The 107,318-nt window shown below is 41.0% G+C and overlaps 6 protein-coding genes across 6 annotated transcripts; 4 read left to right on the top strand and 2 right to left on the bottom strand.

Annotated features, from left to right (window-relative positions):
* Positions 1 to 1,215: 1,215 nt before the first annotated feature.
* LOC308079574 (4-galactosyl-N-acetylglucosaminide 3-alpha-L-fucosyltransferase 9-like) lies at positions 1,216 to 3,887 on the top strand (the record flags this gene model as incomplete). The annotated part of the gene is made up of 2 exons (XM_080421123.1): positions 1,216 to 2,205; positions 3,819 to 3,887. 2 exons carry the CDS (start codon positions 1,216 to 1,218, stop codon positions 3,885 to 3,887), a joined length of 1,059 nt encoding a protein of 352 aa, XP_080277249.1.
* Positions 3,888 to 7,711: 3,824 nt separating this feature from the next.
* depdc4 (DEP domain containing 4) lies at positions 7,712 to 22,508 on the top strand. The gene is made up of 9 exons (XM_080420988.1): positions 7,712 to 7,800; positions 10,662 to 11,091; positions 15,754 to 15,902; positions 17,107 to 17,305; positions 18,402 to 18,655; positions 19,821 to 19,963; positions 20,746 to 20,871; positions 21,357 to 21,435; positions 22,163 to 22,508. The coding sequence occupies exons 1-9, from the start codon at positions 7,725 to 7,727 to the stop codon at positions 22,360 to 22,362; spliced, it is 1,656 nt and encodes a 551-aa protein (XP_080277114.1). The 5' UTR covers positions 7,712 to 7,724; the 3' UTR covers positions 22,363 to 22,508.
* Positions 22,509 to 24,925: 2,417 nt separating this feature from the next.
* scyl2 (SCY1 like pseudokinase 2) lies at positions 24,926 to 53,069 on the top strand. Its single transcript, XM_080421430.1, has 18 exons — positions 24,926 to 25,095; positions 28,285 to 28,469; positions 28,705 to 28,862; positions 29,668 to 29,812; positions 35,086 to 35,235; positions 36,061 to 36,282; positions 38,916 to 39,032; positions 39,593 to 39,718; positions 40,105 to 40,281; positions 41,898 to 42,020; positions 42,938 to 43,051; positions 44,702 to 44,834; positions 45,105 to 45,223; positions 45,598 to 45,698; positions 45,918 to 45,987; positions 46,768 to 46,845; positions 47,839 to 47,958; positions 48,255 to 53,069. Exons 2-18 carry the CDS (start codon positions 28,293 to 28,295, stop codon positions 48,867 to 48,869), a joined length of 2,745 nt encoding a protein of 914 aa, XP_080277556.1. The 5' UTR covers positions 24,926 to 25,095; positions 28,285 to 28,292; the 3' UTR covers positions 48,870 to 53,069.
* Positions 53,070 to 60,557: 7,488 nt separating this feature from the next.
* Positions 60,558 to 65,337, top strand: LOC308079423 (uncharacterized protein). Its single transcript, XM_080420899.1, has 4 exons — positions 60,558 to 60,707; positions 61,584 to 61,677; positions 62,025 to 62,112; positions 64,378 to 65,337. Exons 1-4 carry the CDS (start codon positions 60,629 to 60,631, stop codon positions 65,101 to 65,103), a joined length of 987 nt encoding a protein of 328 aa, XP_080277025.1. The 5' UTR covers positions 60,558 to 60,628; the 3' UTR covers positions 65,104 to 65,337.
* A 326-nt stretch (positions 65,338 to 65,663) lies between these two features.
* Positions 65,664 to 91,599, bottom strand: LOC308079422 (uncharacterized protein). The gene is made up of 10 exons (XM_080420898.1): positions 91,347 to 91,599; positions 86,910 to 87,107; positions 75,058 to 75,253; positions 74,112 to 74,480; positions 73,404 to 73,610; positions 72,084 to 72,218; positions 70,130 to 70,288; positions 69,768 to 69,970; positions 67,880 to 67,975; positions 65,664 to 66,837 (listed from the first exon to the last, which is right to left on the bottom strand). Exons 2-10 carry the CDS (start codon positions 87,099 to 87,101, stop codon positions 66,667 to 66,669), a joined length of 1,728 nt encoding a protein of 575 aa, XP_080277024.1. The 5' UTR covers positions 87,102 to 87,107; positions 91,347 to 91,599; the 3' UTR covers positions 65,664 to 66,666.
* Positions 91,600 to 94,450: 2,851 nt separating this feature from the next.
* Positions 94,451 to 98,888, bottom strand: kera (keratocan). The gene is made up of 3 exons (XM_080421508.1): positions 98,814 to 98,888; positions 95,691 to 96,566; positions 94,451 to 95,003 (listed from the first exon to the last, which is right to left on the bottom strand). Exons 2-3 carry the CDS (start codon positions 96,550 to 96,552, stop codon positions 94,831 to 94,833), a joined length of 1,035 nt encoding a protein of 344 aa, XP_080277634.1. The 5' UTR covers positions 96,553 to 96,566; positions 98,814 to 98,888; the 3' UTR covers positions 94,451 to 94,830.
* Between the last annotated feature and the right edge of the window lie 8,430 nt (positions 98,889 to 107,318).

The raw sequence follows: 107,318 nt of genomic DNA, 5'->3' as shown, positions 1-107,318 counted from the left end.
GGCTGATTTTATACTTGGTTGCATGCTGAAAATAGAAGATCTGCAAGCTCACAACACCTCCGCTGCGAGCTTGTAGATCGGCTATTTTCAGAGCGTAACACCCGAGCGCAACCAAACTTAAAATGACTTGTCTTTTAGTTCTACATTTTAGTCTAGTTTTTATTTGTTGAAGAAATTGTCAATATATTTAGTTTTTATTTAGTTTTTATTTAGTTTTCGTCAGTGAAAAAGGGTAGTCGACGAACATTTTTCGTCATAGTTTTAGTCGACGAAATCAACACTGTCTTTGTAACGGCTACTGCCTCTATACCGTGGAACCTTAAAGAGCAGACTTCATGTCCCACCGCATTAAAATGTCTAGCCAGAGGCGATTTTTCATCCTTCTAATATTACTTTTATGTTCTGAAATCCTAACTTAAAGTTCTCTTTTGGTTTTACCCACAGAACAAAGGCCACACAAGGGCACTTTGACAGATATACCACAAACTTAGTTTTACAGGTGATGATGCTCTTGACATCAATTTCTTTGCCTGAATGTTGGGTGTAATATATGATTCCCTCTGATCATTGCATTACAGTGAACACAGTTAAAACACGGGAAGTTGCCCGTAGGCAAATAGGACATAAAATGTTGCGGTGGGACATAACAGTCTGCTCTCACTAGAGTCTCTTACATTTTTGACATGTTTGTGCGCAAAAATGGGGGGGGCTCCTTGAACACATGACCCACATTGGGATCACTAGATAACACATAGCAGTGTTTCTTCACTGGAAAAGGAATTGAAGGGGGGGGGGACACAGCCACAGGTAAAAGTACCCAGAAATGGAGTTACAGACAAATAAGTTAATGGTCTATTTGGTTCCTATTAATAATATTTTAGCTGGTGACCCACTGGAACCCCCTCAAAGACCCCTGGGGGTCCCCAGTCCTCCCCTTGAGAACCTCTGATTTAGACCTATTTGATCCCGGGGAGGAAATTCAGTTTTCAGCTTCACCCAGCTGATTGAAGCCTAGTGCCACATAGTCAGACTTGAGCGCAGGGGGGTTAAGTGTCTTCCACAGGGACACCTCGACACCTGGGACCTTCTGTTTCCCAATATTTAGACTTTCCATATGATCTCATAAATAAACTACCAGAATCAGTCACCACCTTTGATGAGTCGGACATACTGTATGAAATGAATCTCTTTCTGTTCTCTCTTTAGGGGTTAACCATGAGTTCTTCATCCTACCAGTGCACTCGACAACGCTTTATCATTAGCAGCCTGGTGCTTCTGTGTTCAATAGGATCTTTTGTCGTGTACTACAAACCAGACTTCAACTTCACCTCGTTCTGCAGTTACAACAAGGTCTCTCAAAAACAGATCATTCCACATCACAATCACACCAAGGCCATCCAACTTAAAGATGGAGATACAGAGGATGATGTACTAATACTGATGTGGTCGTGGCCATTTGGCTACAAATCGAATCTCAGTTGCAGTGAATTCAATATCAAAGGATGTCACCTGACAGATGACAGGAGTCTTTACAACAAATCACATGCTGTCCTGTTTCACCACAGGGACATCAACAGGGAACTGAACAACATGCCGCAACAACCCCGTCCCTGGTTTCAGAAGTGGGTGTGGTTTAACATGGAGTCGCCTGCAAATTCACCTCAAATCCCTAAACTCAATGACTTGTTCAATTTGACAAGCAGTTATCGCCTAGATTCAAATGTCCCAGTGCCTTATGGGTACCTAGCTCCAGTGACACATGAGGATGAGAGTTTCAAACTGCCAGTGAAGGACAAACTGTTGTGCTGGGTTGTGAGTAACTGGAACCCAAAATATAAAAGAGTTAAGTTCTATACTGAACTGAAAAAGCACATCAAGATAGAAGCTTACGGGAAAGCCTTTAAGCATGATTTGAATCGTGAAGAGTTTTCTAAGGTAATATCTAGCTGTAAATTCTACCTGTCCTTTGAAAACTCTATTTCCAAAGACTACATCACAGAGAAATTATACAATCCTATGCAAGTGGGGACAGTACCCGTAGTTCTGGGCACTTCAAGAAGAAATTATGAGGATCATGTCCCAGGAGACTCTTTCATCCATGTAGATGACTTTGCCACCCCAAAGGAGCTGGCAGACAGACTGACTTACCTGCACAATAACCACACTGAATACATGAACTACTTTATCTGGAGAGAGAGGTTTAAGGTCAAGTTTTGCTATATTGGCCACGATCATTTTTGCAGATCATGTATTCATCTACAAACGAACAAAAGATATCAATCTTTTCATGATCTCAATAAATGGTACTGGGGTTAATGTTTACACACACATTATGTGACAATGAATGACACTGATGTGTTGTAAGAAAAAGTACAGAAGATTTAGAAAAATACACAAATAAAAAAATATAGCCGATAATATCGTGCTTTAAATATAATTAATGAAATCTTTCAAATCTATTGAAACTAAGACTAAAAGCCATAGGAATCTCAGTGAATTTATGCAGGTATTGGCTTAATCCTCTCGTCTTTTAGTATCAGTTAAAGGGGAAATCCACCCATTTTCAATATTTAACTATGTCATTAATATAGCATAAAGGAGTTGTGTGGAAATAAGAAAAAATTAAAAAAAAAATTAACATTGCAAAAAAATTTAACATTGCAAAAAAATTAACATTGCAAATTACACTGTGATGACTCATCATGGTGTAATTTGCAATGTTAATTTTTTTGCAATGTTAAATTTTTTTGCAATGTTAATTTTTTTTTAATTTTTTTCTTATTTCCACACAACTCCTTTATGCTATATTAATGACATAGTTAAATATTGAAAATGGGTGGATTTCCCCTTTAAAGCGTCTTCTAATCAGGTCTTAAGTAATTGGAAGAAGTAACACCTGATTTAATGTTTACGGGTTGTCGCACGCACGCACGCACGCACGCACGCACGCACGCACGCACGCACGCACGCACGCACGCACGCACGCACGCACGCACGCACGCACGCACGCACGCACGCACGCACGCACGCACACGCTCACACGCACACACGCACACAGGCGCACACACACACACACACACACACACACACACACACACACACACACACACACACACACAATTTACAATGTGTGTGTAGAAGAGAATGCACTTAAGTCTTACGGTGATTAGTAGTTTTCTTACCTATGTTGAATGCACTTATTATAAGTCGCTTTGGATACAAGCATCTGCTAAATGAAATGCTATGACCGTAATGTAATGTAATGTAATGTAACACACAGCAAATTTATGTCAACATTAATTCTTCTACATGTGTTAACATACTGTATAGGGAACGGGCATAGGGAGGAGTCAAGCCCAGAATGACGTAGTTCCGGTTGCCATCTTGTTTGGTCACTAAATAAAAAAGGAAGCAGCCCACAACATTGACAGTTAGTTACTTTGTAGATTTGAATTATTATAAACAAAACATACATTAACCACTTCACCCCTATTTACATTTTGGCAGATCTACAAGCTCACAAGTTTCTGTATGCAATATGGACCCCCTGAGTGTCTGGAATAAAGTTTGAATTGAATTGAATTGTAGATTAGACTATTGTAGACTATTTTCAAAAGATTTTAATACATTTTATACATATGATACCTTGTGAAACAGGACATTCTACATAATGAGTATTTTTACTTTTGGTACTTTAAGTATATTTTGATGCAAATCCTTTTGTACTTTTACTCAAGTACATTTTGATTACCGTTTTCTGTCATTTGACATGTATTCTCAATAATGATTCTCTGTTGCCCTGTCACTAAACCTTGAAGTGTACCGAGGTTCAAGAAGAGAGAAACCACAGTCTAGACAAGTTCCTGAAAAAGCTTCCTTGTTCTTGAACAATTGCAATATAAATGCATGCTATGATATCTTTATGACAATAAAGAGGGCTATAAAATGCACTAAATTACATCCTGCACATAATTCTTTATGTATTCAAACTCTGAACTCTGGACTGGGTAGGGAGTCTGGTAGATACAGCAGGTGTGGGGTATAAGCCAAGTGCTTTTATGAGCGATCCAGTTTAGAGGACCTAGTATTGTGAATTGTACTTCCATGTACCTTTTCCATGTCTTTCTAAATAAAGTATTCAATCAATCAATCAATCAAAAGCTCAGTCTAATGATCATTACAATGTCCTGATAATAAAAAACAATAAAAAATGGTTATGTATATGGACAAACACAATCTGTTGGAAATCGTTTTATTTTGATGTGGTGTCATAATCAAACATATTGTTGATATGACACACTGACTATTAAGGAAATAAAAACATGGCACTTCATGTCAAAAAGGTTGCAGACCCCTGGCATACAGGGTACTCTGTAGCCTGTGTAGATGGAAGCCAGTTCTGGGTTTCAGACACATTTCTTCAGGCGACACCTAGCGAAAAGCTTCCTGTTGGGTGAGGTCAACATATCCTTGTGCTTTTATTAGCTCACAAAACTTTAAAATACATTCTTGTTTGCTCTGTGGTGAATAAGAAAATCATACACCTATTATATTTTTACGGTTATGTCATGCTGACAGACTGCTAATTTGTTTGCATTATAGCTGGCCTTGTGTTTATTCCTTTTGATATTTTATAGATTTGGTGTGTATGCATGACTTTATTGACTTATTTACCTTTGAGTTGCAGTGTATTGGTTATGAAAGTGGGGCCCAGGGTCCCTTGAGGGGGTTCCAAATGGACCTGTAACAAATGGAACCAAATGTACAATGGCAGAGTTATGGCACTCCTTGAAATTAAAACGTTTGAGAACCACTGGTGTATAGTATGCCAGTGTATAGTCAGTGAGAAGAGCAACATAGCAGGTGCAGGATATGAGCTATGGACTCCCATGCAGTCTCCTGTTGGTGCTGGGCTTGATCTCTCTCCCTTTCTAAGGGCAAGGCAGGAGAGAGGAGGCACTGGCAAGCATGCAGGGATGTGCAGACCTCTGGCAAATGCAGAAGAGAAAGGGTCTTCATGAGCTCAGATGCCAACTGACTGGACACCCACTGGAATGGGAAGTAACCCTCTCATGCACATGACACAAGTGAACTTTATTCAGATTTAAAGTCGGTTGGAATCTGTGGCACCAATGACTCTGATCTTGCCGCTCCTTCCTCCTAAACGAGACCGATTGACTACACTCACCTCCTTCCCCCATATTCCACTGCTCCTGCTTTTATTGGTTGTATATAGTGTAATAAGCATACCTTTACACGCACATCGACAGTGGGTGCTAGGCCAAAGAAACTAATATAATATAATTCATACATGCACGGTCATCAAGACAACGGCTTTTATTACAAGCAGGCTAGAAATATTGTAACTCCCTTTTTACAGGACTACCCAAAAAAACTATAAGGAAATTACAAGTAATCCAGAATGCGGCAGCTAGAATCAATACCAGAAGAAGAGATCACATTAGTCCAGTTCTATTGCTTCTTGCAGCTTTGAACCTGGGTCTTCTGCGCAAGTGCAGCATTATTTTATGTCGTGAACATACACACAGGATCTAAATATCTCAATAGTAGAGCAGGGAGACCAAATACAACCACCCCAAATGTGTAAGTTATATTGTATTAACTTGCTCTACCTTACAGATTGGACAAAATAACATTTTATTCACACACAAAAATTACACAAATACACAAAAGATTCGGTAGGTTACAATAATTTTTTATGGTGCAGCCATAGACCATGAAAGGTTCCAGCACATGTAGGGGTGAAGGGTAATGAGAAAGCGGATGAGATGGCAAAAAATGGCTTAGAGAAAGGGAAAATAGAAATGATTAGTATTTGTAACGCGGAATTTAAGTGTGTATTATGGGAGAAAATTAATCAAATGTGGCAAGAAAGGTACAAGACAGTGAGGAGAAAGGGAGACATTTATATAATGTTCAAAAGAGTGTTAAAGGAGTAGTTCACCCAAAAAATGACTTATTTTCTATCAATTGCACACCCCATGAAGCCTTGAATCCATGGATTTATTTGTGTTTTTGTCGCATTCCAAAGCTAATAATTGGATTCCTGTCTCCTACCGGCTAATGTATCCGGTAGGAGACACAAAGTAGATTATTTGTGTCTCCTACCGGAAATACACCCGGGCATCAAATTATTGGCTTAGGAATGTGACAAAAACCAAAATAAATCCATGTATTCAAGGCTTCATGGGGTGTGCAATTGATAGAAAATAAATCATTTTTTGGGTGAACTCCTCCTTTAAAGTTAACCCTTTAACAGTCTGCTCAACCAATTGGTAGAGCACATTTTAAGTCACTATTTCTCATTGACAACATTGCTGAACTTAACTCAACCTGATTGAGCCCTTTCTACCATTTGGTTGAGGTATGTTATGGCAAAAAAAGGTCCACCAGATGTCACTGTTTCCCAGTCACATGGATTCTCAGGTAGCCACTTTTTAGGAAGTGAAAATCAATTAATCCACTCCTGAAAGGTGGGATTTTTTTGGTTGAAATTTCAGAGGTAAGATTTTTTTTTTGTCATATTATCATCTCAGAGGTGTTACTGAACCTGATTATGTAGCTTGATACAATAAAAAAAAATCTAATAATGGTCTAATAATTTTCTGAAAACATGCTCTACCAAACGGGTTGTTTGTCACTTTATGGTAAGTAGTGAAGCTAAACTAAAGTAATTAAAATGTACTATTTGCTATGGATAAATAGGGCTTTTGCTAATTCAGTGTTGTTAATATAATACATATATGTTATTTCATTATATTTATGTATTAGTATGATTTTATTCCTATCTAAAAAAACATGCTCAACCAAATGGTTGAATTGTCATTTAATGGTAAAGGTTAGTGGTGCTGAAATAAAAAATGGACTATTTTGATGATCTGTGTGATGAAGAAGATGACCAAACAGATGATGCTGATCAACTCTCACAAGCAGAAGAGACTGGGAACATAATGGGAGACATATTTCTCAGTGAATGCATATAAATCAATGTATATGCATGAAACTTTTACCATTACCATAAAGTGACATCTCAACCGTTTGGTAGAGGCCTATATTTGGAAAACTGTTGGGTCTGTTAAAGAAATTATAATTGATAGTTGTTACTATTGCCCCAAATAAATAAAAAATGCAAAGAATTTTTTTTTCCAATGCTTTTTTCTTGGGGTGACCTTTAAAGGGTTAAAAGGGTGGGTAGTGGACAGAGAAGAGAGGAAACATTATTGACAAGACTAAGGTTAGGGCATAACCCTATATTGCACTAAATAAAACATTGGAAATTATAGGGACACATCAAAATGGGTTATGTGAGGGATGTCACTAAGAGGAGTCAGTGGAGCATGACATACTTGTATAAGGTATGGGACTGAGAGGGAGACGATGAGGAATCATCTGAGGGATTTAGGGGTGCAGAAATTTACCCTAAACTATCTATTAATTGAGCATGGGTGAAAGTCAAAGAGCACATGTTAGACTAGACACTAGAGTATTGTTTTTAAGGGAAACAGGAGTGTTTGATAGGATATAGACTAGAGTAGTTAAGGTGTGTGTAGTGTGTAAGTGTGTGGGATAGTAAGTTTTTTGTTTGATCCATACTCCGGATCAAAAGGTGGCGGTAATGCGCCAAAAAAGCTGGATGGCAACCGCCATAAAACAAAATGAAGAAGAAGCGCACCACAAACATGACGTCATATCCTCATGTGGTGATGGCGGTTGATTTGACTCCTCGCTTCAGACGATTGAACAGTCAAACTAGGAGTTTTGGTCAAAATGCTCTTCCTGGTACGTATAGTAACAGTACAGTGTATTTCACTGCGTTTCAGGCGTTACTTAAATGTAATTAAAACAATTAAATCAAATGCTAAAGCTTCTGATTTGCCCAGTGATCGGCGTCGCTAACCAGCAGCAGAGTGTGAAGTGAAAGTCATGTCATGGTTCTTGGATGAACTTCAACCTGGTGTTTGCATTTCTCCCTTTTTGGTCCGTACATCTACATAAACGTTCGGATTTCAAATATAAAGTTCTTACCTTATGGACACGGATGTTACAATTATATACGGCCCCTCAGAAGTACCTGTATCTTCCGTATCGTTCAACAAAAAGCATTTTAATCCGATCGGTGGCCATTTTCTCCGTATTTTCTCCATTAGGCTTTCATCTACGCGACCCTATCGGTTGGGAGGTGTACTGCACTCTGATACGTTATAACTCTATGAGAAAATGGCCACCGATTGGATTAAACAGCTTTTTATATAACAATACGGAACATACGGGTACTTCTGAATGCCCGTACATAACTGTAACACCCGTGGCCATGAGGTAGGGACTTTATATTTTAAATCTGAACGTTTATGTAGATGTACGGGCCGTAAATGGTGAAAGTACAAACACCAGGTTGAAGTTCATCCATGACGGTCATGACAGATGAGTGTGAATGTGTGATCGTGTGATCCATGGCTATGGTTCTTCAAACGTAACGTCATACGTTACCTTATTAATACTGTATTAATAAGTATTATGATGTATTACATATTGTGCAAAACCACTTCACCTCTACATTACAATTAACTTAAGTGAGTCATATATGTTAATGAGTGAGTCATGTATGTTAACTCTTAAATATTTATTCCAACGTCCGTCAAAACATGGCAGGCTGGAAACCATTCAAGATAAGGTTGTTTGTCACTGTAGTGCCAAGGTACGTGTCCCTGACAGTGGTGTAAAGTAACTAAGTACATTTACTGTAGTACATAGTACTTTTACTTTACTGAAGCATTTCCAATTTTCAGTACTTTTACGTCTACATTTTATTTTTGAAAACTTGTGAAATGGGACATGCTGGTGCTGCATAATGAGTACTTTTCCTTTTGGTACTTTAACTACATTTTGATACCAATACTTTTGTACTGTTACTCAAGTAAATTTGGAATTCTGGACTTTTACTTTACCTAACAGAGTATTTCTGCATTGCAGTATTGATACTTTTACTTAAGTAAAAAAATTGAGTACTTTTTCCACCACTGGTCCCTGGCAGAATGTATTCCCCCTCCAATAGGCGTTGCATATTTAATTTATTTCTTTTGTCATATTGTTCTGTGCATTTTGTTCTTACAAAGTGTAAAAGGAAATGTAATTTTTATTTATGTTACACTAGTTCAATGCCAAAAGCACAATTAAATCATTAATCTCTTATGTGTATGACAGTTAATCATCAACTAAAATGATTTGACTATTTATTTAACCTGTATTTTAAATGTTATTTATACTACTAGCCAAGGCAAGTTATTGAAAAAGGCTGAAATGCAGTTAATATATAGTTCATTAATATATTGTTAGTTTAGTTTATTTTGATCCACATTATCACAAAACATAACGCACTGTAATTCAATATTCCATACTGTTTGATCGAAAAGGCATAGCTTATTTATGCAATTATTAATATAGTCAATCAATAAGTTCAAGTGGTTCCATGGCTGCATAAAAACATCCTATAATAAGGCTAGTTTAACCCAGCTTCTTTCAAATTAAATAAATGTATAATCTAAAGCAAACCAAATGCTCTGAAATGTAATTCATAGTTGGTAACATTTATCTGTCAGAGTCAGTTAATTTGTTGTGAGAGACTAAGATTTGGAGCCATGGAGGCTTGATTACCATGGAAACGAGTAACAAGCTGCGTCAAACGTATGTTAGTCACATGATCAATGCCACCTTTCTACGTTGTCTCAAATCATGTAACCTCTTTTGGACAAAACGTGTACCTAATAATAATCATTAACTACTGTATGTACGAAGGTGGTATCCTTCCAAATGAGACACAGCCATTGATTTTGGACAATACCTTGTGTGCCTGTCCTCAAAGCGCACGATTGTCATTTTACTTGATGATTAATTGTCACCATATGCGCCGGAGGGGGGGGATTGGATTAGCAATCGACTTGTCGATCTCGCCGACCGCTGGTCTATTTATTTTTGTATTTCTTTCCCAACCGGCGCTGGTCTAGCACCCCACCCGGCCCACCGTTCCCATTATCGTTGTTGTGTATTGGCTGCATGCTTGCCTCTCGCCGCAATGACCATTCTGATTCTGTTATTGGCCACGTGCAGTTGCCCTCTCAACTCAACCAACTAGTGTGTCAGACAAGCTAATACACGACACATCGTTTATCTGTGTTATGCTGGCTGTAGGTGTGAAAGAAGAATCAAGTGCTGATAGACTGACTGACCGGGGATCAGATTACTGCAGCGCAATATATGGGGGAACCCCGTCAGTTAAAGTGAGAAACGAGAGCGCACGCTCAAAGCGCATCAAACCTCTGTGGAATCAAAGTGCATTACTTATTCATCGAGGTGAAAACATGCAATTTAATGTCATTGTCTCTAGGCTGCTACAGCTGAGATCTCGCCGATACTGTGGTGTGGTAGAACAGCATTTTAGGTTTGTCTGGTCCATAAAATAATGGGTGCAGTCCGGGTGTAGACTGTATATCGGCTATTTCCACTATTTTTTAAAAATGTTTGAAAATATATGAACATTTCTAACATGGAAACAATTGACGATTAGGCAAAAAAAGTATTGAGATGATCTCAAATTATTGCGACTAGGGGATGATGTAATAATTGGCCTATATGTCTCCTGTCAGGATTTTCGGGTCCCTTCCGTGCGACCCAGCTGTGGCAGAACATCATCCAGGCCCTCCAGACCCAGGTGGAGGTGCGGCGTCACAGGAGACACCTGCGGGTTCACGCCGAGTGCTTCGCGGGCTCGGACGCGGTGGACGCCGTCCTCAGCCACCTGATGCAGAACGTGGTGTTCTGCAGCAGCGAGGTGTCTCGCCTCAAGGCCACGCGGCTGTGCCAGGCGCTGATGGAGGCCAAGGTGTTCGAGCCGGTCGGCACCAAGCTGTTCCGCCGAGACAAGGAGGTGGCCTTCGAGGACGGCAGCTCCAGCCTCTACCGCTTTGTGGACTGCAACGCGTTGCCCGGCTCCGCCACCAGCGCCGGTGGCACTGGTGACACTGAAAACATGGTGCCTGGGGAACTGGAGAGAAGGAAGAACAAGAGAGCGTCCAGGTAGGTCAAATGTAACTGGTGCCAGACCGATCTGTTGGGCTTTATTTGACTTTTTTCACAACATTGTTATGGGTAGTTATTATGCAGCCAATGTGTCTGGATTCAACCTGGTGTCCCTGTTTTGGGCATGTTATTATAGTGTTATACAGTAGTCTTAAGAATAAGAATACAAAAAAGGCAGATCTACAAGCCAGTAGATTGGCTATTTTTGTATGTAAACATTTGGACTTTTTTAATTGCATAATTTTGTTTTGCAATTGATTTGGTTCTTTTTGACAAAATATCGGTCAAAACATGGGTCATTTGGTGGGTTGGGACTCTCCAAAATCTGGATTGGTGTCCAAAACATCTGCTGAAAATAGCAGATTTACAATTTCATAACACATTATGAGCTTGTAGATGTGCTATTCACACTTTTTCGTTTCTTTTACTTTTCAAAGATCTGAAAAATGTTTTCCCTATAATGACATGCACAAAGCAGGGACACCAGATTGGAAGGGGTTAAGGTTGTGGCTCCTGATCCGGTGCCATTACACAATTTCTACAAGTTCCGAATCCAGGAATTTGAGGTCATAGGGCTAACCTCCGTCCCAGATCATTACTGATGATGTTGCTGACCTTAACCCAGCAGTCGGTAATCTTTTCGGAATCTGGCATCTGTTCTCATCTGCCTTTTCCAAAGCTGCAGAGCTCTACCATAAGTCGGCCAAACTTATAAGAGAAGAATAATACAAATCAGAATATGTCAATCAATGTCATTTAATAATGAAGTAAAACTAATCTGACTGTGGAGGAAGAATTATGCACATAAAAACAATGAATGGATATCTGGATTTTTCAAATGGTATATTCTTTCCTGGCAACCATTTTAACCTTACTTAAACGTTCCATCTGTAACCTAATGCCTACGGTAAACTAGCTCCATAAAGAACCTCTCACTCCGCTATACAGCTCCGAGATGAGGTTCTATGTTAGCCTGGTAAACCCTCCCTCCGGAAATCTCATTTCCATTTGATTTCAGGAGTGAGTCTGGCCTGATCCGCCTTTCTGCAATACTGGCTGTGCTGGAGTTGGGCGGGAGTAATACCGTTGACTGACAACCCCTTCAGCCAATGATAATTTTTCCCCTTCAGCCAATCAGCAGTTCACCAGTCTAATGTGACGCAACGGGACTTTTGAGACAGCCATGCCCAAAATGGGTTTCCTTAAGGCAACTCCGCACCAAACAGACTCGTCCAGACTACTCCAGACTGCAACAGACTGGTATTCGGTTGGCAAAAGTTGCCATTTAAGTCTGTCAGCCGACTGGCCATTCATGTGCTAATTAGACTTTTAGCGTGCCAGCGTTGCCAGGTCTGCTTATTATAAGCGACTTTGGGCTTGTTTCCCTGCAAAGCCACTTAGGGATGTTCCCAGCGTTTTTTCTTCACTGACGTGCAGTGGTGTAAAGTAACTAGTACATTTACTCAAGTACTGTACTTAAGTACAATTTTGAGGTACTTTTACTTTACTGGAGTATTTCCAATTGTCTATACTTGTACTCCACAACAATTATTTGAAATGTTTAGTTACTAGTTACTTTGCAGATATAAATCATTATGAAACATACATTAACCACTTTAGCCCTATTTTATACTTTTAAGCTATTTGAAAATAGCAGATCTACAAGCTCACAACGTGTTGCGATGCACGCGTTCTGAGCTTGTAGATCTGCTATTTTCAAACATTTTTGTACTTTTACTTTTGGTACTTTAAGTACATTTTTATACCAATACTTTAGTACTTTTACTCAAGTAAATGTTGAATTCCAGACTTTTACTTGTAACAGACTCAGAGTACATCTATTGCATTCAAGCCTGGAATTTCGTCATTTTAGGGGCAAGGCCACTTGGCCTTTGGTGTTGTAATTTTTTGGAGGGCACAAAGGCCCTGCCCGGCCTTCCTGCCAGGGCAGGAAGGCCATCCAAAAAAATAATAAAGATTTTTAAGTCCAAAAATGATTTTTAAGTCCACGGAAATAATGCATTTAACTTGAAGGTTAAGGATGATTGTATTTTAATATATTATAAGAATAGTATAACTATCTGTGAAATATTACCCATTTATTTCACAAAATAATGTGTTGGCAAATGACCAATATTTAGTTATATAGGTCTCAATATGTCACATTCAGCCCTGGACTTCACTGACTGAAGTAGCATTAATCACATTAGATTCACAGAATGTATTTTACCCACAAGTTATTTTCATTCAAATGAAATGTGAATGAACTTGCACTAATAATGACTTTAGTTGATTTTTCACTCTTTAAAATATAGTATTTCTTAATTATTAATAATTACAGCTTGTAGATTGGCTATTTTCACGATTTTAAATTGTTTTTAAATAATAATAAAAAAGGAACATACAAGATTTCCACCCGACAGCCATAATATATAGCCAATATATGGTTCTGTATCAGTATATGAGTCCGTTTTTGAAGATTTCATTCTAATTGGCTACTAGCCTGAATATGAATTTCATGAGCCTGGGTAGGTCACCCTGGCTTGGCGGAGATATGCCCTGTAGCACACTCCGCACAGCAGCAGCAGCAGCAGGTGAAAGCAATTCACTTAATTGCTCGTTCTCTCTCCCTCTTTCCGTCTCCTCAATCTCTCGCTCGCTCTTTCTCTCTCAATCTTTCACTCTCCCTTTTTTCTCTCCCTCTGTCTCTCCCTCTTTCTTTCTTTCCTTCTCTCTCTGCCGCTTTTTACCTCCCTCTTTCTCCCTCCCTCCGTTTCTCTCTCCGTCTCCCACTTTCTCTCTGTCTTCCTCCCCTCTCTCTTTCTCTTTCTCTCCCCTCCTCTCTCTCTTTCCCTCTCTCTCTCTCTTTCCCTCTCTCTCTCTCTCTTTCTCCCCCCTCTGTCTCTCCCCCTCTACCACTCTTCCTCTGTCACTATCTCCCTGCTTTACGAGCCTATTCATGCAATGCTTGAACTCCCACTCAGAAGGACATGTTTACATACTTGCGCATTACATATTTATACATAAACACGGATGCATGTGACTCCGTCACTGGACAAATTTACACACCTGCTCCCAATCACCACAGCGCAAAAGTAGGGCAAATCAATCAATCTCTCTCTCTCTGGGAGCAACAACAAGAAACAGTGAATGTAGGTTTTCATAGACATGGTCGCTTGTTTCTCTCACATAATCTGGCAACACCGACAGCCCTCTGTTGTCACTGCCACTGCGCTACCAGTCGGCTAAAAAGCTGAACATGTTCGGTCGGCTCTGGGTCGGCCGAAAAGGTCCCGACGGACCCCCCGACGGACCCCTAACCGACTGGCCGACGCTTCCCGAAGCCAATTCGGCCCAAAATCGGGCCGACTCAGATTGGTCTGGAGAGGGCTTTATTCGGATACATGGGTGTCACTGCCCGCCCCTACCGGTTCTCTACATTTTTATTTTTAAATAGCCTTTGTCATGATTAATTGACCACATATATGAAGTTAAACAACTAAATTCTATCCAAACGATATCTTATAAGTAAATTCCGTGCCTCTAAATAGAAGTTAGAGAGCTTTTTGAAGTAAAAAAATAGCGGAGAATATAGCGGACAAGAAAAAGATGGCTGCCGTTCGTGTTTTGGGCTCACTCGAACTCGCCACCTGATTGGCCAACGTAAGCTGTCAATCACAGAACAATGAGCGACGACGCTGATAGGCTCGTCCGTTTGGCGTACACAGCCAATATTGCAGAAAGGCGGATCAGGCCAGACTCACTCCAGGAGGGTTTACCAGGCTAGTTCTATGTCGTTCTCATCCAGAATCGGTGGAACGTCCGCCAAGGCTCCGCTGTTTACCCTTTTGTATACATCGTATCCCAAAACTAATGGTAGATTCCAAACCACACGGATGTTTATGGTTTGGTTCGGAGCATAATATTTTAGGTCCGAAGCGAAACTACCCGTTTAAATCGCTTATTTAGTCAGCCTGTGGCCATGTTTCCCATTGTAGCCAAACCGGGAGCAGTACTGGCAGCGTACGTAGGGGGGTTTTCCGGGTTGAATGGGAAACATGGCCACAGGCTGACTAAATAAGCGATTTAAACGGGTAGTTTCGCTCCGGACCCAAAATATTATGCTCCGAACCAAACCTTAAACATCCGTGTGGTTTGGAATCTACCATTAGTTTTGGGATACGATGTATACAAAAGGGTAAACAGCGGAGCCTTGGCAGACGTTCCACCGATTCTGGATGAGAACGACATAGAACCTCATCTCGGAGCTGTAAAGCGGAGTGAGAGGTTCTTTATGGAGCTAACGGTAAACATGCAATTTTACCATAGCCCTAAATGTAACCCACTCTGCCCTAATAAAACACAGCCATTTGTGCATGAAAATGTTCTTTTCTCACTGGTAATCGGACTTATAGGCTTATTGCTATTTCAAACCAGTGACCACAAGACCCAACAACACACATCGCCTGCCTCTGCTGGGTACTACAGTAACTGTAGTGCATTGATCGTATGGGTATGGTGGTCCTGCCAGTTCAGGAGCTGGTATAGATATTTAAAATGCAAAATGGTGGGTTTGATGGCACACATACTGTACACACATCTGAATGTGTATTAATGTACAGTATATTACTTGCCTGCTTCCATGTTCTGTTCCTGTAGGTTAAATGAGCTGCGGACCATATCCAATCCCCTCGCGGTAGGGCCTTCAGACAGGAGGGTGGAGAGGCTCCTGAAGACAATTAATCTGCATCCCTCCCTGCCCCCACGTCTCAACTCGGCCTCCTCCTCCACCTTCATCTCTAAAGCTGGTAAGATTCATCCAGCCTTGGAGACTTGTGCCAGTGATAAGTGAAGTTTGTGCTTACATTTCACACACACACACTGTAAACTCGATGTTAATAAATCTTATTTAAAAAAAATGGCAGATCTACGAGCTCAAAATGCATTGCATTCAGACGTCATTGTGAGCTTGTATTTCTTCTATTTTTTTTTGGGAACATTTTCACCTATTGTGAAATGCCCCAAAAATGAGGGATTCCAAGTTGAAAGTGGATAAAGGACCGCAAAGAAGAAAAAAAAACACACAGAGAGCTACACAACGCAGTATAACTGCACCACCCACCCACCACACATTATTTATAAACCTCATCCATCCATCCACACATTCACAAGATGCATAGCATTTATGATCCACCATCCCACCCCCACAACAACCCACACAGGTTAAAGGTAGGGTAAGTGATCATTTAACAATAACCTATATATTCTGATAGGACTCGTTGCTATAGAGTGTTTGTTCAGTGACGGGGGTCTCCTCGTCCCTCCAGCTCTGGATTAACCCATTTAGACCTGAGGCCGATTCTAAAAACGCCTTCTAAATCCTGACCTAAGTTTTCTGAAAAACTTCAAATATTTATTCAAACATAAAAAATATATTAAAAAAAAAGTATATTGCTATATACCGTACTGTACATAGCAACAACTACCCCAAAAGGGGTTCCCGGATTGAAAGGTATAGTAACGAAAATGCATTTTATATAATTATTTTTTTCCAATCAGTAGAGGGAACTCACACAGGACACAGTATAAATCTGAGAAATTGGAAGTGATGACACAAAGAAATGAGCAAACAAAATTGGAACTGGAACATTATAAAATTGAAGCTGATAAATTGGTACTTTCTCCTGTTTGCCCACCCACCTGAAAATGTATTTTCCGTTTATTAAAGAGCTGGAGAGACGGGGAGACCCCTGTTACTGAATAAACACACTTCAATGATTACTATTAGAAAATGCTTTAACCTTTTAACAAAAAACTTAAATATCACTTAACCTTTTGAAGCCAAGCCTGAGAGAATAGGAAGGTCTTAAAGTAGGCTGTGTACTTACTAATATGTTAGAAATGTCACTGTACAGAACCACCAGCTCAATAGCAACCTGTGCAGCCTTGCACCAGTTCAACATCATCTCCCAACACCCCCTCTCTGTTCACATTCCTGTTGTCTCTCCATAGTGGTGGATGCAGTCTGGAGACAGCAGACTCTGCTCCAGCTGCTGCAGATAGTGGAGCTTCCAGTGTTGGACTGCATCCTGACCTCCCCGGCCAGAGCCCAGGCCTGCTGCGGTGGCCCCCTGGGGTCCATCCATCCGGACCTGGTCTTCTCCAACACCTGTCTGGACAGAGAGCTGCCCCAGAGCCTCAGTTTACCCCAGTCAGTGCTCCAGTTGTCATTGAACGGTGTTGTGAAATGAAAATAGAAAAACAGAAGTCTATGGTGAAGAGGCGACCGGGAGGTGCAGGGGGTAAACCCGCCTGCCCACCACGTTGATAGGGCTGTCACGATTACAAATTTAAGTTGACGATTAATTGTCACTCAAATAGTGTTAATTGGCATTGAACATTGGAACATATGAAGCCTTTTAGGCTTCGTAATCAAATATTGCACAGGTTAGATATGACCACATAACTGACATATACAAATAAACTATTGATATATTTAATAATACAAAAAGCAGAAATAGCTGCTTCGTGACGCGTTGTAAGCTTGTAGATTTCTCTATTTCTGCTTTTTTTAATAATGGGTGCCGACCGGGTGTAGATCGATTTCCACTATTTTTGAAAATGTTTGAAAATATATGAACATGGAACATGAACATTCTAACATGGAAATAATTGACAATTACGCAAAAAAAATATTGAGATGTGTGAACATCTTTCAACATGGAAACGATTATGACGATACTACAAAAATAATTGCTATCAGACGATTATGTAATAATTGTGACAGGCCTACACATGGTGTCTGGGTTCTGATTTCCTCCGTGGTGCCTCTGGTTTGTCCAACAAACACAATTGGCTGCGTTTTCGGGTGGGCAGACCGCAGGGGAGGACGTTCTCTGGTTGGTTGCAGCGCCTGTTCTGCGGGGAGCAGGACTGGGAGGGATGGCGTGTTCCTCCACACGCGTTACGCCCTCCCCGGTGGAACTCATCACTGTCAGGTGAAAAGAAGTGGCTGGTGACTTCATGTGTATCGGAGGAGACATGTGGCTGCCTACACCCTCCCCAAACAATAGGGGTTGGCAGCAGTGGTGGAAAGTAACTAAGTACATGTACTCAAGTACTGTACTTAAGTACAATACTTGAGTATTTCCAGTATTTTTACTTCTACTCTACTACATCTCAGATGCAAATTTTGTACTTTTACTCCACTGCAAGTATTTGAAAACTTTAGTTACTAGTTACTTTGTAGATTTTGATTATTATTACAAAACATACATTAACCACTTTGACGGCTTCGTTTTCCCCAGGCTGGATGGGTGGCTGTCGGCAGCCGCAGACTGCCTGGAGCTGTTCCCAGATCAACTGATCGTGGTGGCAGGAGAGCAGCTCCGCCAGCAGGGCGGCACCACCACCGCCGCCTCGGAGGGAGGCCAAGAGGTGACCTGCAGACAGAAGAGGCTGCTGTTTGACACCATGGCCAAGCACTACGGCGGACAGGAGAAATCACCGCTGCTCTCGGGACGCTATCTGGACGTGCACATTGCCATACTGGATTTGTTGGGTGAGACTTGAAAGGGTTTAGCTTACAGTTTGACTTTTGTTTTGTGTGAAAAAGACAATCGGAGAAAAGGAAAGACATCCAGTCGGTGTTTAAGTGGGGACAATTCCATTATGGTTGTCACACACACACACACACACACACACACACACACACACACACACACACACACACACACACACACACACACACACACACACACACACACACACACACACACACACACACACACACACACACACACACACACACACACACACACACACACACACACACACACACACACACATACTATCACTCGTTCGTTGGTGTTGTGCTTTGGAGCAGATTGACCAGTGTTCTACAGTTGTAGAGTTGTGCAATTCATGAACCCTAGTCAACACACAAGGTCAAGTAAAGAAAAAAAAACAATGAAATTCGACAAAGTAACTGGGCTACCAGGTAAACATTAAAGGATCTACACCATGAATTTAAAAAAAATATTTGATATTTAATATCATATGGTGTATGTCCCTCAAACCTTTTTCAAAAGGTTTGAGCCTAAATCATCACTCAGATATACTCATCCCAAGTCAATTGTCTCTGGCTTATACAGCACTTTCAGCTGCAATACCAAAACTTCCTTTTGGGCAGGGGGGGGGGCTACTGAGCAATTCTGTCTGGCCATCATCAATGCAATGGCAAGGCAAGTGATGTCACTTGCATTGCCATTCTGAAATGGCCTGTTCAGACACGCCTATTCTGAAAATCTCTGAAATGAGAATGAATGACTGAATGTTAAAAAAAAATATTTTTTGGGGTACAAGAGACACTGGGGAGCCCAAAAAATACCCCCCCCCCCAAAAAAAATATGAAATTCATGGTGTGACTCCTTTAAACCTAGAATGTGTCTAAAAACATGTAAAATAAATAAGATAACACACTGTATACTTTATTTGAACATCAGTAACCACATCTGCATATAGTGCATAGTATAACTTGCATCTATCAAAATAGCCAACAAAAATGATACAAAGAAAGAGAAGTGCTAGGAGGTGAGGTAGCGTTTTGAAGAGGTTCATTCCACAGCTTGGGAGCCAGGAGGGAGAAGAGTCTAGGAAGAAGTGGTCATGTCCCTGAGGTATGGGTGTATCATGTCCTTGATTCGTTGCTGCTTGCTTCTTTACAGATGGGGAGAAGATCGGGGAAGCGATCAGGGCATCTCAGCTGTGTCTGCGACTACTAGAGGCCAGTACCAGAGATGAGCTGCGTAGACTCCTCGTCTTCATGGCCACAGCAGCTCACCCAGAGGCCTGTCGTCTGCATAAACAGGTAACCCCTGCACCAGACTCTCACCTGTAAACACCGCCTTATTTCCTTCTTATGCAGGCCGACACTTATACAGCAACAAGGCATTTCTAAATTGTAGTACGACTATAGAAAGACAATGCTTTGCAACCACTGACATATTATATTTCTTTTTTTTCTCCAAATCTTGAAAGAACACACAACACACACACACACACACACACACACACACACACACACACACACACACACACACACACACACTGCTTCTAGGAGCAGACACGAGAAGACCGACACATTACGTTGTTTCTGTTGGGTGGAAACCAAAACTGTGAAGGTCCTTACACACCGGGGGCGATTTTGTCATGCGAATAATACGTTTTTTTTAAAAAACCTTATAAAGTCATTGCAAGCTTCCACATCAGTTTCGCGGAGCGAAAAAGCGTCTTTTATTTATTCGGACGAGTCTGAATTTTGCGTATATTCGCATAATCGCCGGTGTGTAATGACCTTTACTTCTCAGAAAATGGGCAAAACAATGACCTTTTGTTTCAATGGATCCAATGTAGCTATTATTTAGTCACAAGCTCTTGTTAATATTTTTCATTGATTAGATTTAGAGTTCAGATAAGAATCGTCACAATTCTTTCTCTTGTAGCTGTTTAATAGCTTGCAGAATTTAACAGATATTCCTGCAAAATTCAACATTTCAAAGTGTTTAAAAGTGTTCAGGTTTGTATAGAGCCTGTGGTGTAAAATATGTATATATGTGATATGTAAAATACGTTTTCTGTATTATCTGTCAGATGGACAACAGGGCTTTGGTCATCCGTACCTTCCAGAAGGCCATTGTCCAGAACAACGAGCTGACCCGAGTCCAGGGCGAAACCCTGTCGATATTTCTCATGGACAACCACACGCAGCTCTTCAAGGTCTGTTCTACTCCTTTTTAAAATCAGTCAACATCAGTTTAGAAGTTATGGAAGACAGGCTGCTTTATTCAATGGATACATTTAAAACAACATTAGCACAGTTTACATCTGTTTACAAGAAAAGCCGATCTACAGTACAAGCTCACAATGCGTCACATTAATTCATTGACTGACCAAAGAGCATGTACACTGGAGTTTTATAGTAACCAGAGAAGCACACTGCCTTAACCAGAGCACTCGCTGTGTCCTGGTTTCTTGTGTGAATGTAAACCTACTGGTTGTGTTGACATGAGGTTCCCACTGTGCTATCTACTCTCTACTGTACATGACTCCAGATGTTGGTATTGTTGTGTCCTACATATATTTACAGATACATTTGTCATTTGTTGTGATCACTTTTTTGTCACTTTTGTCACCCTTTGGCATTAAAAACCCTTACCTTGTTTATTCTTTTCACTTTCACTGTCTACCTGTAATGGCTGCAGACTCCTACATGTCTGATTGAAGCAGTGAGGAAGACATTACAGACAATGCAACAAGGGAGAGACCGCGATTCCATTGCCAGTAAGTCACAAGACTTGACAGACTTGAATTCTCATGCATCTTTCGTTTCAGTGGGGTTGGTATATCACACATTTAAAATGTTTATTAACATTTTTGTAAAGAGCTCTGGGATCTGTATTGCCAGTTGCAGTTCTCAAGTCTGCACAGCGTGGGGTGCATGCATCCCCGGGTATGGGTACTTGTTTGGGTTGAACTGGAAGCTTCGAAAATAGCAAAAAATACAAGCTTGTTAGATCTGCCGTTTTTTTCTATCTTTCTGACCTTGTTGAATGTCACCCCTGACTACTCCCATATGTCATTTTTTTTAAACTAAAACTAATAGAATAGGAGAATAGACTTTATTTGCCATTTGCACGAATGCATGCATGCATGCATGCATAGGAACTCATGGAGCCCAGCTCCCAGGGGTCAGCATTTAAAAAGACAGAAAATACAGACAAGACAGAAAGAACATGCATACAATACTACATATCCTATACTCTGTAAAAAGACAAATAAAATAAATAAGTACTTCATATTCTAACTAAAACCAGTGCAATCATCTAAAACCAGTGAAATCATTAAAATTACTATAAAACTCTTCTGAAACTTAAAAAAAAAGTAAAACTCAACTCAACTAGCAAACCCGATTTAAACTGAAATGGAAAACAATGAAATCTAAAATAAATTAAAAACGAATGAAAAATGCTAAACTATAATAACCTTACTTTCACCCTCTGTGTTGCAGCGTTCACCTTCTGCCAGCAGGTGACAGCCCAGCAGTATGAGGACCAGCGTGAGGCCACCACCCTGAAGAATCTCAAGCAGCTCCTCTGTGACATCACCCTGAACGACAGCATGCCCGTCAAGGAGAAGAAGAAGCTGGTCAAAGAGTTCCAGAAACACCACCCTGTGGTTTTCCTCCAGCACTTCTCCAGCACCTTCTAAACCATAGCATTGAATATTGATTGAATACTTTATTTAGAAAAGACATGGAAACAGTACATGGAAGTACAATTCACAATACAAGGTCCTCTAAACTGGATCGCTCATAAAAGCACAATGACTTATTTAAAATGAGATCCCCACGCACTCAAATCATGACACAGAGAGGGCCTGCCACTGAGACCATTCTGCACCCCCATACACAGTCAAAACCTCTGTGTCAATTTAATTAAGAGTGTAAAGATGGATCCTTATGTGTCCCCCATTTTTCCTGCACAACCTATTGGGAGCTCTGGTGTAGAATGAGTGACGTGGTGAGGGATCACTTAAGACAAATTAAAATGTAGCTTTACAGTATTCCTTACAATCTCAGATATTTGTTACAACTTAAACCCTAGAATCTAGATACTTAGTCGACTGGGGTCCCATATCTCTTCCCCTGAAAGTAGCCGCTCTACGATGCGCTGTGAGCTCGTAGATCTATTTTTGCAGAATGTTTGCCTCAGAATAGAGAGGCTAGGGTTGAAGTTGTTAAAATTGGTTTGTTGTTAAAGTGAGTTAAAGCCAAACCTTATAAAGTCAAACCTTAGATTGTTGAGTATATATTGAGATGGTTTCAAGTCCCTGATCAGTGTAGCTGTCACAATTGTAAATTACAGTGGTGCTGCTGTTATTACATTGGTTCAGGTGCTGTTCAAATCATCTTACTGTATATCAGAGTTTAAGGCATAAAACTAATTTGTTACCGGTTAGCTTTTTGTTCCATCTTTAGATTGAAGTCATTAAGTAATTTTTTACCTCAAGTTCAAACTACAGTTGGCAATGCATGACGAGGTGAAGGTTTTCTTTGTTACATCTCGTGTACACAGGTACATAAGAGAGACAATAATTTTGTTCTGCTTCCTAATGTAGCAGCATCAGCAATAATACTGTCCTTCCTCACCTAACTTGGGAACGGTGGTCACTAAGTGCTTGACTTTATAGAAAGTTTAGACAAAATTGTGTTAGAAGTCTGATTCTTTGTGTATGAGGAGAAGGCACGTTTGTCTTCTGAGATGAATATTTGAAAAGGATGAGTGCAATTGTTTAATTGTACAGTTTGGTTAGCCATTTTACTTGAGCTAACAAGTTATATTCTAGCAGCAACACATAGAAGAAGAATAAATTGCATACATTGTGTACTTTCAAAAGAAATAGGAACTGGATATTGGTAAATTTCATGTGATTCTTATGAGTCAACTACTTGTTTTGGGTTTTGTACATGGCTAATTTGGTTTCAGAAACTGAGGCAATGTAGCTTTTTTCATGAAATGCATATCAAATGGAATTTAAAATTAATGTAGGAGCGTTTGCTTACTAAAGGGAAATACTGGTCTATGTAGCACTAATGTAGGTGAATGCTTGAGTTGAATCTAATTTATTTCTGTCTGATGGAGTAAGACATTTTATAAAGAGATGTTTACTGTGAATACAGCAATGGGTTTGTAAACACAGCTGAGTTGGAATTATGTATTTTCTCTTGAATTTACGGGTGTGTAATTTCTATTTTATTTAATTGATTCATAACATTAGTTTTGGACAGAGGAATTTGATTAACCTATACTTGAAATTAGGCTAATGCATTGAAATGGCATAGACAGTTTTTTTTAACATACCTTCAGGCTACACAGTAAGGTTTTGTAGAAAACTAATACATAAAAAGCCTATTCATTTGAACATTTTTGCTTGTGAAATATCACTTATGGTTTTAAGGATGCACTTTAAGATGTTGAAACATGCCTTACTACTTTTGAAATAAAATAAAATGTGATCATAAGTTTCAAAGACTCAATTATTTAAATTAGGAAGACGGACAAATAGAGAATATAGCTGATCTTCAAGTCAAGTTCACATTGTGAGCTTGTACAGGGATTGTTTTTGTAATTTTTTGTGAAAGATTTGGCTCAAACAATTCGTTCTACTGCTATGCCACCAAAATGTGGAATGCCTACCAACAGTCATACAAAAGTGTAAGCTCTAAAAGAGCACTTACAGGTGCCTGCAACTCTGAACTGGCCCCTGTAAAAGGTCAAAGTCTATCACCAGAAATGCCCCCCACCCCCCCCCCCCACCAACTGTTAACTGTACACATTTCTCTTTTTTTTACTACCCGATTATATGTTTTTGCATATTCTGTATATTATTATTATAGTTTGTCTTTAAATGTCTCAATGAATTGTATACACAGGACCCCAATGGAAACAAGCCATAGTGCTTTCTTAGGTTTCAACCTTTTAGCATCCCTGGTATAAATCTGTACCTCTGCTTTAAAAAAAAAAAAAAAACTCTTAATAAAGTATTCAATCAATCAATCAATCAATCAAAAGAAAACAATGAAAATTAAGAAAAAAAATCCGGTAACATTTTACTTCTAATGCCATGTCTAAGATAGGGATGCCAGGGTTAATAATATGGTTTAAAGGGATAATAAAAGAAAATCTTGACAATCTCGCGAATCTTAGACCAACGATATTTGACACATTCCCGGAAGTGTAGCCTGACTGGTTGGTTGGTTGGATGGTTGGTTGGTTCGGCTGGCAGTGGTTAGCATGCTAAGCTAAGTGGTATATCGTCTCAGAGACATGGAGGCTGTGTTCCACAGCTCCCACTGACAGCTGTAACACTCGATGTGACTCTGTCTGTCCTGTTGGGAGACAACAAGACAACACCGAGGCTTTCTTAGGACATCAGGGAAGGGTGAGCATGGCGGAGCTGTTGCGTTGATAAACACACAGACCTGTAACTGGAACACTGTTGTTTAGCGGCTGTATCGTTAGCTCGTTTAGCTAAAGCTAAAGCTAGCTAATAGCCACACAGTGTTGTTGTGTTTATAAAACGGTGAAGTGTTGTGGTTTGACAGCAGTATAACATGGTGACATTCTAGAGCCATCAAGACATCATCATCCTCACTGTTGTTTACAATGTGTTTTCTTGTTGTGTGTTTATGCTGGTGCGTACACAACATATGACTCAACCAGACATGACACACACACACACACACACACACGGACAATTTCAAATATCTTTTATCAATTATTGTGGGGATGACTATTGGCTTTCACATAATTTACACGGTGCTCGTTTTTAATAAAATAATCGTTGCCTAATATAACTAAGTGGTTAACGACACCTGAATAGAACTGCTAGAACAGTCAGGTAAGTTCAGTACTTCACTTAACTGTAATGAGCCAGGAAAAGGCAACACTTTATGCCACATTATGATAAGATATATATCCAAAACCCCAGATGATATCAGTCTCTCATCACCACCACCCCCAGTCCCATGCATACTGTATACATACACATCGTTCTTATTTATGGTCACTATGCTCACTTACATTACACAATCTAAGTGAGAACTACATTTTGTGTGATCTTGTGATGTTTTAAGCTATTATCTTGAGAGGCATCAGACTACCATAACAATCATAAAATGTTTATCTCAATAATAAAAATTTGAGGAGTGACAGAGCCTAGGACTCGCTTGTCAAAAAGTCTGGTATGGTCCTTGAACATCACCTCACATTGACATTGTTCAGCTGACCGGTAGGAAATACGCACGTCACCGACCCATATCCACTGAATTCACATCATTTTAAAATGCACATGAATCAGTTTGATCTGTATGGCGAGACGTTAGAGCGTCACTGACACTGATATAACTTTTGTTTACGTGTTCATAGCTGTTGTCAATTGAAGAAGACAGTCCCCAGTGCAGTAGTACGACCCAGGTAGAGAGATTTGTGAGATTTCTTTGCCATTTTGAAAGTAACATTAGGCAGTGAAGGTGTGTTGACTACAGCCCCGAGCCAGCCCAACAAATGTATGATGAGCATAGTCAAGAGGAACGATGTCAGTACAGTAGTGCAATGCAGTTGAATTCTTTGAGGCTTATTTCACAACACAATTTCACAATCTTGAAATCTTGCATCGTCTCCTTGAGCCGGGAGGATGTAGACAGACGATGACAAAAAGCGGTCATTGAGCTGACACGCCTGACAGACACTGTTAAAGTCTGTCTTGGTTATCTATTGCTTTCCTCTCTCCTCCTCCGTTTAAGGTCCACTTGGCTCCAGTCCTGACTCCTCACACATTTCTTTATAGCTGTTGGCTTGGTAGTGGCTCAGCATTAACACCGCTGATGTGGCGTGTTAAAGGAGAATTAACCCCAGCATCCGTATTCTGGGGGGAACATTAGCCAACATTACCAGAGGCAAGCTCACCGATGCGTTGTGAGCTTGTTGATTCTAGGCTATTTTTGGCAAATAGATTTGGTGGAGATGGAAAAAAGTGGTCCAAGTAGTACAGAGCCTACTTGGGTCCAGTTTACTAAGTCTAGCCATGGATGTTGAGTGCTGTTTGAGTCAGCCTGATGATGATGATGATGATGATATTAATAATATGATGAGGAAACTTAGCTATTCTTACATCGACTGTGGGTGCTGGGCTAAAGAGGCTTCAGTTCAAAAAGGGTAGAGCCCGCACACCAACATATATGACCTGAAGAAGATCCACAGCGGATCGAAACGTTGTCAGCCTTTTTGTGATATATAGAAGTACCTTGTACTTGGTGTGCGGGCTCTACTCTTTTTGAAATAATAATATGATAAACACAGATCTAGTGAATGGCTGTGGTTTGGATTTGAAATGGATCACACAGCACCTATTGCACGCCCGTCTGCCCTAGAAGGCTCTCCCCTCTTTTGTGGTCCTTCACAAGGTTTCTTCCTTTCTTTTCCTGTGAGGGTTTTTTCTTGGTTTTTTTTCCCCCCTAATGTTACCTGACTGAGGATGTAAAGAAAAATGGGAGTGTCGTTGAGTATTGACTTTCCTGGCCTCTAATGAAGTAACCATGTTGAACAAAGGGATGTTTGTATGTGAGACTAGTACATTTGGTTTTCTTCAGTGCTGCACTACCAGTCACGTCCCCGCACAGGTTGTAGCTCCTGTCATCATAAAGAGTGTTAATACCAGTTTGATGTAGTTTGTCTACTGGCATTACATATTACATTCTGACGTGCACTTTGATGTGACTGGTCCATCAATGATGCATGCATGATGCACTATTGTAGAAAACTGCAGGGTTGGCTCTCTGCCTATATGGTTGGCCTGGGCAATATGTCTGAAATCAATATCACAATAATCATATGGATATTTTTAGACACCGATATCACAATGTGGCTTATGTCACAGTAGGCTAAACAATGCAATTGATATTCACTGCAGTGGAGTGCATAGTGATGTGTTTTGTGACACAAAATTTAACCCAATTTAGACCTGAGGCTGATCCTAAAAACGCCTTCTAAATCCTATTACGTAAAAAGAAAAAAATAATGATGTTGCTATATATCGTCTCTGTCGGGTGAAAAACAAAAATTGAAAATGTAGCAGATCTGAGCTTGTGGATGCTTTTTTTGTGACATTTGTGTGTTGAAAAGACTGACACGCACACACGTTTCAACGTCGGAACATACACTCCTTCACTTCAGTCTCTTACAGTACAGAGCATAGTACTTCCTTGCATTAGCGCGTGCTCTGCGCGTAACGTCAGCATCCCATAATAACCACAGTCTCTTAAAGGGAACTTAACCGCCATATACAGTAGCAACATACAGCAAACCCCATGAAATCACAGCATGACCCATGTTATTAAAACATAACAGTGCTGTAGTATGATCAAGTAGGGCATTAATTTACGAAAAAAACACAAAAAGTTAAACAATGGAGATAAGAGGTTTCTGCCCGACAACAACGACATACGGCAACAACTAAAATGACACGGGGGCGTTCCCAGCTTGAAAGGTATATAACAACGTATTGGTGTAACAATAATGTAGTTAATACACGATTTCCTGTGTTGAAACGGTCCATGTTTTCTCTTGTCAGGCTCAAACATGGAGTCCATGCTGAACAAGCTGAAGAGCACCGTCACCAAGGTGACCGCTGACGTCACCAGCGCTGTCATGGGCAACCCGGTGACGCGGGAGTTTGAGGTGGGCCGCCACGTCGCCAGCGGGGGGCCCGGCCTGTGCTGGAGGATATACAATGGCAGTAAGAAATCCACCAAACAGGTGTGTGTGTGTGTGTGTGTGTGTGTGTGTGTGTGTGTTTGGTTCATACTTCAAGGTGTTGTTTTGTTTATGTTCACATACACATGCAACACAGTTTGTATCAGCATTGTAGGCAGTGAATGTATTGTACTTCAAGCGTGTATAACAACAGAATGGGTTAAATGGAGGAACACATGTTGTTGGCCTTGGAAAAAGCTAGTCTGACCATTTTGCCGTTTTGCTATTGTCTCTCTAGGAAGTGGCAGTGTTTGTTTTTGATAAGAAGACGATAGATAAGTACCAGAAGTTTGACAAGGACCAGATCATTGACTCACTGAAGAAAGGGGTGCAACAGCTAACCAGATTGAGACATCCCCGACTGCTCACAGTTCAGCATCCTCTGGAAGAGTCGCGGTGAGCACGCACGCACGCACGCACGCACGCACGCACGCACGCACGCACGCACGCACGCACGCACGCACGCACGCACGCACGCACGCACGCACGCACGCACGCACGCACGCAGAAAAAAAAGTGGCGTGACTTTGCTATCTGTGTGTGTGTGGGAGACAGATATTATGTGCATGTGTCTGTGCATGTGTGTACAGAAGCCATGTCCTGATCAAAAGACACTGAATAATACATGGTTCCTGGAAGCAGAATAAGGCTCAGACTGACTCTCTCTCCTGCCCTGTCTCTTCCTCTCTTTCTCTCATTATGTCTTCTTAAGCTCACTTTCACACTGCACATTATGTTCTAACTTTAAATATATGTAGGTCAGGGCTGAGAATGAACCAAAGCCTTGAAGACTTAGTCTAAACGTTGGTTTCTTAAAAATAAAATAAAAAGCATCGTGCCTACAAGCTGTGCGACCTCTTTTAAACAGGGCTGAAATGAAAAAATATATGTATATATATCACGATAACTAGAAGGCATTCTTTTTATATCAATACAAATCACGATATCTGTATGTCAAATTTAGTTTTTGATGTTGCTATTTCCATCCGCCATTCTCAAGTCTTTCAGAACTCTGACTTGCTTAGTGCTAATTTTAGACAACAAAATTGTGTATCATAATTCACAATATTGAAAAATCAATTGCGATTGATGATAAGTGTCTTCCTGTTCAGATCGTGCTTGTCCTGTTAATGGATTCTTTGGAACGAGGATGACTCGACAAGATAAAACTGATGCATTTATTTCTCTGCTGTCACCTCAGGGACTGCCTGGCGTTTTGCACAGAGCCCGTGTTTGCCAGTCTGTCCAACGTCCTGGGCCAGTGGGACAACTTGCCCAGCCCCGTTCCCACCGACATCAAGGAATACAAACTCTACGATGTGGAGACCAAATACGGTCTACTGCAGGTGAGAGTATACAGACGGGTAAACAGAGAGACTGACTGATAGGTGGGCATGTAGACAGACAGTCGGCAATTGTGTTGACAGATAGACAACCAATCGGGTAAACGGGTTGAACAGTATTCTAGAACTAGACAAATGATTCCCAGTTTCTACAGTGAATGTGGGCAGTAGTGGTTAACAAAAGAAGACTGGTTGTACTGGTCAGCCTCTCAGTATTCATGTGAAGAAAAGAGGTTCTTAAGAAACTCCTAAAACACCTAAGGGGGCACACCTATGGAACTCCTAAAACACCTAAGGGTGCACACCTATGGAACTCCTAAAACACCTAAGGGGGCACACCCATGGGTGAATGTTTAGTGTGCCGACCATATGGTTGCAACATCTCCAGTTCGATTCCTTTCTGAGCCACGTGTGTAGATAATAAAGCAAATACTGCCTACATATATTACTGTGTTTAATTAAACCCTAACACACAGACATTAATCGTAGTAGCAGCCCAGATTCTGGGCATTTGGGTTTCAGCGCTACATGGCCAACGTGGAGGTATTCGTTCACATACCATGCACGTCCAAAGCCAGTTGAGCCTGCCCAATTCCAGTTACCCACCTTCTATGTCTGTGTTGAGATGTGAATTCCTGACAAAGCTCTTCTGGGGCGATGTTTTATCTGCTGTGAATGTGTTTAACTGTGTCTATATTTGTAGTCGGCTGTCACAACAGGACACCTTTGTTCTTGTGACTGCTTTCCTTGATGCTAGCATCATGGAATTAATTGTGTGTTGCCCAAGCTTTATACTTTGTTTCAAAAAGGCTGGCACTTTTGTCATCACTTGGTTGTAGGGATGGGACGATATAAAAAAAATTACATGTCACGATTATTGTGGCAAAACTAATTGCGATTAACGATATTATCGCGATAATCAAAATATGCTTAAAACTCAAAATGCTACTTTTGTTAACTCTTTAACTGCCAGATTTATACACAATCTACCCCCTTCCCTGCCAGAGACAATACATTGCAAAAATAGGTAAAATGTGAATTTTGTCTCCGTTTATTTTTTAACATTGAAGTGAATTAGTCCGTGAGCCAGGGGGGTTGGTCATTACCATCTGAGGGGAATAATGCTCATAGTGATTTTTGTCAAGGTATGCATGTCTAGAGTTAGAAAATATGTGATAGCCTTGCACCAATGGTAGCTTTATGGGTGCTATCATGCATTTTATGTTATAACACTAGGCGAAAATTACATGGGTCAATATATGAAAACATACTATTAACCCCCCCCCAAAAAAATATACAAAAGGTTTTTCAATTGGTTCTGGTACGTCTAGGCATGCTTAAGAACATACAAAAAAATCTAGGAAATTATATTTCTCGTAAAGCCATCATTTTCAAGATGGCGTCCAATATGACTGCCAGGAGCTTAAATGGCTTTATGATACTGTTCAACCTAGAAAGGTGGTTTTGGTGTCTAAAACTAGGTCTTAGGGTTCAAGAAATATGGCTGAATCAGTGAAATTACCATCAGTTAATTTTTTATTGCCAAATCAAAGATGGTGTCCATCCCATGGTGATGTTCCATTGTACTAAATTATGTTAAAAACAACAAAATATTGCAGTTGTGTGAGGGAATCTGTGAACTTCGTGAACGTGATTCATATGGGGACCTGGGGGGGGGGGGCATTCATAGGTGTAGAATCTATTTCTAATGTTATATTTTGACTTGCTGGTCAGTCTTTGGCCTATGTGCTAAAGGTCAGGTCAAGGTCTCTCTCGCACCTTATCGTCCAACCAGGTGTCCAAGCAGGCAGCAGATATGGTCACTGGTTGACATGTACAGCAGGCCCTATTCACCTCACAATTGACATGGAGCCGTTTGTTGACACCTTGCAGGTATATAAGCTCTATAATGTAATTGTGCATCCCGGTGGGATGCATGTTATACAGTCATTCTTCAGCTGCATTGCAAAACTGATGCAAGGTTCAGCACTGGAAGTGGAAATGCATGTGGTTGCAGAACATGACAGGCAAGTTCAGTGGTCAGTCCTGAGTGTATCAGCAGCACTCTGAAGTGGTTTCTATCAACTTGGCCAAAGACATTGGAACAGATACAGCAGTAGCCTACCTGGACACTGCACATCTCCATCCTACTGGCTGACAGTGGGTAGACAACTTCTTCCTACACTTCACATCCACCAGTTTGAATGCGCAGGGAGACACATTGACATTAACTTCACCTTTTCTCTCATGAAGCACATGACTGAAGCACTTCTTCCATGCTGGCCATGTGCAGTGTGCTTGATATCTAACCCAGTGCCTGCTGAAGATGCATGTGCTCCATGCCATAGCATAGAGGCTAAGCTATACCTTGTCTGTCGGCACCATGATGGATTCTGGATCACTGTCTCTGCTGACCAGTCTGGGGAGCAGACTGCCATAACGATCAGGAAAGATGCTGTCATGATGCATGTGAGTGGAGTGGACTGAAGCCTTCCCCAAAATGTGCAGAAACAGAGGGAGAGTTGAAGCACTGGTGTGTCTTGGTCATAAAATATTGGGGTGTAGGATTCCTCACACACAGAAAGATCATCTCTTCAATCCCATCCTTGGCTAATTTGCCCCCATGCTGTTGTGAATAGTAATGTCCTTTACCCACATGAGATGTCATCATGAAGAGTAAGAACATTAAGCAGAAGCCGTTGAGCATGTTGTACACCTTCAGTGCTGACGATAGATACTGCATTTAGTCATGATGAGGCAGACATCACCATGAGTTCCTATATCCCTGATGCAGCCATCTCTGGAAAGGGTGTGATACACATGCTCAGTGATTACACTGATGTTCTTGTCCTGTTGTATGCTGTGTATTGGGGTGTATCAGGTGGACCTACAGTGTAAAGTATAGATGGAGCATTGGGATGGGACAGTCTTATATGTATGACAAAGGCAAGATCAGAGCACACTACACTTTGCTGGCAGGGAACTTCCCAGGCTACCCTGATGTGCTGGGTGAGGTGGGTGCCACAAGTCAATGGCCCTTCCTCCAACACCGACCAACCTGTTGCACCACATGTGGGCTCATTTATTTACAAGTGATGTTGTGGAAAGTGGCAGACCACCAAGCCCCACCTGACAAGTCGTTTGATGTCACAAAATTTGGATAGGAGATCTAGGATATTCTTGTTCCTGTCATTGCTAAGGGTGACCCCACCGTCAGAGCTATGTGACATGGTGCAATATCAATTTAGGGCACAGAGAGTGAGAAGTACATCACTGATGTACTGTAACTGCTCTGGTGAAGATGGTTACTGATGATATGTTCAAGCTACAGATGAGGAGTGATGTTAATAAGGAGGATACTTGTAAGGATGAGGTAGAACAGGATGTGGGTTGGAGAATACAGATGTAGTTGCAAAAGATACATATTTGACATTAGATTATATCATTTTACATTCATGTTATTATGAATACCAGTTCTTGTGACATGTTAATGACACTTTTCACAAAACAAAATCATGAATAGTGAACCATGAATGTTCATCAAGTTGTTTCCATTTGTTGTTCTCCCAGAGGTCAATTTTAACCTTGACCTGACCTTTGACATGATCGACCTGATATTAAAAAAATAACATCAGGAATGGATTCTACATATGAAAACCCTAAAAAAGAGGTATTAAACAGAGGTATTCTAAGACAAGCGGATTAAAAGTAAAAAATTGCCAGCCGTGTGTTTAGTGGCCATTTTGGATATTTTCTTACCCATTGCACTATATTCTGTTTATTGAATTTCATAATACATTTCCTTAGAATCTAACATGGTTTTAAATCTATAGGTAATTTACAAAGGAACCCTTTGTGTTCCATTTTTCATTAAAACCAAAGTACATCTTATGTCACATATAGTCACTATGTTGTCACTGCCTGTAATAGAAAAATGTTCTAGATATGCAAATTTTAACAACCTTTCTGGACAATATATAGTCTGAGCTTTATCCCAACCATTTTTCAGAGAGAGAGGGTCAATAATAAGAGAGAACCATCAGTTTGAAGTAGAATGCTTCATTCGGATTTTGAAAACTGTGTTTTGGCTTGTGGTTATAAAAGGAGTGATAACACACAGATAGCTACCACCGATGCAAGGCTATCACATTTTTCCTAGCTCTAGGGGTGTATACCTACCCAAAAATCACTATGAGAATTATTCCCCCCAGATGGTAATGATGACCCCATTTTTGGGGTCCTGGCTCACGGACTAAATGGAGCAGAAAATCTTTGCATCGCGTTATCTCCTGCTTCCTTTGTGATAAACGAAAAATTAAAATGACCAAAAATAAATCTCGTTTTTCTCGTCGACGGCTGGCTGAGCCATGCAGAGAAAAACGAGAAATCTCGTCAATGGCAGGTAAAGAGTTAACCACTTGAACCCCCAGCATCCCTATTGTGGTGGGAACGTTTGCCAAAAATAGCCAATCTAAAAGCTCTGCTAGATCTGCTATTTTTGGATGTTGTACTGAATTTGCAGCTCAACGAAAGCTAATTCATCCTAGTGTATGATGGAGGACAATTTCACGATAACTTAAAATCTCCACGATAAGATTATTGTGAGCGTTTTTTATCATGATAAACGATAATCGTTATTATCGACCCATCCCTACTTGGTTGTCACTTTGTTGTGGTGAAGAAGACAGCCTTTGGATCCTTTGATAATTCATTCCTTAAAACTATCTAGACAGCCAAAGTCTTAGGTTTTTTTCGCCCCTGTCCATAGATCCGTTGTGTGTGTGTCAGACTCAGTCTGTGAACATCTTATTCCCCCCCACCACCACCACTCAACAGCCCCGTGTTCTCAGGCAGAGCTTACTTTATGGTCACTAGAGACTTTGTAAAACATGTACTGGAGAACAAAGAGATCTAGAATTTTATGGAGTGGATTAAGGACACAGATTGCCCAGAGGAGCATCTGTGAGCCACTCTGAACAGGATGAGGTGAGGTATTTTTAAGAAAATATCTTAAAAAACACCTCAGCTTATCCCTGAAAACATATTCATTGGTACATATAAAGAAACATGAATAGGCCGATATATCTCAATAACAGACAAAGATATAAAGAAAGGAATGAAATCTTATCAAAGTAAAGGTGACAAAGGAGCCACATGTCAAACAGTGTGGTATGGTCAATCTTTTTCTTTTACGTGTGGCTAGCATAAACATTTTCCTGTGTTACTTGTTTCACCCTCTTGCTGTTTGATTGACGTCCTCTTCCTCCACACCTCAGATCTCGGAGGGCCTCTCGTTCCTCCACAGCGGGGTGAAGATGGTCCATGGGAACCTGTGTCCGGAGAACGTCATCCTCAACAAGAGTGGGTCGTGGAAGATCATGGGCTTCGACTTCAGTATCTCCTCCATCAACCCCTCAGATGCCGAGGTGTGTGTGTTATGGGTGGGGAAAAGAGCGCTAAACGTACATCTTGTAATGGTGTTTTGATGAAGGCGTAGTGTGGAAATGTGTATATAGTTCAGTATGCTGCCCATGCCAACTTATTAAAAGTGACTGTCGGACAATCCATGAGCGCTGTTATTTTCGTTGAAACAGAGATGCCACAGCTGATATGTGGAATTGACTTTAAAGCTAAATCTGGGACTTATTGAATGAATAAAAAAATATTCCTCTAACCAATCTGTGTGATAGATTATATAAATACAATATAAGAAGCACATCTGCAGTGGTTGGAGGTTCATCTCCCTACTGGTGTGAGGTAGGACACCTATTGTACTGGTTGACAATGTGGATACTTTTATTTGACCTAGTGCGCACACTGGATAGGACACTAGCTGCCACCATCTTTTTTAAGTTAAGACATGGTTGCAATTACCTCTATCCAGCATGAGAGGCTGGCGGGTTGTAGCTTTAGCTCTTTGTGAAATGTTTTTCGTATATAAATCATCGGCACAAACCTTGAAACACTTTTCAGAACATGTTTGGATTCACCAGGCCAGGAAAATGCTTGTTGTTTGAGAACAGCCATTTATCGCTCATTTTGTGGGAAATTTGTATCGTCGGCATTCGGCAAGCATTTATCGTCTTGGCCTGTATTAAGCCTGATATATACTTCGGTCTCGTGCATCGAAAAAAGCCTCTCTCAACGTTGTGAGCTTGTAGATCGGCTATTTTCGATGCACGACCAAGGAGTTACTCAGGCTTTATGGCGCCTCTACCCTCACAAACCTGTCTCACCTCCCCCTCCCTCAGCCTAAGTACACATGCAAGGAGTGGGAACCCAACCTCCCCCCGCTGTGCCTGCCCAACCCCGAGTACCTGGCCCCCGAGTACATCCTGTCCGTCAGCTGTGACAACGCCTCCGACATGTACTCGCTGGGCGTCATCATGCACGCCGTCTTCAACGAGGGCAAGCCCGTCATCCAGGTCAACAAGCATGACATCTTCAAGAGCTTCAGTAGGCAGCTGGACCAGGTGAGAGCGGGATGAAGGAGAGGAAAGTATTAGGACGTGTATTTGCATGGCTTCGTTTTCCACGTGGCTGCTGCTAGGGGGCCGAGCGGTGTCTAGAAGAGGGTCTGTCTGTGTGTCCGTGGCTAATCTCCACTGGACCGATCAGTGCCAGATGTCTTGTGCAAAATGAATGACCGGTACCAATAATCAAACGAAATAATGTACTTGCCTTTATAGGCCATATACTTAAAAATAATGTATACTTTTAAAAAATAGCGAAAATAGCCTATCTGCAAGCTCACAACGCGTTGCATTTGGCTATTTTTCAACATATATTTTTTTAAACCGATGAATGGAAACGATTCTGATGAAATAATTACGATTATCTAAACAAATCACACCCAGTGTAAAGTGAGCGGTGCCTTTTGAGTTAATTTCATTAAGCTATATATGAACTAGTGGAACAATGTTAAATCCCTGTCCATTCATTTCAAGGCTGCTCAAGAGCGCCACTTCAAGGTAGGTCACCCAACGGTATTCAGACAGTACTACTCTATTTGATGTGTGGGTGCTGGTATTCAGGCAGTACTACTCTGAAGTATTTTTTTATGATTTGTGAACTTTTAAGTAGTTATACTTAAATCACTTTTACGTATTTTTACTCCAAATTGTTACTTTTTAGTATTTGTACTCAGTTTAGTGACATTAAAGCCCTTTAATTACTTTTTCTGACTTTAATTACTTTTTTACTTTTACTCAATCCAACCTGTGTGTGTGTGTGTGTGTGTGTGTGTGTGTGTGTGTGTGTGTGTGCATGTTTTTAAGTAGCGCATGTGTTGCACTGTCTCCTGTTTGTGTTTGATTAGTGTAACTGGTTGCATCTTTGTGTTGCAATCAGCTGCAGCTGTTTTTGCCGTGATCATACAGTACATACGGACATACAAACACACTCCGCTCAAACATTTCGATCAGGCGATTATGTAATCATTGTGACAGGCCTACCTGCAAGTGGATCACACATTTTTAACTGTTTTTGCCCTGAGGCAGTGAGGTTCATAAACAAGCCCACTGCCACTCACTGACTGACATGCTGGGAATGTAACCATGCACAGTTGCACACAAACATGAATGTATATCGATGTTGTCGGGCAGAAACCTCTTATCTCTATATTGTAACTTTTTGTGTTTTTGCATTTGAATCCTGAAAAGTAACAGTTTTGGACATAAGAGGTTTCCACTCGACAGAGACAATATGCTACTATCCTCTGTGAACACTTATAACATGTGCAATATATATATATTTGTATCTGCCATGCTGTTATACCAGCCTATAGTCTAGTGTGTATTCCATATCACATATTTACCTTCTAGTTTCTGTCTTTAACTTATCTTTTTAATTTAAGAAAATATTTGTAAATGTGTGAATGTCATTTACTGTAATGCACCAACCACGCTGAGACAAATTCCTCGTATGTACAAACATAACCTGGCGATAAACACAATCCTCATTCAAACATAACCTGGCAATAAACACAATCCTCATTCAGACATAACCTGGCAATAAACACAATCCTCATTCAGACATAACCTGGCAATAAACACAATCCTCATTCAGACATAACCTGGCAATAAACACAATCCTCATTCAGACATAACCTGGCAATAAACACAATCCTCATTGGTTACTCTGACTTCCTCTTTGTTATAATCTTACGGTATAGAGTAAGTTCTGACGTCACTCCCACTACCCATGTGTCATGGTGTTATTATTTTCTATTGAAATTCCTATTGGCAAATGTTAGAGATCGTGTCATATACTGTATTTTTGAGCGGTGTAGCCGCTCCTATAAGTGGGTTTGGGACCGTCGTGAAAATTTGTCTTTCGCTGTACTGTGATTGGCTGACTCTATTCACACCCTTTGCTCAGTACTGTGATTGGCTAGCGAGACGCATGATGACATTAATAACCTATAGATAGCTCCACGCACTTAAAAAAAAATACTTTAAAAAAAAAAAGTGAGCTTCCATCACTGTGATGACCACTGTTGTTGCTAAATAACACCGCTCACTTCACACTGTGTGTGTTTTTGGGCGGTGAAACCGCCCCTATAAGTGAGGTTTGGATATTTGTACAACAAATCCTGCGCTGTGATTGGCCAAAAATGTACAAAAATGTACAAAAATGTACAAAAATGTACCCCGTCTAACCCTGCACCGTGATTGGCCAATCACAGTCTATTCAGGACTGTGATTGGCCAGTGTCACATGACACATGTGCATAGCCCTATATAAGAAACCATAACTTTAAAAAAACCATAAATTTGTATTTTTTAAGTTATGGTTTCTTCCATCATAAAGAGTGTTTCAATAAATGTATTTATTTTTTGTACATGATTGGTTGACTCCATTCAGTATTGTGATTAGCTAGCAAGACACCGCCCACTTCACACAGGGTGTGATTTTTTTTAAAAGTAGTACTTTTTCACCGTCAGTTGATGCTTCATATCAATATGAGTAAAATCGCTAGGGTGAGTTTGTTTATTTCTGGAACACAGTTCTTATATGAGGCGATCTAAAAATATGCCTATGGGAATTCCAATACAAAAAAATAACACTAATGCTGGTATATTTCTCCCTGTCTGTCTCATCTACAGTTGAGTTGTATGAATCCAGCCATGCTGAAAAAGCTTCCAGAGGAGGTGCGAGAACATGTTAAGATGCTGCTCAGTGTCACGCCCACAGTCCGCCCTGACGCTGATCAAATGACCAAGGTCTGAATCTTACCACACACACACACACACACACACACACACACACACTATGATGCTGACAATTGTCATGGATTAAAGTTCTCAGTCACCATGACTGATTTGAGTAATTTGAATTCCATAGAAGTCAGCATGTCTTCTATGGAATCATGTCACACACCGAAAATAGGCTATCTACAAGTTTACAATGTGTCGTGCTGTGACACATTGTAAGCTTGTAGATGGCCTATTTCCGGGTATTAGTCATTTTAAGATTAACGGGTATTTGAAGTGGTCAAACTAGAAATATAGCACATCTTCCAGAAAACCATAATGATCTCGGATATTTCATAATTGTAAAGGTGCCTCAATCTGCACTTTAACTGGATGACTGTATGGCTACCAAAACATCATAATTCTACATATAGTTTATGAAACAGTGTTGGTTTGTGGGGACTCCTTTCACGCTTTTTCGCAAATCGCAGATCAGGACTTGGCTTGACAAAATTTTTACAATTTTTTCAGAGATTTTATTTAGCTTTAATCCATGTATTGTGTGAATCCTTTTTCTGTGTGTAATGCAGATCCCTTTCTTTGACGACGTGGGCGCTGTGACCCTGCAGTACTTTGACTCCCTGTTCCAGAGGGACAACTTGCAGAAGTCCCAGTTCTACAAAGGCCTGCCCAAAGTCCTGCCTAAACTCCCCAAGGTAGCCACGACTTAGTGACTTACTCTCTATAAGAAATGGTGAACAATGCCGAGGTTTAAGAGGACAGCTGTGCCCTATGAGGGCATTCGAGACATTTCCATTAAAATGTTTGGTTCAACAGTTTGACTGTCAATCATTACAGTTATTTGAATTCACACTCTCGCCATAGTTTTTCCCATAATTAATTTCAAATGTATTTATATAACGTATATCAAAACATTGGCTACAAAGTTCTTCACAAGACAAAATATAAAATTAAAAATGTCCCACCAACAACAGTATACAAAAAATTATGGATGTCAGGCAATAAAAGATAAGTATATAAAAAGGAATACAAATAATAAAAGATATTGAGAATCCAACCTGAAGCAATTTGCTTTCCTCAGAGAGTGGTGGTGTATCGTATCTTGCCGGCGTTGACCTCGGAGTTCGTCAACCCAGACATGGTTCCCTTCGTTTTGCCCAACGTGTTGCTGATCGCAGAGCAGTGCACCAAAGACGAGTATGTCCGCCTCATCATGCCTGACCTCACACCGGTCTTCAAACAGCAGGAACCTGTGCAGGTAGCTTTTTCTCCTCATCTCTGAAGAAAGACACTTACTGTAAATAAAGTTTGATTGATACTAGTTTGTGCATGAGTTTACACAATTCTAACCTAATAATGGAATGAAATATTCAACCAAGTTGAAAATGTTTTTTTCTGTGTGTGTTCTTTTGCATGATATTGTTTGTCCTTGTGGCATGTGGTTGTGGTGTGTTTCATTAGTCTTTTTGTAGGCTAACCCAGAAGTTAATAGCGCCATGGGTTCTTGCTGCAAATTTCACCACTAGCCACGCGCCCCCGGCTGGAGGCATTATGTTTCCGGGTTATCCGTCCGTCCGTCTCAACCTCTCAACGCAATATCTCAGGAATGCCTTGAGGGAAGTTTGTGACATTTGGCACAATCTTCCACTTGGGATCAAAGCTGGACTTATTAGACGTACTGTAGGCAGTCACAGGTTAACGGTTAAAATCACTGTGACCTCATGTTTGTCCCAACATTGTGATACAATATTTCAGGCAAATGGTAGGCGGAAGGCATACAACCACGTATTTCCAGTTGCTTTTGGTTTTGGATAAATCGATAAAATAACATATTAAACAAACATTATTTTTGATCAAATCGTTCACTAGTATATTTTTCACAATTACTATTCCACAAAATTGTATTTTTTGACAACTTCTCTAAGTACTATTTTTTGTCGTGAGTGTATGCCCCTGATATAGTATCGGAAATATATTTGTTTATATAAGTTGATACATACCGTTTTTGACAACATTGTTCCAAAAATATCCTCTGTACTAGGACCCTGCAGTGTTCTTTTTGGAGTGATAAATGAAAGTTACAGCTTCGAAATGCATGTTTTTCGATATTAACAGGTGTAATTTATTGTGTGTAACAGTACATGAAACTCTCTTACTGTATGTTGACCACAGACTTTATCTTCTGGATAAATTGAAAACCCTACAAGGAAACCTTGACGAGGTGAACCCATGACTCGCTCTCTTCTGGGTTTTCATACTACAAACTGTAACATTATTCATAGTATTCCATCACAGGCAGATCTTGGCGGTCCATGGCCAATGAGCTGTGGCCTTGCACCATATTGTAAAACAAAACATGTCATGAGAATACTATGAATTGCATGGTTCATTGTAAACCTACTGTATGCAGGCAGCATGCTATATGTGGTTACTGTATGTCAACCGTTGTCTTTCTCTCTACTTTTCTCTTCATGCCCTCTCAGGCTAGCAATATGGTGAGTGGTCTCTGCTTAGAGGATTGTCCAGTAGCATGTATTACAGTGTTAATTTTGTTGACGAAGACTAAAAGACTAAGATGTTGATATTTAGTCGACTAGACTAAAACTAAACAATTTCAGAAGACTAAAATAGGACTATGGTGTGTTATTCAAAAGACTAAGACTAAATCAGAATTTGCTGTCAAAATTAACCCTGATGTCCTGATGTATTATGTATATAACAATTAGGAATTAGTTACTAAAACCACTTAAATTGTTCTTTCAACACTCACTACTTTACTCTCCATAAGAATATTTAACTTCTGTGTCTTTCACATTCACCTCTCATTGTTCTTTTAATGCCACTCATTACTGTGCCCCGACCACGCTGTTCCAGATCCTGCTGATCTTCCTGCAGAAGATGGACTTACTGCTGACCAAAACACCACCAGAAGAGATCAAGAACAGTGTCCTGCCCATGGTCTACAGAGCTCTGGAAGCTCCCTCCATACAGATTCAGGTAAAGGGCAGGAAGTGGCTGAATTAGAGTTCTTCAATCCTAACCATGATCTTAGCTGTTAGTGAGGACATTGCAAAAGTACCTCTAGTTCCAGGGCAGAACTGACCTGGCACTCAGAAAACAAACAAATAGGTTATTGTTTAATAAGTGGTCCTCTTCCATCGAGGACCAGTTGTAAATGTGTGTTTTTATAATGCTTGTAAGTGCCATCCTCTGGGATTTTATGTCATGATACACTTGTGGACATTTGAGGTGCTTTAAAAAATGAAAATAAGAAGTAGATTTTTTCTGTATCTTCAAATAACAAGATTATATTGTGTATACCAGGGGTCCTCAACAGGCGGACCGCGGTCCATGACCGAACCGCGGGACACCTCACTGCGGACCCTGGGACCCTTTCCAATAAATTATTTCTAGGCTATTAATCTGCGAGTTACCGCGATCGCGAGTCACAATTGACCCTAAAACCGAAATGAAGTAACAAAAAACGGGGGGAAAAGTACCGGAATCCGCCGAAATCCGCGCGCGCGCGAGGGGGGGCACTGCGGACCCTAGCCTTATTCAAAAACGTATTTGTGGACCTTCAAGATTTGTTGTTGAGTACCCCTGGTGTATACGTTGCTGGGGAAGTAGTCTTGTTGTTGTGAATACGGTACTGTATGTTGACCTCTTACATCATACCTGAGGGGTGTAAGAGGCAAATGGCCACCATGTGAAAATGGTCAATTTGAACAGAATATGTTCAAATAATATCTTGAGTATTGTGTAGTACGCAGCTAACTCAGTTTTGTAATTAATCTGTGTGTATTTTGAGTCTTGGAGCAATACATACTTTTCCGTGCAATTTAAAATCACCCGCACTGTCTTGTGCTACAGTGATGTCATATGTAACAGCATCATTTCCTGTTCCCTGCCAGGAGCTGTGTCTGAACATCATCCCGACGTTTGCCAACCTGATCGAGTATCCCTCCATGAAGAACGCCCTCATCCCGCGCATCAAATCAGCCTGCCTCCAGACCACCTCGCTAGCAGTCAGTGCCTCTTTCTATCCATCCAGCTTCAGTTTATTCTTTCATCCCTTCTTTCTCTGCTCTTCTCCAGCCGAGGGTTGGAGGTTAGTTAAACACCTATGCCCCAACAGGAAGTACTGTAAGTGCCGTCACACCAGCGGCGCGTATGCTGCGTAGGCCCCCCATCGTTCTCACTGGCTACACTGTCCTCCCTTTGGCTGGGTGGAGGTGACTTGCACCCGCTTGCAGCCAGTCTGTTTGCATTATGTATCTAGCTTGCTAGCCTGTTAACCTTAGCTAGCTTAACGTGCATGTCATCGACATGTACAGTGCAATTTGGAAAACGGGTGAAAGCCTATAGTGCGTGCCAACGCGTCGTCACCACGGGGGGCGTGTCATAGTAGCTGCAGACATACTGGTGGGGGGCAATGTTAAGTCAACCTGTTTATACCCCACAAAGATGTCCGCCGCTACCAAATGACACTTGTTGACGCCCCCTTCAGGATTTTTGGCACGCACTATAGCTAATAGCAACATTTGAACTGTTTTGAAAACGTGCTCCTATAATGATTTCCCCAGCATAGGGACGTCAGGATGAAAGCTGTCAACATACAAAACATGATGTGATTTTCCAAGTTTTCAATTTAAAGATTTCGGATGTAGAGGTTAAAGGGCAAGACCACTTTGGTAGAGGTTTGGGTTGTGTAGTTACCTTGCCATGATGTAACTCCAAAGGTGGACAAGAAATCAAAAGTAATCGCTCCATTGATTAGAAATTGATAATTCAAAAAAATATCATCCTCATTGACTTACATTGTAAGGTAAAACAGCTCTCAAAGTCACTCTTTTAGCACATAAACAAACGCAAACAAAGTTGATTCAGACAATATAGAACATCACCAAACCCAGTACTGTTTTTTTATTTTTATTTTTATTCTTGTTGATTTAGCAAATTTTATTAAGAAGAAAACCTGGACTGGATTCGCGGATCCGGATCCCGATCTTCAAATAGTAAAATCAGCAGGAAGTTAACATTTTTATTAAAAAAACAAACAGTACTGGGTTTGGTGATGTTCTATATTGTCTGAATCAGCTGTGTTTGTGTTCGTTTATGTGCTTAAAGAGTGACTTTGAGAGATGTTTTACCGTACAATGTAAGTCAATGAGGAGCACATTTTTTATTATCAATTTCTAATCAATGGAGCAATTATTTTTGATTTCTTGTCCACCTTTGGAGTTACATCATGGCAAGGTAAATACACAACCCAAACCTCTACCAAAGTGGTCTTGCCCTTTAAGTAATTTGTCTGTGTGACGTAGACCTCTGTTCCTCTCTACCTACCTTTCTCTTAGTCCTTCTTCCCTCTCTAAATGGTACAAAAATTTGCATTTATTTAGCGCCTTTCCCCAAGTGCTTTACAATGTGCATTATATTCACCCATTCACACACACAGTGGAAGAAACCAATGCAAACCACCAACCTGCGATCGTACCGATTCCAATTTCCAAGACCTCCCGACCCACTGCCGCCCCCCACCTCTTTATACTCACCTGCCTCTTTTGCTTTCCTGTGAACCATATGCCACCGTTTGACTGACTCTGTGACTGGAAAGTTAGTGGAGCTGTAAGCCGTAGACATTCTGACCTCTGTGTGCGTATGTGCGTGTACAGGTGCGGGTAAACTCCCTGGTGTGTCTGGGGAAGATTCTGGAGTATCTAGACAAGTGGTATGTCATCGACGAGATCCTGCCCTTCTTACAACAGATCCCCTCTAGAGAACCAGCTGTGCTCATGGGCATCCTGGGTAAGAAAAGAAGCGACTGTGTTAATTATTTATGAATTCTAACCTCCTGTTGTGCATCTTCATGTTGAGCATCTGACATAACACCCACCGGAGACAAGACTTCACACGCCTGGTTATGTCAGATGTTTCAACACAATAGAATGACAGGATTGAAGGTGAAAATTGTCAAAGCCAAAAATGACAGTGCTGTTGTTTTCCCTTTACTAACCTCAGTGAGACGGATATGAATGATCTATTAACATTGGTGTTTGGTTGATTAAATGTACCCAGGGATCTACAAGTGCACGTTCACCCACAAGAAACTGGGCATACCCAAAGAAAACCTCGCCTCTAAAACCCTGCCGCACCTCGTCTCTCTGAGTATAGACCACAACCTCAACCTTAATCAGGTACACACGCACACGCACGCACACGCACACACACACACACACACACACACACACACACACACACACACACTTCTCTCGCTCTAGGGCTGGGCAATATGTCAATATTTTGTCTATTAACATGGCAAAAATAATTACCATGTCTGATATCTGAAATCCATCAGAATATCACCAGCTGAAAATAACAGTTCTAGTTTGACTTCCTGTTAACATGTGGTCTAATGTGGTGACCATCAACTAGACAATCAAACATGATTTTTCCAGCCCTCCTGGTTCATAATAATTTCCCATATCACCAACCGTCTTTTCTTTCGTTTGAACTTTGAACCATGGATTGATCAATTAGATGGATTGAAGTGATTGCTGGTTTGTTTCAGTTCAATGCGTTCATGGTGGTGATCAGGGACATGCTGAGTCGTATGGAGGCCGAACACAAGACCAAGCTGGAGCAGTTGCACGCCATGCAGGAACAGCAGAGGTTTGTGTGTTCATTCATAATGTATCAATAAAGTACGGTAGAAAGGTTTGTGCTCTAAACCCAAGGCTTACCAAAGTTAAAGCCAGGTGCGAGAGGCCAGCAATGTGTAATTGCGTGATAGCTGTGTCACAAATTATGATCCGTGTATAAATGGCTGCTCATATACCATAGTTTGGATCCATTCAATAATATGGAGTTGCTTGTTCCCTTCCTCGATAGGAGCATGAACATCTCCAACCAAGGGAACCAGTCAGAGGAGAACAAGAGGACCCCCAGTCCAGGAAATCAGGTGAGAGGTCAATTCCTTCAGAGACACAAATAGGCTGTGACTGTTACAACTGTTAGATTTCACCTGTCACATGGCTGGCAGTGGCTAGAGAGGTCGTGTGGGGATTGGAAGTGCGAGCCTGTTCGACCCTAGCTCCTCCTGGCATTGTGTCCCAGTGTCCTTGAGCAAGACGCTGAACCTCTTAACTGCTCCCCCCTCTGCTGTCGGTGTGTGAATGTGTGTTTGAATGTGTGTGAACGCGAGGCATAAATATGCCTGTCACAATTATTACATAATCACCGAATTGCGATTATTTGACATTAGCATCAGAATCGTTTTCCATGCATCTGAAATGTTCATAAATATCCTAGATTAAAAAAAATAGCAGAAATAGCAGGTCTACAAGCTCACAGCATGTCACATTGCGATGCGTTGTGAGCTTGTAGATTGGCTATTTTTGGTATTTTAGAATTACAATTATATTATTAAATATATGGTCTGTTTTGGCCATAGTACATCATTTATTTAGATTATTGGTACAGGTCATTCTGTCATTTTATTATGTTATTTCTGCCCTGTGCGTTTTTTGTTTACAAAGCCTAAAAGGGAAACAGAAATGTAACTTTTATGTTCCAATCAAAGGCACAATTCAATCGTTACTCACAATTAATTGAAGGACAATTAATTGTCATGACAAGTTTGATGTGACAGACCTAGGCATACAGGATACTATGCTTCCAGTGCTCAGAAGAATAGCTATGACATCACTGTGCCAGACTGACGGCCTCTCTTTGCTTTCAGATTGACGACATCTTTGGCAGCACAGGAGTTAATGGGAAAGAGAATGGATCGTCAGCACCAGCCTCCCAACCAAATAGAGTATGGCAACTTCTTGTTTATTTCCTTATTTGCACAAATTTACAACAAAACAATAATGTAAATACTTCAATACTTGGAACCACATGAACTTGCATGCATCCCTATTCCGGGGCAAACATTCAGCTAAAATAGCCGATCTTCAAGCTCACAAAGTGTGAGCTTGTAGATCGGCTATTTTTGGTTTGGAGATTTGATTTTGAGGGGGAAAAGGAGTAACCTACAGTATACAGTTTAGGGTTTTTAAGTGGTTAAGAATGCACTCAAGAGGCCAAAAAAAGGGGGTTTGCTAAACAGCTCCACCTAGTGGATTAATTGGGGAGATAAATACAAAGAAAAGAAAGAAAAGTAGATCAAAAGAATAAGAATAAAAATGAAAAAAGACAAATGATACAAATACATATAGTTAAAAAAAAGCTGAAACAAATAAACAAGGTCATTCAAAATGAAAACCCATAGAGGAACAGCATCCTGATTCATGTATTAAATGTGGCCTAGAAACAGGAACATTAGTTCACTGCCTCTGGAGCTGCCCAAATATTAGGCCAGAAGACAAGATGACACCAATGGACTTGTATGACGAAAAGGTTGAATTAATAGCGTGTTTTGCTTTACATCGTGTAAGTGTGATTCACATTGCAACTGGGATTGTAGCAAATAAAGCCAACATGTGAATGCAGATTCAGACTGAATCTGTCTTTCTGAGCACCTCTCTCACTCACCTCTTATTGACCAAAACGTGTTAATACAACGAATAATTGTAGAGCATATCACTTAACATTAGGACATTGTTTTCAAGAGTAGATCACAGCAATGAGCTTGGCATGTCATATTCTTGCAGCAGAGGAAGCAAAGCGTGCACAATGAGGTTTTGCGTTCCATGTATAGAATCCAGCTAGATCATTTTGACTTTAGTTTTTGATGGCTCTTCTTTTAAAACATATAAAAGGTTTTGCTAGATCCGTCTGTCCTGCTGTGTGTCTTCTGTCTGTCCAGATGTCTCTGACTCTGGAGGAGAAGCAGCGTCTGGCCAAGGAACAGGAGCAGGCAGCTAAACTGAGGAACCAGCAACCCTTGAACCCCCAGTCGGTCAAACCAGCAACCAGCACCACACAGGTAACACAACATAACACACACACACCCACACACACCACACCACACACACACACTATATCGTCGCTGTCTTGTAGAAACCTGTTATCTCCATATTCTAACATTTTGTTTTTTCGTAAATTAATGCCCTACTTGATCATACTACAGCGTCACACAAAAGTATAAAAAGTAACAGTTCCACAAGCAGATAACGTCAGAAATTAAACGGGGCAGGAATGGGACTAAGCGCTCGATTATATACAGTACGTCACACAAGTTCATGTCACCTGACTGTCCATGTTACTTGTTTTGTGTGCCAGGCTAAGGATCTAACCAGCAGTCTTCTCAACAACATGACGTCTCTAAACAGCCTCTCATTGGCCAACACACCTCGACCGCCGCCCGTCCAGGGCAGCACCTTCCCCAGCTCCACCCCCATGGCCGGCTCCATGGCCCCCCAGGTCTCTAACGGCTTCAACTCGACCATGGGCTTCCAGGCGGGGGCCATGGGAATGGGCATGCGCCCCCCGGGCCCCGGCCTCTACGGGGGCATGGCCACCGCCACCAGCACCCCGAACTTCACTGCCCTCAGCCAGAGCCAAGGGCCCCCGGGACAGACGAACAAGGCCCACAACATGTCGGCCTTGGACAATCTTTTCAGCGGCAACACGCCCAAAGTCAGCCTCAACCAAATGGGCCCCAAGCCGGCCCCGGGAGCCGCCACCCCTTGGCTCAATCAGTATGGGTCAGCCCAGACCAATCAGACTGCACCGTTAAACATGGGAGGGGGGGTGCCCAGTGGGTTTGGGATGCAGGCCAATCCTTTTTTTAGTCCACAGAACTTTTCACAGCCCGCTCCGACCCCGGGTGTAAACCCAGGCGGGATCAAACAGAGCGCGTCTGTCAACAATGATCTCAAAGACTTATTTGGCTAAAAAGATATATATAATAATTTAACTAAAGTTACAGGATTCAAAAGATATTCTTTTAACTACTGTAGAGAGAAGAGCCTTGAATTCGTACAGAAAAAGACAGTGAATGTGGTGAAAAGAAAATAATCAATCGTCAATAGGGCGTTGCTGTATGTATTTTTGATCTTTTCTGATCTGAATCTCACTTTCAAAGCATTTGCACCCGTTGGCCTGTTAACTCGCACTCGCAACTTTGGCCTGTTAACTCGCACTCGCAACTTGCCCCTAATACCGCCCAACTCAACCTACTAAAAATTAGGGGAGTTGGAGGTTCTTACTCTATACTGTGTTCTTAACGATGCTGGCCTTTCCTACTCTTTCTACTGTTACAGATCTATGAGAAACATTTGGGGGTGTGCATACATCAAGCGTTGAGGTTAATTCCAGTGAAATTTTATCCTGGAAATTCTCTCGGGCTGTCCCCTCATTGTCCATTAATCGATTAATCAGTCGGTTTGGTCTTAGTCAACACTTTGTTCGTTGATTATTTGTTTTTATTTTTATCCCCCCCCCCTCTTCCCGCACACCTCTTGTAAACTCCAGATAACCCTTTAATTCTTCCAGTCTCTAACTTTAAATAGCCAGCAGCCATTCTGAAATAGTTAATTGCTCAACATCACCAAACTGAAAAGGCTGGTGACTCTGCATGATTGTATGTGGTAACCACAGTTTTACAAATGTATTAATTGGATCAACAAATTCCTATGACCATTAGTCGACTAATAATTGATTTAGTCGGGGACAGCCCTAGAGTGACCTTTTTTTAACCACTTTCAACCTAGCGTCCCAACTTTAGGCATGTCATTAAATGTCGAATGAATTTGAAGACATTTTTGCCACATGACACCGTCGTACGACGAAGTATAAATCAGGTTTCGGTGGTTAACGGTTGCTCTCATTTCAGCCGGTTGGGACTGCTTGACTGCGTGTCTGCGGGTCAGCTTCATGTGATTTAGGAAGAGCTGAAACCTCTGGGGTGAGGACAGGGTGCAGTGGGTGGTACTGTAGCCGTAGCTAGAGTCCAGCTGATATATCGGTCATTATTTGACTTTTTTTTTTACAACATCGGTATCCGCAATTATGCAGCCGTGTGTCCTGAATTTTAACCACTTTCAACCGGTTGCCCCTATTTTTGGCATGGCATTATAGGCAAACATTTTAAATATATATATTATTTTCCAAAATTATCCAATCTACAAGCTCACAACGCGTCGCAATGTGATGCATTGTGGGCTTGGAGATCAGCTATTTTTGAATATTTTTGAATAGTGCTTAAAGTGGATAAATAAAATAAAGTTCAGTTTATGTGTAATGTTTTATTCTATAAAAAATATATTTGTGTTAAATTTGTATTACATATACTTTGCTTATTAGTTAAAGGTTCTCAAATAGAAACTTTAATCAAAAAAATAATAATCAAATTCGCAAGTATACAAGCTCAACATGTTGTGCGCTTGTAGATTGGCTTTTAAATAATTTAGAAATTGTTTTGAACATTTCTTTTAAAATGGGGCGAACAACTTTTCAATAGTTGTGCCCCCAGACATCTAATATCTATATCTATATCTATCTAATTGTTAGATATGTTGGATATCCATGAAATCGTTAGATAGACTGTAGATATTCATCTATTTCTTTGGCGACTCATGCGAGACTACTCACCACCACGTCGCACTCATCAAGGAGCGAGTTCTGTGAACACGAGGCCTGCATTCCTTTCAAATGACAAACTTTTTTAGGTTGCTTTGTGAAAGACAGAGGTTTTCATAGCCGCGGGAAGATGTTTTAGGGTACGGGTGCTGTATGCGCGCACATGCACGCACGCGCACGTGCGAAAATGTGCGGTTATTTGCGGTTATTTTCCGTTTTTTAAAACCTTTTTTGGGGGGTTTTGTTACTTTAATTCGGTTGCTTCGGTTCCAGAACACATATTGCACTAAACCCCCCCCCCAAATAACGACCAACATCAAACAAAAATGTTTTTAATAATTTTATTTATTATTATTTTATTATTTTCAGGGGGTGCTGCAGCACCCCCAGCACCCCTACTTCCCGCGGTACTGGAGTTTTTTTGTAATCGACTGGTCAATGAAGTCGGCGGTCACTTCGGAATACTGTGTCTGTTTGTTATGTCTGTTTTCTCTGTGAAGGGGGAGGGATCACAGCCATTTCACATCACTTGAATGGCTACAGGGACGTACTGTATCATTACAGGAATACAGGATGTTGGTGTAATGGTACTGTAGTTGGATGTATGAAGTCGGTCTGACAGCAGTGTCTGTCTCCTCGTGACCTTCTGAAGCACGGCTGGAGATCTTGGACCATACACACTGCTTAGACCTTAAACCTGATAAATATCGTTGCTGTCGGGCAGAAACCTCTTTCTATTTATATTTTAACTTTTTGTGTTTTTTCGTAAGTTAATGCCCTACTTGATCATACCACAGCGTCACTTAAAAAGTATCAGATCCGCAAGCTTGAAACGCGGCGCGAAGCGACGCGTTTTGAGCTTGTAGATCTGCTACTTTTGAATTTTAATCCTGAAAAGTAACAGTTTTGGTTTCTACCCGACAGAGACGATATATATACTTTGTCGTATGACGTATTGCTCACCAAAACACTTACACATAGATTGCCTATTTCCGGTGAGCAACACATACGACCAAGTATATTATGAGGCATTAGGCTGTTGTGCCTTATATGGCAACATATTTAGCTTTTCTACGGCAAGGTTTTACAAATGCAAAACTAGTGTCTAATTTTGATGTTTCTCCCCCTCATGGAGCATTTCACGTCCTGAAGTTGTCTTTTTGTTGCATGTTACTGAACTGACCACAGAAAATAGAATGATCGATCTTTTCCACTGATTATTATTAATGACTCGATGACCAATGTTTATGAATTCATCTCACTCATCACTTGACTTGCTATGATAATGCAAACTTTTTTTTTAATGGATCATTCAGTGAATCAAATGATGTGTACAATGAAGAAACTGGTAGTCTTTTATATATTTTGAGTTGAGCACTTTTCAGCTTATGGGGGACCTTTGCTGTTGATATACTATGAAGTTATTTAAAAAGCAGTGCTCTGTGCGGGCCTTGGTATTTTTTTTATGTTCTTGTGATAGTGACAGAGGCCTTAGAGTGGCGTGCAATAATCTTTATGGCTGGGCAAGGGCAACGTGGGGTGTGATTTGATTGGCTCCGGTGGCCTTCTGTTTTTTTCTTTTTTTTTTTCTTCAGTTGCACTGACCTAGTAAATCAATGGGTTGGTAAGATTTACAACACGGTAAAATCAATCTGGACATTTATTTGAATTGTGTGTTTTTACCTCTTTAAACCTGGCGTCCCAATTTTGTGCATGTCATTATCTTACGAAAAGTTTTTTTTTTCTTAGATAGCAGATCGGCAGTTTTTGCAGTACGAGACTCACAGGGGTTAAGATGCATCTTGTATTTGTCCTGTAATACCGATGGGGAGATCTGTTAACATGCTGAAGTATCTCGCTGCTTTGGACTGGAGGGAATTTTTCTGGATTCAATAACGTCACCTAGGTTCTGCACTTGGCCTGCATGGCATTGTCTCGTAAATTATAAACCACTAGAACCTTAGCGCCCATATCCTGGGGAGAACATTCAGTAAAAATAGCAGATCTATAAGCTGGTGATGCATTGCGTACAATAGATCTGCTATTTTTGGTGAAGAGATTTTGTATAGAGAGGAGAAATGTTGGGGGCCTAGTATAGACCCCTGGGAAACATTGTCAATAAAATATAGGGTTTAAGTGGTTAAAGGCCCACCCTTTAAGTTCTACTCTTTTTCGTCCCATTGGTCAAGCAAGACCTCAAAGTAATTTCTTATTGGATGAATGTAGTTTTCCCTCTGCTGTGAGCGTCCCACTTAATATTTGAGAATATATTCATATCACAGAATGGATTTTTTCCCTAATTATTCTTTTTTTTTTCATGCATCATACATCCTGGTCAGACTCCAAAGCATAAAACCTATTCTTATACAAGAGTTCTGGTCGTTTGTATACTACTGCTGTCATATAATGTGTAGTGTGGACTCTATGAACCTTGTAATGTGTGTTTTAAGGTGATCTGAGGTGATTCAGTGAAAATCTGTACATATATGAAAAATACACAATCTAATATTCTCAGTGTGTGTGGTCTTTATTTGTGTGGTACAGTTCAATAGTACAGTACAGTACAATATATATATATATATATATAGTGCAGTTATAGAAAAAACATATGCAGTACTCATGACTTTTTTTTTCTGGGTCTCCAAATCAATGGAAGGCGTTGTTGCGGGCAGCCTTATGTAGCATCAGGAAGTCTTGTCAGACTAGTAAAATAAGTTATTATGGCGCCCCAGGTGGACATAAATCTGCCTGGTGACCCTCGTAAATCAAATGTAATTTTCTCAAATTTCAAGTATAACATTACATCCTTCAGCCAAAGATCTGGTTTGGGGCAAATGGAGATTTCCACTCTAGGAGGATTTTCCTCCGTGCCAGCAGTGTTAGAAAGGCAATACCATTATGAGTCAGTTCTTTGGGCTGTACCCCAAAGATGGCAGTTACAGGGATAATGTTAAACATTTGTGATAAGTGTCTAAATATGATAACACAATAACTCTCCAGTTGAGGACAAGACCAAAACATGGGTTAAATTTGCCGGGGATGTATGACATTTGTCACAGCTATCATCCACAGTAGGGTATATTCTAGACAGTTTGGCTTTGCTATAGTGAGTGCAGTGTAAAGAGTTTCAGTTCAGTTGTATCAAGCTACGCCGAGGACACAAGGTACTGCCATTCCCTCGAATCTGAGCTTGATTCCAAATATCATCTGTGATGGAGTCCCCAAGTTCCCCCTCCCAGCCTGATCTAATTCCATCCAGAGAGGTGACCCTTAAAGAGGAGTTAATGTTATAAATAAAAGACATGAGCCCCTTTACCTGCCTGGGAGCATCTAAAATAGACTCCACTCCTGATCTGGGGGGAATATTAGGGAATGAGGGATTATATGTTTTAACAAAATTGCGAATTTGAAAGTATCTCAGCGGGTGTGAGTTTGGGAGTTCATATTTAGTTGCCAATTCCCCAAAGTTATCAAAGATGCCATCAATGTATAGATCCTTTAATTTAGAAAGTCCCAGCCCATGCCACAAAAGAGTAGCTTGGATCTGTCCTTGCCGGGGCAAATAGGTGGTTATCATATAGGACTATAGAGCGATAGTTCACGAAGGCCAAAGAAGGTTCTGAATATGGACCATATCTGCAGAGTGCTCAAAACAATGGGATTGGAAGAATGCTGATTAGGAGAAATGGGTAAGTTAGTAGTAATTAAGGCCAATAGAGAAGTATTGGGACAAGAATTGGCTTACATTTTACACCAATCCAGATCAGGGTTGTGGGCCCAGCAAGTAATTTTAGAGATATTAGCAGCCTAATAATAAAACTTCAGATTTGGAAGGGCGAGACCACAGTCAACTCCAGATCTTTGTTTGTAGGTATTCCTTCTTTATTCTTGGAGGTTTACCTCCCCATATAAATGATGAGAATAATGAATCTAGTTTACAAAAGAAGGATCAGGGGATTAAAACAGGGAGAGCTTGAAATAAATACAGAAAGCGGGGCAGAACATTCATCTTAATACAATTTACTCTCCCGAGTCCCTGCCAAAGATATATTGATAATTCCCTACATATCTATGTAGGTCCAATTTAAGTTTATCAACAAGAGGTAAAAAGATATCTCTAAACAGATCATTTAGAGTCCTACAGATGTGTACCCCAGATATTTAAAACAAAATAGTTTTTTTAAACATACAGTACAAGGCAGTTTAACCACTTTCAACCTGGTTGTGCCTATTTGGGGCATATATGCGAACATCAAAAGTTGTGAAAATAGATCTAGATATAGGCGTTTTTATGGTCTCAATTGAATCATTGGTCACAATTGTTCACAATGGGGGGGTTGGGTCACGTGGTGTGGGTGATACGTCATGGTCAGACGGAACTAGTAGTAAAATCAGCTGTTCACCTGCGTGGGAATTTATGAATGAAAGAAAGGAATGGGGAACTTTCTCTTCGCTTTATGATTTTGACAATGCCTTGACGATCCCTGTGATGGCTGTTTTTACTCTTTTGGGATCCCGTTACATGAACTGTTTTTTAACTTTAATAAAGTAACCAAAACACGCCTATAGCATAGCTAGGCTACTCTGGAAGTGACAGCCAGGAGAACATGACTTATTGACAGCAGTGCGTCCGCAAGTTTACGTTTTTCCTAGCCTGATTATCAGACTGAAGCTGCATTGAGCTTCAGTCCACTCAGAGAGTGGGCGGGGTCTATGGTATGGAACCAGGCTACGTTTTTCCACGACATAGCCTCTCGGTAGCCTCGCGTGGCCAGACAATATCACACGACACACTGCGTGGATATATTATACCCCTAATATACCCCTAGATATTATTACCCCTAATCTGCCTAGGGCTAAAGTGCGATGCAATTTTGCAAAGGCAGATTCGTCTGGAACCAGGCTAGCCTCTCGGCGACTAAAAGTTTGTTTGATAGACCGCATTCAGTAGTGTAAAGTAACTAAGTACATTTACTCAAGTTACGTACTTAAGTACAATTTTGATGTACCTTTACTTTACTGGAGTATTTCCAATGTTCTGCTCCACTACATCTCAGACAAATGTTGTACTTTTTACTCCACTACTTACTAGTTTACTTTTTAGATTTTGATTATTATACAAAACACAATAATCACTTCAGCCCTATATTTATTTCGGACATTTGAAAGATCTACAAGCTCACAATGGTCACTATTGTGAGCTTGTAGATCGGCTATTTTCAAAAGATTTTTTAAATACATTTTGAACTTGTGAAACGAGACATATTCGGCATAATAATGGGTAGACTACTTTCAACTTTTGGACTTAGCTAAATAAATATATTTTTAAACCAATACCTTACTCAAGTACATGTTGAATTCCGGACTTACTTGTTTCTACATTGCAGTATTGATACTTTTCCTTAATTAAAACAATTGAGTAGCCTATACTTATTCCACCGTATGTCAGACATGGACTATTTATTTATTTATTGCATTATGGCGCGTAGACGCAGGCGCACTGTTGTCAAAACAAAGCTTTGTAATCAGAGTCCGGTCCAGCAGCAGGTGTGTTCATTCGTGAAATGATGTAGGAGACATGTACATGACGTCATGTTGATTATAATTTGTATTCATATGTTTTTAGGCTATTTTGGACGACAAGTTTGGCCGTATACAGAACAGAGCCAATACTTCAGTCACACATATATATGTCTGATAGACCTATAATATTACCGAGGAGGAACGCCGCCAATGTTTCAGATATGATATTACTGAGGAGGAAACGCCACAATGTTTCAGATATAATATATTACCGAGGACGGAGGAACGCCACTATGTTTAAATTCAGTCCCTGTCCCCACACACTCTGACTCTGGAGCCTGAGGGACCTTGAAGAAGACAAGGGGACATGTCTGTCACCTAAGTCTCAGGTAGAATTTAATATTTGTTTTGTCTGTTTAAAAGGTTCAAAGCCTCTGTGGTAACAGTAACAGGCTAGCATGGTGGAAGAAGTAGGCTACTCACATGTTCTACTTGTATCAATAATACCGCCATAAGTGAAAGTCCTGTATTAAAAATGTACTTGAGTAAAAGTACAAAAGTATTGGCATCAAAATACACTTAAGAGTACCAAAAGTAAAAGTACTCATATGCAGAATTGTGTATTGGCTATTTTCAAATTAAGTATAGCCTATATAGTGCTGAAGTGGTTAGTGTATGTTTTGTAATAATAATCTAAATCTAGTAACTAGTAATTCACATTTTCAAATAATTGTAGTGGAGTAAAAGTACAATATGTGTCTCTGAGATGTAGTGGAGTGGAAGTAAAAGTATTGAAAATTGGAAATACTCAAGTAAAGTAAAACTACATCACAATGGTACTTAAGTACAGTACTTGAGTAAATGTACTTTACGTTACACCACTGGCCTATAGCCTTTAAACCTACAACAACAGGGAATGGTGGCATTTAGTGAAACGTCATGGATAAATGAATGTCCTCCTGAGTCCTGTCACAGTCTCAGGTATACTGTAATATTTGGTGTGTGTTTTAAAAGGTCCAGAGGCTCGACCTACAACAACAAAGTAAAGAATGTCGGCATGGAGGAAGGCCTCATGGCCTTGAGCAACTTGTCTTGTCTGGACCGGAGGCTGGACGGAGCATCACCTGGTTGTTGTGGGAGAACGTTCTCTGAAGACCAAGAGGACCAACGCTTCAACACATGAATGAAGAGGGGACACACTACAACAAACCTTTGAAATGGACAAGATGTTTTCATCAATGAATGGCTGGAGGATGATGCAGTGCACCTCCAAGAGTGAAGTCAGCCTTCAGCTACTGATGAGTGAGTCAATTGTCTTGTTTTCTAGAGCACACACACACACACACACACACACACACACACACACACACACACACACACACACACACACTGATGGCTTCCTTGGTGGCCGCTGTGTCATCAAATACTTGCTGACTGTACCACTCGCTGTAGTGGATGAACTGTGACGCTGGTTATGATGTGTTCAAAAGGCCCAACATTGATATAGCTTCATGTCTGACAGACATAACAGGGGTTGACACTAACGGTTGCCTGACTATTATAGGGTATTTATGAAGAACAATGCTACCTTTTTACAACTAGCTGTTGCACTCATTCTGTTTTTTCAAAGTGACTGTTGCCACTCTGCAGCTATCAATTGGATTTCACATGAATTTGTTCTACAAGCGCAAATTTTACCTATCATTTTATAATGGAAAATTTACTTTTCGGGCAAGTGTGCATGACCTTTGAGCAATTAGAACATGACCTGTACTTGCCCAACGGGCAAATGCCTCTGAGACCTTAGTGTCAACCTCTGCATAATGTGTGTGTCTCTCTCTCACACACACACACACACACACACACACACACACACACACACACACACACACACACACACACACACACACACACACACACACACACACACACACACACACACACACACTGTGTTTAATGTGTGGCCGCCGCCGCCGTGCCATCATCACTCCTGTACCGCTCGCTGTAGTGGATGATGCTGCCTCTTGATGGAACTGTGATGTCATATGAATATGATTTCTATTTTGTGATGATGTGTTCAAAAGGCCCAACATGGATATAGATATGTCTGACTTTGTGTCATCCTTGCCTGTTTTAATCCATAGGCCTTGCAATATTTGTTGAAATTGTGATGTTTGTTGCTCTGTGCACACACACACACACACACACACACACACACACACACACACACACACACACACACACACACACACACACACACACACACACACACACACACACACACACACACACACACACACACACACACACAAATAATTATATTGCACAATAACTGTATGTAACAGATGAGCCTAAGGCTCCAGTTCTTGGCCCAGCTCATACAGAAATATACTGTACAGATTTAGCATGGATTTGAAATAGATCCTATATGACAAATACACAAGGCTAGAGAGCACAGCTACCAATGCAGTGTCTTCATGTAGATTAGAAGATCTACTTGCATCAGTCTTAAGTAGTCCTATTAACATACAAGTCATATTATATTTAGTGAAATGATTTACATTAACACTACAGAGAGCTGTCATATTTTTGCAGCAGGACCCTGATGATGTGGCGACGACAGAATGAAATGTGTGGTTCAATGAATATACCAAATGATTATTAGTGATATTCATTCAAATTAGTCAATTTCTACCTATTTTCTCAAGCACTCAGATACTGTAGTACTACTATTCATTCATGATTCACTGGTAATGATGGCATATCTGTTTGTCTACTGCCCCCTGGTGGCACAACGTGTAAAAGGCACAAACCAACTTGGTATAGCAATGGCTGCAGAATGTAGCTCCATATATTTCATATAATGTGTATGTTGTTTGTAAGCTAAATAAGGCTCTTCCATGAGTTAAAATCCTCAGTCTACAATATGATTTAGGTCTGGTTTATATGGTTTATATAATGTGCCTATGCAATTTATTAGGGGAGCTTGATTGTGTGAGTTGAAAATTAATATAGGCTGTGTTTGTGTGTTGGTAAAAAGAAACAGATTTTTGTTAAAGAGGGGAAGATACCAAATACATTTAAAAACAAACCAATTAATCAACAGCATATAGCCTACACCCTACATACTGAAACTACTGCTTTGTAAACCCATCTGAATCTCGAGCTGCAATTAGTCTGTTTTATATCAAATATTTGTTTCTCTCCTGTTAGTGTTTAGCCTATACATCTTTGATTAAGTGTTTGATTACTCACAATTCACACACAGTACGTTTCACATAAGCTACACAATACGTTTCACATGCACAGCTATTGGCCTTAAAGTTTTTAATTGGTTTATATTTGTGGAAGACTTCACAAAGGTGGGGATATGAATGCAAAAATCATGAATTGCTCAAAATGGCGCACAGATCGCATGAACACGACACTCAAGATACAGCAGGGTTTCTCAAAGTGGGTGCCGTGATGCAAGTCCAGGGGTGCCGCAGGATAGTTTGATAATATTTGAATTTGATCAATATCCCTTCAGTTTAACCACTTAGACCCTTTATACTTATTACTTGCACTGTACTTGGTGCATTCTTTTTCAATCTACACCAAATCTCTTAAAAAATAGACGATCTACAAGCTCACAACATGTTGTGAGCTTGTAGATCGGCTATTCTTGGCGAATGTTCCCCCCAGAATAGGGATACTGGGGTTCAAGTGGTTAAATGTCAAGTATAAAGTTATTTTCAATCTGTCATTATGGAAACTCTCAAGTTTTCCTCATGACATGCTGCATAATAGGGGGAAATATTTACATATTTACACACCGTAATATGACATAAATGTAAGGTGCTATAAAGTAACAATGTAATTCAGGGGTGCTGTGGATGAAAACATTATTTACAGGGGGTGCCCTGACCTCAAAATGTTTGAGAACCACCAGTGATGGAAAAAGTACTCAAATGTTTTACTTAAGTAAAAGTATCAATACTGCAATGTAGAAGTACTCTGTTACAAGTAAAAGTCCAGAATTCTAAATTTACTTGATTAAAAGTACAAAAGTATTGGCATCAAAATGTACTTTAAGTACCAAAAGTAAAAGTACTAAAAGTACTAGAAGTAGTTAATGTATGTTTCATAATATCATAATTTATATCTGAAAAGTAACTAGTAACTAAAGTTTTCAAATAATTGTAGTGGAGTAAAAGTACAATATTTGCCTCTCTGAGATGTAGTGGAGTAGAAGTAAAATGATTGGAAATTGGAAATACTCAAGTAAAGCACAAATACCTCAAAATTCTACTTAAGTACAGTACTTACTACTTAAGTAACTTTACTTAGTTAATAGTTACTTTACACCACTGAGAACCACTGAGAAAAATTTACCTTCAAATGGAAATGCCCCAGTCCTACAGGTGGCGGCAGAGAGCGTCATAGCGTTTGCCTTAAAAGCTAATGAAGAAGAACAGAGCTCCCTATGAAGGAGGAACACAAGCAGCCTTTTCTTGTAAAGTACACTTCTCCTGTCTCCTACAACGTCAAGGAAATATTAAAATAAAACAATGGAAGACACAGACCACGACCACGCGTATACCCACACCACATATGATGCATTTAACCCCGTGGAGTACACATATAAGTGTAAGTATTTCATCATTGTTTTGGACACATGTTGACGTACTTGGCTCACTTGCTAGTATAGCTACTGTAGCAAGTGGCCTTGAAAGAATGACGTATTATTTAGCGGTGGAGAAAGTACTCGCATTTTTTACTTGAGTAAAAGTATCAATGCTGCAACGTAGAAATACTCTGTTACAAAGTAAAAGTCCGTAATAAAAAATGTACTTGAGTAAAAATACGAAAAGTATTGGTATCAAAATGTACTTAAAGTACCAAAAGTAGAAAGTGCTCATTATGCAGAATGTCCCATTTCACAAGTTCAAAATGTATAAAAATCTTTTGAAAATAGCAGATCTACAAGCTCACAATGCATCACATGGCGAGGCATTGATGAGCTTGTAGATCGGCTATTTTCGAATGGCCGAAATATATTTAGGGCTGAAGTGGTTAATGTATGTTTTGTAATAATAATAATAATAATAATAATAATAATAATAATAATAATAATCTAGAGCTGCAAAGTAACTTGTAACTATAAAAGCTGTCAAATTATTGTAGTGGAGTAAAAAGTACAATATTTGCCTCTGAGATGTAGTGGAGTAGAAGTAAAAGTATTGGAAATAAATACTGAAGAAAGTAAAAATACCTCAAAATTGTACTTAAGTACAGTACATGGGTAAATGTGCTTATTTACTTTACACCACTGATTATAATTTAACTTGATTCTATGGATTTGGATTTTTATTTCCATCTATGTTTCATTTGTACAGTACTATTTATCTAAAGCATATGTTCCATGTTAATCTCTTGTTCATCCATTTACACAAAATCTCCTTTTGGCACAATAACTTGTTCCCCCATGTGTTGTTCTAATTCCAATGTTCTCTTTTCTCACAGTGAGTCAGAGGGAAGTTCAAGACTTTGTCAGACTGAGAGTTTCAAACAAATTCCTTTTTTCTGGAAGGAGAAATTCTTGCCCATTGGCATGGAGGTACAATAGGACAATACAATTATTAGTTGTTAATATATTTGGAAATTAATAATGTGGACAAGAATACTGTTGCACGATAGATCACAATTGTAATTCCATAACTTTTTCAGATTAAAGAACCATTATTTATTACATAGTTTATGTATAGGCCTATTTGATATTAGTTTTGTTTCCTTATTTTTTATTTATTTATTTAATACTCCTGTTAACTCTTATTTAAAATGCAACTGCAATTTGTGAGTAGCTTGCACAAACAAATTCACACACTCCTTTACACCTGTTTAAACGTGTGAAGTTGAGTTCACCTGGAGTGAACCTTGTACTAACTTATTGTTTATTTGTTGCAGAACACTACTGAAACATATGGGGTTGCAGCAAAAGATGACCCACAGTCAGGCAGCCAAGAAATGGGAAAACCTGAAGAGGAAATATAAGGTACTAGTGCTATACTACTGCTACCACCACCACCACCACCACCACCACCACCCGCACCACCACCACAACCACTGCAACTACCACTACTAGTACTACTACAACTATTGCCCACATTGCACCCATTTAAAACGTCCTGCATTGGTTGCCTCTTAGTTGCATAATACATTTTAAGATCCTTTTTATTGGGTTTTAAATCATTAACCACTTAAGCCAGGCTTGTCAAACTCATTTTGGGGTCTGGGCCTCATTGGTAAAAAATGTACTTGAGGTGGGCAGACTGGGCACGCAGACACGGAGACACGCATGCGCGCTCATGCACATTCAGTTATACATCATTGTTTTTCATCATTGTTTGTCTCAGTCACTTTAAAAATATATATTATGAAGATTATATATAAATTAATTATTAATTAATTAATTACACGTCCCACTGGAAGGACCCCGGGGCAGACCAAGGACCAGATGGGGGGGATTACATCTCCACACTGGCCTGGGAACCAGTGGCGTACCCACCATAGAGGCAAGGCAGGCGGCCGCCTGCCCAAATAAATTCTCGCCACCCCTAGAAAATAAAGCAGGCTAAAAGTCTGACAGACAGCGGCCGTCATTCACGCGGGCAGGCAGCCAATCACTACCTTATCCATTCAGCAGAGCGACCCTCGCCTATAGTGATGCAAAGCATGTATGCCATTGTCTTCATGGGGTACTAGGAGTGCCAGGAGTGGGGGTCTGGGCCATCAGTGTTGTTGTGTTGTTAACTTGTTTCCCCCAAGATTTTCCCCCGAGTACCCCCCCCCCCCTTCGGAGGGGGGGTATCTCGCCTGCCCTAAATGTAATTTCTGGGAACGCCACTGGGAACGCCTCGGGATCTGTTGCCCCGTGACCCGGCTCCGGATAAGCGGTTGAAGATGGATGGATGGATTATTAAAAAATTATAAATATTTTCAGTAAATAGCTACAGTACACAACACTTTTATGCAGGCCTACTTTCAGCAATGAAACTCAGACAATGAAGTTGTTTAATCTTTTTTATTGAAGTGACATGCACAATAATGAAAATTCAGAAAATGTCAATGAATCAAAATAATGACACTCAATGCTTTTTATTGCCATTTTACCAGTAAAAGCTCAGGTCAAAACAACATCCTTTTTTTAAACTTCTTGCTTCCAGACACCTGACATCTCTTTGCTTTAACTAACCTATCAACATCAGGGACCAGGTTCTGAGCAGTAGTAACTTTCATAATGTCTTTTAGGTCTCCATGTGTCAACTGTGAGCGCAGTTTGGATTTGTTGATGTTCATTACAGAAAAAGCCTGCTAACAATGTTGTGCCAAACATACTGAGGATCTTTGAGGCAAACATTTAAAATATTTTAAATACAGGATATTATTTTCAGTTATTAATAAACTCATCACACTGTCCAAAGTACATAAGATAGATTTATTTTGATTCAAGGTTTACAGACTGATTCATTGATAGCAGATAACTAATAGACTTTTGGCCTATTATCCTCTCTAATGTTGTCTCAATGTGACCTAAAAGGTCATAGTTCAAGTTTAGACAGAAGTGAAATATGTGAGGAGTTGGGAGAGACAATATGTTGACTATTTGAACAAGGACAACATCCTTTAATATTTGATACAGAAATCCAATATGAACAAGGACAACATCCTTTAATATTTGATACAGAAATCCAATATTATTATGTCTTTTGGTAGATCATTCCACATTTTGGTGGCAACATAGTAGAACGCATTTTTTTTACCCATGTTTGAGACAAATTCTGGGGGAACAAGGACAGATGATCTCCTTCTGGTGTTATGCCCATGGGCATCACTCACTCTAGAGAAGTATCTAGTGTTCTTGCATGGATGTGTGTGTGCACTACATTTCTGTCCTATAACCTCTGCCCTCTTTTAATCTCTATCTCTGTGTGTCTATGTGGAATCCACACTTGTGAGGCTCTCTTAAGACACTGTATGTATGGATTCATGTCTCGCCTGGATGAGTCCCGGAACAGTATTATTGAGGATATAGTCAATCCTGGGAAGAGCTGTCTCCGGTACTCGTCCAGGCTGCGTAAACACTGGAGAGTCAGCCTCTATGTATGATTTTATGTTTTTTATAATGTCTCGTTATCTATTTGTTGTGTGATATTTGTATGTACTCTATGGATTGAATCTGTCCTGCCACCAGCTGCTGATGACAACTGAATGTCCCCTTGTGGAATGATTAAAGTTGTTCCTTTTATATTTTGTTTAGGATTTGAAGAGCCCTCCACTTGGGGTGAAGGTCTTCCCCGACAAATGGCCTCATTTCACCCTGCTGGACGACGCCATGACGGGTCGTCTAGACGGCAGCGCTCCCGTCCTGAAGGCCGTTCCTCACGACAACACAGACTCCTTACCCGCCTCCTCCAGTCACAAGAGGAAGCAGATCTCCATCACGGCTTCAGCCTCGCCCGCTTTGACGGAGGACAGGACCGAGGTCGACGTCGTTCTCAACGGAGACAACGAGGAGGAGGAGGAGGAGGAGGAGCGGGCACGGAGAGGAAGCAACAAGGACATGGAAGACGCCATGCACGAGTTGGAGAGCGAGAGGGCCCTGTTAGAAAGCGAGAGAGCGATGGTGGAGAGCGAGAGACAGGTGCTGGAGAGGGAAAAGCAGGTCCTGGAAAGAGAGAGGGTGATGCTGGAGAGAGAGTTTGCCATGCTGGACCGGGAGCGAGCCTCGGTGGAGAGAGAGAAGGCCACGCTGGAGAGAGAGAAGGCTATGATGGAGAGGGAGAAGACCATGTTGGAGAAGGACAGAGGTGCCGTCGCCACAGATCGCTTGTCCCTGCAGCGAGACAGAAGCTGCCTGGAAAGACAGGAAAAGACGATAGAGAAGACGGCAGGTTGTGAGGAAGACAAAACCAAAGACTGCAAGACCATGGACAGGAAGGAGCGCTTTCTCATGTTGTTTGAAAATCTTATCGAGAATTTCTGACTAACCTAAAACATGTAAATTGTGTTTCATAAGTTGTGAGAATCAGACCTATTAGCTGAAGATGACAGGGCGTACAAGTATTTTCAATAAACACATGGCCATTGAATAATTCATGACTGCTGAAGGTCACTGTTGTTCATGTAAAGATAGTGTGTTTAAAGCTACAATCTTTAATGTCCTATCCCAACAAATGGGGTAATTTCAACGATTATAGTACCGGATTACAGTAAAGATGGCAGCGCATCTAGTGTCTTATTCAAATATATTCAAAATATTCTGAGAATGGTTTCAGACTTAAAAAGTTTGTAGACATTTTCAAGCAAATCATAATAATGTACATTACATGTACTGTATGTACCTCAAAAATAAGCTGTCAATGAAAACGTTAAGCCACTCTCTCTTTGGAGAGGTCATCAGAACAACTTTATTCAATTGTGGTAATTCCATACAGAGCACACAATAGCAAGCTATAAATCATTATTATTCTTAACCCCATCACATTCAACAACATCCCCACCCCACCCCCCCCTCCTCAAATCAAAAAATTATAATCTTAAAATAGTAGACTCTATAACCTAGAGTCTTATATATAGGCTATTGTGCATGGTCAACACATCACTTTTTGAAATGTATATACCAAATATTGCAGTTCATGTAAAAAAGTTTTTTTCCAGAATATATATTTTATATTACAGTACAGACTTTACAACAAATGATTGTGTTTAAATGCTTCTTTTTATTGCATTAGATACTCAATTTACCTTTCATTGAGCTCCAGCTTCAATAGATTTTATGCTAGTATAATGAAGATTTCCAAAAATGTTAGATTTAATATTAATATTATTATTTCTTTACAAAACAAACATATTTAAACAATATTACTGGTTTTCATCGCCAGTCTTGAACAGACACAAAACAAAAACATACGTGATATTTCAGGGTTTCATCAATAAAACGATTTCTCTGAATTTCATCATTTATTGTTTTACTCTCTTAATCAAGTTGTGGAACATTTTGGCTATTGACAAAGTTCTTGTGTATGTATGTGTGTGTGTGTGTGCGTATGTGTGTTTGGGCAATTCAGGGGAGTGAGAGATTGAAATTGTCAGTTTGTGTGCGAGTGTGTATGTACATGTATACTGTGTGTGTGTGTGTGTGTGTGTTTTGCTCAGCTTAGATAATATTTCCAAACAATTTCCAAACAATAGGAAGGTAGATGATTGTCTGTATGTGCATGAATGATAAATACTGTATGACCGTCTATAGATACCTGGCTGAGGTTATGTACATTATGTGTGGATGTTTAACCGTCAAAATGACTTGAGCACGTATAGTATACATACTTACATTTGTACTGATGCGTACGCTGTACATTGCGGTGGTGAGTGATTTGTTAATCTGTGTGTGTTATGAATGTGCATGTGTGGTCTCCTATGTGTCAGTATGTGCAAAGATGTGTGTGTGTGTGTGTGGGAGTGAGTCAGTGTGCAAGAGTGTGTGTGTGTGTGTGTGTGTGTGTGTGTGTGTGTGTGTGTGTGTGTGTGTGTGTGTGTGTGTGTGTGGTTAGATGAGATCCCCGATGGGTATGCGGGGCAGGCAGATGTAAGCCTGCGGGGTTCTGCTGAGGTTGATGGGGTTTCCGTCCAAACGGATGTCCTCCAGTGCGTTCCTGATGTAGTTGAAATCTTTCAGGTTGCAGAACGTGTCCTCGTGCATCGCTTGAATGTTGTTTCGCTGGGAGAGGGAGGGCACACGGAGAGAACGTTTACTTTAATTAAATATTCATTCATCCATTTAGACCGGAAAGCATCATTTTAGATTTCTTTGGCTTTTCAAGAATAGCATATATACAAGCTCATAGCGTGGCTACGAGCTTGTAGATCTGTTATTTTTTGGAAAATTGTGAATGTGTGCAAATCTTTGAATATACAGTATATATATATATATATATATATAATTTTTTTAAAGCGAACATTTTTAACTAAAATCTTCTGTGGGGGTCCTTGGAACAACATGAGATGGGGGTCCGTAGCCAAATACATATCATTTTGAGGGTGCTTAACTAGGCCCTTGTTAGGATTTAGAAGGCATTGGTAGAATCCCCAGAAGCGAAGATTTGAGTTGCAAATGTTCGCTTTAAAAATATGTATAGTCAAAGATTCACACACATTTTCACTATAAAAAAAAAAAAATGCAGATCTACAAGCTGGTAGCGCGGCACTCTAAAATAGCCAAAGAAATCTATAATGGCTTTCCCGGTCTTAAAGGGTTCATAACCAAAGATTTAAAACACTTCCTGGAGGTTAAACAGTCAGAGTCTAGGGGCCATAAAGGACAAACGGATGTGACGGTCAACACAAAAAGTGTCTTTTCTGTCCTCATTTTCTAGAATACCACCTGCACCCATTTATCAGCGATGTTACAACAACTAAGCGTTCTTCAGATTCTTTGGGCCTGTGAAACGAATGGCAAAGGTGTTCACCTTAACGTGACTTCTCTCAACAGAAATGTTTCAAAATGTTCGCCTATGACATGGCCAAAACAGGGATGCCAGGTTGAAAGTGGTTAATGTATGGAGACAACAAAACGCATATCTATAACATTGAGATGTACTCAGCGTTGATCTGAAATCACATTCATCCGGAAAACATGCTCCGAAATAATATGCATAAAATAACTGAATTTGAGGTTACATGTGAACACTAGGGGGTGGCAATTGCCATCCCCTGAGACCCCAAATTACTCCCCTGCTTGGTGGTCACGAGGTACAAGTTACCTGTAGGTGCAGAGATCGCAGGCTGTCTGGTAGAGGCACAGGGATGTGATCGATGTGGTTGTCCGTAAGATACAGGTACTGCAGGCCTGACATATCCTGGACACAACGGGGAGAAGGTACAGCTCTTTATACTGTACATGCCTGCTTAAACACAGACCATATGGAATTCCTAAACTTTTCAGATCTGAATGCTTTATTGTCCATTTAAATTTGATCTTAGAGGTTTATTTTAATATGATTATTGTATACTTCATTAATCCCCAGAGGGGATTGTATCCTACATCTGCTATTTAAATATGTAGCAATGCATTGATATTAAAAATAAATTTTACTTTTGTACATTTTTATGCCATTTTTAAGTATTTTAAAAAGCATGTACTTTTTAATGTAATGTAATTTTTTTTAACAGCAAGTACCCCAGTAATTAAACTTGGGTACACATTTGACTGAGCAACTTTCACTTGTAGTTGAGTAATATTTGACCAGGAGTGTCTATACTTTGACCCATGCAGGGGATGACCCTCATTCTACAGCAGGTTTTTCTTTGTACTGTGAGTGTCTCTATGGCAGGGGTGGGCAACTTTGATGATGGAGAGGGCCATTATATTTCCACACTCACTCCAGAGGCCCACATTGCATTATACTGTACTGTTTCGTAAATGAATGCCGTACTTCTCCGTTCTATTTCACACAAAAGTAGCATAAATAGCCGATCTACAAGCTCAAAACGCGTCGTGCTGCGACGCGTTTTGAGCTTGTAGATCTGCTATTTATGCTATTTTTGAATTGGAATCCAGATTTTTTTTTTTGCTATTTTTTTATAGGAATCCTGAAAAGTAAATAGTTTATTTTATTTATATTTGTATTCATTTCGTTATACTTATGTTAACTTTATGAACTTAAATACAAATACATTGGACATAAAAAAGACAATAGAATTTCAATACTAGTCATTAAGCCACTAATATAGACGTAATTAAAGCGGGTCATGTTTGGAATTCTAACAGCTGAAATCAATAATATATCAGTATTCCGATATTAACCCGCGGGCCGCATTAAGTGAAGGTGGGGGCCGCATGTGGCCGCCAGTTGCCCATGTATGCTCCTTGGGCTCACTCTGACCAGCGTCCTCTCTGAGGTGAGAGAGGAGCGCTTTGGCTTGAGGTTCAGCTCTTCAGACAGCAACTTGCCCTGGGCAGAGTGATTGAGAGTAAGGTACATTCCCATCATGTGCCTTCTCAATCAACTCCAAATGATGACTGCTGGGTCTGATAAAGTGATGACGCCTTTGTTCTGATCAGCCTGGGCAATCAAACTGAAGCTCAACCGTAACAGTCAGAGGCTCACTCTCCTATAGGCGAGGGACGCCTAGTCAGGCGGTAAGTCACTCCACTATTACTCAAACTTATGGATTATATTGAACTCTTCCCTAATGGTCTGTTGCTCTTCTTTTAGGCAACCTCTGGTCTTGACTTTTGGAAATGCCCCATTTGGGATGAATTGTGTTGGAAAGATTTGTGTGTTGTTGCATTTATTCCCCCTCCCTGCTTTGTTAATAACCCCTTTAATAACCCCTCTCTGCCTCTTGGTGTTGCTCAGCGCTCACAGTACGTTACAGTAATCCAGGGAGTCAGACTCAGGAGCGATCGCAATAAAGGAGCCAGCCTTTCTTTTTAGCTTATTCAGTCTGTTATCCTTTGGTAATGCTGCCACCCCAGCAGACCACTGCATAAAAACACCAGCTAAGATGCCTTGATGGAGTTCCGTTCCGTGCTAACATTAAAAGAGTTTCCTTAGAAACTTCAATCGGATCTTATTGACGAATGACATTTCCAATGTATTTATTATACAGTATCTGACACAGATTATAATGTTGGTGTGTACATACTTTGAATGCCTCCCTGTGAATCCCTCTTGCGCCAATGGTGTTATGGCTGCCATCGATGAGGGTCATGCCGACTGGCAACGCGGGCAGCTGTGAGACGTGATTTTCCCGAATCACCAGCTCCTCCAGGGCGGGCAGACCCGAGAACGCGTTGTCCGCGATGGATGTGATTTCATTGGCCGTCACGTCAATCCTCTTCAGTTTGTCTGAGGGAGCAACAACCAAACGAACTCTGAGACGATGATTCAATACGATGCCCCCAAAATGGCTAGCAGTACTGTATTATGTAAATAATAATACAGTTAAACACGTTTTTTTTTCTCCAATCCATGCAAAACCTTTTTTCATTCAAGAGGGAAACATACTCATGGAAGCGAAGTCTGACTTGTTGATCTTGGTTATTCTGTTGTAGCGAGCGTAGAAGTGAGTGGTCTCTTTGGGAAGAGGTGGGACACTGTCCAGCTTCAAGTCATCACAGTACACAGAAGTACCAAGGCAAGTGCACAGCAGGCAAGTGGGCATTCCTGGACCAGACGGATAGAAGATAGTTGTTGGGGGATCAGATTAGAATGAATAGACCAGTGGTTCTCAAACCTTTTCATGTCAAGGACCCCCAGTTTAAAGGAGGAGTTCACCCAAAAAATTACTTATTTTCTATCAATTGCACACCCTATGAAGCCTTGAATCCATGGATTCTTTTTTGTTTTTGTCGCATTCCTAAGCTAATAATTTGATTCCTGTCTCCTACCGGCTAATGTATCCGGTAGGAGACACAAAGTAGATTATTTGTGTCTCCTACCGGAAATACACACGGTCATCAAATTATTGTCTTAGGAATGCCACAAAAACAAAAATAAATCGATGAAATCAAGGCTTCATGGGGTGTGTAATTGATAGAAAATAAGTCATTTTTTGGGTGAACTCCTCCTTTAATATGTATTTGGCCACAGACCGGACCCCCATCTGAAAATATTTTGTGCCGGAGACCCCCATACAAGATTTGTGTTGTTCAAATATTTCAATTATAGTGATTTTTGCAGATCTACCAGCTCACAGCACATTGCGACGCGTTGTGTGCTTGTAGATCTGCTATTTTCAAATAGCCAATGTATACCTGTGGTTAAAGTGGTTCAACTGACGTTGATGGTATATTAACTCATTTTGCTGGAGACCCCCTGGAACCCCCTCAAGGATCCACTTATAGAACCACTGGTATAGACCACCAAACATTATTCATGAAGACACAATTGATAGCCCCACATCTTATTACCCATATACCTGTACAATAGGCTAAATACTGTAAATGCATTATCCTTGGTATCTATATTCCTCAATATCCACTGTACAGTAGACTAACTTTATATTTACTCATACTACTGGTGGTGATAGATAGTTCGCGAAGACTGACTATTCTCTTATGTTTATCTCTTATTATACAACATGCAAATCCGGTCAGCTCATTTGCATAAGGCAAGACCTTAAATATCCTTTTGCTTTTGTTTGTACTGTACCTTATTTCTACTTCCTGTATACTACTACTTGTTTATTCCTTTCTTATGAGTTTTTTTTTAATGTTTAGATGTATCTCTCTACTTCTATTTGTATCTGTCCTATGTTTCCTACTATATCTATCTGGGGCAAAATAATCAGTTATATGGAATTTAGAATGATATGTTTCCCTTTGATATTCATCTATCTTCAGAGCAGGGCTGTAACTTATGCTCATTGTCTTAATCAGTTAATCTGTCTATTTAGTCAATCAGTGCAATTAATTTAGACCATACAATGGTGAAAAGTAAGGCAATACTAGAAAAAGTGCTCCTCAGAGCACAGGTCTCCGCCAGGTCAGGTAGGTTATTGTGGCCTCCTGGTGGCGCTATAATAGGCCAATGTGAAAACGGTGGCATTTCTGCCTATGGGAATATGCCTGCAAAATGTCACAGAAATTGCACGCTGCGTTCATGATTTGAGGTATTTTGTTCAAAACGGACCAATCCTGCAAACTTTGGAAGCCAATGTTAGCCAATCAGGATGGAATATGAAAAATTGGACAGATCCGTCTTGATCACATGACTATAGAGATACTGTGTACCGATTCTATAGACAACATCTATAGAAGTAATATCAAAAGATTTGTTTTGGGCCAGAGGTTCTGCTCTGGCAGATTAACAGATTATTCGATAACAAAAATAAATATAGATTTCTCAAGTAATTGTTTCATCTCCTACCCAAGATTATGAACTTTACTCATGTTTTGTTCGGAAGCTGCTCCCAGCACTTGTGCTGATCAGTGCAGCACCTACGTTGATCAGTACTAACCTCGCCTGTCAACTTCAGGCTCGTCAGGCTCGTCGGGCAAAGGTAACACACCAGAGCCCGATGACCCTTCTTTGCCCCCTGTACCCTCCTGAGGGGTTGTTGGGGTTGTTGGTGCAGTCGGAAGCAGCTCCTCCTCTTGTTAGAGACAACATTAGGTGTTAAAGAAACAGCATGGGAAGGAAATGAAGCAATCAGTAGGCTTTCAGCCTACTGTTTGCCTCAGTGATAAGTTAAATACATAAGCGAGGTTAACAAATGCTTAAAGGGCCATACCAGTTTAATTGTGACTTCTAGCCATTAGCAGAGATTTACTCTGTTATCAAATAATATTGTGTACATAAGTGCATGCAGTGCATATACTTCACTATAACTCTTTTAAACTTCATTTACTGCCATACATGTGGAAACATTGCCATACATGTGGAAACATTGCCATACATTACTCCAATACTTTTGTTACAAGCAAATACAATTTGGGTATCTGCATATCAATGGCTAGAAGAATAGTTCCTTATAAGTGCTGCATTTCTAACTAGAATTTTAGCTTGAAGAGGGCTTTTAATGACACAGTGAGTTACAGATAAATGTTGACAAACTTGCTCAGGCTCAAGTCTGTAATGTTTATTGAATGTAAACAAATACGATATAAAAAATATTAAATTTGGTTTACAAAAACTATGTGGCCGATGTTGACAAGGGACAATGACATAACACTGGCATGGTCCTTTAACACATTTAACCGATGGGGATGAGTTTACGGTGTTAATCAAATGAAGAATGACACGTTGTGGTTTTACACGATATATGTGTGAAGTAAAGAACGCCATGGGAAAAGCAAGCATTGTCCAATATACGTATGATATAAATATTTGGGGAACATTACATGACTCAATGTAGGGACTGTAAACGGAACCCCACAACTTTTTGCTGGTCAAATGCACTTAAATATTCTGGCTCTTACAATCTGCTGATCTAATCTATGGCTATATGGATATACAATATAAATACATAACTAGATGAATATGAATATCCACATTTTCAGGTTACCACATGTGGCTTGTTACAGTATCTCACACAGCTAAATGAGAAATCACTCACAGAATTGTGGTCCCAGTAACTTTCTCTTTAACTTATTTTCAAATCAAAACAACCACTTTACTAAGATCAATATTCTCTGTCTCTGGGCTTCCTTTACTTTGAATATTACTTTGCATAGTGTAGATTTCAGACTTTCACCTGCGCTACATTTCACTTGACTTGTGCGTGAGCTGCTTTCTGTGTCTGAAATGACCTCAAACAGTTTGTCTGTTTGATACTGACCTTTGATCAGTATGACCGTGGACTCCTCTCCAGAACCAGAGGAGCTCCCAGAGGCCCCAGAGGTACTGGAGTCCCCAGAAATGTCTATGTCTCCAGAGGCACCGATGTCCCCTGAGGCCCCTGAAGCCCCGGAGGCTCCAGAGAACTCCCCAGAAGCACCCGATGCCTCTTGGGGGATCGTGTCGGGGGTAGGGGCCAGCTCGTCCGCTTGTTAGAGCCAAGGGGTGAGGTTAAGAAACAGGTTAGTGCTTTTCAGCAGGCGGGGTGAGCAATCAATCAATCAATCAACCGACCAACCCATTAACCAATCAGACTAATCACGCTCAAGGTGAAATGAGAATATGGGTTAGCATGACAATTATTAGGAGAAACAAATAACAATGACAAATGGTAGAACACATGAGTTAAATTACAATGATCAACAACAAAGACGTGATTATCAACATTTAACCACACTGATGAAAATGCAGTTAAATGGCAGTATTAAAGATGATAGAATTAAACAGATTTTCTCTACATGTATCCAGCAAAGATATTGGCGAGTGTAACCCTGTGTTTTAACAACGCTTTGAACCAAAAAAAAGTCAACGTATTCCTGATACTGGACAGGCTTTGGGCAACTGGAGATGATTTAGGTTAGAAATTGTACCAGTCCAGTACCAGGAATGATGGAGAACACATCCAGTCTGTCAAAGTTTAGGTACTAACCTCCAGATATCAGTGTTATCCCTTGGTCCCCGGACTCATCGGAGTCTCCAGAAACCCCAGAGGCGCCCGAGCCCAGGAGATCACCAGAGGACCCAGAACCAAGCAGGTCCCCAGACCCTCCAGACCCCACAGGGCCTCCAGAACCAAGGTCCCCAGAGGCTCCGGAACCCCCAGAACCAAGGAGGTCACCAGAACCTCCGGAGCCCAGCAGGAGGTCACCGGAGCCCCCAGAGCCACCAGGCGCCAGGAGGTCTCCTGAGCCCCCGGAGCCAGAGGCCACGGACACCCCTGAGGCCCCAGACTCAACGGAGCCCCCAAAGTCCCCGGAGATATGAAGAATGTCAATGGGCGTCAGACGCAGCTCCTCCTCTTGTTAAAGACAAGATTTGGTGTTAATTAACAGATGAGACCAGCATAGACCATGAGTTTAGACCCTGTGTTAATAAACAGATGAGACCAGCATAGACCATGAATCAGGCTTAGACCCTGTGAGTTCACAACGATGGTTAGGTGACGTATTAGTGAACAGATGGACACAATGATTTAATGGAACACATTTAACTGATAACACCTCGTTAAATGGAACACATGCATAAGGAAACACAGATGACTGATGGAGAATTGCAAGGGAATATAAGAAGTTAGAGAATAGATATGTGTGTTTCTCAGCTGTGTGTGTGTGTGTGTGTGTGTGTGTGTGTGTGTGTGTGTGTGTGTGTGTGTGTGTGTGTGTGTGTGTGTGTGTGTGTGTGTGTGTGTGTGTGTGTGTGTGTGTGTGTGTGTGTGTGTGTGTGTGTGTGTGTGTGTGCGCGTGCGCGTGTGTATTTCTGATGATGGCTTCACGCATCCATGCGTTCATCGTGCGACCTGCTCCCAGATCGTCGGGGTGGCGGTCAGCTATGTGGGTGTGTACTGTGTACGCTTGAACGTCTGTGCTCATTCAGACCTTTTTGTGTGTTGGGGCCCATGAGTAGCCCAGAGCCCCCAGAACCTTGGGGGATGAGCTGTGGTTTCAGGGGCACCTCTTGTTCTTCCTCCTCCTCCTCCTCCTCTTGTTCTTCTTCCTCCTCCTCCTCTTCCTCCATTGAGGCTTCGGGCACAGGGTAGTTATAGTCAGGTGGCGCCAGTGTTCCAATCTCTATCTGAGGGGAAGACGGAAGCAATGAGTATAGTGGTCATACAAAGAAATTTCATTTCACTATAACTGTGTAATCTACGATCTCACAGTCAAACAACCTATTATTCTTCCCTCCAAAAAAGGAATTTGTACCTTCAGTAGAGTAGAGAGTGTGTGTGTGTGTGTGTGTGTGTGTGTGTGTGTGTGTGTGTGTGTGTGTGTGTGTGTGTGTGTGTGTGTGTGTGTGTGTGTGTGTGTGTGTGTGTGTGTGTGTGTGTGTGTGTGTGTGTGTGTGTGTGTGTGTGTGTGTGTGTGTGTGTGTGTGCGCGCGTGCGCGGTACGCACGCACACTCGACACTCTTAATTACTTGTCCAGAAAGTTAACTACTTAAACCCTATGTTGACCGAGTCCCCCAGGGGTCTATACTCTGCCCCCTCCTTTCCTGTAATTTCAGTCAGTCAGACCGGCCCAGAGGGTGTCTCCAAGTTGGACTACACAATATTTAGTTTAGCCTCTACCATCAGCACCTCCACAGTGAAGGACACAGTGACTTTAGGTTTAGAAGATATAATACACCATCACAGCACTAATATTTGCAAACACAATACAAATGACTATTTACCTAATACAGCTTAAAACAAGTGCATATTGAACTAAAGAAATACCAAACAGAAGCTAAAGCTAAACTAACAAAAACCCTCCAACCAGACCCCTCTCTCTTCCCTGACCCCTTCGTAGAACCTAACAATGTAATTGACAGTCTTAATAAGGTGATTGACGTTAGCTGCATTCTCATGTGTGTACACTCCATGAACACACGCCTCCTAGCTGGTAGCAGACCTCAAAGTCAGAGTGATTAGTAGGAGTTCCTCAAATAAAACCACAACACAATCAAAATGAACTGACTGCACCTGACTCAAGCCCCCAGAACCGGGAGAGAAAAGTGAAGTGCTAATGTCCAGGAGCCAGTTGCACCACCTCACACTAAGTTCAAACTTTGAACTTAAATGGCTTTTTAAAAGCCATTTAAGCCATAACTAGGCTAAGTTTGAACTTAGTGTGAGGTGGTGCAAACTTAGCCTAGTTATAGCTTAAATGGCTTTTTAAAGCCAAGGGAAGGAAGAACCGGCAGCACAAAGTTTTTAAAATCAGCCACATGGTGACCCCCACTTCACATTTTGGCGTTTAACTCTTGAACTTAGGTTGTACAATCAAAACATGTTTTCCCTGGATTCTGTGGATCATTTGTGCCAGACTACATTTTTTGCCATTGTCCAAAACTCACACAACTCTTTACACATTATCTCTGGAGTCATTTGAACAAGATGTATCAGTCTTTATGGGCCCTGGGTAAGCAACCTGGCTCTAAGGAGCACACTTTTGTAGTTTCTCAGTGGAAAGGCAGGTTGCAAGTTCTTTCTAGGTGGAGGCAGAGGTGCCTCACTCCACCCATAAGAGATTATGAGACTACATATGAGCCTGGCCCTTCACTACACTACACTAACTGAAACACTAGAGGGCAACAGTGTCCACAGGGCCTGTACTACACTAATCTAAACACTAGAGGGCAACAGAGTGTCTAAGGGCAGATGTTGACCATTCACATGGAGCCTCCAAGACAGATGCTCTAGTTAACCACTTTATGCTGGCCTCCCTATTTTTCCAATATAGATAAAAAACAAACAAAACAACAGCAGATCTACAAGCTCACAACATGTTGCATTGCGTTTTGAGCTTGTAGATAGGGCTAAAGTCGTTAAAGGGAACCCAGTGACATTCACAGTTAGATAACTAACAGTGGCCACAATAATAATTCTCTATGATTAGAGATTGATACATTTAAAGATTCAACCCAGCACACAGAAGGAGATGGGCTGGCAGCTGTGAGCCTGGGCAATGAAAATACCATCTGTTTCCATTTGAAACATTCTTTTATGGTTTTTTTTATTGGCACTTATAGTCAGCATGTTTATACATGCAGTGACTGTAGAGTTTTCTGTTGTGAGAATTAGACAAGACAATATACAGTCAAACTAAAAATGTCATCAAGGTCTTTTGTGAGAAAATACTTACATTAAAAGGTCATTGTACCAAATGCTACTTTTCATGTTAAAACTTTACAAGTTTTAGTGCTTTATTATTTTTAATGCCTACAGACCTCCACCAAACCATTTCACAGCATTTACATTTAATCCGTTGTGCTTGCAGGTTTCTTTTTATTCAACTAAAACGCCATCAACCAACATGTGGTTCCATCATGCTCCACACGAGGGCGATGAAACCCCACACACGGGCACAGGTAACACCTGATATTCTCACGCCTGACGAGGCTGATTCGAGATTCCAAAAAGGGAATGGTCCTTGTGGAACCAAGACACACATGGTAGCTGCAAGATTCCAGTCAGTTCTCCATGGAAAACACATTATTTAGCCAAGAATTACCAATACTGAAGAGATATTAATACCATTAAGTCTATGTCAGTACAGCCCTAAACGGTTAGTTTCTTTAACAGTCATGATATTCTAAATTAGATTGTGATATTTGCCATGTGAAAAAAAAAAGCAGAAATGAACAGACACGTAAAAGTGAATGTCACTCTTGAGAGCTTGGCAGGTATAGAGTTTGGAATATAACAAGGTGGGCCTTTGAAACGTACTGCACAGGGTTAGCTGCTTGAAGCTCTCCCCTCTAACCCCCCTCTGTTCCCAAAGCAAACATCTACACCCGGCCCGGGGGGGGAAGGAGAGGCAAAAGACTGGCTATACCAAAAATACAGGGGGGGGGGGAAACTCTGGGAAACAACATGGAAATACAGAATGCACAGGGACGGCATCAAATCGAAAGGAGAAGGTACCATTAGCTCCACTGATTTCATCGACCCATCCTGAACCACTTCTGTACAGTGCTGGCACATAATCAGCGAACTGCTGTGTAGGAAAACTTGTGCAATCCTCCAACTAGTTCAGTTCTTCTTCACTTGAAATAACTTGTTGGGTTCACTAAGATCCATAATCTCAAAGGTTCCCTTTGACCTCATAGATCATTCCACACTAAACATAGTCCAGCCAGAGTACCGTGTACACAAATAGAACGTGTTATAATGTGGGTTTTCTTTTTTTGACCTTCATTTATACAGGTAAAATCCTATTGAGGCACAAGATCCCTCTTTTTCTTGGGAGCCCTGTCCAGGGTTGCAGAAGTACAAAGGTTTCAACATATGAACATATAAAAAGAACATGAACAAAAATAACAGAACATTAACCCATTAAAAACGGGAAAGCGATGAGCAGGTTGGTGCCTTGCATGGTTTCCTCCGCCATCGGTGTATGAATGTGTGTGTGTGTGAATGGATGAATGTAATGCACAATCTATGTAAAGCGCTTTGGATAAAAGCGCTATAAATGCACCATTTACCATATACAAGCTCATAGCGCGTCACTTTGTGCTGCGCTATGAGCTTGTAGATCTGCTGTTTTAAAAAATAAATAAAAAATCTTTGAATATATATATATATATTTTAAAGCGAACATTTTTAACTAAATTATTTTTCTTCTGGGGGTCCCTGGAACAAAATATTTTGAGATGGGGGGGGGGGGGGGTCCGTGGCCGAATTTCATATAATGTTGGGGGTCATGCACGTGCACACATAGACATGAAAGGGGGCTTGAGCCCCTGCCCTTTTACCTGTCGCTAAAAAAGTGCCCTCTCCAGACTGAAAAAATAAATAATAATAAACGAAAAACGTATTTCAACTACCCCTAGCAGCCTAACGGTTAGGCCGACGGAAATGTCAGTGGATGTGTTGGATGCAGCTCAAAGTGAACTTTACTCAGGTATCTAGTTTGTCGCCGTACAACCTTCCTAGCCCGTGTTATTATAAGAAAAACGGGCGACAATGGCCAAAATTCAATCGAAAATCGGCGATCGAAAACCGGCGAAAGTGTCCGTTTTCAAGATGTTTTGGCCATTATCTCTGGAACAGAAGGACCAATCTGCTCAGTTCAAAGCTTTTTGGGTGCGTGACTTTGAGGACATTAAGCACGCAATGATACCTCTTCGGATTTGTCGGGTTTTCGGGCCTAAAAGTATGGTAATTGTTTGTTAAAAAGAAATCCAATAGGTGCCCTTTTCAAATTCCAGCCCCTGCCTCTCCAAATCCTTCTGCACGTCCCTGTTGGGGGTGTCCTTGACATGAGCACCACTGATATAGCAACATAAGTTTTTCAGAAAACTGTTGGATTTAGAAAACATTTTAGAATCGGCCTCAGGTCTTAATGGGTTCAAAACAACACATTAGAGTGACAGTGTAGAAAATAACTATTGAGTCTGCCATCAGATCAGCCATTAAATGTAACGTAATGAAGGTTAATGCTTATACAATGTGCTGTGTTTTGATATTCCATACTCTCATATCCTCCACTGTAATGCAAGACCTACGGTTCACAATACTGTAGGCCAGTTGAAAGGTCAAATTGCCAATGTTAAAGCTATACAATCGGTCAGTTTCATGGTCATTCTCTTCCACTCCCAAAGGAGAGTTAATTGCAATGATGTCCGAACTACAGTCCGACCCAACACCAGGTCTAAATATCTCAATGGAAGAGTGTAGGAGACCACTGCAGATATACTAGTTATATTGTATTAACATACTCTACCATACAGATTGGTTAAAATAACGTTTTATTCATTCATATAAGTCCCGATTGCAGCTTTTAACCTCCGTTTGTTTTCAGAGAGCGATTTAACACGATAGCTTAAGTAGAGATGATGACAAGGTAATACCTCTGGTGGAATGGCTGTTGGACATGGTAAAGCTCCGGCCCGTTTCCACTCGGCATGAATGAAAGCAAAACTGAAGGCAATTCAGAATTATACGCCCAGCAGCTTAAAACAACAAGACGTTCACTCCTGCAGGTGAAACGTGACCCTCTGAAGTTGGAAATGGAAGAGTTTCTGAACACTCGAGGGGAGAAAAAAACCGAGCACAGATAATTATGTTTGGATAACGGCTTAGATAAGACTTGACTTTGCTCAAAACACACCAAGCCCTGAGGAGCAGAAGGAGAATCAACAGAGATAGATTTGGGAAAATAGAGACTCAGCTATTCAGAGGCATGGATCTCATCATTGTTCCACTTCTCCCTCGACACTTGACGTGTGTGTGTGTGTGTGTGTGTGTGTGTGTGTGTGTGTGTGTGTGTGTGTGTGTGTGTGTGTGTGTGTGTGTGTGTGTGTGTGTGTGTGTGTGTGTGTGTGTGTGTGTGTGTGTGTGTGTGTGTGTGTGATCCACCCCCCCCCACCAGATGAGGAATAAGAATAATCACTCTAGCTAAGCCTCCTCCCTCAAACAACCAACTCTCTACATCTGCCCTTTAACCTTAAGATGCTGAGTCAAGGAGAAACCTTGAACACATCCATGTACACTTATATGAACTTTCAACACTGCAGTTATAATCGTATATTTGCTCTTTTTCACTCGGTATCGCTGTCAGCTAGGAACCTCAAAGGCTAAACTTGAGCGTTTTTATTACTCGGTCTGCTCTTTTGATTTAAATGCTTCCCTTGTGATATGTAGGTTACCACATAATGCCCCGAATCATCTTGTGTTGGTTAAACGGAAAGCCATTATGAAAGCCACTCCAACGCAATGTATTATAAACCGTCTTTCCTCACTCATCAAGACATTTAAGTATTTTGATCTGTAGCACAGTTTCATTCAACTGGCAGAAAATATGTACTTTTTCTCATGGACTAATGGCAAAATAATACAATACAGCAGTTGTGCTTTGCACATTGAATTGCGCACCATCTTGTAATATCAGCAGTGGTGTAAAGTAACTAAGTACATTTACTCAAGTACTGTACTTAAGTACAATTTTGAGGTATTTTTACTTTACTGGAGTATTTCCAATTTTCAGTACTTTTACTTCTGCTCCACTACATCTCAGAGGCAAATATTATGAAAACTTTAGTTACTTTGTAGATTTTGATTATTATTACAAAACATACATTACCCACTTCAGCCCTATATACATTTCGGCCATTTGAAAATAGCCGATCTACAAGCTCACAAAGCTAGTAGATCGGCTATTTCCTAAATATTTGTATACATTTCATACATTTGAAAACTATATAAACTGTATAAACTATAAATACTTTTGTACTTTTACTCAAGTACATTTTGAATGTAGTAACCTTACATATCACGAGGGAAGCATTTAAATCAAAAGAGCAAATATACGATTATAACTGCAGTGTTGAAAGTTCATATTAGTGTACATGGATGTGTTCAAGGTTTCTCCTTGACTCATTGCAGTATTGATACTTTTACTTAACACATTGGGTGCCAGAGGTTTATTAAAATATTATACGTTGAGTGCCAGCATTTCTTCCATCCACTTGCGTTATACATTTCGTGCTGTGAGAAGCCCCGACGCGGAAATGCATGTAAACAAAGCGTGCGTGCGAGACGGCGGAGGGTCCCGACTAACGCCTGGAACAATAATATTTCCAACGCGACCCTCCATTGCAGCGTGATCGCCGATCGAAAACGGCTCGTTTCCACCACATTAAAAAGAAATGGAGATATTAAGCTTTTAATCAAGGAGATAACATTGAAAACGCCGACCGGAAGGATTTTTGACATGGAGCCACATCCAGCCTCTTCTTCTCAGAAACTGCTTGGGTGATGTCAAAGTTTCGTTTTAGCGCCCCACGTGGCCCACATGTATAAAAATAGAATTGGGTCAAAAACGGTCCGGACCGTTTTCGGCACTTCTCGTTTGGACCCTCAAAAACGGTCCGGACCGTTTTTGGCATTCAATGTGTTAAGTAAACGTTTTTTTTACTTTTTCCACCACTGCATATCAGTCAGAGGTGCATTGCATTGTGGGATATGTCTTGGACAGCAGCAGCGATGTGGTTTAACTTACGGGGCTGGCTCGACGGAAGCCTGCTGAAAATTCAATCTGGGAAATTTGCCTCATGCCATCTTGACATTATTTTGGCCTAATTTCCTCAAAACAACAAAGGAAAATAAATGGGAACGTGAGACTTGGCTACGGCGTGTCTGCTAAACTTGTGCTCTGCAGACCTGCCACATCACATCCAATGTGTGCTGACTTAAAGGGCACTACAGCTGGTACCGTAGCCCACTCTGCCTTCATTCTGCTCCGTGGCGGCGCACACACACACACACACACACACGCACACGCACACGCACACTCACACTCACACTTCATTCCAATAGAATAAGCAATAAAAGCAATACAAACTAGAAAAAGTGCTCCGCCAGGTCAGGTAGGCTATTGTGGCCTCCTGGTGGCGCTATAATAGGCCAATGTGAAAAGGGTGTCATTTCTTCTTAGGCCTCGCACGACAATTGGACACTGACTGCATTCATGATTTGAGGCATGTTAAAAAACATTTGTTTTGCTAAATTAGACCCGCTGGTGGCGCTATAACAGGCCAATGTTAAAAGGGTGGTATTTGTTCCTCAACATAGTGTGAATGTGCGTGCAAAGTTTGACCGCAATCGGACGGTGCGTTCATGATTTGTGTAATTTTGTTCAAAACAGGCCAATAATGCAAACTTTAGATGTCAATCTTAGCCAATCAGGATAGAATATGAAAAATCAATCTTGATCATATGACTATAGAGATCATGTGTACCGATTTGCGTGACATTTGGATAAAATTGGAAGGAGTAGTATAAAATAATGTGTTTTACATAAGTCGGCCTCCTGGTGGCAGATGTGAAAAATGCAGGGCAAAAGTTTTTCCTTGACCTCTATGGATTGTGCATACAAAGTTTTACACAGATCGGTGCAGTTATAGGTAAAAACACAAATCAGCCTGTTATAGCGCCACCATGAGGCTGATTTGAACATTTTCAAATGGTATTTCTTCCTCGGCCTAGTGTGAATGTGCGTGCACAATTTCACGGAAATTGCATGCTGTGTTCATGATTTGAGGCATTTTGTTCAAAACGGAGCACTCCTGCAAACTTTGGAAGACATTTTTAGCCAATCAGGATGGAATATGAAACATCTGAAAGACCTGTTTCGTTTAATGACTATAGAGATACTGTGTACCGATTTGTGTGATTTGTGGACAAAATCTGTAGGAGTACTGTCAAAAAATGTGTTTTGCACAAATCGGCCTCCTGGTGGCGCTATAAAAGGCCCATGAGAAAAATTTGGGGCAAAGGTTCTGAATTGGCATCCAGGGAGTGTGTGTGCACAGTGGCGCTGTGATCAAGCCAACGGTGGCAGAGATTAGCTGGTCACAGACGGACGGACGGACACACACACGGACGGACGGACGGACGGACGGACGGACGGGGTGGAAAACATACTCTCTCGCCATGCCTTTCGGCCTGGCGGAGACAAAAAGTAAGATTCTTTATATACTACTCGAAGAAATAGGGAACACTTTGATCCCTTAATTATTTTGAGTTTTCATGAACTGTGTACATACTGCTAACAAAAACTGCTCAAAAGAATGAAGGGATCAAAGTGTTCCCTTAATTATTTTGAGCAGGTACTTCTACTCTACTACATCTCGGAGGCAAATACTGTACTTTTTGCAGCTATTTGCATGCACTGTACCTGGATACTTTTTAATCCACTATAATTATTTGACAGCTTTAGTTACTAGTTACTTTGCAAATTGATTATCTATCTAGAACTTTTGTGTGTGCGTGCGTGCGTGCGTGCGCGCGCGCGTGCGTGCGTGCACAACTCGAGCACCGTGCGACTGATTGACTTGGGGGTGTGTTGTGCCGAGTGGGAATTTGGTCCAAAATCTGTCTGTCTGTGTCCCACTGAATGCCCATATTTGGAGATCTCTGTGTCTGTCTGTCTGTCTAGCTCTGTCTGTCTGTCTATCCCATGTATGGAGGATGAACGTCACCTATATGACATCACAGTACTGACGCCATAGTCTGGCTTCCAAATACCATCAGTCTGTGTCCCTTCTATGCCCATGTATGGAGATGCCTGATATCACCGATATGACGTCATTGCACCGACACGATATTATGGGTACTGCTACCAATCAGCACGTAAAGTAATTAGAATCAGCCCCACTTTACTAGCAGCTGCAACATTAAATTGATGAATACATTAAAACTACTTGAACCATACGCAAAGAGGTTTAAGTGGTTAATGTATTACTTTAATTACAATCCAATAATATGATTGTGAAATGGACCATTAGGCATGATTGGTATGTTATGTAATTGGTACTGCAAGTATATTTTGATTCCCTAAGTACTTTTACTCATGAAGTACAATTTTGAATACAATTGTAACAGAATATGTCTGCATTTTCATATTGCTCTTATTACTCAAGTAATACATCTGAGTACTTCTTCCACCACTGTTGTTTTGTAGGTTGAAGTTTCATTCATACTGCCATAATTATGTAACTGTTACTGAATGTAATGTTTTACCCTTCCCATTACTGCTGCAAAGATATCGCTGTTAAGATTGTTGCAATTTGAAGTCAAATCAAGCCTTTGAGGCCCAGGCCTAAGAAATATAGCAGTCCAACAACATATGAATTATTCATGTTCAGCATCACAGTTTCCTACTCAAGTAATCTGATAGAAATTCCCTTGGCAAAATATGACCAAACCTATGTCCACCGTGAGATACAAATAAATGTATTCAAGCAGATAAATAACATGTATAGCTGTCCCCATTAAGGTATAAATATTGAATTACTCTGTGAGTAAAACTGCTCCAGGTGCAAATGGTTTTCAGACTGTGGATGATTGTAGGGCATATAAATTACCAGCTGGGCGTCTGGGGCATAAAAGTGAAATATTTAGTCTTTAATGGTGGCTTAGGCTGGACAGCAGTCTGCCTATCTTCAACTTATCAGCAGGATGTCTTTGTACTTTCTGAACGGGCTGAACTCATTTCAACAATCAAACCAATCAAAAACAACCTTCAGAGCATTTCAAAAGTCTGCACACACCTGAAGGCCAGTATGTATACATCATATCATGTGGCTTTCATTTTAAGAATGTACAGCTTCTCTGTCTACAGTACACCATAACCATTTAACTTAACAAAAGCTGATGATGGGTATCTCATAAACCCTCTGTTAGTGTTAAAGATCCTGCAGCATGATGCACAACAGGTACAAAACTCCAATATCATATTTGTGTCTTCTATCATATTTCAATATTTCGACCCCACGGGTCTTTGTCACAATAACTTGTTTTGTTAAAATAAAACTAAAAAACAACATAAGACTCAGAGTCTAATACCGGCATGGCTTCCCAGTACAATTCTGAAAAGGCATTCAGACTGTTAGCTAAATTATCAGCAGTTATCTGGTTAACGGTCTACATGTACATATAAATGTACATTAAACTTAAGTTGAAAATATTTCTTTGTGGAATAATTGATCTCCTTCATCCTACAGTACATCCTACTCTCGGCTACTGTGATAAGCATACATCTAGAACAATGCATATCACCAATGATGTGCTAATGTGAGCTTTGTGTGCTAACGTTGCCTTTGGAGCTTGGCGTAGTGGTTCTCTGTATGCACGAAGCAGCATGAACTGCAGTTGTGATTTGTGTAGCCAATTTGAGCTGAGCTGTGATTGGTCTATTTTGTTGGGTCAGAGCTACAGCGATCGAGACAGACTGAGGTACAGACGAGCCCTGTTCTCGACAGCCAGGCCACTTTGGCGGCGTGCCTTTTAACAAGTATACGGACAAAATGTTTTAATGCATTTTTGCATTAAAACATTGCAATATATATTTTCTGGGATGAGCGGTTCAATCTCAACTATGGCACATAGTTGAACATATCACTAGGCCTATTGCTGCACGACTTGTATACCAAACACAAATATGTACTAGAGATAGACCCTGTAAATTTGGGTTCATGAAGTTGAAGATACCGTTTCAGAAACTTAAAATTAGGTCTGGGGAGTGTCCTAATATACAAATGACATGGATCTAGAAATGGGAATCAACCATTGCATTCATTGCAAGCAAAAATACGTATGAAAGTGAGTAGGTGGTATAAAATAAACAAGACATATAGAGTCTAATAACAGTCTGTTCTCTGTATCCAAACTTTAGCTATTGGTTCTAAGATGCACATATCACAGTTGAGTGGTGAAGATGCACTATACAGACTGTGGATGATGTGAGCATGTTCACTAATGTGGTTACCATCCACACCTCATTTGGCAAAATGCAAATAGAAATCTTTATAAATACCTCACACACTGTGTAAGTACAGCAGTACTTCACACGTTTAAATGCAATTAATGCATAGATGTTCAGCATGCGATCCAATCTTTATGAGTTAAAGCTTTTGTTTACCAGGCACTTTCTGGTACAGACTGTTCATTATGGCATCATTGTATTTCATGGCATCTTGCACGTGGTGGAACTCTTGTTCTAGACAGCAAAAATATCTGCAGCCTAACTTTAGCATTACATTTTCCTACAGTAAATGACCAGTCGATTCACAAAGACCAATCACCAAAATGTGTGTGTGTGTGTGTGTGTGTGTGTGTGTGTGTGTGTGTGTGTGTGTGTGTGTGTGTGTGTGTGTGTGTGTGTGTGTGTGTGTGTGTGTGTGTGTGTGTGTGTGTGTGTGTGTGTGTGTGTGTGTGTGTGTGTTGGTGGGCCAAAGGTTTCTTACCTGAGGTTCATCAATTGTCAACCCATCTTCATAATCGTAGATATCCTGGTTTTCCAAATTTAAGTTTTCTAGATCCACGTCATAGTTGGCGCCATCGTATGTGTCTAATTCCACTTGTCGGGCGGTTCTGGGCCTGGCTACCACCACTTTGAGGACGAAGAGTCCCAACACAACCCGCACAAGCATCTTCATCCTCACCTGGACATGAAGAACAAATGATAGCGTTAGTAGAGCATCCCAGATGATTTGACGTGGTACATGCTGTATAATATGAAAATAAAAATAGTCTGCACACTCTTTAGCTCCCGCCGTTTATTGCAAGATTGCAGATCAATGTTTCAATGCCTCAAGGATCTTCATCAAGATCCTTGAGAGATCGAAACGCTGATCTCTGCAACAAACGGTGGCAGCTAATAACAGTGTGAAGAGTCTGCAGATTCCATTTAGATTTTTAGCAGATCTTCTGTTTTGGATGTGCATGCTCTATGTTCCTTAAGCACATGATATCCTTCTATAAATGCACAGAATCTGTGTGTGTGCGTCCCCCACATAACTCGAGAATTCCGTCTACCCGGCTACAAACTCGGCGTGTGTATCGCCAAAGACAGAGGGAGTGATTTGCTGAGTAGGAATGTGTTCCCAACGGGCATCGTTCCCAATGGCCACTGGCCTAATCTATCTATGAATGCACGGAATCTCAGTGCATGTGTCCCCTCACGCGGCGCATCCCAAGAATCATCCAACCGATCGACTTCAAACTCAGCATCAGTGCTGGAAAAAGTACTCAAATGTTTTACTTAAGTAAAAGTATCAATGGTGCAATGTAGAAGTACTCTGTTACAAGTAAAAGTCCCGAATTCAAAATTTTCTTAAGTACAAAACTATTGGTATCACAATGTACTTAAAGTACCAAAAGTACTAAAATGTTTGAAAATAGCCGATCTACAAGCTCACAACGCGTCGCATCGCGGCACGTTGTGAGCTTGTAGATCGTCTATTTTCAAATAGCCTATATAAAACACGGCTAAAGTGGTTAATGTATGTTTTATAATATCATAATTTATATCTGCAAAGTAACTAGTAACTAAAGTTTTCAAATAATTGTAGTGGTGTAAAAGTACAATATTTGCCTTTGAGATGTAGTGGATAGTGCTTTAACCTTTTAACAAAATACTTTTAGTTTTAACCAAAAAAGATCACTTACCCTACCTTAAGTACAGTACTTGAGTACATGTACTTAGTTTACACCACTGCCTAGGACCTGAGGGAGTGATGTACCGAGTCAGTCAGATTAGCGGTTCTCCAACCATATGTATAAATCCACAAATCCCCATATATTAAGATCCCTGATGTCATCAATATCAGATCGGCGGTTCTCCATGCATGCCCATATATGGAGATGCCTGATGCCATCAATGTGACATCATAGACTGGCCTCCAAGTACTATGGCAATGGGTACTGTGAGTGTTAACGGGTACAACAGTTGCATAACTGGACGGCATGCGTGCCCAACGGGCATCGGCCTAGTGGAACATAAGCTGATATGATGTCATGATTCACTGCTGAAAACTAATCAAATCTGAGTTGTCACTACTTGGATGGAAATCAACTGGCAATGCAACTCGTACAATGGAAATTAGGCATCATTATGACAGAAAGGCAGCAAGAGACTTTAACTTCAAGCTAATACTAGTGTTTCTATTATGCAGGACATACTATGTCATACTATGTAGAAATAGTTATATTTCAACAATCGGTGAACTCTATTCATTTATTCTTCATCACACTAAGTGATTGCGACCTGGGTAGATTGGTGTGCCAAGGACCAGTGCCTGATACTGGGTCACCACTGCACACATCTCTGAGGTCAGGGACTCATTACTGAGGTGCAGACAGCCTAAGCAGCTGAAATATGAGGGCCCCTGCCTTTCTGCAACCAGGGGCCTACTGTTCCAGTGAGCTGACTATGCTGCCATCTTGGCTCAAATCAGGTCAGAGGTCAGAGTTGATCTGATAATGGACCATGAGAATATTTTCATTGGTCTGAATGCCTTAAGGAAATCTCCTCTGTATTCAGAGATGGTTGGTGGGGGATTATTTGGCAAGCAAGTTATTTGGATATAATGTTATTGCGGAATGATTTAAATTCCTGCTGTCTGTGGCCAGGTCTTCGGTTACTCTAGTTTACTTTCCTACTCATGTCTCAGTGTCTACAGATGGGCAAGAAACACAAAACAAGTTAGTGTTGGAAGTTTGAAATCAGGACACAGACACATGACTCTAGCTGTAAAGCTAGAGCAAGTCTTTTCCACATAATGCAGCTACGTGCATGCACTGTCCTGGCATCGATTCCCCTTTCATCAGCACAGATCCACACAGCTTAAAGTTGATTAAGTTCAGGCAAAATATAGCCCAGTGAGAAAGAGGTAATTAGCTTAGCGTGGGTATACTGTAAGTGCAGACTGAAAAGCACATGTGTGCAGAAAATAACCTTCAGAACTAATCATCTGATGTTCGGGGAGTTTCGTCCCCCAATGGCAGGTGTGCTGTAGTGACATCAGAGCAGACCTGAGGTGGATCATTGCAGTACGTGGTGCAAGAAAATGTAAAGGAGCTTCCAGAGAGTCCTCTAGGCTGGGTCAGAGAAATGGAGAGCAGGGGAAGGGGAAGAGGAGAAGAGAAGCGAAGCAGTGAAATGTAGAGAGAGAGAGAGAGAGAGAGAGAGAGAGAGAGAGAGAGAGATGTGGACAAGATGTTGGCCCTCAGGGTTAGATGGAGAGACTGAGGGAAAGACTGAGAGAGAGCAAGCAAGAGAGACAGAGAGAGAGAGAGAGAGAGAGAGAGGTTTCTAAGCTGACTCGCCCCCTCGCCCCTTACAGAGGTTCTTTATGAGGCCCGGGTCTCTGCCTGTCTCAGCACTCAAGCTCGAAATTCCACCGAGGTTTGTGGACAGGATGGCAGTGAGTTACGGTTGCAAGGGAAAGCTTCATTCAGCTCTGAGGGTGCCTAAACACACACACACACACACACACACACACACACACACACACACACACATACACACAAACACCCTCGCAAAGTCACACACACACACCCTCGCAAAGTCACACTCACACACACACACACACACACACCCTCGCAAAGTCACGTACACTCAGAGATGCACACTTTCTCTAAACACACCAATCTTTCAGGGAGAGGACATTGAGAAACGCTGCAGCTATTTTGGGGATGTGGGCAGATAGGAAATGCAACAGAAAAAAAAAACTCCCCCGTTTATTTGAGTCATAAATCTCATCTTTGTTGATATGGGAATGGGTGGTGCAGACCTGAAGGCAAAGCAATCAGCATAATCATCATCTCTTTGAGTGTGTTCAAAACACAGTGAGTGCCTCCTATTGATACAAATGTAAAGATCAGGTGATTGGTAAAGCGTCCCCCCGTGAAATGGATTTTCTGTCAGTTCTCATAATGTCATGAAGCTCGTGAAGCGCAGCATGGCTCGGCTGAAAGAAGGTCTATGCTACAGACAGAGGTGTGCTTTTATACAGGCTGTGTATGAGTGTACAGTGTATGAGTGTAGCCTACAGACTGCTCTGTGTTATGTTTGGCTTTGCGTTGGACATTCCTGATATCCAGTGATTTTGCTCCCCCCCCCCCTTTAAAGCCACAAGCAAACTTCACTTGACTTCCTTTGGTATTTATAGTGAAACACATCAGGATGTTGTAACAATAATCGGTGAAAAACAGCAAATCAAAAAAGGAAAATTACTGATCCAAGTTCATTGGAATACATTTAAGTTGCAAAGGACTAAACTCAAAGGATTCTGTGCTGATTTAACAAACGGACCCTAATTCTCTGAGATGCATTCTAGGTGATTGATGTTGTAAGCATTTGTAGCCATGTCATCATGAATTCTGACAAGTTGATGGGTGAATTCTGTTCAAAAAGAGCATGTCAGGAATGTCAGGTGCAAAGGCACCTATAGAGGCAAAATTCAATCTGCGCCTTTGACCTTCATCTCAATGATGACGAACGCTGTGAAAACGCAAAAGAAGAAATTCAAACTACACTCCCAAATGAGTGGCTAACAACTACCGTTGCCACATTTCCCGAAAATCGCCTGTCGGTCAACATAGCTGTACATCTACATGACATGCATTGAATCCTCAAAAAAATTGCATTCTCATTAATCGTCAACAGAAAAACAGACATCCAAACCTTCAGAAAGCTGCAAAAAGTCCCAACTCAAACAAGTAATCAGCAAGCCAATTAACCAACTAATCAGTGACCAATTAGCTAGCCTGTTCCTCCATGTCCTCCTATGGAGGACAGCGACATTGTTTGTGGCCGTTTCAGCCCGTCTGCCTGCCTAATCCCCTGCTGTACCAGACAGCCACTCAGCCAACATGAAGATATTACCAAGAACGCTTACCTCTGACTCCTGCTTTCCCGAATGGTCCCTTCAGCCGTGATGGAGATGCTGAGGGTTCGGGTTCCTGGCCAATGTTGAGAGGTCGTGCAGGGTGCCTTGCAGAGGGAGGGTGTGTGTGTGTATGTGTGCGTGTGTTTATAGGTGTGTCAAGGTGTGTGTGTGTGTGTGTGTGTGTGTGTGTGTGTGTGTGTGTAGGTGTATGTATGTGTAGGTCTGTGTGCTCTTGCAGACCCGAGTGGCTGCAGGCTGTGCGTGAACGTAGCCACTGAGACCGATTGGAGTGAAGCGGATCGCTTTTGGTCACTCGGAGTGCACCCACCCTCTGCACACCCACATGCACGACCCTGTGCAACACTACTACTACTACCACCACTGCACACGCATACGCACACACAACACACGCATGCACGCACACACACACACACACTCACACTCACACTCACACTCACACTCACACTCACACTCTCACACTCACACACACACACACACACACACACACAGGACACACACACAGGACACAGACAGAAAGAGGCCCCCCGCCCCGAAAGCTAAAAACCCTCTTTATCCCTTACAAGAGTATCCTTTATTTTTCTAGAGTGGAGTGTGGTTTAATCAGTATTTGTCTGCCTTTTCCTGAGGTGAAACTCTGGCATGTGCTGCTTTCATGTATGGGGGGGATCTGTGGGGCCCCTGCACACAATGGGATCTCTGTCAGGAGCCCCTGTTAGCATGGTGCTGAGAGGAAGTCCCTGCCTGGAAGGCCTCTGCGCGCGCTCCCTCTCTCTCTCTCTCTCTCTCTCTCTCTCTCTCTCTCTCTCTCGCGCTCTCTCTCTCTCTCTCTGTGTGTTCACTGTCGCCGGCTGAACTGCTCTATTCCGTGTATAAGTACAGAGCCGAGGTCAGTTGCATGTTAGACATGACTGACTTAAAGAAAGAAAATGACTCGATGTGAACTCGTTCTGAGGATGCAGTATGAAGGTAAAGATGCGAGGAGATCGTGTCCTACCATCAATTTGCTTCCATCCTTAAATCTGAAAGATCAAAACCGTGTAAAACTGAACCACACATGCATGCAGGTGCACACAAATGCACACACACACACACACACACACACACACACACACACACACACACACACACACACACACACACACATACACACACACACACACACACACACACACACACACACACACACACACACACACACACACACACACACACACACACACACACACACACACACACACACACACAGAGAGAGTCTATCTTCACAGCTAAGGGACACACACAGGAAGTTATCGGCTGGTTTTCATGCATTGGCTTTATTCGGTCCCAATTTGATTCCACCCTCCCACCTCTCTCTTCCTTCTTTCGCTCCCCTGTGGGGAAACTCTAGAGCTTTTGATGAGTGAAGGGAAAAGGAGATGGAATGCTGTGCACCTGCTACAGGAGGCAAGCTGGATTCAAAGGCTGCATCTGCTAAGACCTCTCGAAAGGCCAGACCCTCGTGCAATTTGGCTCGATGCTACTGTGTAATAAGCATCCGTGCACTGTAGGGAGTGTATTTGGTTCCATTTGTACACTCCCGGTGTTAAATGGACACTGGGGGTTTTACTGTGTGTGCACCAAGACAGTGATTGCAATTTCTATGACTTGTTCTTGGATACCTAACATTTATAATTCACGGTATGACAGGGTCACTTGCAGGAAAAACTGCAAAAAAGTGAACAACGCCACACACATTTTTCCTGTGAACAGCACCGTTTTGCGTGGAAGTAAATTATAAACTTACTGTGCTTGTCTACAGTCCACAGCTAGCTATTGTATAGTGTTACTTTTACACATCGAAACTTGTTTATCTCTGAACTACGCAATGTTACAGTCTAATTTTACAGACTTATTTGGTTACCAAATGCTTATTTGTATACTCTGTCGCACCTCTGTGTTGATGTGCCCAAAATAACTGATATATAAGTTATCAACACGTCATGTCGCAGCGTGTGGATAGCTTGTAGGTCTGATTTTTGGGGGCACGTGACCAACGCTATGACTTAATTGGGAAAAAGTGGGAAAAAAGAGGTCCAAGTACAGTACATACAGTAGCCAATTCAGGTCCAGTTGACTAAGTCTAGAGTGTTTAAGTGGTTGAGCTTCCCATCGTCTCTTAATTGTTAATGTATACGATTTCAAGATTGGACCTTGGGTGGGGGTACATTGACATACAGATAGGCACATTTTCCTAGACTTTATTCCCTGACATATTTTCACAAATGATTTAAAGTTATTGGAAGCTCAATTCTAAACGTTTTAACTGTCAAAGAACTGCTTGTGTGTGGGCATGGCCATTATGCAGATTAAGTCCAAAACACCACCGGTGGCTACAGTGTCGTTATTAATAGAGAATGTCTTGCCACAACATTCTTCAGCAACTTAGTGACTGAAGGTTTAGAGTAATTTACAGTAGCCTACCTAAGTTGTTACTGAATGGTGAAGTATACTGTTGATGGCTCTATGAACTATTTCATTTTCTTGATTTAATGGCATCTTCCAGCATTGTTTTCCAATGAATAATACAATAAAGTATTGCCTCAGTTTTTGCATAACTAATACTAGTTACTACAAATATATTATTATATATATATTCAATTAATCGTTATTCATGACAGTAAATCATCCAACAATTGAATACACAGTTTATTTTCATGTTTTATTTGATTACAATGAAATTACATTAAACCTCATTATGGAAAAACAAAAATAGATTATCAAAAGAGTGTTAGTAGTTTTAAAAATACTTTTAGTAAGTCATTTGGTGTACAAAAGGTTAAGGAGAGACGGGTATGAAATCTCAATGACTTTTACAACTTTAAATAAAATAAGTTACCTAAACATGCCAGTACATGTTTTTGGAATTCAGTTTTCGTATAAGAGCTGAGCTTATATAATACACCCTTATCAAACCTTGAGAACAACCTTTGAAAAAGAGGTCTACAATAAAAAAAATATTGTCAAAAATCTATTCTAGGAACAATATAAAAAGTTCCAAAGTAATGGTTAAGCACTCACAAACATCGCCCCCCCCCCCCCCCCCCCCCCCCCCCCGGACATCAGAGATAAGGACGATTTGTGTAAACATGCCGTAAACACATATTTTGTCTTACAGTATGCTGTCCTAGTCACAGTAATGATAAATTAAAGACTTCTTTTCAAAACTCATTGTTTTCAAAACGTCTATCACATTCAGTTGTTCATTTACAAGGCACAACTAGTGGTCAACAGATGGTACTGCAATGTCATTTAAGAATCTACTTTGTCAGGCAATGTAATGTCCTTGAATGCTTTGTTAAAATTCCCTTAGAAATCAGATGTGAAAATGTCTAGTTTCATTGTCTACTGTTAGATAAACGTATAGTTATATGTTGTCATGTCATGTTGACATTCCTGAGCTGGGTCATCAGATCCTGGGAGATTAGAATTCCTTTTAGATGACGATAGACCTGAGGAGACGGAAGCACAGAATGACGTCCCTTGGAATCGGTGGCTTAATCTCATTGCCATCTAGTCGGAGGTACCGCAGTCGAGGACCACTGTTGTTGTTGACATAGTCATCCAAAGTATCGGGTGACACAGGACAGATATCGGATCCATTCACACCTGTGTTTGAAAAATGACAAAGAAAATCATCATTTATTTATTTTAAAATCTCAAATTCTAACTTGAAGTTCCCCTTCAATAATATGTTCACAGCCAACAAAATGCGAATAAATGCCAACAAAATGTGAATAAATGGAGGACGGCATGACTAAGAAAACATTGCTGTAACACCTTAATTTCCCCTCGGGATGAATAAAGTACCTACCTACCTACCTACCTACCTACCTACAGTACCTACCTACCTACCTAAATTATGATATTATGAAACATATATTAACCACTTTAGCCCTATTTCATACCTAGGATATTTGAAAATAGCCGATCTACAAGCTCACAATGCGATGCGTTGTGAGCTTGTAGATTTGCTATTTTCAAACATTTTTGCACTTTAATCTTTGGTACTTTGTACATTTTGATGCCAATACTTTTGTACTTTTACTCAAGTAAATGTTTAATTCTGGACTTTTACTTGTAACCGAGTATTTCTATATTGATACTTTTACTTAATTAAAACATTTGAGTACTTTTTCCACCACTACCTGCCACGCCCCCACCCCCCCCATACATATTTTCTGTGACACATGTTTTCATCCATCCTTTGACAGTAGATTATCTAGAGTGAATAACAAATAGTGGAATAATTCCATGTTGTTTCTCTAGCCTTTGAAACATAAGACGCAGACTTACTCTTGATCTTATTGTGGTCAAGGTGCAGGTGTTCGAGCCCCGACGGGATGACGGGAACTTCGGTCAGCTGGTTATGGGACAGCTGCAAGTCCAGCATGCTGGAGATGTTGAACACGTCTCTGGGAAGCCCGCCGTTGCCCAGCTTGTTGCGGTTGAGCCTGAGGAACGCCATCTTAGGCAAGCCCTTGAAGTACTCAGCCGGGATCTTCTCGATGTTGTTGCCATCCAGGAAGAGCTGCGTGGTGGTGGACGGTAAACCCGGGGGCATGCTGCTCAGCTGGTTTTTGGCTAGATTAAGCTGCACCAGCCCGTTTAGACCCTTCATGTTCACCTCTGTCACCGCGTCGTCCATCAGCTTGTTCCCCTGAAGGTCCAGGAGGTTGAGTCGGTCCATTCCGGAGAAGACGCCGGGCGGGATCTTGGAGATGCGGTTGCGAGAGAGTCGCAGCTGCTCCAGCCCGGACGGCAGGGAAGACGGCACGGACGTCAGGAGGTTGTCGTCCATGTAGAGATGCACCAGACGAGACACGGTCTTCAGGGCTCCCTCCGCGATGCCCTCGCTTGTGATCTTATTGCGGTTGAGGTTCAGCCAGCGCAGCTGCGTGGCGTTGCGCAGGGCATCCTCGGTCACCGCGTCGATGAGGTTGTTCTGTAGGTACAGGTACCAGGTGTGTGGAGGGATGTTGGGGATCCGCTTGAGGTTTTTGTTGTCACAGTAGACGGCGTTAGGGAAGCTCGGGGGGCAGCGACACTCGTGGGGGCAAGCCTGAAGCTGGGCCATATAGTCCTCATATGGCATGTCCTGGCCCACTGTTGGACCAATCACCAAGAAGACGGACACCAGGCTCAGAAGAAGCACCATTTTTATTGCTCAACCTAAGATAGAGAGACAGAGAGAAGCAGACAATTAGATTCAGAGCATAATATATACAGTACACACACAGGAGGTTTAGGCCTTGGGACAGAGGAGGTCTCCAGACAACCTAAGTAAAGAGGATGGAATCAGGTCTGGGGTCTTATGGGAATTAAGACCACACTGTAACTCGTGACCTATCCTCCATCTGTGTCTGAGAATTTGTGCCTGTTTCCATTGACCTAGTTTTAGACTAGCAACAGTCCAGGAAACCTTGCAAGGTGAAGGAATAATAAGGTGAAACCGTATTAGGTAGGCTGTGTAAATGTGGAAACGTACAGTACAGTACAGTACCCTTTTTATGTAGTAGTTCACTCAACACAGTTATTATTATTCACACAGAAATAGTCTAAGTTAAAACTGTAGTCTTTAAGTTAAGTGGTACTGCTCTTGCACTAATGTAATTATGTCAAATGTCAATTGAGGTGCCAACATTGCCATGTAATCCACCATCCCCTTGGTCTTTAAATGAGAGATAAGCCACTTAAAGACATATATGGAGACAGGTCAACTTTAATTGCATGAAAGTGATTAGCCAGCAACCTTCCGTGGGTTTCAGACACAATGACATGTGATCTAACTGTCAACGTGACTAAAAGCCTTATCTCTCATGGTACTGGGGGCAAGTCCACTTAACTTAATCAAGTGATTCAACCCAAACAGACACACAGGTACTAACACATACTGTACCACACAGTATCCAACCACATAATCAAACAAACATAAACTCATGCATGGATGCCGACACACAAACACTTAATAACTTTGCCCCATATCCACTAAGACAGTTTTTAATTTAGAAGGATTTAGGGTATTTTTTATCAGGAAATGATTATCATACTGTAACTTGCTAGACAGAAGAGAATGTTGCCATTAGTTGTGTGGATGGGTGAACTACTTCTATGGAAAATACTGTACAAGTGAGATACAAGGGATCCCAAGAACGCTGCATGCACATCAAAATGACCTTGACCTTGAGCTCTGACTCATTCAAGCTATATCCCGAACCTTTCATTCAAGTTTCTTCAAATGAGAGCCCAAATGAAGGCAGTGGAGGACTCACAACTTGTCACAAGAAAATGTTAATGTAAGGATAGACAAAGGGTACATCATAATTCGACCCATTCTCAATGGCCATATAATAAATTAAGGACCACATGAGAGGCACATGGACGACTTGATTGGAGGAGAGATGTAAGACTAAACTGTGTCATCGCTGCCATTGCCAATCCATCCAACCATTCTGTACTTGTTTCTTCTCAGCTGCCATCTGTTGCTGGTTTAAATTCTTGGTGCACACACACTCCATGTGTTAGTCTGGATCTCATTTAGGAGAATCACAGCCCTTTCCATGGATGAGCTGACATCAAAGACCTTGTCCGCGCACCTGTTTTCAGACACGTGGCTGCAGAAGCACCTCGCATCGCACTGTACTAAGGTCAGAGGTCAATGACCTGGCTTTAACAACTTTCAACCTGGCGTCCCTATTTTGGGCGTGTCATTATGCTGCAGGTGATGCCACACGTGAGCTCGTAGATTAAACTTTTTTTTGGGGAAATAAATCATAAAATGATTGAAAGCATAAAATAGAGCTTAAGTGGTTAAGTCAACCATCCTGCATCCATGCAAATGAAAAGACACTGAGCTACATTTGTGCAGTGGTGGAAGTAGCAATACACCAATGTAGGAATACAACAAGTAAAAGTCCTGCAATTAAAAACTTTTACTTGCTAGTAGAGTATAAGTACAAAAGTATTGGCATCAAAATATACCTATGGTACCAAATGTGAAAGTACTCATGCAGAATGGCATATTTCACAATCACATTATCTAAAGCGGTCAAATAATTGCAGTAGAGTAAAGAGTGAAATATTAACCATAAGTACAGCAATTGAGTACATTTACTGTGTTACTTTCCACCACTGGTTCTTTGTCTCGTCATGAACCTGACAGCAATTTCATGTACTAACTCTGCATATTAAAAATGCCAGCAGCAGTACAGGCCTGTGACATCAGGAGGATAAAGATACAACATGGAAGACAAGACTTTACAACCTATTTGGATGTAACTTCATAGTTGTAAACTGCAACATTTTCACAGATTAAACAATTAACTACAGGATGCAACCGTTCTTGCTTGCAAACACTAACCAGACTAACATGTTGCCTAACATATCACTCAGCATTTTCTCTGCCAGACACCAACCTACCTTGAACCAAGCAATATTCCTGTTGTCAATGTCCTCTCTCAGTTAGAACGGTGACTACCTACACCTGTCTTCCCCTGTATTTGTACTACTGGTCCTTCAGTCAGCTGATGCCAACCTGTCTGTGATGGTGACACCAAAGCTTGTCTTGACCAATAGGATGTCCTCATTAATCAGAGGTCATAATCCCCTGGTGGACGCCACACTAAGCCTTCTCCTTAGAGCTTGCAACATGGCCTACTTATGCAGAAACCGCACTTTGTTTGCTAACTTAGAATTGCAGACAACTCATCCGTCACTGCTAACACGTGCTCCGTCTGTGGCTCTCCATAGCAGCTCTTAATTTGCAGTCGTGCATGTTGGAATAATTGTTGCTGTTGTTTGTCCAAAACCCCCAAAAAAAGGTTTACTTTACCCTAACAATTTACTTAATGATAGATTGGTCGTCAATCTTTTCCGTTTTGAGCTTGCAGATCTGCCAATATTTACATTAAAAAAATAACAACTTTTCTTTTACCCCTTAAGACCGGGAACGCATCTGTGTCATTTTAGATTTATTTGGCTATTCAAAAATAGCAGATCTACAAGCTCATAGCGCGGCACTCGGTGCAGTGCTATGAGCTTGTAGATCTGCTATTTTTGAAAAATCGTGAAAATGTATGCGTGCAAATCTTTGAATATATATATTTTTAGAATCGGCCTCAGGTCTCAATGGGTTAATGTTCGCTTATAATGACAATAGGGATGGCAGATTGAAAGTGGCTTAAAAATTGGGACACATCGGCATTGGCTTCTATACTAATGTTGTCCAAAAAGGTCAGAGCCAGCTGATATATATATATATATATAGGTCTGGTATATAGGTCTCACGTTTTGTTGTCAAACACAACAACGGTGCATTGAGGTGAGAGTCAATCTAAGAGGATTTCATGGGTGGATTGACCTACTACTATAACTGTTCTTGAAGGGAGGTGAAGGTTCTCACTCTGTGAAAGCAGGTTGGCAGGCAGGTTGGCTCATAGCGCGGCACTCGGTGCAGCGCTATGAGCTTGTAGATCTGCTATTTTTGAAAAATCTTGAAAATGTATGTTTGCAAATCTTTGAATATATATATTTTTTAAGACATTTTTAGAATCGGCCTCAGGTCTCAATGGGTTAATGTTCGCTTATAATGACAATAGGGATGGCAGATTGAAAGTGGCTTAAAAATCGGGACACATCGGCATTGGCTTCTATGTATGTAAATACTAATGTTGTCCAAAAAGGTCAGAGCCAGCTGATTTATATATATAGGTCTGGTATATAGGTCTCACGTTTTGTTGTCAAACACAACAACGGTGCATTGAGGTGATAGTCAATCTAAGAGGATTTCATGGGTGGATTGACCTACTACTATAACTGTTCTTGAAGAGAGGTGAAGGTTCTCACTCTGTGAAAGCAGGTTGGCTGGTTAACAACCTTCTTCATTTCTGTTGATGATGATGACGGCACGTGCCGCAGGTTAATCCCACCTGATTAACTGTGGTCGGATGTGAGTGACAAGCTCATTAGACTGGGCTCATTATGTTTGCCAATGTGCGGTTGTTTACAAAATTGTCTCTCCAATTGTCTCTGTGTTGGAGAAATTGTCTCTCCAACACAACACAACTGTGTGAAGTATAAACATCACTGTAGAAACATCCATTGTCTGTGAGTACAGGTCCATTTAACCACTAAAACCCTATTGCAAAAATCATTTTATTTGTATTTATTGTTTTGTCTATTATGACAAAACAAAGATTTTCTACCCAGATCCTTCTCCCAGACGTAAAAGGCATCTTGTAAGCTTTTTTGAGCCGCAGTTCTGTTTGTAAAACATGACTCGGCTTGCTGGTCCAACTGCAGGCTCTGTATTCAAACCATCGATGTTGCAAACACATGGATGGAATGCGGCTTCGTTCGCTTAGTCACCCCAGTCAACCCATCTCCTGAGTACTGCTGATGCAGGACAATACAGTGGTCTTCTCCAATCTTATTTCCCAATTAGCCTATGGGTTTATGCATGAATGAGAAACAGTCATTTTGAATGCCAGTCAAATGATCTTATATTGCACAAATTATTGCATGATCTTCAACTGTCTGGATTATCTTAAAGGGATTTTAGGGTACAAGGATGACCGCTTTAGGTTCCTCCCTTCCCCATATCTTACCAACATCTGTCTCTCTTTACAAACACCTGGACATTAGTAACCCAACACCCATCCTTGATCTAAGCAACAGCCTACATAAAATATACAGACATATACAGTACACGAGTTGAGGCATACTCACTCTTATACTGTATAGCAGGGGTCTTCAACGTTTTCAGCCCAAGGACCCCCTAGCTGAGAGAGAGATGAAGCAGGGACCCCCTCTATATTGTATAAAATTGTGTTTCAGATTAAACTTTTTTTTCTCTTTTTCCCCCTCTACACCGACCTATACCTCTTTGCCAAAAATAGCCGATCTACAAGTGAGCTTGTAGATCTGCTATTTTCTGCTAATGTTCCCCTCAGAATAGGGATACTAGGGTTCAAGTGGTTAATGTAAAAAAAAAAAAATCCTCACACACAAAGATTTTTCGGACCCCCTATAGTAGCTCTGAGGACCCCCTAGGGGTCCCGGACCCCTTGATGAAGACCCCTGCTGTATAGTGTATACATTTGTATCTGTTTGTTGAATGCTGCACATTGTCTTTGTCATTACTGTATGTCACAATTCAATTATTGTTGGTATTTGGCAAGGATGTAGTATACAATAATTCCCACAGTAGAAAATGCTGACTCAGGTCTTCAGAGTGCTCGAAATATGACAGAATAACAAATGTTGGCTCCAACCTGCTCGACACACTAAAGAGAAACACATGCAGAGGAATATGATAACACTAATTTCCTGCCAGGGGCTTTGTGTCTGAGCCAGCTATGTTAATTGCACACGGTCTGTATTTGCTCTGCGTTTCAGGATCAGTTGCACTTCAATCCAGTTAAATGTGCTCAGGCTTTTGGAAGATGAGGCATAACCTATGGGGCATAGCTTACTGTTATTAGCACTGAGGAAGTCACTGTGTTTGGACAATTGCTTTAGACTAGACCTGGCAAAACCACAACATTTGGAAGCAACTTTTGATAACAAGTAGCAATGCTAATAATCCCAGTATTATTAGATATTTGTAATAATTTAGTTATTCACATTTTCATTTAAACAATCTTAATTGCACAAATCAAGTGCAAGTACTGTAATACCAAAGTTATACTATATACTTTCTGTAGATTACAACATACAAAATATCTTGGAGGTCCAGTTAAACTGAAACTGAAACTGATAAGGTATTATCATGTATACACCACATGGCTAAAGACAAATGTTGGCTATAATAGAAAAGAGGCAAAAATCCATATCTGTGCCCATCTAGCAGTGCCAACTGTATTTTGTGAGGCCACTCAAAGGCAGCGTTGCATCGCGTACAAGTAATGGAATTTCAGTTGGCACCATTCACCAGATCAGACGTAAAGAATGGAGTATCTTTCTTTGCAATCCAGCCAGATGTAAACAGTCTAATAAAAAAGACCCACCTCTGTCCAGCAATGGTCCATCCACCGAGGCACCCTCCTCCCTCAAACTGATGATGCACAACAAAAGCAAATATAAACTTAAAGTTACCTGCGTTTTCAAACCCCTGTGTGTGTGGATTGCGTTGCAGCCAGCCAGGTGAGCTCTGGGCGAGCTTGAAGCGTTTTGTCCTCCACTCTTCGAACACTTTGTTCTGCCGTTTTTGTCTGCAGTCCAAGAACAGACTCAGTGGCTTTCGTATTGGTGGGAGTCTGGGGGCTCGTCTTATTAGACTTGTATTGTCATTAATGTGATTCCCCAGGGCATGCACTGGTCGAGCGGAGAGAATGATGGAGCAAGCATGTGTGGTTGGGGGGAGGGTGAGTGAGTGCGTGTCTGAGTTGGGATGTCCTTTATGGAGAGGTTGCATGGACTGCTTTCTGAACAGCCCAGTGCACCCCCCCCCCATCTCTCTCTTTCCTTTGTGTCTGTGAAGTCATCTGCACAGTGATGGTTAAAGTGCAGGTGGTGAGGAGGAGTAGGAGGGGGGGTCAAAGGTCACCTGGACAGCACTTAACCTTTTGCTTTGTAACGGGATGTTAGCTAACCCATCACACGTCATGGGGGACTGAGCTGTGACCCCATCATCATGGGCTGTGGTGGGCAGTAATAAAGTTTCACTCCACTATATTTCAAAGACAAATATTGTACTTTTGACTCCACAACATTTCTAGGAAGGGACCACCGGGACACAAACTTACAAAAATACACAATGAGCTATTTTCACTCTTTGAAAGTTTTTGAACATTTCTGAGTTTCTTTTTTGAATTTCTTTGCAAAATATAACTCTAACCATATATTTCAGTACAGTTTTAGTATTACAACCCATGCTTTTAACCCATGTACTTATTTTGACTGAGCAACTTTCCCTTGGCATGTATGTCATTTTGTAATACAGACAGGAAGTACTGTTTACTTCATTAATTCTGCTTTTGTGTGACGTGTCATATAATCCCATATGGGATGGGCCACACTGGTGGTATGACACAATGATACAAATGTAATTCATTCATTCATTCATTCATTGTAGTAATATCTAGGAGTTCTGACTCAAGTACTGGGATCGAGTGCTCTACCACTAGTCATGATGTGCCCCTTCCATGGGTCATGCTGTGGAGCGTCGTTGGATGGAGTTAAGAGCAGAGCTTAGAATGTTGCAGGCCTGACTATTAAGGAAAGGATGTTTTGGGGAAGATATAAAGAGTAGCACACCCATTCACTTTGACTACAACTGTAAACATATAAACCCAGGAGGTGGAAAGGCTACTGCACTGTATGTTCTGGTCTCCTGTCTTTCCTCATAACTCTCTCTCTCTCTCTCTCTCTCTCTCTCTCTCTCTCTCTCTCGTTCTTGTGTGTGTGTGTTAAAGGGGATTTCCCACTGAGGGCAGAGATGGGACATATGTACCCCACATGTGCTTTGTATTGTTTTAGTGCAAGAGGGACTGCAAAGAAGGAAGAGATAGACAGGTAGGTAGACAGACAGATAGATGCATATACACTGAAGGTAGACAGGTAGGTAGACAGACAGATAGATAGATAATATACACGGTAGGTAGACAGGTAGGTAGACAGACAGATAGATGCATATACACTGTAGGTAGAAGACAGGTAGGTAGACAGACAGATAGATAGATATACATACACGGTAGGTAGACAGGTAGGTAGACAGACAGATAGGTAGATAGATATACACGGTAGGTAGGTAGACAGGTAGATATACAGGTAGTAGGTAGACAGGCAGATACAGTATACTGTAGGTAGGTAGACATGTAGAGAAACAAATAGGTAAACAGATGCACAGACAGACAGGGATGCCAAATAGGAAAGGAAAGGAAGAGTTGTTAATAAAGTGGGAAAGTTAAGAGGGGAGATATTGGAGAGAGAGACTGACTGACTGACTGACTGACTGACTGAGAGAGGAAGAGAGAGAGAATCAGTGAGAGCTGGAGAAGGTCTGTACTGTAGTTTGATGTCTGGATCTGGACATCAAGCCCTGAGCAGCTGTCTCTACTTTGATCTCAACGCCTCGTCAGAGGAGGTCCAGGTTGTATGAAGGACTTTATTGTCTAGACAACAGCGTCAGGACCTTCACACTGGGTTCACACACAGGAGAGCTAGGCAGGAAGGGGAGGAAATTGTTCCGGATCTGCAATAGTTGAAAATGATCGTTGTAAAAACATGTCAAATGCGAACAAAGTTTTTAAGACAAACACAATCTTGTTAAGGTAGAAGGTCCTGTAGCCTGTATCAAATAGTTTCTAACTGCGTTGAGCAATAGAGTAGGTAGAAAAGTTATAATACAGATGTGCAGAGTTTCAGAAATACCACTAACTGTACACTGAACGACTACCACTGTCTTTCATTTACATAAGTGGACCAAATTTGAAGTATAATTGACCTTAGCTGCTAGATGTAATTACAAACTTCTGGGTGGGAATAAAAGTGAACATCTGGCAACTCTTTGAAACGAAAGGTAAGCCATTTACTTAACAAGCTTACTGGTACACTAGCCTCTAAATAGTGCGTACTGCAGTGAGAGATACATGACTCGTGAGGGAAGCCAGGTGTCCCTACACATATGGTCCATATCAGATAGGATTAGCTGTGTTGTAAAAGTTCATGCGACTGCACCAATGATACTGTCAGAAGAACACATGCAACGTAAAGGTGCAGAAGGTAGACGCCCAATGAGCAATGTTTATGGAACTTTGGGGATGATGATTTATGACCCACTGTAAGTTCTCTTTTCTTCTGAAGACCATAACAATTATAGTACAACAATTTACAATTTTGCCATTTAGCTATGCTCTTACTCAAAGTGATTTACAAAGTGCAAGATCAGATGGCTTGAACCCTAGTCAACAAACACCAGGGTAAATGGTCGTGTAAACACTGTAGAGTTCAAGGAAAAAAAGCGCTACAAATGACCTAGATAAAGTAAGTAAGTACTGTAAGTAAGTACATTTTATTTGTAGAGCGCCTTTCACAGACATCAGAACATATCAGCAGAAAAAAAAGCAGAACAATAATAAAATAAAAAGACAAAATAAAACAATCAGCATTTAACCAGTCAGCCGGTAAAAATCTAGAAATCAATACAGGATTATGTTACAACACAAAGATCGGTAATCATAAAAGGTTATGTAAAGGCCTGTTTGAATAGGTGAGTCTTTAAAAGTTTTTTTAAAAGGTCCACAGACGCCACAGTTTTTAGGTGGAAGGGGAGATCATTCCATAGCCTGGGTGCAAAACTAGCAAAGGCTCGATCACCTTTAGTTTTTAGTTTTGTGGGAGGAACAACCAGCAGGGCTTGAGATGAGGATCTCAGAGACCTTCTGGGCACATAAGGTTGGAGCAGGTCACATAAATAGATAGATAAACATCAAACCTGGCATCTGTCTAAACAACATACTATCTTAAAGGGACACTTCATAATTTGAAGGCAGCGGTAGGATTCCGGTAGGAGACACAACGGAGACTCGTTGTGTCTCCTACCGGAACCGCTGCCGGTCATCAAATTATTGTCTTAGGAATGAGACAAAAAACTAAAAAAATATCCATGAATTCAAGTCTCCATGGGGTGACTAATCCATTGAAACAAAGTTTTTTTGGGGTGAAGTGTCCCTTTAAGCACAAGCAACTTCTCATAGAATGGCTACAGAATTGCTATTCTGTAGCATTTCTGCTGTCTTGTGCCTATAGTAACCTCAACCTTGTGCTGTGAGAATGTTGTTAGACTTTACTGGATGCATGACGGGAACAAGACCATGTCCAAAACATCTTACTTACAAAATTGTAGTGTGTTGTAGTGTGTGACTGTGACATTCTCAGGCTTGTACCATTCTCTTGGTGTATGCCACACATGTTCGCTCACTTCTGGATAATTCATACACTTATGGTGAAGGAGCTCATCTGACTATCAGTTTTTTATTTATTTATATCTTTAGAACAGTGACTATGGTTTGTGTACACTGACCTCTCACATATGTATTCATCTTTGTAATGAGGGGGTTTCGCACTGCAACCCTACTATAACATCCCTCTTTTTTATGTAGTTGTCAACAGACTGTTCTTGCTGACAGCTTGATCACGTCCTGCGTTTACATTCTCAGAGGCAGAGTTGCTCTTCGGGTTTTCCTTATATCAAACTAATACACCAGCCTCATGGTCATTGAATTTTCACTTTTGACCACAATTTCCCACCCTTTGTACTGATGTCTTTCCCATCTTCCAGTTGAGAAATATTGCCAAAGTTAAGTCCTTTCTGTCTTTTGCAGATCTTGAAAACGTCATTCACACTTTTATATCGTCTTATTTGGACTACTGTAACTCTCTGTACTCTGTCTGGGCAGAGTAAAAAAAACGAGTGCAGAATTCAGCTGCTAAACCCCAGGAAACGCATCCTGATCACATCTCTCCACTGGCTGCCAGTTAATTTCAGGATTGATTTTAAGGTTTTACTGATGACTTTTAAAGTCCTACAAGGCCAGGCTCCTAGCTACATTTTAGAAGCAGTGGTACTGTACCATATGAGCCTGTCTGCAGCCTTGGATCCCCAGGTATAGCTCTTTTGGTTGTTCCCAAGACTCGCCTCGTCATGGTGATCTGGCTTTTGTGGCCCGGGTACCTAAGCTTTGGAATGCCCTGTCAGCTTTAATTATGTGCATTATTACTCTTATGTGTGTTGTACTTGCTTTTAGGATGCCATTTGTTGATGTTTATTTTATTGTTTGATTTTTACCATATTGTTTTAATTCCTTAGTTTTATTGTGCTACTTTGATCCTTTCTGTAAAACACTTTGTAACTCTCTTTCAAAAAGTGCTTTATAAATAAGCGAATTGATATTGATCGAAATACAGATGTCACTTTAGTCACAG

Source organism: Gymnoscopelus braueri, assembly GCF_963280865.1.
Source record: "Gymnoscopelus braueri genome assembly, chromosome: 23".
Lineage (NCBI taxonomy): Eukaryota > Metazoa > Chordata > Actinopteri > Myctophiformes > Myctophidae > Gymnoscopelus > Gymnoscopelus braueri.
The sequence above is the reverse complement of the archived record's forward strand: the minus strand, read 5'-3'. Positions and strand labels throughout refer to the sequence as shown.

Excerpts from the sequence above, each read along its gene's own strand:
- depdc4 (XM_080420988.1), top strand. The coding sequence starts at position 7,725 with ATGGCGGTTGATTTGACTCCTCGCTTCAGACGATTGAACAGTCAAACT. Across the intron at positions 15,903-17,106 it reads CACCTTCATCTCTAAAGCTG|TGGTGGATGCAGTCTGGAGA; the intron begins GTAAGATTCATC and ends GTCTCTCCATAG. Across the intron at positions 18,656-19,820 it reads TGCCATACTGGATTTGTTGG|ATGGGGAGAAGATCGGGGAA; the intron begins GTGAGACTTGAA and ends GCTTCTTTACAG.
- scyl2 (XM_080421430.1), top strand. The coding sequence starts at position 28,293 with ATGGAGTCCATGCTGAACAAGCTGAAGAGCACCGTCACCAAGGTGACC. Across the intron at positions 29,813-35,085 it reads CCAAATACGGTCTACTGCAG|ATCTCGGAGGGCCTCTCGTT; the intron begins GTGAGAGTATAC and ends TCCACACCTCAG. Across the intron at positions 39,719-40,104 it reads TCCTGCCTAAACTCCCCAAG|AGAGTGGTGGTGTATCGTAT; the intron begins GTAGCCACGACT and ends TGCTTTCCTCAG.
- LOC308079423 (XM_080420899.1), top strand. The coding sequence starts at position 60,629 with ATGGAAGACACAGACCACGACCACGCGTATACCCACACCACATATGAT. Across the intron at positions 60,708-61,583 it reads CGTGGAGTACACATATAAGT|TGAGTCAGAGGGAAGTTCAA; the intron begins GTAAGTATTTCA and ends CTTTTCTCACAG. Across the intron at positions 62,113-64,377 it reads ACCTGAAGAGGAAATATAAG|GATTTGAAGAGCCCTCCACT; the intron begins GTACTAGTGCTA and ends TATTTTGTTTAG.
- LOC308079422 (XM_080420898.1), bottom strand. The coding sequence starts at position 87,101 with ATGAAGATGCTTGTGCGGGTTGTGTTGGGACTCTTCGTCCTCAAAGTG. Across the intron at positions 72,219-73,403 it reads CACGGTCATACTGATCAAAG|AGGAGGAGCTGCTTCCGACT; the intron begins GTCAGTATCAAA and ends GTCTCTAACAAG. Across the intron at positions 66,838-67,879 it reads TGCGATCTCTGCACCTACAG|CGAAACAACATTCAAGCGAT; the intron begins GTAACTTGTACC and ends TCCCTCTCCCAG.
- kera (XM_080421508.1), bottom strand. The coding sequence starts at position 96,552 with ATGGTGCTTCTTCTGAGCCTGGTGTCCGTCTTCTTGGTGATTGGTCCA. Across the intron at positions 95,004-95,690 it reads TGACCACAATAAGATCAAGA|GTGTGAATGGATCCGATATC; the intron begins GTAAGTCTGCGT and ends TTTCAAACACAG.